Source organism: Camellia sinensis, chromosome 1 (assembly GCF_055761805.1).
Source record: "Camellia sinensis isolate YWXY chromosome 1, ASM5576180v1, whole genome shotgun sequence".
Lineage (NCBI taxonomy): Eukaryota > Viridiplantae > Streptophyta > Magnoliopsida > Ericales > Theaceae > Camellia > Camellia sinensis.
The window spans coordinates 3,157,033-3,277,640 of NC_138961.1; the positions used below are offsets into that span (position 1 = coordinate 3,157,033).

At 39.4% G+C, this 120,608-nt stretch overlaps 2 protein-coding genes across 3 annotated transcripts; one reads left to right on the forward strand and one right to left on the reverse strand.

The window, feature by feature from the left end:
- Positions 1 to 8,628: 8,628 nt before the first annotated feature.
- Positions 8,629 to 14,609, reverse strand: LOC114258304 (8-amino-7-oxononanoate synthase). 2 transcript variants are annotated; one of them, XM_082870489.1, is made up of 5 exons: positions 14,283 to 14,609; positions 13,750 to 13,859; positions 12,591 to 12,728; positions 12,384 to 12,491; positions 8,629 to 8,811 (listed from the first exon to the last, which is right to left on the reverse strand). In XM_082870489.1, the coding sequence occupies exons 2-5, from the start codon at positions 13,780 to 13,782 to the stop codon at positions 8,761 to 8,763; spliced, it is 330 nt and encodes a 109-aa protein (XP_082726615.1). In that variant the 5' UTR covers positions 13,783 to 13,859; positions 14,283 to 14,609; the 3' UTR covers positions 8,629 to 8,760. The 2 variants fall into 2 exon arrangements, with proteins under 2 accessions (XP_082726615.1, XP_082726618.1); XM_082870492.1 differs by lacking the exon at positions 8,629 to 8,811 and adding an exon at positions 8,876 to 9,195.
- A 51,342-nt stretch (positions 14,610 to 65,951) lies between these two features.
- Positions 65,952 to 119,560, forward strand: ILA (putative protein kinase regulator ILITHYIA). Its single transcript, XM_082870507.1, has 60 exons — positions 65,952 to 66,295; positions 70,252 to 70,628; positions 70,726 to 70,857; positions 71,317 to 71,698; positions 71,865 to 72,011; positions 72,130 to 72,314; positions 72,417 to 72,543; positions 72,895 to 72,968; positions 73,497 to 73,573; positions 76,694 to 76,730; positions 76,807 to 76,973; positions 78,119 to 78,302; positions 80,014 to 80,091; positions 80,814 to 80,933; positions 81,028 to 81,087; positions 83,529 to 83,654; positions 83,747 to 83,831; positions 83,922 to 84,091; positions 85,431 to 85,733; positions 85,831 to 85,947; positions 86,087 to 86,188; positions 86,279 to 86,428; positions 87,611 to 87,775; positions 87,852 to 88,028; positions 89,100 to 89,222; positions 89,404 to 89,484; positions 89,577 to 89,693; positions 91,290 to 91,462; positions 95,436 to 95,513; positions 95,604 to 95,751; positions 97,633 to 97,755; positions 97,870 to 97,926; positions 98,023 to 98,133; positions 98,236 to 98,427; positions 98,582 to 98,755; positions 99,466 to 99,576; positions 99,674 to 99,743; positions 99,888 to 99,966; positions 100,808 to 100,910; positions 100,992 to 101,162; positions 101,271 to 101,393; positions 101,483 to 101,596; positions 109,049 to 109,155; positions 109,259 to 109,310; positions 109,403 to 109,509; positions 109,603 to 109,662; positions 109,748 to 109,862; positions 109,991 to 110,101; positions 110,185 to 110,322; positions 110,400 to 110,522; positions 110,650 to 110,721; positions 114,556 to 114,668; positions 115,001 to 115,159; positions 115,396 to 115,492; positions 115,574 to 115,756; positions 116,427 to 116,618; positions 116,699 to 116,878; positions 116,987 to 117,119; positions 117,330 to 117,408; positions 119,177 to 119,560. The coding sequence occupies exons 1-60, from the start codon at positions 66,181 to 66,183 to the stop codon at positions 119,217 to 119,219; spliced, it is 7,869 nt and encodes a 2,622-aa protein (XP_082726633.1). The 5' UTR covers positions 65,952 to 66,180; the 3' UTR covers positions 119,220 to 119,560.
- The last annotated feature ends 1,048 nt before the right edge of the window (positions 119,561 to 120,608 follow it).

Genomic DNA, 120,608 nt, shown 5'->3' on the forward strand with positions numbered 1-120,608 from the left:
TTGGCTGAGGTGAAGGCACAGTTAGGCCAGGCAGTCAGTGAACTGGATGTCATTCATCAAAAGGTGGGGTTGTTGGAGGCCGAAAGGGAGAGAGAGCGAGAGAAGGTGTTGGACGCTCAGTAGGCCTGTACCCTAGCTAACGAAAGGCTAGAAGAGGCGTTGGCCAATAACGAAGAGCTTCGTGACGCGTCTCTAAAGGAGAAAGAAGAGGCTGATAAGCGAATTCCAAAGTTGGAGAAAGCTTTAGAAAAGGAGAAAAATGAGGTGGCGGAGCAGGCCAGGGTTATAGCGTTAGAAAGAGCAGCCTATCCTGACCTCTATACCGCAGTAGTGGAGTAATTCAAATAGTCACCGGAGTTCCAAATAGCAGTAGACGTTGCTGTGGCTTTGTATCTGGCCAGGGAATGAGGGTCTGAGGCTGGTCTTTTAGAGGTGCAGGCGGTCAAGTTGGTGGAGGGACAGACAAAGACGGAAATAATCCACAACTTCTAATAATTTGACTATTACAAACACCGCATGAGCGAGTATTGAGAGGGAGAAGAGGAAATCCGACGGGCGTAGATCGACCATGAACACTGTTAAGATGACCTTATCATCATTCTCCTCAACCTGGAGGGCTTTCGAATTAAAACAGGTGATAAAGCTACGTAGCGATTCCCCGTCGGTTTGGCGAATATTCAGCAGCTGAGTTGCTAGATGTCGTTGATGCTGAGCGCCGATAAAATGACTCAAGAAGGAATCACTTAGCTGTTGAAAAGTGGTGACGGAGTCCGATGGTAATTGACTGAACCACAGTCGCACCGACTCCTTGAGTGTCACAGGGAAAACACGATATATGATTTCACCAGGGCAAGCATGGAAGATCATGAGGGTCCTGTAAGCTTCCAAATGGTTGACTGGATCAGTTGTGTCGTCGAAGGTGTCGATTGACGGCATCTTGAACTTGGAGGGTAGGGGTTTATCCCTGATGGACACGTTTGTTTTGTATGTTTTGCATGACTCCTTGAAGTTGGAGCTTCATGGCTCGTAGTTCTACGTCCCAAATAGAAATGTTGTCTCTTCTAGAGGGAAGTGGGTGTTGAACGCTGCTAGCCTCACCTTCAGGGATGAGAGCGTGGTGTAGTGGATGCGAGCCTTGAGATGGGGAGTGCTGGTCCTAAGGTGGGGGCCGTAAACACCGATCGGCACGCTCGGTTGCCCACCCCACCAGTCGGCTCCCTCCTTGGTCGGGCATGTCTCTGGTCGACGTCCTCGATCGCCAACCTCTCGGTCAGCTTCCTCTCCAGTTGGCCATCCTTGGTCGGCCCTCTTCCTTTGCAACTTTGGGGACTACTTCCACCTCTCTTATTCCCTTCTCTGGTCTAAAGCTAAGCTCGAGAATGGGGGAACTACTAATGGGCACAACCCAGAGGGGGGCTATCTTGGGTTACCCAAACAACCATTCTCCTAAGCCTAGCAAGATAGGCCGAACACTAAACCCAATATAGAACTTACTCATAATATTTTGGCCCAGGCACCGGCCAACCAACCGTCAGAAAAAGAGCTGGCCACATGACAGGCAAAGATTTTGGGAAGTTATTAAGCCCACGCGCCAGGCATTAAATGAGTCTGTCAAAGCATTAAATACTACAAGACCTATTGCTCTAATGCATGGGTAAACCACCATGCCGACGACAAGCAGACAACAGGCTTTCGACTAATATGACAGTTTAAAATGGATAAGGAAATGATGAGCAAAAGATATAAGGATGCCTTCGAGACACGTTAAAGGTTAAGTTTTTCCTGACCCCCCCTCCTAACTTCTCTCTCACTTTAAACTCAATCGACCCTAACCTAACTTGATCGTTAGAGTGTCCGTCGAGGGATTATCCCCCCTCTGGACCTTTTTGAAGGCACCCTTCGTGGACATCAAGGCCAGAAGACTCGTTGGAAGCGTGGACCGGTCCGTCCCATCCTCCATTGAAGTTATTGCACTATCACTTTTTATTTCATTATTATTATTATTAAGGAAACCCTATGGCACCCTCTCAGGGTGCACCCTATATGCACTCTACTACAAATTGATATAATTTTATCATAAAATTTTATAATATCAATTATAAAATGCTTAATTTCATCACAAATTGAACAAAAAATATTGTAATCAAGCCAAAAAAATTTATAACATGAACCACAAATTTAAACATTTTATTACACTAATTTATGACAAAGTTATATATTTTGTGATTGATATTACGAAATTTATAGTAAAATTATGCCAACTTATAATAGATTACATATGGTATGCACCCCTTGGGTGCACACTTTTTCTTTATTATTACTTCCTTTGTCCCAAAGTATTAGTCTTTTTTTGAAAAATTTAACTTTTTTTTTGTAGTACAATTATTATTACACTTCAAAAATATTAATTTTTCAAAACTACCCTTTGCTAGCACAATAGTTGTAATTATATTTTTTGTGTATATTAATGTTAACAAATTTAAAAGAAAAATCAAAATAGAAAATTTATATTAATTTAGTTATTAACTATTAGGTAACACGTGCAATGCAATAAAATTTATTTTTCATATAGAAAATTAATTATGAATTATGTGTAGAAAATTTTAACGATTGAAACCTAAATACAAATAGATTTATTAATGGTTGTTGAAATTCTTTGTCACAGTATATGATTCTATGTAAAATAAGCTCATAAAAATAATTTCTTTCAATTAAAAAAAAATGTATTCTCAATCTGAAATCAAATCTTCATTTGTGTTAATTAAATTTATCAAAAATCATGAATTTCACTTGTATCAAAATATTATTTTCTGAAAAAAAAAATAAAAACAATGAAAAATTTTACGATATACAAATTATGACTTAGTTCATTATGTATTATTTTAGTTATTAATCGAGAATGTCTTTGGTAGGTTCTTATTTTTTAGCTGTCTAAAGTGTTGCATCGGGTCATTAATAATGATTCAAGTGGTGTTTGATTATGATCTATTACACTAATTTATGACAAAGTTATACATTTTGTGATTGATATTACGAAATTTATAGTAAAATTATGCCAACTTATAATAGATTACATATGGTATGCACCCCTTGGGTGCACTTTTCCTTTATTATTACTTCTTCTGCCTCAAAATATTAGTTTTTTTTTTTTAAAAAAAATAACTTTTTTTTTTTGTAGTACAATTATTATCACACTTCAAAAATATTAAATTTTCAAAACTACCCTTTGCTAGCACAATAGTTGTAATTATATTTTTTGTGTATATTAATGTTAATGAATTTTAAAAAAAAAACAAAATAGAAAATTTATATTATTTTAGTTATTAACTATTAGGTAACCCGTGCAATGCAAGAGAGTTTATTTTTCAAATATAAAATTAATTATGAGTCGTGTGTAGAAAATTTTCACAATTGAAACCTAAATACAAATAGATTTATTAATGGCTGTTGAAATTTTTTGTCACAGCATGTGATTCTATGTAAATAAGCTCATAAAAATAATTTCTTTCAATTTAAAAAAAAAAATGTATTCTCAATCTGAAATCAAATTCTCATTTGTGTTAATTAAATTATCAAAAATCACAAATTTCACTTGCATCAAAATATTATTTTTTTAAAAAAAATAAAAACAATGAAAAACTCTAGGATATACAAATTAGGACTTAGTTCATTATGTATTATTTTGGTTATTAATCGAAAGTGTCTTTGCTAGTTTCTTATTTTTTAGCTGTCTAAAGTGTTGCATCGGGTCATTAATTATGCTTCAAGTGGTGTTTGATTATGATCTATTACACTAATTTATGACAAAGTTATATATTTTGTGATTGATATTACGAAATTTATATTAAAATTATGCCAACTTGTAATAGATTACATATGGTATGCACTCCTTGGGTGCACACTTTTCCCTTATTATTACTTCCTCTGTCCCAAAATATTTTTAGTCTTTAACCTTTTTTTTTTTGTAGTACAAATATTGTTACACTTCAAAAATATTAATTTTTCAAAACTACCTTTTGCTAGCACAATAGTTGTAATTATATTTTTTGTGTATATTAATGTTAACAATTTAAAAGAAAATCAGAATAGAAAATTTATATTATTTTAGTTATTAACTATTAGGTAACCCGTGTAATGCAAGAGAATTTATTTTTCAAATAGAAAATTAATTATGAGTTATGTGTAGAAAATTTTAACAATTGAAACCTAAATACAAATATATTTATTAATGGCTGTTGAAATTTTTTGTCACAGTATGTGATTCTATGTAAAATAAGCTCATAAAAATAATTTCTTTCAATTTAAAAAAAAATGTATTCTCAATCTGAAATTAAATCCTCATTTGTGTTAATTAAATTTATCAAAAATCATGAATTTCACTTGCATCAAAATATTATTTTCTGAAAAAAAAAATAGAAACAATGAAAAATTTTACGATATACAAATTATGACTTAGTTCATTATGTATTATTTTGGTTATTAATCCAACGTGTCTTTGCTAGTTTCTTGTTTTTTAGCTGTCTAAAGTGTTGCATCGGGTCATTAATTATGCTTCAAATGATGTTTGATTATGATATATTACACTAATTTATGACAAAGTTATACATTTTGGGATTGATATTGTGTGAGTGATTTTCCGATCATACTGTCCAACTCAGTATTCAGCTGAAGAACACTGGCAGAATAGATGACACCTAGCTAACCTGTAACAGAAAGAGAAGATTCCGGCGGTGGTTCGTCCACCTGGGGGCACTCCGACGATCAAGTCAGTATATCTCTCAAAGATAATCAATAGTGCTTAACTTACTAGACAGAATATAAATTGCGTACCTTAGACCCATGGGGGTGCCTATCTTTTATAGTTACCTCAATCCTAATCCCAATAGAAGCCTGACTTCTATGGATTCCTGTTCAGTACTTACTTTGGACTCCTTAAGAGATAAAGATAAACTCCCTAAGAGGTTTATCCTTATCTTAGTTAAGTTTCCTCTTTATTCTAGGACTCTTGTCCTTTATCCCTTATCCGCTTATCTCGGATTCCGATATTTTTGGAGATAACCTCGGCCTAACCGAGATGACCTCGGCATAATGACCAGGACACGTGGCACCTCGGCTGAAACGTCGACGTCACCTTAGCCACGTGTTGATACTCAGAAAATATATCCCCATAGATATTACGAAATTTATAGTAAAATTATGCCAACTTATAATAGATTACATATGGTACGCACTTCCTTTGTCCCAAAATATTTTTAGTCTGTTTTCAAAAAATTTAATTTTTTTTGTGGTACAATTATTATTACACTTCAAAAATATTAATTTTTCAAAACTACCCTTTGCTAGCACAATAGTTGTAATTATGTTTTTTTGTGTATATTAATGTTAACGATTTTAAAAGAAAATCAAAATATAAAATTTATATTAGTTTAGTTATTTACTATTAGGTAACCCATGAAATGCTAGAGAATTTATTTTTCAAATAGAAAATTAATTATGAGTTATGTGTAGAAAATTTTAACTGTTGAAACCTAAATACAAATAGATTTATTAATGGCTATTGAAATTTTTTGTCACAGTATGTGATTTTATGTAAAATAAGCTTATAAAAATAATTTCTTTTAAATTTCTTTTTAAAAAAAATGTATTCTCAATCTGAAATCAAATCCTTAATTGTGCTAATTAAATTTATCAAAAATCATGAATTTCAATTGCCTCAAAATATTATTTTCTGAAAAAAAAAAAACAATGAAAAATTCTACGATATACAAATTATGACTTAGCTCATTATGTATTATTTTGGTTATTAATCGAAAATGTCTTTGCTAGTTTCTTATTTTTTAGCTGTCTAAAGTGTTGCATCGAGTCATTAATTATGTTTCACGTGGTGTTTGATTATGATCTATTATAATATTTTTATATGATAATATTTAAGTATTTTATTACACAAAAAAAGTGCTTAAGGTGAGTTGACTCAAATGTAGAATTTATATTTATATTAGTAATATCATAAGAGTTATTTACATTGATCCATAAAAAATTATAAATTCAAATCATAAATGGTGTCCTCAAAGGGAATCGGGCATAAAAACTCTATGACCTTAATAATTTCAGTTTTCAAATGGGTTTTGATTAATTATGTGACACATCAAAATAATCGCAAAATTTTAAATCCAGCCAAATTATTTTTGCATATCTTTTCTGGCAGAGCTCGTGAAAGTGCATTATCAGTAATATTATAAATTCAAAATTATTCAAGAAATATCGATAGGTGTCTTAAATATACGCAATCATTTTCGATGAATCATTATTTTTTAATAATACACTACAAGAAATGACACTTTTGGCTACTAAAATATTGGTCGCCATGTCACGACCCGCTCTCCGTACCCAAGGGTTAAGCATCGTGATGGCCAGTAACTAAGGTCACTGCCGGCCAATTCTTAAATAAATCAATAAACGCGAGCGGAAGTAATATTTAAATGAGGGTACCAAAATCATTAGAGCTTCTATTTTTATTACAAAATATATTGACAAAAAATGCCGATATTTACATAAAAAAAATATCATAAAAGTTCTGTGTGTGTTTATTCCGCAGCCTCGCGTCTAAGACTTTCTAAAAGTTATTTTTGAATTGTATGTTTCCTGAAAATTGGTAAACAGCTATAAGCACACGGCAGAGCGAAAAATATTATACCTAGAGTATAAGGGACACGAAATAACCATGGATAGTTAGTTAGGCCAAAACATTTCGGATAACTGAGTCGGAACAAATAATTCTTTAAGTAGCAAAATTGAGATTATGTAAATAAATCATTTAGGTGGCAGAAACTGAAATACAGATTTTATGTAAATAACTAACCATAACCACAGTACAGAACAGAACAGAGGTCACAGAAGTGACAGTCAGAACAGAGGTACGGATTAAAGAGGTAGCTCGTACGGATTCTAGAGGTGGCTCCCACAATAGTGTAGCACTTAGCTCCGTACAACACTTTAGTCCGCACAGAACAGAGGTACGGATTCAAGAGGTGGCTCGTACGGATTTTAGAGGTGGCTCGTACGAATTCTAGAGGTGGCTCCCACAATAGTGTAGCACTTAGCTCCGCACAGCACTTTGGTCTGCACAAAACAGAGGTCAATAGATCCATGGATCCATGACAAACAGAGGACCACAAAGTGGTCAAACAGAGGCCAATGGTTATTTAAGTCCCCCAAAGCATGGGATTCCCGTGGTGGCACTTACAGAACATAATTGTATATAAGGTCAAGTCAAATATTCTTTAAAAGTAAAAAAAACATATCCATAGACTTCCTTTTAAGCAAATAGGGTTCAGAAATAAAACCACGTAACTAAAATATTTATAAAACATAACTTTTATTAATATACTAATAAAACATAACTTTTGTTAATATACTAATAAAACATAACTTATATAAAACAGATTTTGGTAAGTTAAAATATACGTAAAATATATTTTGGTAACTCAAAATATAATATAACTCACCTTAACTTTAATACCTTACTCTTTTTTATACCACCAAAAACCCTTTTGACTTACACTATTTTTCTTTCCCTCTTTTCTCCTTTCTTCTTTCTTTCTTTCCTTTCTTTCTTCTTTCCTGTTCTTTTCACTCAGTTAACTATCTCCTCCTATTTATAGGAGGGACAATCATTAGTAGGCCAACGCGTGGCGAGCAAATCTGCCTCCAGATTCAATTCATTAATTACATAGGTTTATAATTATTCTTAATAAATATTTAAGATAATTACCCTTTGACCTAATATTTTAATATAATTATATGAATAATTTAATTTATAATTAAATTACATTTTATCATATGCCAACAGAAAATTATTTATTTATTTTACTACCACACCCATTATTATTATCATTATCTATATTATCATTATTTATATTTTGACCCCTAAATTTTTAATAATTATATTATTTTACAAAATTACACATAATAATATATAATAAATTATATATTTTTCCAACTGAGATTAAATAATATTAGTATAAATTCTACAGAATAATTAAAAATCTGGGTTGTTACACGCCAAAAGTCCGATATTTGGTCACTGAAACGATTTAGCGACTAAAAAGTTTTGTCGCCAAGTTCATCGCCTATACCTTGTCGGCGATTGTTTTAGCGACTAAACATGTGTTTAGTCGCTGAAAGTGAAAGATTTGGCTACTAAATTATTGGAGTTGGGTTAGTCGGCAAAAGTGTTATTTTTGGTGACCAAAATATTAGTCGCCAAAAGTTATAACAAAACTAATTTGAACTATTTAGAGACTAAAGTTTTAGCCGCCAATTGAATACATACCAACCGTATTTAGTCGCCAATTGAACTATCTGCCGACCATGGAATTTAGTCGCCAAAGGATGCCAACTTTTATTCATTTTGCTACTACATTATTAGTGGCCAAAACATTTGAAAATAGTTTTTGGCTACCAAAATAGTTAGTAGCCAAATACTATATTACAAATATATATATATATATTTAAAATTTCTGAACCACCTCTATCCATTATTAATACAACCTATACAATGTATAAACAATAAAATCCATCAATACTAAATATATATTATCAACCATTCAACAACGTACACGCAAAAAATTCCATTCGACATCCAATTCCATTCCATTCCATTCGACATATGTAATACAAATTCCATACGACCCAAGTACATTCCAACCTCAATAATTTCAAAATATACATAATAGAGGAAATCTGTACCATACCAAAAAACTAAAATTGAAATCTGTACAACCTGTATCCATTATTAGTACAACCTGTACCCTGTATAAACAATATAATCCATCAGCGCTAAATATATTATCAACCATTCAACAACGTGCACACATTTCACTTCCAACCATCCAAAAAATTAATATTGAACGTCCAATTCTATATATAATACAAATTTCATACGAACCAAGTATAATCCAATGTCAATAATTTAATTCCATACATAATACAGGAATAACCAAATTAAGTAACAAAAAGGACATATGTACCACAACAAAAATTTAATCTGTACTGCCCCAAAACTATTTTGTACCAGATATTTACCACACCAAAAAAGTAATTTGTACGAACCACTATATATATGGATAGAGGTATAAAAACAATGCCCTCTCATACTTGTCAAAAAAAATCATATCCACATTTGAGTGTCCAAAACTAATAGCAAAAAAAAAAAAATCATTAGTTTGGTGCCTATAGAGGCACTTCTGGACGACATGCAGCAACTATATTAATTTCAAACATTAAAAGACAAGCAGAGTAATAGCTATTAAATAATGAAAGACACCCAAATATGAACTGGTAGACGAGCATCGATTCTATGAATTAATGTCAAAAGTTATGTTTATGGCAATTAAAAGGGTCATAGTCAACAAAAACACTAAACAATTTACCAAAAATATTGTTCAACATAAACTAATAAGGAAATAGTTAAACAAAGTATAGTTTAAGATGATATAACCAAAATAGTTACCCATAACATGGACATTTCATGTTCTACCACATAAACACATTGTCGCCCCGCAACCGTTTTTTTCGACTATTTTTATGACATTTTCAACTCTAACTCCCAACATAGGTGTCATATTTACGTACCGTCTATCCCTATATGTCACTTTTGGCATTGGGAAGCTTCCTGTTATGTAAAAACAGTGGTTCGGGGGCTGTTTTGCATTTTCGCCCCCCAACGCCTTTTCCGACTAAATTTATGACATTTTCAACTCTAACTCCTAACGTATGTGTCCTATTTACGTACCGTCTGTCTCTACATATCGCATTTCTCACCGGGAATCTTCCCGTGGTTCGGGGGTTATTTTGCATTTTCCTCCCCCGAATGCCTTTTCTTGACTAAATTAGTATTACATTTTCAACTCTAACTCCCAACGTATGTGTCCTATTTACGTACCGTCTGTCCCTACATATCGCATTTGTCACCGAGAAGCTTTTCGTTACGTAAAAAAAATGGTTTGGGGGCTGTTTTGCATTTTCGCCTCCCGAACTCCTTTTTCCAACTAAATTAATGACATTTTCAACTCTAACTCACAATGTATGTGTCCTATTTACGTACCGTATGTCCCTACATGTCACATTTCGCACCGGGAAGCTTCCTGTTACGTAACAATAGTGGTTCGGGGGCTGTTTTGCCTTTTCGCCCTCCGAACCCCTTTTTTCAACTAAATTAATGACATTTTCAACTCTAACTCACAATGTATGTGTCCTATTTACGTACCATCTATCCCTACATGTCACATTTGTCACCGGGAAGCTTCCAGTTACGTTAAAACAGTGGTTCGAGGGTTGTTTTGCATTTTCGCTCCCCGAATCCATTTTTTCGATTACATTAATGACATTTTCAACTCTAACGATTAACGCATGTGTCCTATTTACATACCGTCTGTCCCTACATATCACATTTTTCACCGGGAAGCTTCTCGTTACATTAAAACAGTGGTTCGAGGGCTGTTTTCCATTTTCGCCCCCCGAACCCCTTTTTTCAACTAAATTAATGACATTTTCAACACTAACTCCCAACGTAAGTGTCATATTTACGTACCATCTGTCCCCACATGTCACATTTGTCACCGGGAAGCTTCCCGTTATGTTAAAACAGTGGTTCGAGGGCTGTTTTGCATTTTCGCCCCCCGAACCCCTTTTTTCGACTACTTTTATGGCATTATCAACATAATTTTGCTAATCTTGGATGTGGTCCCTATCCTTGGGAGTTAGTCTGCCTCAAAAATTCAATGGACAAGATTAAACAAATAGAACAAACGAAGCAATTAGATGAAATCCACCACTGCCACTACTTGTAGCCCCTTGGTAGCCCAAGTACACCAAGACAAAGACACTTACTATTTCTTGACACTCGAAGGAACCAAAAAAACATGCCAACCATAAGACAAAGCCAATCACGATTTTGAAAGCATCATGTATTAGTGCATATTTCAATCACCAAACAACTTATAAGTGAAATGACATGGATTCACAAACCACATTTAAAACATGCTTGGAAAAAACAATTTGACAGTGACAGCCAATTCCTAAGCAACAAAAATTGAGGTCCTTTGGTAAGCTAGTGTCCTTTTTATCACAAAACTAAGCAGTCACCTTGTGCAAAACAGAGAATTAATAATAATTTATTGTTTAGAAGTGAAGGACTTCCCATTGGGACAAGCAGCACAAATATCACAACCCAGAACTCATTCTATCCCCTCAATTCCAGCCAAACATTAACAAACCCACCAGAAATGCTTTCATTTTACTTTTTCTAGGAAAAACTCAACAACAATATTAATTAAGTTCTAAAAACATAGCTACAAAAAGCAGTTATATTGTCAAAGATACATGATAAAATAGGTGCAGAAATCTTAAAACCAGAATTAAAGAAAAGTAATAGCTAGTGTCTTATTTTTATTTGTAAGTTAATCTTCCAATGGAAAATGCTGCCTATAGGACATTTATAATTAGAAAGGATCTCTGCATCTTACCACTTTATTAATTATATCATGCATAAGGCTGTAACATAAGACCTCGTTTGGGAACAGGCTAATTTAGTAACTTTTTTGGCTATTTGGCTAAAAAAGTAGGTAAAAAAAACTTATATGTTTGGGATGACTTTTTGACTAATTACGAAAAGATGTGCAAAAAGTAGAGAAAAAGGAGAATCTTTGACTTTTTGGTATGAGTTGTTGGCTTTTTGGCTAAAAATGTAACTTTTTGGCTTTTTTGCTAAAAAGTTAAGTCCCCAAACGGGCCTAAGGATACATCTTGATGAGAATATTATGAACATCTGTGACCTTTCACAACAGTAAAATTGAGACAACCCATTTTGCCACAAACTAAAGCAAACAAATGTTACCAATAATTAAATATAGATTACGCTAATTTTCTAAATCAGACTTAAATTTCCTTTTTCCTGAATTGTAATCCCAGAGTAAAACTTTCTAGTTCCCTAACCCTAGAAGTCAAAGATTTACCGTATCTTCTTAACTAAATAATGGGACCATGCTCCGGAATACAAATTCAGAAAACATCAACAGCCCGAAACATCAAACCATATTGAAGAATATATTGTACATGTGAATTCAGAAGATGCAGTTTATACATAATATGCTGCTATTGATCCAACATACTGATCATGTTTCCATCACACATTTGTTCATGTTTACACATTGCAGTCCCTCTATTCTAATGTTTCATTATTCCATACCAGCAAGTGTTAACACAACGGAGAAGAATAAATTAATCTTTTCAGTAAGTAAATGTAAAAATAAATTGATAAAATGTACAAACGATCCTAACTCCCAATGAACAATTGATTGCAATACACAGAACAAAGTCAATACCTCTTTCTTCTTCAAGTCTGCCAAGCATGACTCAAGCAGTCCATAGTAACTTGTACACCAACAGATTAAAGCAGAACCCCTTGGGCCCATTCCATGTGCTAGGGCTGCCTAAAATAGGAAGGCCAAAACAACTTAGGCAAATGTCTAAAAAATAGTTAATACAAAAAAGTAAATAAAATGTTGTTGACCATTAATGATTAAACCCACCTTTACAGCAGCTTTTGAAACTGTAGGATGTGAACTCAAGCCGAAGTAATTGTTGCTCAGAAAAATAAAGTAGTTTTCTAAACTTTTGAGGGCAGGCCCCTGTTTCAGCTTCTTGGTTGCTACAGTCAGCATCATCTCCTACAACCATACAAAAGATCAAAGGGGTCATACTAATATAACAACTCATTGGACTATCAATAAGAGAGGAAAATGCCCAAAATAAATACACATTTCAATGCACTTCATACAGATTAGAATTTTCCAAGATAAATACCATAAGCTTCAAACAATAGGATGTTTTATCATTCTACTTTTTATTTTAATTTATTTTTTAGTTAGGAGGGTAATAGGGGAACCCTCAGTTTACCATAACCTTCCAAAATAAATACTAATTTATTTTTTATTTTAATTTATTTATCATTCCAAGATAAATACCATAACCTTCAAACAATAGGATATTCTTCATGTGACATTGACTAATAAAATCATCCAAAATGTCAAAAATTAGTTCTCAAATCCTTGATCTCCTCCATAAGACAGGAACCCCCAGTTTCCACTTCTTATTCTTGCAGTCACTCCACAATACTCACCAATGCTAGTCAGTATGATTCTTACTTTATCCATTCTACTTTCTTATAACTTCAATAGAATTTGACATGTTTTCTTTGTTCTCAATTATTTTATTTTTTAAAAACAAAAGGAGAAAAGTAAAAAAAACTTGTTCAAGGATCTTAATAATTGTTCAAACAAATAATGTGTTGGTGCATTTTGCAGTATTTCTGTGAGCGTTCATTATGTTTCAATAGAAACATTGTAATTTCAACTTTCCATCAATGTTTCAATGGAATGAAATGAAACTTAATTCCTTGGTCAATATAACCAGCATATCTTAAACCCCAATTTTTAACATGTTTTTTTTTAATTTTTTTTTTTTGGTTTTGAACATGTTAAATTAATTGATTCCCAATCACAATCATCCTTTACCCTATACTTTCAGTAAATTGAATCTACTTTCAGTAATTGGAAGCAAATAAATTCCATTATCAACATACATGAAAATTTTAAAAAAATAAAAATAAAAATCAGATCATATACACAATTGACTCGTATACAAACACGAATCATGAATAAATGGAGTGTTTGGCGAAGTAGAAATTACTCGATGAGCAAGAGAAAGGGCATGGTATTGCATTCGAGGACTGCGGCCAAAATCGCTGAGAACCGCCGCCGCCGCCCTATTCCTCCGCTCAATCTTTGTCTCTTTTTGCCCTGAAATCATCAAATTGTTGTTACACAAACTTGTCATACACTAAAATTTTGTATTTTCAGGATCACAATTGCGAAGAAATCTCAGCTCGATCACTCTCTCTCTCAACAATAACAGTGTGACTCAACAATAACAGTATACATTTTGTGAAGTATAATGAAATTAATGACCACCTATTAAGTGGTCAATAACCATTTTCATAATGTTAGATCTTTAAAATAAATGAAGGGTCATGTTTGTTAAATAAATAACCATCAAGGGTAATGCTAGATCTTTAACCATTATCACTGGAGTCATCACTGCCCATTGAATTTGTTAAATAAATTGGTAAGGTAGGGTCATGTTTTGCATAATTTGTTAAAAAAAAAAATCTGCTAGTGAAACACATATATATATATATAGAGAGAGAGAGAGAGAGAGCATACGCGAGACGGAGCATCAATGGAGTCTCTTCTCAACAATGAAGCCTCTGGATCTCGCGGCGATAGCGGTGGCAGTGGATCTGCGAAGATCGACGGAGGAGAGAGAGGCGGCGGCGCGAAAAGAGGGCAGTGACGGAGGTGGTAGTGGCGGCAGTGGTAATCGCAGCAGTCACAATGGCGATGACGGAGGAGGAGAAGGTGCTCCGGTTGTCGGCGAACGTGAGGAGGAGCGGCGGCGGGATGGCGACGCAGCGGGACTCCTTCGCTCCCTTCATTTTCTCTTCTTCTCTTCACCTACCCTAATATTTTATGTCCATCCATTGGTTCTTCAAGTGATCGATCTTAGCCATTCATTTTACATCCTTGTTTAACTTATTTTCCTCGACTAAAAAATAGCTTCGTCGTTAATTAAGGAGCCCGCCAAAAACTCAAAATCTTTCTTTGAAAATTTTAATTACAATTGGCGACTAAGTATTTTAGTCGGAAAAAGTCAACTAAAGGCGACTAAAATGCATTTTTGTCGCTGAAAGTAAGTTTTTGGCGACTAAAACTTTAGTCGCCAAAGAGAAAAAATAATTTTTTTATTTTTCATTCGGCGACTAAATATTTTAGTAGCCAAAGAGAAAAAATAATTTAGTTGCTAAAGAGAAAAAATAATATACAAAGACAAAAGTAATTTTTTGTCGCTGAAAGTAAGTTCTTGGCGACTAAAACTTTAGTTGCTAAAGAGAAAAAATAATTTTTTTATTTTTCATTCGGCAACTAAATATTTTAGTAGCCAAAAATCAATATACGGCGACTAAAATTTTTTTGTCGCTAAAAGCAAGTTTTTGGCGACTAAAACTTTCGTCGCCAAAGAGGAAAAATAATTTTTTTATTTTCCATTCGGCGACTAATTATTTTAGTAGCCAAAAGTCAATATACAGCGACTAATTTTATTTTATTTTTTTGTCGCCAATTCTGGCATTTTTAGCGACTAAATGTTTTTTTAGTCGCCAATAATGAATAGACCCCGACTAAAAAAAATTAGTAGCTAAATATTTTACTGTTGGCGACTAAAAAAAATGTTAGTCGCCACTTCCATAACTTTTGGCGACTAAATTTTTTTTAGTCGCCAATTTTGGTAGCCAAATGTGTATTTTGTTGTAGTGATACTTCACACTATTTATCATTTGACTTTTGTCAATTTATCTTTTAAAAACTTAACAAAAAAAGTATTGAGTTCCATTATTTTAATCAATCAATATTGAATTGGATGATACACTTGTATATAAATCATATAGAAATATGATGTCTGACATAAAATCACAATAGAGTTAACTTTAATTAATATAATGATAATTTATACTATGATATATGTTATAAAAGAATAAAATTAATTTTTATTTTAATTATTTATTTTCATAATCTTATCCTTATCGTTCTGTAAAAGTTTTACTTGAATACTTATATGTAATAAATTTAGTTATATTCTTTGTTTATCTTGATAATTTTAGCTCTATTGTGTTATAAAAGTATAATTATTGTGACATCTCAAATGTTTAATTAAACATCATGTAAAAAAAATATAATAATAGTAAAGTAAAATATTTAATGTTATGATTGTATGTGTTAAAGTGTAATTTAATTGGGGACTATATATTTATCAAAAAAAAATAATATATAATTATTTTATGAATTGAGTTAAAGTGTAATTAAACTTAAAGTGAAGAAAAAAAAAAAGGCATATTTTGAAGATAAGTATGAGCTTAATGGATAAGGATTTGGAATAAGGCACGTGTCTGATCTGGGGGAATTGTTGTGACGGCTTGCCCCCCTAAGAGTTGAAGGCAAATAAAAAAATAAAAAAAAATACTGGAAAGGAAGGGAATTAGCAAGTAAAGGAACCCTCTAATGACGGAAAATAAGAGTGAAAAGTTGATATTAAGGTGAGTAATATTATATTTTTAGTTATTATAAAATATTTTATGTATATTTTGAGTTATTATGGTTTATTTTAAATAACTTATGTCTTATAAATTATATTCATGTTTCAATTACGTTAATGATTTTATAAATCTTATTATTTAAATTGAAATTTATGGATATAATTGTTTAAATTTTGAAATTTATTGGGTAATAATTTGATAAATATTTATTTTGTGAGTACCACTACGGGTGACTTAAATAACCATTGGTCTCTGATTGGTCACTTTGTCACCTTTTGTTTGTCATGGATCCATTGATCTTTCTTCTAATTGTCATTTTTGTGACCTTTGTTCTGCTCTGTACCATGGTTATAATTATTTTACTTATATTCTGAAAATCATTTATGCTATTTAAACTTATTTGTTCAGCTCTAATTAAATAATGCACAATGTTTTAGTCTAAATAATTATCCGTAGTGATTTTGTGCCCTATACTCTTTATATAATATTTCTCACTCTGCTATGTGTTTATAGTTGTTATTATCTTTTAGATGATGACGTGTAAGGAAAAGTGGTAATCTCGTAGCACACGATCTAATGTGGTCATTTTGTTTTTTGTAATAATTGTCTGTCACCGCGAACAAAATAATAAAAACTCCATGGGTATATTTCTTTTTATTAAAATAGTAAATAAGTAATGAAGTTAATTATCTATTTCATTATTTTATTACTTTCATTCTGCCTTCCGCCCACGCCACTTAATTTGTTAAAATTATAATTAATTAGCAAGTTACGATTCCAGTTCTAATCAACCAAGATTGGGTCGTGACAAAGGTAGTACCAGAGCAAAGTTAAAAACAAAATATATACATATATATCTAGAGATTAATATTTGTTTGCACCATAGTTAATTGTTATGTGCTGTAAGGATGTCCGAGCAAATTCTCAGTGAGGCATTTTTGAATGAGCTCGAAAGTTTGAGTCTGGAAGGAATCTTAGGAGAACATCACGCCCCTGCCCCGCCAGAAGGATGAGGAGATTCTGAGGACATAGTCAGACAGCTACATCGGGCCTTGACCAGCTGATGGGTCAACCGATATATCTACAGGCTGACCTTCATAATTTGGTGCCTGTAGATAATTTATCTCCATGATAAATATGCCAAATTATTAGGATCAGCTTGTACATATATCGGTCAACCCATCAGCTAGTCAAGGCTTGGGTGTAGCTGTCTAACTATGTAGGAATCTCCCTATCCTTCTAGCGAGGTGGGGGCGTGATGTTCTCCTAAGATTCCTTCCAAACTCAAACTTTCGAGCTCATTTCAGAATGCCTCATTGAGAATTTGCTCGGACATCCCTACAATACATTACAATTAATTACAGTGCAAATAAATATTAATCTCTCTCTCTATATATATATATATATGTATATATTTTGTTTTTAATTTTGCTCTAATATCACATTTGTCACTGCCCTACCCTGGTTGCTTAGGTTGGAATCGTAATTTGCTAATTAATTTTAATTTAACAAATTAAGTGGCGTAGACGAAGGCAGTGTAACACCCTCAAAATAACACATTAAACCCATCAATATAGACATGCATTGGTAATAAAAATAACATTCTTCTATTCATCAGAGTAGTTCTTTACAAAAGTATCACATGTTAATCAACAAAAGCAAATGCCCTACGGGCTTACAGCTTTCCAAGTTAACACTTGGTTACAACAAAAGAGTGCTAACTCATTTACACATTAAGCCCTTGGCTTGAATATACATGTAATACATCAAGAAATAAAACAACAAAAGTTCGCCTGCCTCTAGCCTCCCAAGTTACGTCCTCGGAGGTGGCATGCTACCTGTACCTGAAAATGATATTCCCATATAGGGTGAGCCACAGCCCAGTAGAAATATACTAAACCAAATATGAACAATGACTAAAAGATTAGCAGTTGATAGATGGCCAACACTGATACTTTCCTTTATCACACTATACATTTTCATGACATACAAGTCCATATTACCATTCATTTTTCAATTCCTTTCAAATTCTCAATTTATAACCATGGCTCAGAACCTGGCCAAACAACTCATATGAGACAGTAACTCATATCAAGCACCTCCCATTACATAACAGATAAGCATACAAGCTATATAATCACTTCCACAGATATGCATATGAGCACTATCACACTTCCAATGACAAGCATATGAGCTTTGTCAACACATTACTAGATAAACATATGAGCTCTATCTACGGAGTCCATCCCCTATCTCCTCCCAACAACATCCGGTTTAGAGGTCCATCCCCTATCTTCCCCTAAACCGCGGAGTACATCCCCTATCTCCTCCAACACAACATAATGCATATAAACAATAATTATACACATCATCAACCAATACATAACATTTAATGTATTCATTCAACCGTTATACTCAATGACACATTCTGGTGATTAGTTTTAGTTTGCCTAATCATCATGCATTGTCTACAACAACCAAGACTATCCTCCACCGATAGCCCAAAGCAGTTATTTTTATACAGAAAATAAATGCAACAAATGGATATAAAATCGACATTTCCAACTAGGTGAGTGACATAAAATCCAACTACACCCTTTAATCCCATGTATTCCTAATCTCAACATTTCCAATTCAATTCCTCATTTCTCACAATTAATCTTACAAATTAATTAACCAATGTAATTAGGGCATTTCCCATAATTAACATTTCAACCCTTAGGTTCCATTTTCATTAATGTTTTAACATTAATTCCACTTTTCCATGCCAAACATGCATCTAGGCTTTTATATAGTTAAAACCCCAACTTTGTAAATTTGCACAAAAGTCTCAAACTTTCACAAAATTACCAAACTAACTCCAACATCTCAAAATACTAAAATTTAAAGACAAAACCCATAGTAAGGAGTAGGTTATCCCTACCTCAAAGTTTGAGCTCCAATGGAGATGAAGACCAAAACCAAAATGCTTCAAATTCCGAAATTTTCAGATTAAAATGTAGCCCTCAACGATCAACACAACTTTTGTAAAGACCAAAAGTGAGCAAACAACTCTTACTAGATCAAATCTAAGAGAGAAGGGCCGGTTTTAGAGTGAGAAGCTCTGAAAATGGCTTTTTGGAAAAGTAAGAGAGAGAGAAAAGATCTTGAAAAAGTGATACAAAAGTCGAATCTTGCTTTTAAATAAAAGTCACCCCGCTCGAGCGTCACTCACAGACTCCCACTCGAGCGTCAACAATCCCACTCGAGCGGCGGATACACACTCCCAGAACTTTTACAGAACCAGGTCTCCACTCGAGCGTCAATAATCCCGCTCAAGCGGCGGATACACACTCCTAGAACTTTTACAGAACCAGGTCTCCGCTCGATCGTCAACCCTCCCGCTCGAGCGTCACACACAACAACCCACTCGAGCGTCAAAACTCCCGCTCGAGCGTACAACTCTGCAGAGGAGATACTGGAAGATAGAAAACTACGCTCGAGCGTCGAAAACCCCACTCGAGCGGACAGACAACAACAAAGGGCCCGCTCGAGCGTCAAAATCCCCGCTCGAGCGTGAGGGCCAAAATCTAGGCAACTACTCTTGGTTTCTAAGTTCAACCAATCTGTTTCAAACTCGCCCAACACAACCCAAGACTCGAATGCAAAGGAGTAAAGGATGTAAACAAGACATATACAACAACCAACTCCACGGAACCTAAGTCCGGGTACAACAGTTAAAGAAAAGGGGAAACCGAGATTGCTATAACCTCCCCTCCTTAAAGAATTTCGTCCCCGAAATTAAACACAGTTTCAGAAAAAAGGTTTTCTCCATGTCCAACAACATTACGACATAATATTAAGCATTCCGACCCATTACCGGTCAATTCCATCTCTTTTCAAGAGGCATTTCACAACCCATATTACAAGTGCATTATCAACATGCAATTTTCTCCCATTTCCAACCATTTTCAACATACATGGTTCACAGTTCATATCATAATCAATATACATGATACAGCTCCAATTCTACAATATAGCCAACATATGCAATATCATAATCAACTCTCATATCAAGGTAAGTTCTACAACATACTTCCATTAAACCAAAACATTACCAATGTTTTACAACTCAAGACATATATAAAGCTCTTAAGTCTAGCAATATTACAAAATCTAAATACAAGATTACTCATTAATAAACAAGTCCGGATATTTCTCGCGGACTTCCAACTCACGTTCCCAAGTGGCTTCCTCCACACCGTGATGTTTCCACAAAACCTTTACCAAAGGGATGGTCTTGCCACGCAGGACTTGATCCCGCCTATCCAAGACCCGAACCGGTCTCTCCTCATACGAGGCGTCCTCATCTACCTCTAAGTCGGTCCAATCTAACACATGCGATGGATCCGGCTCATACTTCCGAAGTATACTAACATGAAAGACGTCATGCACCCCGGACAACTGCGGCGGTAAAGCCAAACGGTAAGCGACTTCCCCAATCCTTTCAAGGACCTCAAAGGGACCAATAAACCGAGGGGATAACTTCCCACTCTTTCCAAACCTCATCAAACCTCGCCTAGGTGATATTTTCAAGAAGACATGATCACCTATCTCAAACGCCAAAGGCCTCCTCCTACGGTCGGCATAACTCTTTTGGCGACTCTGGGCTGTAATAAGCCTCCTACGGATAAGCTGAACTTTCTCCGTCGTCTCCCTAACCAACTCCGGACCCAACAAAGGTGCATCACCCACCTCGGCCCAACACACTGGAGACCTACACGGTCGGCCATACAAGGCCTCAAACGGTGCCATACCGATACTAGACTGAAAATTGTTGTTGTAGGCAAACTCCACCAATGGCAAGTGCCTCTCCCACGTCCCACTGAAGTCTAGGACACACCCTCGAAGCATATCCTCAAGGATCTGAATAGTACGCTCGGACTGCCCGTCAGTCTGAGGATAATAAGTCGTACTAAAGGTCAACTTAGTGCCCAAGGCACTCTGCAAACTCTGCCACAACCTAGCAGTAAAACGAGGATCTCTATCTGAGACGATTGTCACTGGGACCCCGTGCAATCTCACTATGTCCCGAATATACAAGTCGGCAAGATGATCTACCGAATCTCTCACACGCATAGGAATGAAATACGCCGACTTAGTCAACCGGTCTACAACCACCCAAATAGCATCACTACCCCGCTGAGTCCTCGGAAGACCTACAACGAAGTCCATAGTGACATGCTCCCACTTCCACTCGGCAATAGGCAAGGGTTGCAACAAACCCGCTGGTCTCTGATGCTCGGCCTTCACTTGCTGGCAAGTAAGGCACTTCGATACGAAAACAGCCACATCTCTCTTCATACCCCGCCACCAAAATTGGCGACCCAAATCCCGATACATCTTAGTGCCTCCCGGATGCACCGCAAGGCGCGAATGATGAAACTCTCGGAGTACTTCCTCTCGGCAAGACTCCGGCACAAACAAACGGTCTCGGTATCTCACACTCTGGTCGGGATACACCGTCAAACCCTTCTCAACTTTCCCACCGGAGATCTTCTTTTGGAAGGACTCTACCTCAAGGTCACCTCTCTGCGCCTCTAACACTCTAGTCACAAGTGTAGGCTGCGCAACAACAGAAAACAAGGCCGCAGCCTCAACCGATTCGCTCAGGTGCAAATCAAACTCGCCAAGTACACCTAACATCCCCCATTCCCAGATGGCTATGCAAGCTACATCACTAATGGATTTCCTACTAAGGGCATCGGCCACAACATTGGCCTTTCCCGGGTGATAGTGCAACTCAAAATCGTAGTCCTCAATGAACTCCATCCATCTCCTCTGCCTCAAATTCAAGTCTCTCTGTGTGAACAGATACTTCAAACTCTTGTGGTCCGAGAACACCTCGAATCTCTCACCATAAAGGTAATGCCTCCAAATTTTCAAGGCAAAGATCACTGCTGCTAACTCTAGGTCGTGTGTAGGGTAATTCTTCTCGTGAATTTTCAACTGACGTGAGCTATAAGCTACCACTTTCCCCTCTTGCATCAACACACAACCCAAACCCTCTCGTGAGGCATCACAATAAACCGCATAACCCAACCCTCTCTCCGGAATAATCAAAACCGGAGCGGTAGTCAATCTAACCTTCAACTCTTGGAACGACTTTTCGCAAGTCTCACTCCACACAAATTTGACTCCCTTCCGAGTCAATCTAGTCAATGGCGAAGCTAGCCTGGAGAAATTTTTCACAAACCGACGGTAATACCCAGCTAATCCCAGAAAACTACGGATCTCAAACACACTCTTAGGCTGTGCCCAATCTTGCACTGCCTCAACCTTGGATGCATCAACAGACACCCCTTCCCCGGATACCACGTGGCCTAAGAATTTGACTTCCCTCAGCCAGAACTCACACTTCCCAAACTTGGCATACAGCCTATGGGCTCTAAATAACTCAAGCACTACTCTCAAGTGTGCCTCGTGCTCCTCCTCTGAAGGCGAATAAATCAGGATGTCGTCCACGAAAACGACTACAAATCGATCCAAGAATTCCCGGAAGATCCGGTTCATCAAGTCCATAAAGACTGCCGGTGCATTGGTAAGCCCGAATGGCATCACCAGAAACTCATAATGGCCATATCACGTACGAAATGCCGTCTTAGGAATATCCTCCTCCCTGACCCTCAACTGGTGGTAACCCGATCTCAAGTCTATCTTAGAGAAACAACGGGAGCCCTTCAACTGGTCAAACAGATCATCTATACGGGGCATTGGGTACTTATTCTTGACCGTAGCCCGATTCAACTTTCGGTAGTCGATACACAATCTCAAGGCACCATCTTTCTTCTTAGCAAAGAGGGTCGGTGCTCCCCACGGCGAAACACTAGGGCGAACGAAACCCTTATCTAGCAATTCCTGGAGCTGAATCTTCAACTCACTCAACTCAGCCGGGGCAAAACGATAAGGTGCCATAGAAATCGGCATTGTGCCAGGCACTAAATCAATAGAGAACTCTATCTCTCGATGAGGTGGCAAACTAACAAGGTCCTCGGGAAAGACATCCGAATACTCACAAACCACCCTCGGCAACACAGGCTGGGTCTCACCACACTCACCACTCTCAAAGCTAGCAAGTAGACCACTAAGCTCACTTCGCCCTCGCGAATCATACCCCGGTGGCAAAACACTACCAACCCGGTCTCCCAAGAAATGGAACCACTCCCCACTCAAGGAACATAACGTGACCCTCTGGCGGTAGCAATCGATAACAGCCCGGTATGACGATAGCCAGTCCATACCCAAAATAACATCAAAGCCCTTCATAGGCATGATAACAAACAGAAAAGGAAGCCTATGGTCGGCGACCTCTATATCACAACCTCTAACACCTTGTTTCAAGATCAACTCACTCCCAAGAGGTGACACTACACAAATAGGAGATGCTAACTGTACCAACTCCAATTCCAAAACAGATGCAAATGCAGCAGATACAAAAGAATGAGATGCACCCGTGTCAATCAACACACTAGCAACCGAGTTGCAAAACAGAAAAGTACCTCTCACTACTGATGGAGCCGGTACTAAATCCTACGCGGCAACACCATACACGCGCCCTGTAGGCCCCTGATCCACCTGCTCACCTCTCGGAGCATACGACTACTACACTGACTGGGATGACGAGGCTCCCGGATTGGCCCTCGAGGCCTACACAGACTGAGCTGGCTGAAATCCCTGCGTCTGCCCAGAACCAGACGCTCACGATGTGGCACCCAACTGTGGGCAATACCTCTTCGGCTAGAGCGGTTTCGCATTCTTCTGTCCACAGAAAGTCTGTGGCTTTTTTCACCAAGTTGAAGAAGGGTCTACATTTATCTGAGCTTCTGCTGATGAATCTGTTTAGGGCTGCGGCCCTTCCAGTAAGCATCTGAACCTGTTTTGCCGACGTCGGGCTCTGTAGCTCTAAGATGGCCTTGATTTGGTCTGGGCTGGCCTCTATGCCCTTTCTCGTTACCAGATATCCTAGAAACTTACCTGATCCAACTCCAAACGCACACTTTGATGCGTTGAGTCGGAGCCGGTATGTTTTGAGTATATCAAAAATTTCTTTTAGGTCGGCAAGATGTCCCTTAGATTCTTTGGTCTTCACGACCATGTCATCGATGTAGACTTCTACCATTTTGCCAATTAGGTGCTTGAACATTTTTGTTACTAACCTTTGGTAAGTTGCTCCTGCGTTTTTCAGCCCAAAAGGCATTACCTTGTAACAGTTCAAGCCTTTAGGGGTGATGAACGCAGTCTTCTCCTCGTCTGGAGGGTACATAGCAATCTGGTGGTATCCCCTGTATGCATCAAAAAAACTCATCCTTTCGTGCCCTGAAGTTGTATCTACTAACTGGTCAATCTTGGGCAGAGGAAAGCTGTCTTTGGGGCAGGCTTTGTTGAGGCTGGTAAAGTCTACACAGACTCTCCATTTACCGTTCTTCTTTTTCACTACTACTGTGTTGGACAACCATGTCGGATAGTGAACTTCGCGGATGGCCCTGGCCTCCAGAAGTTTGTCTACTTCTTCTTCTACTGCTTCGACGTGCGGTCTTCTGGCTCGTTGAATCACAGGTTTGGCCGACCTGTCGACATTCAGTCTGTGGCAAGTGACCTCGGGGTCAATGGCAGGCATTTCATAAGGTGTCCAGGCGAACACTTCAATGTTGGCTCTCAAAAAATCTTCCAGTTCTTTTTCTTCTTCTTCAGCTAATCCTGAACCGAGAAGAAAGAAACGTTCTTCGTTGCCCTCATGGACTAGGATTTTCTTTAGTGTCTCTTCACTCTTTTCGGTTGGCTCCTTGCCGACATCATCTAGGACCTCTATGTCCTCGTTTTCAATCTCTGCCTCTTTTGGCTCTCGAATGTTGCAAGTGGACTTTGTTGCTGTCATGGAGCAACTTTTTGCTTGCAGTTGATCTCCTCTGATTTCTTCAATTCCATGCTCTGTGGGGAACCGTAGTAGTTGATGCAATGTTGAGGGAACTGCCCCCATTGCATGCAACCATGGTCTTCCCAAGATGATGTTATATGGTGAGGGTGTGTCAATTACCATAAATTCTGTTTTGATCTTCTTAGTACCGGCTTGTACTTCCACGCTTGCTGTGCCCAGTGGCCATGTCGGCGTTCCATTGAAGCCGACCATAGGGTTGTTGGATTCTTCCAGGTCGTCAGGATGAAGGCCTAGCTCCTTATAACATCTGATATACATTATGTCACAAGAGCTGCCTTGATCTATTAGGATGCATTTTACTTGGCATTCCCCAACCTGGAGGGATACTACCAAGGCATCATTATGCGGATGCTGGACCATCTCTAGGTCGGCTTCAGTGAAGGTTATCGTTGGTCCTTGGCTTTCTTCAGGCCGAGGTCTTTTTTCCCCGATTTGGTAGACATGCTGTAAATGCCTTACCCTCTGGGTTTCTCCTCTGCCTTCGTTCTCGTTGACCCTTGAGTGGATCACATTAACCACCCTTGGTCCTCCTGCCTGTGGTTGCTGTGCTGGAGGTGGTGGAGCTGCTGGTGCTTGAGGCAATCTTACCTGTTCTTCTCTGGTCCTGGCCTCATCAACAAGGTCCCTCAGATGACCTTGCCTTACCAAGTCTTCTAAGTGTGCTTTTAGGGCTCTGCAACCCTAGGTTGGGTGCCCTTCTTCATTGTGGTAAGCACAACGCCTACCCATGTTTCTTCCCATGAATTCCCCTGGTGCTCTTGCTGGAGGTCTAAAATAGGGTTGGTTTCGTATTTGATCCAGGACTTTATGGATGGGGATTCGGAACACCGTTGTCACTGCCTGTTTGCCCTTCAATTCCGTTTCTTGTTTGGGTGGTCCGTTGTTACCTCGGCTTCGCTTCGGCGAGCCGTTTGTTTTCTCCTGCTTTATCTCTTTGTTTCCCGATGTGTCTTCCTCGGCTCTGGCATATTTCTCAATTCTTGCCATGAGCTCTTCCATGCTTTTTGGCAGTGTTTTTGCCAAAGACTTCCATAGTGGGCAGTCATCTTTCAGGCCGTTCTTGAAAGATACGACCGCCACTTCTTGGTTGCATTCGGGTATTCGATTGAACACCTCGTAGTATCTCTTCGCGTAGGCCCTAAGGCCTTCTTCCTTGGTGATTCTTAAAGCCATCAGGGCGTCGACCCTTAAGGGCTGTAGCTTGTTTGTCACAAACCTGGCTACAAACATCTCGGCCAGGCCTTCCCATGTCTTTACGCTTCCCTTTGGCAGCTTATGGAACCAATCGGATGCAATTTTCCCAAAGGATGATGGAAATACTTTGCAGAGCAATGGCTCATTCCCACTGTATAATGCCATTGAATTCAGGTATAGTCCAACATGAAAGTTGGGGTCTGACTTACCATCATAAATTTGGAACCTCGGCATGCTGAATCTTTTTGGTGCTTCAAATTTATCCAGTTCCACCGAGAATGGCGTTCTCGGCTTAACTTTAGAAGTCACCTCGGTTTCAACATTCTGCTGCCTCCTTTTGAAGTAGTCCCTCAAGTCTTCTTTACTCCTACCTGGAGCTCGGCTATCTTTGGACTTCAATCTTTTCGGCACACTACTTTCGGCCTCGTAGTGGGCCCGTTTCGATCTTTCTCCATGGGTTGTGTCAAAGCAGAGCGCTTGCCCTGGAACATGCCGATGTTCTTTAGGCCCTGGATCCTTCATGCGATGTGCCCTTCGGGACTCTTCTTGCCTTTGTTCCTCTCGTCCGACTTCCCTGGAACGTCGGTGAGAGTGGCTTGCACTCCTGGTGTGCTGAGGGGCTTTGGGGATTGCTTTTCTTCCTCCCTTCTGGCTATTAATTGCTGGCATCGGTGTATCTTGCAGCGGGTACGGTGGCTGCATAACATTGTTTTGCATCATGAAGTTGACCACTGACTGTAGGTCTGCCAGCTTGTTCGCCAAGTCTTTTACTTCCTTATCCCTTCGTAAGCACCTATCCCTCCAGACCTGAAGGTCATCTTCGTTGTAGTACTTGCTTTGGTTTGTCCCTTTTGTAGCGTCGCCCTCCTGGCCGACGTCTTTTTCTCTGTGGCCCTGGTCATGATTCTCTGTACTGTGGTTGTCTCCTTCAACGTCAAGGTCGATTGGTCTACCACTCCCAACAGGAGTTTCGTCCCCAATGTTTTCCCCTTGTCCGTCACTGGCCATCTATTCTTCTAAGATTCCCACAGACGGCGCCAAACTATGTGAGTAATTTTCTTACCACACTGCCCGCCTAGTAATCAGCTGGAGAGCACCGGCAGAATAGATGGCTCCAGTAACCTGTAACAGAAAGAAAGGGCTCCGGCGGTGGCTCCTCCAACCGGGGGCACTTCGACAATCAAGTCAGTATATCTCTCAAAGATAATCAAGTGCTAAACTCTCAAGCTTGAGTATAAAACTACGTACCTTAGACCCATGGGGGTGCCTCTCTTTTATAGTTAACTCAATCCAAGTCCTACTAAAAGCATGACTTCTATAGGCTTCAATTTAGTGATTACTTAGGATTTCTCAAGAGATAAAGATAAACTCCCTAAGAGCTTTATCCTTATCTTGGCTAAGTCCCCTCTTTGTCCTAGGACTCTTGTCCCTTATCCGCTTATCTCGGATTCCGATATCTTCGGAGACAACCTCGGCAACTCCGAGATCACCTCGGCGTAATTTCCATGACACGTGGTACCTCGGCCAAACACGTCGGCGTCGTCATGCCACGTGTTGGTCATCAAGAAATATATTTCCACAAATATAAAACATATGCAATATGATCATGTAGCTATCGATATCTAATTAATATAATTTTTATGTATAAAGTACTCGATAAACTCTATAAAATAAATAATTCATATCATATAAATAAATTCATAATAAACCTCAAATTGAAGCACAACAATAACCTCATCCCTTATATTTTTGCTTATTTGTAAAAATACATTTTTAAGAGTACATAATTTATTTAATAGTTGTTTAGCCTATAGCACTAAGTTGTTGGTTCAATGGTAATGCTATGTGAAACACAAAAAGTTAGGGCTAGTCCAGTCCATATCAAGCCCATGACATGCAGTAGTGTTTTAAAAAGTTGGTAAAAAATTAGTTTTTAATTTTTTTTTGACTTTTTGATTTTTTTGTGTTAAATATATTTTATTTTATTTTTGTGTAAAAAGACCAAAAAGCTAACTTTTTTAGCTTCTTCCCAAATTGCCCCTTAAAAATTAGAAAATCTACAAACTCACATTTGAAATTAGAATATGATGTATATTTAAAATTATTATTGTGAGGCGTATTATAAATAAATTTTAATTTTAATTGTTATTTTTTTGGTAGAATTCTAGGTCTCTATTCTTAGTAGAAGTTAGACCACACGATCATGTGTCCATTTAATGAGATTATATCATTTCTTCACTATTTTCATATTTTTAGCCCTATCCTCTTGCTATTAGTTGAACACACCGCTAACTTAAAATTTCTGAAATATAAGATAATTACTCCTATTTCTAGGTTCCTAGTTTTGTTGTTTTAAAATTAGAGATGGGTTTTAGGATTTAATGTTACTAGTGAAAATGTATTAAGCACTCTATATTGCTTATGCAATACTAGTTTTTCAAATATGTCTATTTATAAATTGTAGTGTGACTGCCTTGATATTTAGGGAAGAGGGACTCACGACCCAAGTCATAGCACACCCCTTTGTGTCCATTGGTACGGTTTGGGGTGTTCAAAGTAAGATACTAACAAATTTCAATTCTAAGAATGAAGTATTTAAAGAAATGAGATGTTCAATCATATTTTTTATTTTTATGTTACAAAAATTTAAAATTAATTTAAACACAAAGATTTCAGTAATATGGACCTTTAGAAAACCACAATGATATGAAAACCAGACTTAGTAATTTATAATAGTATGTGAATCAATCAACAATAAGAATTAAAAAAAAAAAATTTAAAAGTTATCAAATTTTCAAATTTTCAACAATAGAATAGAGACCAACAACTCAACCACAAAAGTTAGGGTCATTTCCCTAAATAACCCAAAATACTAAATCAATTCCCAAACTAAGCTTAGTTTTGAAAGAATTCCCCAAATAGGCTAAATCGTGGTTCACAACCACGATTTCAACATATATGCGCCTGTCCCACGTGAAATTTGGGAAGTCTTAAAATCGTGGTTACAAAACACGCTTTTGATTAATAAATCGCAGTTAGAAAAGGCGCTTTTAATTAATTTTTTTTCTTCTGAACTCGCTGTTCTAAACCACACTTTTAATTTTTCTTCTGAACTCGCTGTTCTAAACCACGCTTTTATGAAAAAAAAATTTCTTCTGAACTCGCTGTTTCAAACCACGCTTTTTGGCCAAAATTTTTTCTTCTGAACTCGTGGTTGTGAACCACGCTTTTTATACAATTTTTTAAAGTGAACTCGTGGTTTGTAACCACGCTTTTAGAACTGATATAAACCCTCTCCAGCCCTGTCATTTGCAATCACGCTTCTTAGACAACACAGTTCGCTCCTGCTTTCTCTCTCGCTCAGCCCCATCTCTCTCGCTCTTACTGCTCTCTCTCTCTCTCGCTCTTACTACTCTCTCTCTCGCTGTACACGAGCTGCCTTTCTGCTCTCTGTCCTCTCTCTCGTTGGTATGCCTTCTGTCTCTCTCTCTTGATCTACTTTGTTGTGTTTTTTGTGGTTGTGAAAGTGGGTATAATGTTGGTAGAATAGGGTTCATGAATGTGGTTCTAAATCGTTCTATGGTTAAATCTAACATTTAACATTAACTTCGAATTGAATCAAATTTTTGTTACATATGCCCTAAAAATACTCTAAATTCATCCTAAATGAATTGTGAAAATGCCATAATCATTCTATGGTTAAAACCCTAATCTGATTTAAAAATACTCTATTAATCTGGTTAATGTTTATGTGAAATTTGAGAAATTAGGATTACATTTATGGCATCTGCTGAATGTGAAATCTGTTGAATGAACCTGAAGTTTAGAAAAAATTAAATATTATGTTTCAAATGAGAAAATGAGGATTATGGTTTTCGATTGAATGTGAAATGAGAAATGAGAGTTTTGGTTTTGAATTAGGGTTTTGAATTGATAAATGTGAAATCATTTTTCAATTAGGGTTGGGGTTTTAAATTGTGAAATAAAAAATGTGGGTTATGGTTTCAAAAATTAGGATTTAAGAAATTTATAATAAGTTAAATTTTTTTGATAATGTTATATATTTTTTTTAGGAACAAATTATGTAAAAACGTAGAGAAAATAAAATCCTAAATGATATGGGTCAAATTGGTTGAATAATTTTAATAATTTAATTTGATTACAATTTTTTTTAAACCATACCCAATTAAACTTAAAAAATGAAAGCCAATTTTGGGCATTTGGACATTTTACAATTTTCGGCAATTGGACATTTTAAAATTAAACCATACCATACCATACCATACCCAATAATTTTACAATTTCGGGCACTTTTGGCCAACTTTGGTGTTTTGTGTTAGATTCATTATTTTGGTATTTCGTGTAATGTTGGTAGAATAGGGTTCATGAATGTGAAAATGTTGTCAAATCAGAAATAATAAATTAGGGTTAGGGTTTATATTTGTGAAATCTGTTGAATGTGAAATCTTAAATCTTAAATAACGGTTAGGGTTTATATTTGTGAAATCTGTTTAGAAATCTGTTAAATGTGAATGTTGAATGGTTTATATTTATCTTTAATATATTTATAATTGTGAAATCTGTTGAATGTGAAATCAGATTTCTATTGAATGTGAAATCAGATTTTTGTTCAATGTAACATATGTTGAATGTGAAATCTGTTGAATGTTGAATCTATTTAGAAAAATTTAGATATTATGTTTGAAATGAGAAAATGAGGGTTATGGTTTTCTATTGAATGTGAAATCAGAAATGAGGGTTTTGGTTTTGAATTAGGGTTTTGAACTGATGAATGTGAAATCGTTTTTCAATTACGATTAGGGTTTTGAATTGATGAATGTGAAATCATTTTTCAATTAGGGTTAGGGTTTTAAATTGTGAAATCAGAAATGAGGGTTATGGTTTAAGAAATTAGGGTTTAAGAAATTTATGATAAGTTAAATTTTTTTAATAATGTTATATGATTTTTTTTAGGAACAAATAATTTTTACATAATGAATAAATAATTATCTATAATAATAATAATTTTCTTGTATATTATTATCGTAATTAACTTTATAATTTCTTGGAAAAAAACATGACAAAACACAAGAAAATCTAATTTTGTCTATATAAAAATTATGTATAATTAAAATTTCAAAATTTTCTATCCCTTTCTTTCAAAATTTCCAAATTATTTTTTTTTGTTCTTTCACTTTCACTTTCACTTTTCACAAATTTTTCGTTTTAATCAAAACATATTTAAGGAATAATAATGCCATTACCTTTTATTTTCATTCCAATAAATTAAGCACAGCTTAACAATATTTACGATATATTAAAAAAAATAAAAATAGAATCATATAATATATATCAGTGTCATACAAAATTGAATTACAAGGAACTATGTTTAAAGTTGTCATGGTTAGTCTAGTACTAATTATCCCGAGTCCATAGATCCAACTGATCATTATATCATTTTTTATTTCTCTATTATGGAAAATATAAGGGGATGTTTGGTATAAAAGAAAAGCAAGTTCAGTCAAAAGAAAATAAAGAGAAAATTGAGGGGAAAGGGGCATAAAATTTTCAGTTGTGAGAGGGTGGCCGTGTCCTTCGTTGCGAATAGTCTGAGTGAAACCCAAAATGCCTTTTTACCTCTTTCCCAAAAAATTACCAAAAATTAGAAGTCAAAAAATTTGATATAAATAAATGACTTTTTAGAAGTGATCCACAAAAAATTACCAAAACATTAGAGGTTAAAAAATTTGATCCACAAAAAATTAGAAGTAAAAAAATTACTTTTTACCTCTTTGCCAAAAGAGGCCTTTCAAGTCGTAATGGAAAATGTTATTATCAAAACATTTAATTAAAAAAAAAATTATTTGTTTAAGAATTATGTTTGAAAAAATTAAAATATTTGATTTATAAAATGACTCATTCTCGATAATTTTTACTCACTTGAATTATCCAATTGACTTATTCTCTATGCGCCTGCATTATGTTTATTCAATTAAGTTTTAACTTTTTACGACTTTTTTTAATTGAAACCTGCAATTTTTTTCCCCCTTTGAATAGTAACCACCAACCATATATTGCGGCCAAAGGAAAAACTTATTAAAAATGAAAGAAAAGCAAGTTTGAAACAATTCATCCTATGCAATTCAATTGTAGCGAATGGGTTTAGGTGGAAAAAAAAAATGAAATTCATATTTGTTAAAAAAACTTGAATAAGTTTGATAAGTTAAAAAAAATAAGTACAAAAGTTGGCACAACCCACTGTTTAGTGCTAATTTTTTAACATTTTTTTTTAATTTTAAATTTAGAATAAATTATATTAGTAGTCTGTAAATTTATGTCATTTTTATTCTTATACTTTTAATTAATTCAATTTTGACCCTTAACATGGTGGCATCTCTACATGTAATTTGGTCTAATAAATAAAGACATTAGGATTTTTAACGAAAAATAATTACTAAGTTAGTTGATTTTAACTCAATAAATTTGTAAAGTTTATAAATTTGCTCTTAAAGAGGGACACATATTGCTCATATATGCATTTTTCATAAGTTTTTAATAATTGTAATAAATTGAATTAAATTCGAACAAAGTCGTAAAGAACTTATTTTTATCCAATTGACTTATTTTTTATTTATGTTATTTCTTACGTTATTTCCCTAAGTTATTCCTACGTAATTTATTCACAAATTTTTGGAAATATTTATTCACAAATTTGTTTTACTTTTTAGGTGTATTGACATATTTATTAATTTATTATTATTTTGTTATGATACCCCCTCAAAATTTTAATGGATTGCATAATTCACAAGGGCACAGTAGGTATGGTACGATAATAAATTGTAACTCGGCGCAGTGATACGTTCAACATTTGTCAGTGATGCTGGCCAATGACTTGAACAGATGTAATAATTTGGATGCTTTGTTTTTTCCTCAGATGCTATGTGACTTTGTGTAACGATGCAGTGATACATCTGACTTTGTGCAGTGATGCATGTGACTTCGTGCAGTGATGCAGTAATGCATGTGACTTTCTGACTTTGCGACCACATGGCACATCAATACGACCACATGGCAATAGTGGTGATAAACAATTATGTGATGGATTGAATGAGTAAAGTGTAATTTACTGAATATAAAAAGAAGCAAAAAATGCAAAGATGGAAAAATGGGATGACTGTGAAGTTCATTAAGTGAAAATAAGATAAAATATAGGCTGTTTATGAATAATATTACTTTAAAACAAAGAAAATTTAAGCATTTAATTTCAATTATAATTTGTTGAAAACACCAATTTGTACTGAAATCGTCAATTCCAAGTGACTACTTACTGTATTAAAAAAGTAAGCATAAAAAAATAGTTTCATGTGGCGATGTGACAACTCACTGCATGTTGTTTTATTTGACAACTTACTGCTCCAATATGAAGGGATTGCATTGTCGTCCTCTAGCCTACAATTATGATTTTATCTGACAACCACGTCCGTGACTATATCACAGGTACACAAAGTCACGGGTACTCAGGATTGCATGAAATGAAAAGCTAAAAAATAATATCACGGGTATCACTTCTTCCATAGTGCCCCAGCATGCATTATCGTCACTAGATCATCTCTAGTTAACCCTCAGTATGATGTCTATAAATAGCGACACCCCTAATATGATGTTTGTTCAAGTCATAACAACAGTAATATATCTACAATTACTATTATTATTTGTTTGTTTATTTTATGAACAATGTCTTCGAGAGGTGCAGGAAGTTCACGCCAGCAAAGAAATCCGAAAGTGTGGCTGCTACCTCCATTTATTTATGACTACAAGAGCGAAAAGTACTCGAGTCCGAAGGATTATTATGCTGGTATCCGAGTAGAATGGGCGTTCAGGGTAACGGAGCAAGAAGGATTGTTTAATGATCTACGTAACTTTGGGGCACCGGTACCTCATCGTCATTCATTGACCATGGCTAGACGAAATGTGAGTGACTATGAAAAAGCAGTTAGCAGAATTAAGAAGGAGAACAATAGAATGTTGATGCGGAGATGTCGACATTTCATGCTTCAGCTAGCCACCGAAAATGGCAGAAGCAAGCAACAGAGATTTGATAGTGATTGAGCGAAATAATGTCTTAAACAATGAAAAATATCTCTCTGACTACTACATGTCAGATGAGGAATGAGAAATCAAACACCTTTACCTTTCATATATGTTTGTATGTTGTCTCATATCTTCGTTACTGGAGTGTAAGACAATGTTGTTGTTCATCTAACGTACGGATGTATTTCAAGTATTAATTTTATGAACCTGAAGTTTATGAAATAACTACATTTGTAACTGCACATTTATTAGTTCATGACTTTCTTTATTGAATTGCAATGAGTTAATGAATGTTCTGGATTAATGTATGTTGAATTATGTGAATACTTAAAATACATAAAACAGAACAGGTAGCTCGGTGAAAAGCTTCCCTTAACTGGGGCTCGTGAAATAGGGATCCTATACGTAAAGAATTTCAATCTCCATCGGGAAAGAAGAAAGAGTCGCCTTCCAATTCCTGGAAGTCCAGTCAAAATGATGACTCTGGTAACGAATGAGGGGTTGACAGATAACTAAACTTGGGGGGCTGGACAAACAAGCTCAAAGCCAAGTGGTTAGTCCAGTTGGGGAACTAAATAAAGTTCATACAAATGAACAACCGCCTTGAACAACACATAAAACAGAGCATGTAGCTCGGTGAAAAGCTTCTCTTAACTGGGGCTCATGAAATAGGGATCCTGTACGTAAAGAATTTCAATCTCCATCGGGAAAGAAGAAAGAGTCGTCTTCCAATTCCTGAAAGTCCAATCAAAATATGACTCTGGTAACGAATGGGGGGTTGACAAATAACTAAACTTGGGGGGCTGGACAAACAAGCTCAAAGCCAGGTGGTTGGTCCAATCGGGGAACTAAATTTAAAACCCAATTGGTTTTACTTGATTTGCTTGTCAAAATCATTATTTACAATTAATTATACACAAACAGATTTACCTCAACACCAATTTGATATATGTGGGATTCTTTATTCAGAAAGTCACATGGCAACAGCGAATTCACTGATTTACCTTACAGTGAGCATGCCCTTATTTTGTCGGTATATGCAGATGGATTATCAAGTCATGTGACTTGGTGCATAGGCTTTGATTTTCTCGATTTTTTGCTCGATTTTTTTATTACAGTGACAACTCATTTGTTATTAATATATGTGGGATTCTCAATTCAGAAAGTCACATGGCAACAGTGAATTCACTGATTTACCTTACAGTGAGCATGCCCTTATTTTGTTGGTATATGCAGATGGATTGTCAAGTCATGTGACTTGGTGCATAGGCTTTGGTTTTCTCAATTTTTTGCTCAATTTTTTTATTACAGTGACAACTCATTTCTTATTAATATATGTGGAATTCTCAATTCAGAAAGTCACATGGCAACAGTGAATTCACTGATTTACCTTACAGTGAGCATGCCCTTATTTTGTTGGTATATGTAGATGGATTGTCAAGTCATGTGACTTGGTGCATAGGCTTTGGCTTTCTTGATTTTTTGCTCAATTTTTTTATTACAGTGACGACTCATTTGTTATTAATATATGTTGGATTCTCAATTCAGAAAGTCACATGGCAACAGTGAATTCACTGATTTACCTTACAGTGAGAATGCCCCTTATTTTGTCGGTATATGCAGATGGATTGTCAAGTCACGTGACTTGGTGCATAGGCTTCGGTTTTCTCGATTTTTTGCTCGATTTTTTTATTACAGTGACAACTCATTTATTATTAATATATGTGGGATTCTCAATTCAGAAAGTCGCATGGCAACAGTGAATTCACTGGTTTACCTTACAGTGAGCATGCCCTTATTTTGTCGGTATATGCAGACGGATTGTCAAGGCACGTGACTTGGTACACAATATTTCCTTTGCTCTGTTTTTTCATTCTAGTGACAACTCATATCTTGTTTCGTATATGTGGGATTGTCATGTAGGGCCATCTTTCTAAAGCTGTTCATAACCAACTATATAAACGACTACAGGTGAAGACACAACCTTACAACTCATTTCACCCTACGAAATTATCATTCATTTGTTTTAAAAAATTAGCATGGCTACATGGTTCATGGGAGGGAGTGGGAATCGCAGAGGTGATAGGAACTTGCAAAGGGGTGACAGTTCACGACGAGGAGGGGGAATGGGACGTGGCGATGCTGAAGATGAAACACCATTTACTTTGTTAGATGCCTCTTGTGCTTATCATGATAGGTTTGGGAAGCGACATTTTGTCATGCCCAAGTACTATCGAGATCCATGTGGTTTGGTGGAGGAACCATCAGAAAATCAAACAGGATATGGTTTAGTAAACGCTAGACTTCTGAAGTGGCCCGCACTATTTATAGAGCGAGTCCAAATGGAAAGATTATGTCGGGAAAATTGATTGAAGGTGCCAAAAGCACGTTCTGTTGAGATCCAAAAGGAAGATCCTGATAATGTTGATCGACTATGTGAAAGATTACAACGTGAGATTTCTCAAATGCGCCGTAGGTTAGCCCGCGATATACAGCTATACATAGTTAAGAAGGATGTCCAGAAGAACAAAACAGAACCAAATGATGCGGCTATCAAGGGAATCATGGAGGATCCTGAGCTTGTCTCTGACGCTGAGCTTTCGGATTATTCAGACTCTGAGCCACCTACCGATTTAAGCGCGAATTAGGTGTTAATGTCTACACTTTGGCAATATTAGGTCATGCATTAATATGTAATGTCTGTGTTAGAGTAAGTGTTTCCGTAATTAGTTTGTCAGATTGTCTGGCTAATATTTGTCTGTTTAACTGTTATGTTTATCTATGTATTGTGTGTTCAGTTCATGGTGTCCGCAATGTATTGTTGTCCGAGACTTATGTCTGTATTACCTATGTATTTTTGTGGGAGACTTATGTGTTTTTTCCTCAAGGTTTTATGAATTGCATTATCACCTTCTAATCCAAAACAAAGACAACAGAAAAAAATAAAATTATTTAAATGAAAACGACTTTAGTAAAGCCAAAACAAATTTCTGAATAACACATTCTAACCCAAAACAAAGACAAGAGAAAAAAAAAATAATAAAAAACTTTACATAAAAACGGCTTTGGTAAAGTGAAAATAAATTTATGAATTACATTATCACCTTCTAACCCAAAACAAAGACAACAGAAAAAAAAATTTTATTTACATGAAAACGGCTTTAGTAAAGCCAAAACAAATTTCTGAATAACATATTCTAACCCAAAACAAAGACAAGAGAAAAAAATAAAAAATAAAAAACTTTACATGAAAACGGTTTTAGTAAAGCGAAAAGAAATTTATGAATTACATTATCGCATTCTAACCCAAAACAAAGACAAAAGAAAAAATATATATATTTAAATGAAAACGGCTTTATTAAAGCCCAAATAAATTACTGAATAACACCTTCTAATTCAAAACAAATACAAAATAAAATAAAATAAAAAATTTACATCAAAACGGCTATACTAAAGCTCAAAAAATTTATGAATTACATTATTACCTTATAACCCAAAACAAACACAAGAAAAAATAAAATAAATTTACTTTAGTTAAGCAAAAAAAAAAATGTTGAATTACACATTCTAACCCAAAATAAAGACAAAACAAAAGAAAAAAAATTAACATGAGAACGGTTTTAGTAAAACAATTTTAACCAAAAAACTTATTTTGAAATACATTATCACCAAAACAATGACAACAGAAACAAAAAAAAAAAAACAAAAAAAAAATTTCTTCTTCAGAGTTCAGTTAAATTGAAACTAAAAAATTTTTTTGCCAAAAAGTGTGGTTCAGAACCGTGCTTTCAGAAGAAAAAAAATTTAGGATAAAAGCGTGGTTCAAAACCACGAGTTCAGAAGAAAAAATTTTGGCCAAAAAGCGTGGTTCAGAACCGCGCTTTTAGAAGAAAAAACATTTAGGCTAAAAGCATGGTTCACAACCACGAGTTCAGAAGAAAAAATTTTGGCCAAAAAGCGTGGTTCGAAACAGCGAGTTTAGAAGAATTTTTTTTTTTCATACAAGCGTGGTTTAGAACAGCGAATTCAGAATAAATTTTTTTTTGGATAAAAGCGTGGTTTAGAACAGCGAGTTCAGAACCAAAAAAAATTAATTAAAAGCGCCTTTTGTAACCGCAATTTCTTAATCAAAAGCGCGTTTTGTAACCACGATTTTAAGACTTCCCAAATTCCATGCGAGACAGGCGCATATATGTTGAAATCATGGTTGTGAATAACGATTTAGCCTATTTTGATAATTCTTTCAAAACTAGGCTTAATTTGGGAATTGATTTAGTATTTTGGCTTATTTAGGGAAATGCCCCCAAAAGTTAACTAAGAAAAGCAGTGTATTGGAGGCTACACTTAGAAAAGAATATACACAATTCAATATATATGAGTATTGTTATTTAAGACAAAAATGTTACCAGATCAAATTTTCAAATTCAGTGATGTGGCAATTGTAGACGTCCCCGAACGCCCCCGGGAGGGATCGAGCTCCCGTTCTGTTCATTTGGGGTCACTGCAGCTCAGGACTCTAAAATTGTCACGGTTCTAAGTCTGAACCAAAGAGTCCAAATCCGGCAAATCGTTTTGAGAAAACAGATTTTTGAAAGAAGTGCCAAACATGGACTGCTTTGCCAGATACAAAGTCGCCACCTAAATATTTTATTTTGAGAAATTTAAAAAACTCTGACTCGTTGCCTAAGGCCACGTGTCCGTCATCACCAAAGTTGCCTCGGCTCGGGAACTTGGGTACGATTGGGGAAGGTCACTTCGTGAGCACCCCCGCTCGCCCGATCAAAGATCGGCCTCTACTAACCATGATATCAAGTTTTGAAAATATTGTGTGTTCTTATTCCGGTTATTAGCCTAGATTACTATGTGATGCGCACAGCATACAAGTATAGACTGGGTCGCCTGAATTGGAACAAAACATTTCATGTTTGTTTTTGAAAGGTGGTTTGCTACTCGCAAGTAGGCTTAAAATGTAGATTTTGCCACCCTCGGGTGGGCTTAGAAAAGATGGTTTTGCCACTATCTAGTGGGCTTAAAACAAACAGTTGATGATTTATTCCAATCTAAACAACCCAACCTTCACCCACAGGCATTCAGGCAGTTATATCACATAAGCAAATAGCCTCATGGTAAGCATGCTATTCATGGCAGTTACTCATACGCATGCAAGGATGCTAAAGCATAAAACTTACCGAGTACTCCAAGCCAAAAAAGAAGCTCATTAGAAATCCAAGCATGATCCTAATTATACAGAAATGCCTAATGCAACATATGCAAAAATGCAACTATAGCAGGCTCGGCTATTCTAAACATGGCATATGAGATGCAACAGCTAACAAGTACTAAACTTGGAATTGAAATACGAATGCAATTAGTATGGTGCGCCGAGCACGGTGCATGCAAGACAGATGAATAAATGCAAACATGCTATCATACTGTATGCTAATTGAAATATGCCCTAATCTAACCATCATAAGCTAGTAAATAAAAGGGAGAAAGACGTGGGGTTGGAAGACATAAATCACACTCACCCACACTTATTACAATTATGCCCTCGCACAGAGGGTCCGAATAAATAGTACAGTCCAAATAATACAGTCCCAAATAAATACAGTCCAAATATATACAAATTCCTAATTAATTTACAAATTAACTAAGAAAGCTGTAAACTGGCATGCAAGCTAGGGACTGCCTTGACTCCGCCCCGGATGATGAATGATGCATGTCTGGGCTGCCTTGCGCGGAAATCCACTGCGATGCCCCGATTAGCCTCTGTTTTGTAATTTTTCTTGGAAAGCGCGCCAAGTTCCAGAAGGTTGCCAATTCTTGATTTGCTGCAACAGAGAGCAGGAAAGGGACATAGCAATGTATTTTCACAAATGTATGCATGTCTCGATCCTCGTGCCACCAATCACGCATCTCGATGCATGATGGCCGAGGGGTCGAATTGCGCAGCTCAATATAGAATGAATGCACATGTAAACACAACAAGACCTAACTCCATCATAGATAATCCGGAGTGTCGGTGACTTGGAATTGAGACACGTTCCGTCACTCGGAGTACGAAACGTACCTCGTTTCCCGTGCTCGGTTTAACCCCTATCCCAAGCACGATGCAATATGCATGATATGCATGAAATGCAACTAAGATACAACCTAGCATACACAATGCTATGAAATGGCATACACGATGCATGAGATAACATGGCATACACAATGTGCTAACATGCAACCTGGCATACACAATGCTATGAAATGAAATGGCATACACAATGCACAATGGACTTACACCAACACAAGTGGACCTCAGCCACACTCACATAGGAGGCCATGAGATGAAAATGAGACAACTCGAAATGCGTGCACACATGCACGCAAACCGAGGACCGACCCTAAGGCACCAAAATGCCACTCTAACAAGATATGGCAAAACACAAAATATGGCATATTAGCATGCAAATTTCAGAGCTAAAATATAACCCAAAACAGTCCCGAATCATGACAATATAGCCCTCGATGCATGAAATGGTCCCGGAATGCAAGATTAAGCACATTAAATGGCTTGTAGCTACATCAAGCATGCATTATTTGCTTATGACATGTGAAGACAGATTCAAGGTAGTCCCAAAATAAGCATGTTCACAGTTTTAAGCAAGACCAAACAGCAAACACAAATAGGGAAAAACTAGCATGCAAAAATAGCCCTAAATGTGAGATAAAGAAGCAACTCACAGCTTCTGACCTCAAACAGATTAGGGCCCTTCAACAAAGTTGAAGAGGAGCCCAAAATATGATCTTTTACAGTTTATGGCAAACCACAAAAACCAGCACAGGTATGGCTAAGTTCTCATGCAAGAAATGGGCCAAAAGATGGACAAAGAAGCAAGTGGTGGTTGCTGGCCTTAAACACAAAGGGGCCCTTCAACAATGTTGAAGAGGGGCCAAAAATAATACATTTTAAAGTTGATGGCCGGACCCAAAACAGTATGCAAATATGTTCAAAATGCTATGCAAAATGAGGCCCAAAAGAGAGGTATAACACAAAGTATATAAAATATGCCTCAAACCATGAAAGACCCTTAATGAAACATGAAGAATGGGTCAAAATAAGACTGTTTTCAGTTCTGAAAAGAGACAAAAAACAGAAGCACAATAGGCTAACAAATCATGCAAAAATGGAGCCAAAATGGAGATATAAAGGCAAGTGGAAGATAGAAGCATCAAACAGAAAAACACTCTTCTGCAACACTGAAGAGGGACCAAAAATATGACTACTTGCAGTTTATGGAAACCCCCAAAACAATATAAAAGTATGCTCAAAATGCCATGCAAGTTAGGGCCCAAAAGAGGTCAAAACACAAAGTATACAAAACATTCATCAAACAGTCAAAGACCCTTAATGAAATATGACAAGGGGGTCAAAATATGGCCACTTTCAGTTCGGACCAAGGTCCAAAAACAGAAGAAAAATAGGCTATAAAAAACATGCAAAATGAGGCAAAAACATGGATTTCAAAGCAAGTAGCATATGGGGTATCTAAAAAGTGATGAGCCCTTCTTCAATGTTGAATAAGGGATCAAAATAAGCTCACTTACAGTTTATGACATGCCCCAAAACAGATTACACATAGGCCAAAAATAACATGCAAGATTAGGACCTAAAGGAGAGATAAAGAAGGAAGTGCAAGATGGGGACCTCTAATGACAAAATTCCCTTAATGAATCATGAAATAGAGCTCAAATAAAGGGTACTTTTAGTTTTGGTCGGAGCTCAAAACAGCAAGCAAAATAGTTAGAAAAATGTTGCAAAATTAAGCTCAAAGAGAGGGAATTGACATTTACCCTTGAAGACCAACCCTTGGTTGCTTCTTGGCTTGAGAAGTGATGCCTCCTAGCTGCTGGAAAGCTCCCCAAGTTGCTGGAAATGGAGTAGTGGTGGTGATGCTAGGTAGTGATGAAGGAATGGTGTAAGGAACTTGGATGCTTCAACTTGAAAGAGAGAGATGGAGGGAGATGTGTGTACAAGGCTTAAGGCAAATTTTTTTCAACCCTCAAGACAGAGCTGGAGGCTCTGTTATATAGACAAAAATGGGGAATAAATGGAGGGAAAAAGTGGGGGGAAAATGGATCAAGTTTCCCCCCAAAAGTTGTCCCCCGGATACAGGTTTTTTTGGGGGAAAACAGATATACAGCTGGAATATACACATTGCAAGGATCATGGCCGGCCAACTTTCAGAGTTGCAGGTGGCCGGCCGGCCACCCCCTATGGCCGGCCGGCCAAGGGTCAAAATGGTCAAAATGATTTTCTGGCCGGCCACCACAAATTGGTGTCCTCCCAGGTTGCCCTCAACACAACCCTGTGGTTCAAAATTGTCAACTGTAAAACAGGAGAGAGAATATGCCATTTTTAGGAAGGGTTCAAAAGGGTCAGGTGGAATTACTGGCCGGCCACCAACTTTTGGTGTCCTCCCATGTGTGTACAACACAAATATGGGGGTTAGAATTGAAGAAAGTGACCCTAGGGTGGTCAACATTGGCTTGGAAGTGAGAAAAACTGGCGTCAGAGGGCGCCGGAGGGATAAAGTTGGCTGACAGAACAATTACTGGCCTCCTATCCTTCTACGGCCTTCCTACCAATGAAACAGAGGTCCCTGCCAAAAACGAAACAAAACCAATGCAGAATGAAGGTTCGGGGGTCAAAACACGTAGTTCGGGGCCCCGAAAACGGGCTGTTAAGCACCGGGAGTGGTGTTCGACCACGATGTCGGTCTCTCGGACCACAGTGTCCCTCAAAAGGGAGAAAATAAGAAGTATGACAAAAATCAAAGCAAATGGAGATGGTTAAGCGGTCCCGAACCGAGGCACACAGCCAACGGTTCTGAAAAATCGGAAACCGAACTCCAAACGGGCAAAATGGCCTACGACCACAAAACGTAGCCTACGGCCACTGAGAGATGATCTACGAGACCTCTCCCTCCCTCCGCGAAGATAAAACAGAGAAAACCGAGTCTGGTTCGCAAACCGAAGTAAAGCACAAAAGAGTCCGGAAGCCCGGAGGCAAGGCTCGCAGCCGAGACTCTGAAACTTCTGAACGAGCACAATATGCAATATCACCAAGCACTCAACTGGTGACGTCTGAGTCTCAAGGTCGGTCAAAAATGGGGTGCCTACAGTTGCCCCTCTTTGACAGAACTCGAAAGTCATAAGTGACGGGAGTGAATGTCAAAGCCCAGAGACGACCCATTTTTGACAAGGCCGAAGACTTAGACAAACAGGCGTGATAAACAGAGATGCGCCTGCAGGCATGCCCGCAAGCAGAGGCAAAATGCAACTGACAATGCAAGAAGCCGAAAGTAACTCAATGATCGTGTAAACGCAGCAAGCTGTAATGAAGCAAGTATTCGCAAATAGATGCAACAGTTTTAAGCAAGAATGCAAAGCAACAACTATATTTCATGCAGTTAGGAATGTAGAGAATTATTCAATTCTCGTCACGCCTCACACAGAGAAGATACGATACCTGCGCGATTCGTCTGGTCGCACCAGCCTCAAATGAACCGTACATACAATATCGTGCCTGCAAAATAAAGAAACTCAACAAGCACAACATATCTAACAGCATACTGTTCAATGTGATATCGAATGCAGACAATTGCGGTGTTGACAGAAAAGTGCATCGCAATGCGGGAAAAAACGCGCGTTTCGGCGAGGGCGACTCGATCGCGGCCTCCGGTCCACCTCCCGGAGAGGCTACAACAGGTTCAAAAGGATACATCTCACTTTTGATGAATAAACGATGAGACATGCATTGGAAGTTGAAGCTGAAGTTCCGACGGAGCGATTTCGCGACAGAAAGTGTACTTCTCTTGTACTTTTTCAGGTCTCGGGGACTCCAATCTTCCTCAAAATTTGCAGGGACCTTGAAGGGCATGTGGGGAACATGGCCGGCCAGTTTTATTGGGAGAGGGAGGTGGCCGGCTAGTTCTTGAAAAGTAAATGGCCGGCCAGCTAGAAAAAGTGGCCGGCCGGCCACTTTGCCTAATCCGAGGGCAATTTTATCCTTTTAGCTTCTTTTCTTTAAATACATCCACCCAAACACTTTGAGCTCACTTTTGTAGCTCCGAAATCTTCCTCTCTACCTTCCCAAACCATTTTCTCCCTCAGATCTGTGCCCTATATGCGTTTTCCAACGTCCCACGGAAGTTGTTTTCGCGAAATCTTTCAGTTTCAAGCACTTTGAACCGATTAAATTTTGGTTTTGGGGCTTCTTTTCTCATTTTCGCCACTTGAGGTGAGTTTGTCTCAATATTTGGAAGATTTTCTCGGGAGTTGACTTTTGTTGACTTTTTCATTTCCCGGGGGTTGACTTTTGTTGACTTTTTCCAATTTTGGCTCATTTTGCTCATTTTTGCCCCTCTTTGCAGATTTCTTGAAATTGCGGGTCAATTTTCCCACGGTGGAGGTTCTCCAGGCACCGAAGGCGAGCCTGACATCATGTCTCTGCCTCCGAGGGTCCGCCCCTTTATCCCCGAGAGGTATGATCCACCAGTACACGTTCTTCCGCGGACTGTTTTTCATCGTTTCACCGAGTTCGACGGGCGAGCACCCGGGGATCTCCTCCTGCGGGAGCCTGAGTATCATCTCTCCCATGAGGCACGAGAGGTATTTACTTCGTTTTTACCTTTTCTGTAACGTATTATGAATTTTTCTTGCATTCTGCTTCCATTCTAAACACACAGTCTTATCACTTGAATTCTTGAGCACTCAGCCCATAAGTTGATTGTGAACACACGGCACACATCGGTTGAGGGTTGAACACACGGCCCAACACACTGATTTAGAGTTGAACACGCAGCCCAAACACTGATTTTTTAAGACACACAGCCCAAATTGAAGGTGAACACGCAGCCCACACTGATTGAGAGTTGAACACGCAGCCCAAACACTGATTTTCTAAACACACAGCTCAAATTGATTTTCTGAACACACAGCCCAGACTGATTTTCTGAACACACAGCTCAAATTGATTTTCTGAACACACAGCTCAAATTGATTTTCTGAACACACAGCCCAGATGATTTTCTGAATACACAGCCCAGATTGATTTTCTGAACACACAGCCCAGATTGATTTTCTTAACACACAGCCCAGATGGATTTTCTGAACACACAGCCCAGACTGATTGATTTTTGAACACGCAGCCCAAATTGATTTTCTGAACACACAGCCCAGACTGTTTGAAATTCGTACACACAGCCCAAATTGATTTTCTGAACACACAGCTCAAATTGATTTTCTAAACACACAACCCAGATTGAAGGTGAACACACAGCCCAAAACATCGATTTTCTGAACACACAGCTCAAATTGAAGGTGAACACGCAGCACACACTGGTTGAGAGTTGAACACGCAGCCCAAACACTGATTTTTTAAGACACACAGCCCAAATTGAAGGTGAACAAGCAGCCCACACTGATTGAGAGTTGAACACGCAGCCCAAACACTGATTTTCTTAAGACACATAGCCCAAATTGAAGGTGAACACGCAGCCCACACTGATTGAGAGTTGAACAAGCAGCCCAAACACTGATTTTCTGAACACACAGCCCAGATTGAAGGTGAACACACAACCCAAAACATCGATTTTCTGAACACACAGCTCAAATTGAAGGTGAACACGCAGCACACACTTACTTTACTTTGCACGCAGCCTATTCATTTTATTTGCACGCAGCTTATTCATTTCATTTGCACGCAGCTTATTCATTTCATTTGCACGCAGCTTATTCATTTTATGCTGAAACATGTGTCCATTCTGAATGCAGGTGACTTCTCGCAACGTGCGAGGGTATGGCTCTACAGCAGCTAGAGACTGGTATGCCGAGCTCCCGGAGGCCGTTCGGGATTTGGTTGACTTAGCGGGGTTCGGGCCCTTCTGTGCTGGGCTGTCATGTTGTCCTACTAGAAGGACACTGATGGCCGCCCTGGTGGAGAGATGCCACCGGGGACATGACTATAACCCCTTTTGACTTCGCTGTATTGACCGGTCTTGATGTGGGAGGATGGGCGATCCCATATGATGATGACATGGGCGAGTGGGAGGCTGCTTGGATATACCTGTTGGGGACTCGCCCGCCTGTTGATAGAGCTTCGGGGAGAGTCTGATACACCTGGTTCTCTTCCCATTTTCGGCGGGTGGAGATGGAGCCCGGGACTCTTGATGAGGCGGCACAGTATGCCTGCGGCTTCCTGATGTTCCTCATCAGGACCACTCTGTTTGCTGATAGAGGGAACACTGTAGGGCTCTATCTGCTGAGTGCTTTGGTGGACCTATCACAGGTCAGGCGATACGATTGGGGTGGCGCTGGCTTGGCTACCCTTTACTGCTATATGAGCGCGACTTCCCGCGGACGGGGGGATTTGTTCGGCGGCTACTGGAGAGCCTGGGAGGTACTTTCTGCCCTCTTGATTTACATTTCTGCTCCTTATTACTCGCACATTGCACACACGGCGCACTTTACACTCTGTATCGTGCATTTTGCCCTTAGCATTTCACATTCTGCTTTGTTTTCTACAGTTATGGGTCTATGCATATTTCCCGACATTGGCCCCAGAGATGATGGTGGCGGGACCTCTCATGACCCCGTACTCACTTGTGTTTGAAGGCCGGCACCGGCCAAGACCCCGGGAGTCTCTCCTTCACCTGCGACAGTATTTTGACACAGTGCGCTCATCGAAGGTACTTCGAAACTCTCAGTTCTTTCTATTTTCATCTTTAATGCGTCCTATACATCTTCGATTTCTGCTTGGTTTATGCACCTGTTATCTGCAGATTACATGGCAGCCGTGGGCGCCCTTAGGTGAGGGTCTCCGTTTCCAGTTTACCGGAGGGCGGGGTGCCTCTCGGTACAGACTCCTGTTCGAAGGGCCGGTTGGTAGGGCCTTTTTCCTGGGAGAGCGTTTCTTGCGCCAGGTTTGGGGGTACACTTCTCAGGACCCTCCCTCAGTACCTCCAGCCGACATACGGATTGCTGATATACTCGTTTCTCGGGATGTCGTTAATGCTATGCTGGGCACTGATGCTTTGCTATATATTGAGGAGGGGGACTACGCCACTTACCGTCACACATACCTGATGCCTCCATTGATGAGAGTTCGCACTCCGATGATGAGGCCTGCTGGTATGCCATCTTCGAGCCAGCCCCGGGCTCGGGCTGCAGACGTCCCTTCCACCAGCAAGGCTGGTACATCTAGAGGTGGGGGTAGATCGGTTCCCCCGATTCCTCAGACTTTTCCTCATCCTGGGTGGCCGGACATGCCGACTGAGCTGATGGGGTGACAATTTGGGACTACCTCTCCGATTCCGATTCCGATTCCGATTCCGATTCCGATAGAGCCTCCGATGCCCGGTCATCGCTATGTCATTGATCCCGACTCACCGCCGGTATGTTCTACTGCTTTTCATCTATCATTCAAATGCTTAGACACTCCTTTATTCGTTGATGATTTGAGCTTGTATCTGCAACCACCCAGAGAGTACATGGAGGAGGTGATCGGATTGGTGGCCTCACTCGAGGGCATGGTCTTGCGGAGGGAGGCACAGTTGTCTATCATGGGCTTCCAGGTACCCTTTAGTTTTCTGGCATTTATCATACTTCTGATGACATGCTGATTTCTACTGCATTGATAGGCTACTTGTGTAGAGCACATCTGACACACACCCCACTTGTACATTGTGTTTTTATGCACCCACTTCATGTAGTTTTTGCTTGCATCTGCATCTGATGTACATATTTGGACTGATGTATTTAATTTGAACTCTTTGTTCTCAGATGCCTTCGGTATATGGTCAGCCGCCGGCCGGGCCACCTGGACCTTCTCGGGGAGATGGGCCATTTGGGCCCTTTCGCGGGGCTGGGCCATCCAGGCCTTCTCGAGGGGAGGGGTCGTCTCACAGATGCAGAGCACATGTTGTGGAGGAGGAGCCTGATGAGGATGAGGAGGAGGAGGTTGCAGACCGTCAGTCGGAGACATCTGCTGATGGAGATGACGGCTCCGGTCTTGGTTCCGGGAGTAGAGGCGAGGCTAAGGGGGACCCCGAGGATGACGACTCTGACTCAGACGATGGCGATGGTGGCGGAGAGTCTATTCCGCAGATGAGGACGAAGAGGGCCTCTTATCACTTCTCTTGAGAGCACAGATGCGGCTGTTTCCTATTTTATTTATCTTTCTGCTAGTAATTGTAGCACATTGTACATTATCGGGCAGTTTTATTTTCTGTAAAACTTGTGCCTTAGTCTGTAAAATGTTTGTAACAAGCAAGGCATGATGGGATGAAACAGCTTTTGAAAAAAGTATTGTATTTTAAACACTTAGCATCATATCGCATCATTCTGCATCATGATAAGATTGAATGGAAATGTGTGTTGTGCATTTTGTCCAGTCAGGTAGTGAACCGACGCAACAACTTAACTTTCTAAGATATATAAAAAAAACCTTAGCAAGTTTACAACTCGATAAACAAAATACAATAATGTTGACAACTCGATAAACAAGACTCAAACAAAAAGTTTAAACAAAGAGTAACAACTCAAAACACGAAACACGACAGCTCGACAAACAACTCGATAAGCAAAACGACAACTCGATAAACAAAACAACAACTCGATAATTAAAACTTAACAAAACGAAGTGTACTCCGGACGATCTGGGCAACGGAACGCATCCGAAACAGAGGCCTTTGACGCATCCATTATATGGAAATGCTTGAAACTTTCCTTCGGAGGGTAAAACAGGGTTGAAGGCATACATTGGAGCATGGCCGGCCACTTTTGGGAGCCGGCCGGCCAATTTTATTGCAGAGGGGAGGGCCACCGGCCAGTTTTGAAACAAAAAGTGGCCGGCCTGCCAGAAAAAGTGGCCGGCCTGCCACTTAACTCTGCAGCTGCCCAATTTTTGACACTTGTCCCCTTGAATAGTGTCTTTTCCTCTTTAAAAGCCTTGACTCCGTGCTTTGATTCAATCCATCTTAGTTTTGCACAAAAATAGAGGCGTTCCTCGTTGAAAATCTCACAGCTTGGATCCCTTCTCTAGATGGCTCGAAAAAGTTGAACTTTCGGGGTTTCGGCTTGAATGTACTATTCACGCTGAGTCGCACTCCGCTACATCTCCCTTTGCTGCGGCGAGGTTTTAGAACCCAGTGACGCACGTCTTTAGCTTCGGCGGTCAAGAGGTATGTCCAACTTTTGAAAAATTTCAAGTTTTGATGGAGTCTGAATGTCACGAAGAGATCTTGCCCCAGTTCCGCTTTGGTCACGCCCAGGCTTTAGGGCGGATGTGTGGACTCACCGCGCATGATGCTCGGTCTCTGATCTGTAATGGGGAACTGGATATCCTTGGTTTGATCCATCGCTTTTCTGACGCCGGTGATCGCAGCAACCATTATTGGCAAGGTTTCCGGCAACACGCCCTTTATTTGTGTCTGCTGTCTCACTTTCTGCTTTCCTCGGGTTTTGGCGGATGTAGCATTCGTCTGATTGAAGTTGCTCAAGGCTTGAAAGAATGAAAGAGCTGCATCGCCATGACCTTGGCCGAGACGCTGATGGGCTTGGATTCTGTCTATCGCCGGGAGACGACTAGATTTGCTGGGAGTCCACTGCTGCTACAGGTAATGTTTCCCACCCAATCTTACATATGTATTTGCTCACTTCACTCGGCCCTTAGGCTCGGTTTTTCTCACAAAAACCCTTTTCTCGCTTTTCTCTCAACGTACATCTCTCTATTCTTTATTCTCTCATTTTTTTCATCCCTCCCCAGGTATGGTTAATGGACAAATTGCAGGTTGTGGACTCTTGCCCGGCCTACTCAGCTCGAGGCTATTTCTTTCGGCAGCGCCTAGTCGATGCCCCTGATGAAAGGTGGTGGTTTGACTGGATGCGCAATTTGTCCGCAGATCGCATTGCTTGGTGTTGTCCTTGGCTCAATCTCCCGGCAATGAGCTATAGCATGTCCCGGCTGATCGGGATCCAGTTGATTGGTCTAACCCACTGTGTGTTCTACTTTTCGTTCCGGTTCCTGCGCCAGTTCGGTCATGATCAGATTTGCCCACCAGAGGGGATTGAGTACCCGGCTGCTTTCCCGATCCGAGGGGCACAGCTTGCCCGATATGCCATAGCATGGAGGACTAGAGAGCTCCTGGCTCCTGCTCCCACTTTCAGTTGCACTTTGTCTGACGAGTGCTTGGACTAGCTCAACGAGGAGGCACAAGTTGGGCCTAGCTTGGCGTCAGAGGCTTCAACCAGCTCTGGGAGGGGGCGCAGGGATACTTGACTCGACTATGCCCCAGATTTATTGCTTTATTAGTACTTTTAAGTTTTCTTTATGAATGTAATAAAAAAGCAACTTCGATTGTATGCAAGAGCAGGAGAACTCTATTTTGAAATCAATGAAATTGAAGGTTGTGGTACTGAAAATTTTCCGCTTTGGTCCAAAAAATGGTCTTAGTTATAAAGAAATTAATTTGAACAAAGTCAACTTTTATTAAAACTTTTCAAAACCATTTTCGATATGGATCGGAACTGGACACGCCTAAGATTTGTCACTGAGATGCACAACCCCAGATCCCTGCAACTGGAAAGTTGCCCCTAGTTTGGAGAGTACCACGGCACTGCATGGCAACGAAAAGTTGCCCCTAGTCTGAATCGTGCTGCACCGTCGTGGCAACGGAAAGTTGCCCCTAGTCTGAATAGCACTGCACCGGAAATCGCGATAAAAGCTGATGGATAAAGATGATAGAGATGGTCAAAATGGACAAAGTTAATCGGGGAAAAGTTTATGGCTGAACTTCAGGGTGAAGTTGCCTACGTATCCCAAAGATGGGAATTAAGCCTTACGTAGTTCAGGCTTAGGTTCACTCGAGTATTTTCACTCTCCTTTTACGCTCTAACTTTTGCCAAGGTCGCCCTTTGCGGGTTTTCAACCTTGCGAGCTCAGTTTTTATATTTTCCAATTTTTTGTGCTCTAACTTTTGCCTAGGTCGCCCTTTCGGGTTTTCGGCCTAGCGAGCCTCTCAAGGGTAATATTTCTTCAACTTGTCCATGTTGATCGGTTGGGAGAACTCTAGGCCATCTAGATCCATCAGAACCACAGCTCCACCTGACCAGATAGCTTTGATGATGTAGGGACCAGTCCAATTGGGTTTGAACTTGCCCCTTGGGTCGTGGATGGGAGCTCGGTTGTCCTTGAGCACCAAATCTCCTTCTTTTAGATTCCTGGACTTAACTTTCTTGTTGAAAGCCCGGGCAATTCTGCGTTGATAGCCTTGAACATGGTACAGTGCTTTCAGTCTTCTCTCGTCAAAAAGCATGAGTTCCTCAAACCTGCTCTGCTGCCAATTTGCTTCAGCTATTTGACACTCAGCCAATACTCGTAATGACGGAACCTCAGTCTCGATAGGTAGAACGGCCTCCATCCCATAAATCAATGAATACGGAGTCACTCCGGTAGAAGTTCTGATTGAAGTCCTGTAGCCCCACAGAGCAAATGGCAACTTATCTGGCCAATCCCGGTAGGTTTCCACCATCTTCTGCAGTATGTGTTTGATATTCTTGTTGGCGGTCTCGACCGCTCCGTTGGTTTGCGGCCGGTATGTAGATGACTTATGAAAAGCCACGTTGTATTTCTCTAACAAGTCTATCACTTCCTTCTTGAAGTGGGAACCATTATCTGAAATTATCTCGTTTGGGACCCCATAGCGACAAATGATGTTGTTTCTGATAAACTTTGCAACGTGTGACGCCTTCAACACCGCATATGATTGGGCCTCGACCCACTTCGTGAAATAATCTATCGCAACCAGGATGAAGTCATGCCCATTCGACCCTTTCGGAGTGACAGCCCCGATCACATCGATTCCCAAAACTGAAAATGGCCATGGCGAAGTCATGTTGTACAGCTTCGATGGCGGGATGTTCATGCGGTTTGCATGAATCTGACACTTGTGGCATCGCCGAACAAAACTAATACAATCCTCCTCCATGGTGGACCAGTAGTAACCTTGTCTAAGGATCTTCCGTGCTAACATTACTCCGTTCATATGCGCGCCGCATTCTCCTCCATGGATGGCCTCCATCAGGCGCTTTGATTCCTCGGCTTCAACACACAGCTTGTGCATTCCTAGATGACCTCTCTTATACAGCTTACCTCCACAGATGATGAACTGGACGACCATTCTTCTGATTGCCCTCTTATCCTTGGCATTTACCCCTGGCGGATATGCTTCCTTTTCCAAGAAATTCCAAATGTCAAAATATCAGGGGTTTTGGTCCTGAACCTCATCTATAGCAGCAATCGAATCGTAGGCTGGTGCAAATTTCTGGTCAATGACGACTGGACGCATCCGGATTCCAAATGGGATGTCTATCATGGAAGATAGAGTTGCTAAAGAATCTGCGAACCTGTTGTTCTATCTTGGAAGATGTGCAAAGTTTAGCTTTTCAAACCGAGAGATTAGCAAGTCTAAGGTCTGATGGTACATCATCATCTTTTCTTCTTTGACTTTCCAGTCTCCGTTTGCTTGAGACACAACAAGGTTCGAACCCCCGATGACGTCCAAACGTCTTGCCCCTAGTTCCAGGGCCGCTTCTAGGCCGGCAATGCACGCCTCATATTCTGCTTCGTTGTTCGAGACTTTGAACCGAAGTTTGAAAGCTAGAGGGATACGAGAATTGTCGAGTGCTATCAGCAACACCCCTATCCCATACCCGTATTGATTTGATGCTCCGTCAAAGTACATCGTCCAATATTCGTCGTCGATGTGCAAAATGGCTTCATCTGAGAATAAGTACTCAACCGCTTCACCTTCTTCGACTGGATGATCGGCCAAGAACTCTGCCACTGCTCTTCCTTTGACTGACTTATGTGTCACATATTTCAGATCGAATTCAGAGAGCAACAGCAGCCAATGAGCTAGCTTACCCGTAAGTGCCGGTTTCTCGAAAAGGTATTTGATGGGATCCAGTCGTGAAACCAACATTACGGAGTGAGCTAACAAGTAGTGCCGCAGCTTCCTGGTAGCCCATACCAAAGCTAAGCAAGCCTTCTCGAGCGGAGTGTAGCAGGTCTCGTAGTCCAACATCTTCTTACTCAGATAGTAGATGGCCCTCTCCACCTTATCCTCCGATTCTTGTGCGAGCATGTAGCCCATTGTAGTCTCAGTCACTGAAAGGTACAATATCAACGGTTTCCCCGGCTCTAGTGGCGACAACACGGGCGGGTTCTGCAAATATTCTTTGATCTGTTCAAAAGCAGCTTGACATCGGCCGTCCCATTGGAATTTCTTGCCTTTTTTCAGTAGACCAAAAAGTGGTTCACAAGTCAAGGTTATTTTTGAGATAAACCGTCTTATGAATTGCACTTTACCCAGAAAGCCTCGCACCTCCTTTTCACTCCTTGGTGGTGGCATTTCTAAGATGGCCTTGATCTTTGAAGGGTCGACCTCGATGCCCCTTTGTGTAATCAGAAACCCCATTATTTTTTCCGCTGTAACACCAAACGTACACTTCTGAGGGTTTAGCCGTAACCGAAATTCTCTGATCCTTTGAAAGAACTTTTGCAAGGCGGTGTAGTGGCCCTCTCTTTCTTTGGACTTGACAATCATATCATCCACGTACACCTCAACCTCTTTGTGGATCATGTCATGCAGTATTGTTGTCGCGGCCCGTTGATAAGTAGCTCCGGCATTCTTCAACCCAAACGGCATTACTCTGTAGCAGTATGTTCCCCACGGGGTGGTAAATGCAGTCTTTTCTCTGTCTTCTGGTGCCATTACTATCTGATTGTACCCTGAGAAGCCATCCATAAATGAGAGCAAAGCATGCCCTGTTGTGAAATCTACCAACTCATCAATATGCGGTAAGGGAAAGTCGTCCTTCGGACTAGCTCTGTTCAAATCCCTGAAATCCACGCATACCCGGATCCTGCCATCCTTCTTTGGCACTGGAACGATGTTGGCCAACCAAGTCAGGTATTCGGATACCAGCAAAAAGCCTGCATCGATCTGCTTGGTGACCTCTTCCTTAATCTTAAGAGCCCAGTCGGGGCGGATCCTTCTGAGTTTCTGCTTGACAGGTCGGGCTTCGGGGTCAAGGGGGATCCGGTGCTGTACAATCTCAGGATCGATCCCAGGCATGTCTTCGTAGGACCACGCGAAAACATCTTTGAAATCTTTTAATAAAGCGACTAAACGCTCGCGTTCCTCCGAAGACAGCGTGGACCCGATCTGGACCAGCCGCGGGTCCTCCTCAGTACCAATGTTCACGGTAATGATTTCGTCTGTTAAGGGTTTGACAAATCTCTCCTGCTCCTGCTCAATTAAACGTTGCAAAACCGGAGGAATTTCGCCCTCGTCGTTTTCATCAAAATTTTGAAAGTTTGAGTTTATGCAATAAATTAAGGGCACAGAAAAGTACTCAGAAACCACAGTTACTTGATTCTCATTAAGCTCATCCAAATCGTCCGAATTCTCGATTACAACAGACTCAAATGAGAAAGAAAAAGACGACCTGGACATAATTATGGTATCCGGGTTATCATCCCCAGGATCACCAGACTCAGACTCAGTCGAGCTGGAACCTGATTTCGACTCACAGGACTCGGTGGAATCAGATTCCGGCTTACTACCTGACCCGGTGTTGCTGGACAAAAATCCCTCATCGTATTGCCAAGTGAGAGAAGGTGCGATAGATGCATCCAAGATAGTCGCTAGAAGGCCCGCAGCTGTTTCATCTCCAATCATGGAAACCGAGGAGTTATCCCCCACGCACTTTTGGTCGATCGAAGGATCTGAAAGTAGACATGCCAGCGCTACCCCCATCTCAAGTTTGGTGCTCTCGGAATTCATTGCCTTGTACTGCTCAACCTCAGCTAATGGGTCTGTCTGCTCTTCGGTAACGTCATCCCGAGTAGTTGCAAGTCGAAGAAGATCTCGAAACCAGGCACGCGCTTCTTCTCCGCGTTCAGCCATGGCTCTGGGAAGCCGCAGAATGGAAAATCTTCCCCCTCCCGGACGAAGCGTCCGTTTAGGGTACCTTGAATGGGTCGATGCATTAATTCAAAAGGCTTTCCAGCCTTCTTTGCTCTGGCTCTTCCGACCATTTCTTTACCCTTCCTCACCCAGTCCTCTTTGGTGGGCAGATAACCCAATCCAAAGGTGTGAGGGTTGTGTGGCACTTCGGCCAATGCTGCGACGCCTTTCCGGCCGCTTCTTCCCAATCCCATTCCGGGGATGTGTTGTAACTTGTTCACGAGGTAGACAGATTGAGCGCTGACATACACCCCCTCATTCACAGCCATAACATTCTGTACCACTCGAGCCTCAACCAAAGTGAACCCTGATAAGAACACATCCTCAGTGCCATGCTCGATCTCCAAGACAAGTGTGGACACTTCCGGCGGCAGATGGATTGATGAATTTCCAAAAACAATCGCTACCCCCTTCACGTGAGGGTACTTCAGCATCTGATGTAGAGTGGAAGAGACTGCCTTGACCTGGTGCAACCACGGTCGCCCCAAAAGTAGGTTAAAGGTTGCGGGAACGTCCAAGACATGGAATTCAATGTTGTGTTGTCCTGGACCAACCTTGGTTTGAATTTTGACAGTCCCTATCACTTCCCTGCTAGTGTTATCGTATGCTTTGATCACTTGAGTAGTCGCCACGAAGTCCGCGGGCTTCAACCCGATTGCATACGCTGTTCTGGTTGGGCAGACATTAATAGCGGACCCGGTATCAACAAGTACTACCGGTATCCACTTATCTCTACATTCCACGGAAATATAGAGGGGTTTGTTATGATTTATGCCCTCAGGCGGTAGTTCCTTGTCTGAAAAGGTTAATGCTGGGGAACCTCCTCCCGGAAAAACCAGCCCAACCAGTTGTTCTGGTGTAGTATCTATGGAGAGTTTGGACTTGTCCATAGCAGATAGGACAGCTTGCCTATGTACTCGCGATGCCATAAGCAGTCCCCAGATGGAGATGTCTGCTTGTATCTTCTTTAGCTGTTTCAGTACAACTTCCTCTTCAATCTGCTTCTCCTTCTGTTTCTCAGCTTCTCTATCTTTCCCGGATGCCTCGGGTTGGTCTAGGTGCGGGGGCTTGAAGTACCGCCCACTTCTCGTCATGTGATCAATCTCATCAAGGTACCAAGTGTCATCCGGTTGATTGTTTCCCCAATCTTCATCCGTGTGGGCAAGACATAAGTCATCGTCTTCCCACCACATTCCGCTGGCGTTCAAAAGGCACCCGTCTGGTTCGGGCATGTTCGTGCTCATAGCACTTTCAGCCTGTATGCCCACAGCATCCTCTGTTCTCGTGCCCGCAGCACTTTCGATCCCTTCGTGGATCTTGGCTTTTTCGGTTCTTTCAGAACCCTGTTGTTCCACCTGCGTCAGTGTAGTTTGTTGTTCAACCTTCACAATGCTTTTGTCCTGAGCGAAATTCTTCGTACCGGCGCTCTCCAGCAATATAACTTGACTTCCGGCCCTTCCGGCCACAGCTGATACCCTTGCCCCTGCCGGGCCCTATTCTGGTTGGGATTCTCCTACTACATCTGGTTGATCATTGAGTCATCCAGTGGCCTCTGCCGATTCCTCATAGTCGAACCAGTTGATTGCCGCGTCTCCTGATTCTTGATCATCGAAAAATTGCAGGTTGGCAAAGTCCTCCTCTACAGCTGTCAGATCATCTGCCCCTTGCCCAAATCCATCCCAGATCACACACAACCCTCCCGTCTCTGGCAATTCTATACCCAGCCCAATCTGGCCTGTTGACAGGATGTACTCGCTCGGATCATAGGCTCCCCCAGCAAAACTCTGTTCAATCCCATACTCAACAATCCCAGACTCAACAATCCCATCCTTTTTTGAAGTCTGCCCTTCCCCATCTTCGATGGTCACCACCGTTGGCTCTTATTGGGTTGTGGAGATGTCCAACATGCACAAGAAGTCAGTGCAGTCGGGGAGGAACACCTCCGGCTTGGGTAGATGGGTAGGAGTAATATAGATGCTAGGATCGTAAGACACGACCCCAGTCTGGATAAGGTTGACTCTTTTGGGAGGTGGAGTTTGGTTGTGTGTAGGGAGGGGGTTGGTTGTGATGTTGGGTTTTTCTAGTGGCAAAATCACATTTTTGTCAATGAGGTCTTGAATCTCGTGACGTAGCCTGAAACATTGGTCGGTATTATGGCCGTGCTGCTGGTGATATGCACAGTACTTGGCTGGGTTGTGAGAAGGAGAGAGTGGATTCGGCAATGGCCTCGGCTCTAGGGGTTTTAGATGCCCCTTTCTGATCAAGACCCCCAGAGCCTTAGACAAAGGCATGTATAGTGGGGTGAAGTTTCTTTGGCCTCTGGGCGGGTACTTAGAGGTTTGAGTATTGCTTCCGGATGCACCGGAGAAGGGTGTGGCTGCCATGGGCCTTGGAAGGGGAAGGGGAATGGTGGTGACCATACTGACCTCCGAAGCTCTTGCAGTTGCAGCGCCACTCAGGCCTGCATTTTTGTTACGGTTGAAAGTCCTCCTTGGTTGCTCCCTATCCTGGACAATCAGACCTTGTTTCATTGCGTCTTCGATTTGTACCCCCATCTCGTGTAAATCTGAGAAGGTGGGAAAGGGGAGTACAATCATTATCTGCATCAACTTTGGTTGAAGATTGCGCACAAACATCCGGATTTGGTCCTTATCAGTGGGCCTCAAAGTCATCATTGACGCCTTTGCCCTCTACCGGGTTACAAAGTCTGAGAAAGTTTCCTTGGGCTTCTGCCTTGTCGTTTCGAGATCACGAGTTGTAATCTCGATCTAGGTGTTGTACGAATACTGTGCGACAAAGGCCTCAGTCATTTCATCCCAGCTCCTCTTCACTTCATCCTCTAACTTCGCGTACCAGATGGCGGCCACACCCGACAGGGTTCGGCCGAACAGCGAGAGCTTCTGTGGTCGGGTTAGACCCATTGGTCGCAGGATGTCTGAGAATAGCCGAAGATGGACCATGGGGTCCCCAGATCCGTCAAAGCGGTCAATTTGCGGCATCTTGAAACTATAGGGCAATGTTACGGCCACATCGGTATATCCATCCTCGATATCCGGAATAGCCTTTACCCCTTGCGATTTCTTGAAGAGCTTCTCAAGCTTGCTCAGTTTCAGAGTTGTATGGTCAATCTTGAACTCAATGGGGGAGTCCGGGTGGTTGGGTGTATGGGTCTTGGACAGTTGAGGCGGAAGCAGGGGCGGAGTTGGCCCCGTTGGAAGGTTCGTGTCCTCTTGCAGGTTCTGGATATTTGGCACAGTGTTCTGGGTGTTTGGCAGAGCATTCTGGACAGTCGGTGCCTGCTCGGGTAAGGGAGCCCCTGGCGGAGGAGGAACTTGGTGTGAAGCAGACGCCGCATTCTGCTGTTGTAGTCTAGTGATTAATTCTGCCTACTGGGCCATGATCTCGGCCTGTTGTTTGGCAAACTCATCCCGGCGAATGACGTCCTGTTGCATGGCTCTCATGGTTTCTTGCATCTGACGCATCATTTCCTCGACTCCTGTCGGTGTTGCCATACTGCCTTGGTTCGTCCGAACTATTGGCAAGTCTATTTCTATAGCAGTAATTGGGGTCCCAATCTGATTGTCCACTGACGGGGTAGTCCTCTGCTCGGATACACTGCACTTCATCGGCCTCTGCCTGATAACCGGGGGTAGAGAATGGAACACTGGCTGTCCGTCAATTAGATCCTTGGATCGATTGAGTCGATGACCTGGTGTCCAAAGTGCTTGGGGAATGTCTGCTGGGTTGGAAGCAATTGTGCTAGAACTGCCCTAGCAAAAGATAAATAAAGCGAAAAGGAAATAAATAAACAGATAAACGGACAGCATAACAGCTTAAAATAAATGCATGACACACAGCCTGACATAACAACACACGGTTGACAAGCTGAAAACATTGTGTGTTCTTATTCCGGTTATTAGCCTAGATTACTATGTGATGCGCACAGCATACAGGTATAGACTGGGTCGCCTGAATTGGAACAAAACATTTCATGTTTGTTTTTGAAAGGTGGTTTGCTACTCGCAAGTAGGCTTAAAATGTAGATTTTGCCACCCTCAGGTGGGCTTAGAAAAGATGGTTTTGCCACTATCTAGTGGGCTTAAAACAAATAGTTGATGATTTATTCCAATCCAAACAACCCAACCTTTACCCACAGGCATTCAGACAGTTATATCACATAAGCAAATAGCCTCATGGTAAGCATCCTATTCATGGCAGTCACTCACACGCATGCAAGGATGCTAAAGCATAAAACTTACCGAGTACTCCAAGCCAAAAAAGAAGCTCATTAGAAATCCATGCATAATCCTAATTATACAGAAATGCCTAATGCAACACATGCAAAAATGCAACTATAGCAGGCTCGGCTATTCTAAATATGGCATATGAGATGCAACAGCTAACAAGTACTCAACTTGGAATTGAAATACGAATGCAGTTAGTATGGTGCGCCGAGCACGGTGCATGCAAGACAGATGAATTAATGCAAACATACTATCATACTGTATGCTAATTGAAATATGCCATAATCTAACTATCATAAGCTGGTAAATAAAAGGGAGAAAGACGTGGGGTTGGAAGACATACATCACACTCACCCACACTTATTACAATTATGCCCTCGCACAGAGGGTCCGAATAAATAGTACAGTCCAAATAATACAGTCCCAAATAAATACAGTCCAAATATATACAAATTCCTAATTAATTTACAAATTAACTAAGAAAGCTGTAAACTGGCATGTAAGCCAGGGACTGCCTTGACTCCTCCCCGGATGATGAATGATGCATGTCTGGGCTGCCTTGCGCGGAAATCCACTGGGATGTCCCGATTAGCCTCTGTTTTGTAATTTTTCTTGGAAAGCACGCCAAGTTCCGAAAGGTTGCCAATTCTTGATTTGCTGCAACAGAGAGCAGGAAAGGGGCATAGCAATGTATTTTCACAAATGTATGCATGCCTCGATCCTCGTGCCACCAATCATGCATCTCGATGCATGATGGCCGAGGGGTCGAATTGCGCAACTCAATATAGAATGAATGCACATGTAAACACAACAAGACCTAACTCCATCATGGATAATCCGGAGTGTCGGTGACTTGGAATTGAGACACGTTTCGTCACTCGGAGTACGAAACGTACCTCGTTTCCCGTGCTCGGTTTAACCCCTATCCCAAGCACGATGCAATATGCATGATATGCATGAAATGCAACTAAGATACAACCTAGCATACACAATGCTATGAAATGGCATACACGATGCACGAGATAACATGGCATACACAATGCGCTAACATGCAACCTGGCATACACAATGCTATAAAATGAAATGGCATACACAATGCACAATGGACTTACACCAACACAAGTGGACCTCAGCCACACTCACATAGGAGGCCATGAGATGAAAATGAGACAACTCGAAATGCGTGCACACATGCACGCAAACCGAGGACCGACCCTAAGGCACCAAAATGCCACTCTAACAAGATATGGCAAAACACAAAATATGGCATATTAGCATGCAAATTTCAGAGCTAAAATATAACCCAAAACAGTCCCGAATCATGACAATATAGCCCCCGATGCATGAAATGGTCCCGAAATGCAAGATTAAGCACATGAAATGGCTTGTAGCTACATCAAGCATGCATTATTTGCTTATGACATGTGAAGACAGATTCAAGGCAGTCCCAAAATAAGCATGTTGACAGTTTTAAGCAAGACCAAAAAGCAAACACAAATAGGGAAAAACTAGCATGCAAAAATGGCCCTAAATGTGAGATAAAGAAGCAACTCACAGCTTCTGACCTCAAACAGATTAGGGCCCTTCAACAAAGTTTAAGAGGGGCCCAAAATATGATCTTTTACAGTTTATGGCAAACTACAAAAACTAGCACAGGTATGGCTAAGCTCTCATGCAAGAAATGTGCCAAAAGATGGACAAAGAAGCAAGTGGTGGTTTCTGGCCTTAAACACAAAGGGGCCCTTCAACAATATTGAAGAGGGGCCAAAAATAATACATTTTACAGTTGATGGCCGGACCCAAAACAGTATGAAAATATGTTCAAAATGCTATGCAAAATGAGGCCCAAAAGAGAGGTATAACACAAAGTATATAAAATATGCCTCAAACCATGAAAGACCCTTAATGAAACATGAAGAATGGGTCAAAATAAGACTGTTTTCAGTTCTGAAAAGAGACAAAAAACAGAAGCACAATAGGCTAACAAATCATGCAAAAATGGAGCTAAAATGGAGATATAAAGGCAAGTGAAAGATAGAAGCCTCAAACAGAAAAAGACTCTTCTACAACACTGAAGAGGGACCAAAAATATGACTACTTGCAGTTTATGGAAACCCCCAAAACAATATAAAAGTATGCTCAAAATGCCATGCAAGTTAGGGCCCAAAAGAGGTCAAAACACAAAATATACAAAACATTCATCAAACAGCCAAAGACCCTTAATGAAATATGACAAGGGGGTCAAAATATAGCCACTTTCAGTTCGGACCAAGGTCCAAAAACAGAAGAAAAATAGGCTAAAAAAAACATGCAAAATGAGGCAAAAACATGGATTTCAAAGCAAGTAGCATATGGAGTATCTAAAAAGTGATGAGCCTTTCTTTAATGTTGAATAAGGGCTCAAAATAAGCTCACTTACAGTTTATGACATGCCCCAAAACAGATTACATATAGGCCAAAAATAACATGCAAGATTAAGGCCTAAATGAGAGATAACGAAGGAAGTGCAAGATGGGGACCTCTAATGACAAAATTCCATTAATGAATCATGAAATAGAGCTCAAATAAAGGGTACTTTCAGTTTTGGTTGGAGCTCAAAACAGCAAGCAAAATAGCTAGAAAAATGTTGCAAAATTAAGCGAAAAAAGAGGGAATTGACATTTACCCTTGAAGACCAACCCTTGGTTGCTTCTTGGCTTGAGAAGTGATGCCTCCTAGCTGCTGGAAAGCTCCCCAAGTTGCTGGAAATGGAGTAGTGGTGGTGATGCTAGGTAGTGATGAAGGAATGGTGCAAGGAACTTGGATGCTTGAGCTTGAAAGAAATAGATGGAGGGAGATATGTATACAAGGCTTAAGGCAATTTTTTTTCAACCCTCAAGACAGAGCTGGAGGCTCTGTTATATAGACAAAAATGGAGAAGAAGTGGAGGGAAAAAATGAGGGGAAAATGGATCAAGTTTCCCCCCAAAAGTTGTCCCCCGGATACAGGTTTTTTGAGGAAAAAACAGATATACAGCTGGAATATACACATTGCAAGGATCATGGCCGGCCAACTTTTAGAGTTGCAGGTGGCCGGCCGGCCACCCCCCATGGCCGGCCGGCCAAGGGTCAAAATGGTCAAAAAGATTTTCTGGCCGGCCACCACAAATTGGTGTCCTCCTAGGTGCCCTCAACACAACCCTGTGGTTCAAAATTGTCAACTGTAAAACAGGAGAGAGAATATGCCATTTTTAGGAAGGGTTCAAAAGGGTCAGGTGGAATTACTGGCCGGCCACCAACTTTTGGTGTCCTCCCATGTGTGTACAACACAAATATGGGGGTTAGGATTTAAGAAAGTGACCCTAGGGTGGTCAACATTGGCTTGGAAGTGAGAAAAACGGGCGTCGGAGGGCGCCGGAGGGATAAAGTTGGCTGACAGAACAATTACTGGCCTCTCACCCTTCTACGACCTTCCTACCAATGAAACAGAGGTCCCTGCCAAAAACGAAACAAAACCAATGCAGAATGAAGGTTCGGGGGTCGAAACACGCAATTCGGGGCCCCGAAAACGGGCTGTTAAGCACCGGGAGTGGTGTTCGACCACGAAGTCGGTCTCTCGGACCACAGTGTCCCTCAAAAGGGAGCAAATAAGAAGTATGCCAAAAATCGAAGCAAATGGAGATGGTTAAGCGGTCCCGAACCGAGGCACACGGCCAACGGTTCCGAAAAATCGAAAACCGGACTCCAAACGGGCAAAATGGCCTACGACCACAAAACGTAGCCTACGGCCACTGAGAGATGATCTATGAGACCTCTCCCTCCCTCCTCGAAGAGAAAACAGAGAAAACCGAGCCTAGTTCGCAAACCGAGGCAAAGCACAAATGAGTCCGGAAGCTCGGAGGCAAGGCTCGTAGCCGAGACTCTGAAACTTCTGAATGAGCACAATATGCAATATCACCAAACACTCAACTGGTGACGTCTGAGTCTCAAGTTCGATCAAAAATGGGGTGTCTACAGCAATAAATTAAGATATTATGTAACATTCACTCTCATATCTTCTATAATCATCAACAAACTATGTGGGTGTTTGGGAATTGGGTTTTTATGTAGGTTTTTTTAGTAGTAAGATATTATTGGATAAAATATTTTTGGTATTTAGAAAAATAATTGAATTTTTTTGTGGTTGGATGTGATGGTTGTGAGAGAAAAAGTAAAATAATTATGGAGTTAGATGTGATATTTTGTTTGGATTTTTTTTTTTTTGATTTTGCAAAACGTTTGTCTTTTAATATAAAAAATCAAAAAAAAACCCAACACACAAACTTCCCAAACTTTCCAAAAAAACCCAACACACAAACTTCACTTACACATCATTCGATTTATAAATTGGATTTTAAAAGTAAGCTTATTTATCCTTCTCTAACATATTTTTGTGTTTGAGTTGTTGATTTTTAGCATTTATTGACATAGAAATCATAGTTTAGAAAAATAAAATACTATGAAAAATAAATTTGAAAATTTCAATAGTATGAAAATTAAATTAAAGTAAGGAAATTAAATTGGAAAATTCCAACAAGTATATAAGGTATTGGAAAACCCTAATAGCATGGGATAAGATTTTAAGAACACTGATATTATGAATGATTTTTTGGCCGTGTGGGTTGTTTTCAGAAATTTGTTTCAGTTTTTATTTTTTTTTTTGGAAAATCTAAAATTTAGTTCCGTAAAAATACTTATAATTTGTATATAATTTTATCTTTTTGGAACGAAAAAGTAATTTTTAAAATTTTAAAATGTATTTTTGATATGTTTTTATTAAATTAATTTATATATTTCAAAAAAAATTCAGACAATAGTTTTAGGGGAAATTTGGCTATAAACCCCCTTTACCTTCCTTTCATTGTTAGAAGGACTAAGAAAAAATTATACTTTCTAAACCCCCTCATAATTATAAAATCTTGCATAAAGGACAAAATTTATTATTTAAATATTTTATCAGACTATTATACCCTCACATATACACAATCTAGATACAAAATTTATCTTCTCTCTCGTCTCTTACTTCTAACCCTAGCTTCCTCCATGGCCGGAGCTGTGTCATTCCTAAGCTCCGACGATCTCTCTCTGCATCTTCTCACCTCTTCTTCTTCAACTCTCCTTCAATTGTTCATCTTCTATCTCGTCTCTCTCTTCTAATCCTAGCTTCCTCCATGGCCGGAGCTGTGGAGAACTTGCAAATCGCGCTGATACATATATATATATATATATATATGTGTGTGTGTGTGTGTGCGCGCGTGTGTAATATATATGTGTTTTGAGATTTGAATTCGAATATATATATATATATATATCTATATATATGTGTGTGTTTGTGTGTTTTGAGATTTGAATTCGAATATATAGATTTTTGAAAACTCAAAGTTTTAAAAATCTGAAAAATCTGAAGAACCGGGGTATGAAAAATTGAGATTTCTCTAAAATTTTCAGATTATAGGCTTGATTCAAGGATTATAGGCATGATTCAATGTTTTTCAAAGTAAACATCGATTCATTCAAGGATTATAGGCCTGATTCAAAGCTCAAAGTTCAAAATTCCATCGATTTTTCAGAGTAAACATCAAATTTTACTCTGGTTCTATTGCTCTGTTTTTTTCATTTGACAGAACCAGAGTAAAATTTTACTTTTATACAGAGTAAAATTTTACTTTTAGCTTCAGAGTCTTACAGTTTACTTATTTTTCAGAGTAAAATTTTACTTTTATACAGAGTAAAATTTACTTTTAGTTTCAGAGTGTAAAATTTTACTTTCATATAAAGTAAAATTTTACTTTCATACAGAGTAAAATTTTACTCTGAAATACATAGTGAAAATGTCTTAATAGGAGAGCTGATAGATATGAGAGTAATATAGTAAAAGAAATAAATTTTAAAATATCAAGGGATTTTGAAAGTACTTATATAATTCTTATCCTTTTGAAAGAGAAATTAGATAGTGAGGGGTTATGACCAAATCCCCTTTTATAAAAATTCAAACTAATTTTATTTTATTTATCATTGGACGAGAATTTGTACCAAAAAAAAAAAAGAAAAAAAAAGAAAGGAAAGGAAAAAATCACAGTAGTAGCTGCTGTGTGCGCTTGTACGACGTGGCCCAAATGACGCTTAGCTGGGTGGTACCATCATGATATTCATTTTTTTTCTATTGAAAAGTCTAAGCAGCCTCGTAAAACCCTAGCAATAAAAGCTCATTCCATCATCTTCTTCTTCCTCAAGCAAAATCACAGCTCTCAGTCTCGGACTGAGACACCCCATCTCACAGTTCTTTAGAAATTTATCGGAGAGGCCCCTGAAATCTATTACTAATTTCCATTTAAGCCCCTCCCATCATCAACCTCTCACTCTCTCAGTTCAGATGGCTGATGCATTTGATTCGTTGGTTTCTGTTTCTTCCTCTGTTTCTGCTTCTTCACCCAAGAAGCGTATTCGGATCTTCCGCGATGAAATTCCATTCATTCTCAACAATTCACGTAAGCCTTTTTTTGTGGGTTTTCATGTATAATTTGATTGGTTTCTGGGTTTTACATTTAAATGATTCTTTGATGATTTTTATTTATTTATCTGTATTTCAAGTTTACGGTAAAATTTGGGCTGTGTTTGGTTTTATAGATTTGTTATTAGTTAGAATTGAACTCTCTTGATTGAATCTTGTTTGTCGTTGTTTGGTTGATTTTTATTTGTTGACCCATACTTGCATTAAACTCAGTTCACTATGGTGAATTCGTTTTCTTGATTTTCTTGATTTTCATGCATTTGGTTTATGGAAGTTTTTAAACATGAAATTCAAATTTGGACGGGACAAAACTGATAAATCTCAAGACAAAATGGAAAACGAGATTTTAAAAGATCACACATTAAATACAAATGGCAATCTAATGCACCTTGAATTCCTTAGGTTTCTTGACTTTCTTCTCAACCAAGTGAGGGTGAGGCTCCCTTTGTCTGCTCGGTTAGCTCTATCATAAAGAACATATGATTCCTTTTATGGTTTGTATTTATTGTTTAATCAAGAAAATTTTTTCCTATACGAACAAAAAGCCCTGAATTTAAATCACAGTATCAACTGGTGTAAGGGTTGCGACATGTAATGAGTATTGTCAGCTAATGTGTAATGGGAACTGGAAACCGAACTCATGAATGTTTTTCAAGCACTAGAAAATGCCAATAAAATCATTGATAAGCTTGTTCTAACCTTATTTACCATAATTTGAATGATTGCAATGGGTTTAAAGGGTCTAGGCACATCGAGGTGCCCGCCTTGCCAAAGCGAGGTGCAAGTTATAGAACATAAACAAAATTTTAATATAGGCAGAGTTTTTAACATAAACAAATTTTTAGTGTACCGGCTAGGAACTGTGCAAACCTTGTCTTTGATTACTGTATTGGAAAAAAAAAGAATCAGTGATCAGTTTAATTCAACACATCAGAGAGGACAAAGCAGAAGAAGAACAAAGAGGAGGCAGTGCGGTGATCTGGTTGGAGTAGAAAATAAGAAGTCAAAAAAAAAAAAAAAAAAAAAACAACAACAACAATGTGAGAGAGAGAGAGTTTCTTAGGGCTTTCTTTTTGTCATAAAAATTGGGGCTAATCTATTGGTGGAGTTGTAATCCCATGTGGTTGCACTACCAAACATAATAAAGCCCACTAAATAATCACCTTGCGCTTCACAAAAAGGGGATCACCTTAGTGCCTTGCATGCGCCTTACACATTGCCCCTCCCCTTGAAGCTCTTGAGGTGCCTGACCTGCACCTTGCCTCCCCTCACGCCTTAGTGCTCACCTCGGCTTGCCTTTTAAGACACTAGGTTGGTGGGTCTATGAAGTTGTGAACTCAATGAAGAAAAACAGAAGAAGCAAAAGAGAGCAATAAATAGTCTGTATCAATGTGTCAGGGCCTAATGATGGGCAATCAATGCGTAAAAGGTGATTTATTGAGTATTGGCTGATACCCCCCTGCTATGGAACCTGATACTTATTGGCTGATACTTGTTTGATATTTTTTCACGGTGATACAAAGCAGAAAATTTGAATATGGAGGCCCAAAATCCATTGCGTAATGACCAATATGCTGCGTAATGGCTGATTTTTTTTATCCATAAGCCCCAATGGGTAGCTTGAACTTGGACACAGATCTCTCATCAGTAAATATCACTATAGCGTACAAAAATGGTTGTGATATCTTTACTGTAGTATAGTTACTGTTACTAATGTGGGTCAACTTTAGGATACTCAGTCCAACACTACCTATGACTGGATTTTGTGTTGAGCTTTGGTTATGTAAAACTTCTAGGGTTAGATTAGAATTCTCATAGGTAATAGGAGTGGCTAAGGCCCTGTTTGGTATTTTTGATATTTTTGTTTTTTGTGTTTGGAAACAAAGACAATGAAAGTTCATAAGCATTCATTGTCTTCTTATATTTTCATTGTTGTGCAAAAACACATTTAAAAAATTCATTAAACAATTAAAAAATTGCATCCTAAAAAAGGGTGTTTTTAGAAAAATTTCTGAAAACATTTGTCAGAAATAGTTTCCCATACCGGTTTTTTGTTTTTTGTTTTCAGTTTTGTTTTCTCTGTTTCAAAAAAAAAAAAAAAAAAAAACCGAACTTATCTTAAGGTTTATGGACAAAAAAAAAAAGGTGTGAGATTTGGGGGTGTTTTCAAAAGGCCAAGTTGCTTTATTTTCAGATTTAATGTTGTTGGAAATTCTGGAAACTATTTATGGTAATACGTGTGCAATCAAAGGCAAATCTATATTTTATTATCTCAAAATTGTAAAAAAAAGTTAGGTTGCGTTTGGTTGTGTTTTGTAAATGTGATTTGAGAGTATGAGTTGTATTTTGAGTTTGTGTGTTGTAGGATTATGATTTGAGTGTAGAAAATTTGTTTGGTAAAGAGTTTTGAAAATAGTTTTGGAAAAGAGGTTTGATTTGAGTGGGGAATTGTTGATGTGATATTTGATATGTGATACAAAAATTTACAACTCCTAACTAAACATACAACTCAAAATTATTTTAAAGCACATTAAAAATTAAAAAAATTTCAGAAAATATTTTTCTCAATTATATAAATCAATTGCAAAAAAAAAAAAAAAAAAAAAATCTGTACAGCAGAGGACATCCCAGTGGATGTCCCCAAGGACGTCCGGGTGGTAGTCCCTAGGGACGACCGAGCGGTCTTCCCCTGGCCAAAAAAAATACAAGAAACGCGCAGAATGGACAGAGCTTTCGGCAGAATTTTGGAAAATTAATTCCAAAACTCTTACCAAACATGGAGCTGAAACTAGCATGTAGAATCACATTTCAAAAGCACAACCAAACACAGCCTTATGTTTTCATATTCTATATATTGGTAAAGTACTTTGAATACAAGGTTGTAAGATCTATTTAAAAAGATTTATCACAAATAAATAGAGTTTTAGACTTAAGTGCTCTTAAAATTATAAAGCTAACGCAAGAGAGATTAATAGATATAAATTCACATTATTGTTTTTTTGATCACTGGCTCCCAAGTTATTTTCTTTAAACATACCATGTGTTTTGCAAGTGGTCAAGCATGGACATGTGTATCCCTAATTGTCGGAAACATGTCCAGTTCTATTTTTTATTTTTTATTTTTAAAATAATAGGATATGTTTGGACCATTGTGTGACACGTGTCGAGTAGTGTCTGACGAGTTTAGATGTCAATGTCTGTGAGTTAAATTTGATATGGAGGGAAACTAATATATGTGCTGATCTCCTAGCTAAGAATGCAGCAGCTCGGTGTGAAACTTTTATGCTTGTTCATGATGCTCCCAAGACTCTTCTAATGTTATTGGCTAGAGATAGGATAGGTGCTGGGTGTTTGAGATGGGTGCATTTGTAATCTTTGCTTTCTTTTGTTTTGGCTTCAGCCATCGTTTGGAGAAAAAAAACCCTTATAAAAAAGAGAATGTGATATAAATTTCCAAGTTCATGATTAACTTCTTAGAACTGCAGATTTCCCGCTCATTACCATTTATGCCACACTTTCATCATTTGCATCATTGTTTATGATTATTTTCTTCACCATCTTTATTTATTTATCCCTTTTCTATTTTAGATATATTGAACAGTGTAAACATGTGCCCTGGTATTTCGCTGCTGTTTTTGTGTTTGTTATGTGTTTGATGCAGCTACTGGTACCTTTTTGGTGTGTCTTCACTACTCAAGTCGCAAAACTAGCAATTCGGTTTCTTTTTCTTTGTTTTTAATTTTTTTTTTAAAGTATTTCCATGGTGCCCTGAATAATGATTTTGGTATTCCATATTTCTTAGAACAAATGCAAATTGCATTGAACCTACTTAATGTACTTAGCTAATCTTTTTGCATGCTTTACTTTGAAATGTGATTCGCACATGCTTCTGTTCCGAGCTTATGGTTGCAGTCTCCATTTTTAACTCTGCAGAGATGTCTTCTGAGCTTGTGTCAGTATTGGTAGATATAATTTTCAAAACTTTGTGTATTTATGATGATCGAGGATCGAGGAAAGCTGTTGATGATGTGATCACAAAAGCTTTGGGCGAGGTTACATTTATGAAGAGTTTTGCGGCAACTGTTGTACAGGTCATGGAAAAGCAAGTAAAATTGCAGTCTCATGTAGGCTGCTACAGGCTTCTCAAGTGGTCATGTCTTCTACTAAGCAAGAGTCAGTTTGCTTCAGTATCAAAGAATGTATTGTGCAGAGTGGCTGCAGTGCAGGCATCACTTCTTCATATTGTTATTCTAGGATCTTTCCGTGAGAGAAGGGCTTGCAAACGAGCATTTTTTCGTTTGTTCTCAGAGGTTTACCCCTTTAGCATTTTTTCAGTTTTGATTAAATCATTTTTATGGGTTTCTAGTTCTAAATTTCTTATGCATTTTATATTTTTAATTTTTTCAGTCATCAGAAATCTACAAAACCTACATTGAAGAACTAAAGGATGCAAGGATCCCATACAAAGATAGCCCGGAACTGTTGGGGCTTTTACTGGAATTTTCAAGTTCGATTCCTTCTTTATTTGATCAATGGAAGGTAAGAAACACTTTTCTTTTAGCTGTTGTATCAGCAACGATATTCTTGTGGGGCTATTGATGACCCTATCTAGTGCTGAAAACTGATAAATTTTGGAGCTTCCTCTGTTGAGTGCAATTTGGTAATGCAAAATTAGTTACTAATTAAAGAATACAATCCATTAAAGAGGGGGTCTAATTTTTAAGATATAGAAACTTGACTTTGCACAAAATGATGAACATGCTAAATGGAATATGATTTAAATTCTGATTTCAAGTGCCAAATTAACCATTACATTTTGAAATTCTACAAATTTGGATGCTGACAGTGTTTAGTAATACTAAAATGGCACTAAAATTATCAATGTTGTCAAACATGATGTTGATGTTATGTTAGGTCCTGTGATTTCAGATTTTATGTTGCACTTACATTTAACATCCCTCTAGCTAGTGTTTTGATTGATGGCTTTTTGTTGCACAGCCAACATTTCTTGATATGTATGTTAAATCAGTTCTGAATGCAAGGGAAAAGCCAGCAATGGGTCTCAGTGAAGCTTTCCTTCCACTGTTTACTTATTTGTCGCATGAAGATTTTAAAACTATTGTGGTCCCATCATCTGTTAAAATGTTGAAACGCAACCCTGAGCTGGTGCTGGAATCAGTTGGGATTCTTTTGAAATCAGTCAATCTTGATCTGAGCAAGTATGCCACCGAAATTCTTCCAGTGGTACTACTACAGGCTCGCCATGTGGATGAAGGAAGAAGGCTTGAGGCCTTAGCTATAGTAGGGTGTTTGAGTCGGAAGTCTAGTAATCCAGATGCCTTAGAAGCAATGCTTAATGCTGTGAAATCGGTCATCGGAGGTTAGTGTTTGCTCATTTTGAAGATTTTTTTTCATACAATTGTCTGTCTGTGGATTAAAGTATCTTTTATCTTGATTTATACATAGTTGATGCCATTAGACTTAAATTTGTAATTACATAAAACTGTGTTTCGCTTATCTTTTAATTCGGGCTTGAATATGGACAGGTTCAGAAGGAAGGCTTGCATTTCCATACCAGAGAGTTGGCATGATAAATGCATTGCAAGAATTGGCCAATGTCCCTGATGGGAAATATCTCAACAGCCTGTCACCAACTCTATGTAGCTTTCTTTTGTCCTGTTACAAGGATGATGGTATTTTTTTACTTCTGTTTGATTTTCCCTGTTTGCTTTGCTCCCTGTCATATCCTAGTCTTCTCACTCATAATTTGCATGTCAGGGTCACTGGTCTTTTTGATGGTTTAATTTACAGGAAATGAAGATGTAAAGCTTGCAAGTTTATCGGCTATAGCTTCTTGGGGAGCAAGATGTCCAGATGCTATTCAGCCAGATGTCATTTCTTTCATTGGTTCTGGGCTCAAGGAGAAGGAAGGTTTGAGAAGGGGTCATCTTCGTTGTCTTAGAGTCATGTGCGAAAATGCTGATGCCGTTGTAAGGGTGAGGAAACTAATTAAGTTTATTTTTTGGATTCCTGTTTTTTTGAATTTTGTTTAGGGTGTTTTCCACTTAACTAGAATGTCTGTACTGTACCACCTTCAGATATCGTCTTTGCTTGTGCCGCTTGTCCAACTAGTAAAAACTGGTTTTACCAAAGCGGCACAGCGTTTGGATGGTATTTATGCATTACTATGCGTTTCAAAAATTGCAGCTGTTGACATCAAAGCAGGTATTCTTCAAATGATTAATTTCAATTTAGTACACAGAACCAACTTTTGCATTTTGTTTGTTACTGCTTATTCATATGCTACCTCCGTCCCAAATTGTTTTTCCGGCATGACAACTAAAAATGATGCATTCTCTTGTCTAAATTTTCTATTTTTTCCCTCACAAATTAATAGTTCTTAAAGAGATCTTTTAATTGGTGAAAAAATTATAAATTTCGATACAAGAATACATTATTTTTATGTTCTCGTTTTCTATGTCTAACAAACTATTGGGGATGGAGGGAGTAATTGTTAAGGTGATTTTATTAATACTCTCTCTACCTCTTGGGCCCCCCCCCACCCCCCCAAAACAGATGATACTCTATCAAAGGAAAAGATTTGGTCTTTGATATGTCAGAGTGAACCTTCAGTTGTACCGATTGCCATGGTAGGTATTTGTTGACTCTCTCTGGTGCTCTGTTAATATATAAGTCTGTTTTATTTAAACTTGGGTACATATTGCTATACAGAGTTGCCTGACTTTCTCATGCTAAATTTATATGTATGTATGCATATGTTACTTTTTTCTACCTGAATGTTCTTTACTTTCTCATGTCACATTTACACACACTCAAACAAAACATATGCATACAATCAGCATCTTTTGGGAAAAGGGAAGGTTTTGTAAGTGATTTAAGCTAGATTTAATTGGCTTAACTTTTCTAGCTCCATCTGCTAAGTTTTTTGCACATTCTTTTTATCATTATTTTCTTGTCATTTTAGTTGCTTCAATGTTTCTAAAACTCTAGAAGAAACAAAAATGAGAAGCTTTAGTTGGGGTGGAAACTGCTTCCTTGGATTCCTGCACGTCTTTCTTTATGTTTCAGTGCTGATTGATCATTCCAAGATAGATGATTTAATTTTGATGCATGCTTTGTCTTTTCAAATTGTTGAATGCATTTCTATTGCTATGCAGGCCTCAAAACTGGCAGTTGAGGACTGTTTGGCATGTGTTGATCTTCTTGAGGTGCTCCTGGTGGATCATCCAGACAGGTTTATGTTTATATATGTTAGAATTTACCACTCACCTACTACCTCCACTATCTTTCTCCACACCTACCACCTCCACTATCACACACTCCACTACCATCCACCTCCACTATCACACACTCCATTACCATCTTCTCCTCTATATATAGGAATTGTAATATACAGAATATGAACAATCTTGTAAGATATCAATCATCAACTCATCAATCAATAATACATATATTTTTACATGGTATCAGAGCAGAACCTAGTATTTTTCGCTTTACCGGCGGGCGACAACCTCACCTTCGCCGTCCGCCGGTCTTCTGAGAAGCACGACCTTGTCACTCACACTCCGGAGGAGCTTATCATCATCATCAACAGCAGTAGCAGTTGCAGTTGCAGAAGAAGAAAAGAAAAGAAAAGCAAAAGCAAGAGGGAAAGGACTGGTCAACAGCCAAACCTCACCCATAAAGACACACACACACACATATATATACATACATACACAAAAGGGTTGTTGATTTTTGTTTCTGAAATCATTGGCATTTGGAGAGGGGCAACAACCTTTTAGAAACATCCCATCTTCAGCCTCATTCATTCTCTCTGAGTTCGATTCTGAGGTACCTACGCCGGTCGCCTCTCTCACCTCCTCCGTGTCCCTCACATCTCCACCGGCGATCTTGTTCGCGAAGAGCTCTCACACATACAGCTTTCTCGGGCAGATTCTTCACCAACACTTCATAACTTCAGACACTGGTTCCGTTTCCGTTGCCGGGACAGCATCCGTTGTAGTCTAGTTGGTCAGAATATTCGGCTCTCACCCGAAAGACCCGGGACAACATCCGTTGCTTCAGCTGTCTCTGTCTTCACCTCTGGAGCCTCTTCAGCAGCAACTTCAGTTGTTTTCTCTGTTGCTGCCTGTGTAACCTCAACAGTGGCCATTGGAAATGCAAATGAAAGCAGAGAGAGAGAGAGAGAGAGAATCTGAAAGCAAGAATGAAATGCATCTCCCACTCTCGGTAACTTTTATGATGATGGTGGGACAGAAACAGACAAAAGTGAAAACATCTTTCTCCTCTTAAAAAAAATAAAAATAAATAAATAAATAAATAAAATGCACTCATCACACGCATGCACATGACAGACACCTTTTATTTTTTTTTTATTATTCTTCAAACAACACCCCATTCACACACTTATCACACACACGTTTCTTTTACTTTACAACCAAATTTCTTTTATTTGTCAGACTCCACATCTTCCACAATGTGCTGTAAACCCATCATTCCTTCCACTAGAGTCTATAGAATATATATCTATATATATATATATATATTTTTCTGATTCCAAAAAAAAAAAAAAAAAAAAAAAAAAAAAAAAACCGAATGAAGAAGCGGAAGAACTGCACACCAAACTTATTTTATTTATGTCGGGTTCACCCCGATCACCATTTTACACACAAAAAAAAAAAAAAAAAAAAAAAAAAAACCAACAGCTTTGTTTTCTTTTCTGCAGCCGGCCACTACTCGACCTCACTTCTTCGCCTATTCCGCCGGTCTCTTCTTCTTGCCTCCGTCCTGGGCGGTCCTTGACGGTGTTGCCTCCGTGTTTCCCACTCCACTGGGCACGATCACTACTCCCTGCTCCTCCACTGCAGCATACGGCGGACCTCCAAATCGGAACATCACGGTGGCCTTCCGCTTCAGCTCCTTGTTTTCTGCCCTTAACACGCTTATCTCTGCTCGCGCATCCTTATACATGCGTTGGAGCAGAGCCAGCTGGGAGTTTAAATGCTGCACCTCATTTGTCCTACTCTGCAGCCGGTTCGACAAATTTGTGACCGCCGTCATGGTTTCCACACATGCCTTCAAAGTATACTGATTGGCCTCCACATCCGACTGCACTGCCATTCTTTGCTCCACAGACCGCATCGGAAAGTTCAACGGAGTAAACTCCGGGGCGCTTGGTTGAGGTTCCAGTGCCACCGCACCAGTTGTCTCTCTTGTTGACTCGTTGAGGTCGGGAAAGAGGGTGAGCAGCCCGCGGGAAGACGATGAAGCCATTTTCTGGGCAACAGAGTGTTACAGAATATCTCTCGCAACAGAGTTTTTCAGACTCTCTCTCTCAGCACAACGAAGTTTTTTTCAGAGGTTTTTTCGCAGCTTTTCTCTGCCTCTGCCTCAGCCTCAGCCTCCGTCTTATAGCCGAGGCAGCCACGCGCATCGCGCGCCTCTTGCCACCAGCCGACAAACGGGCACGCAAGCCAAGGCACCCACGTGCCTCGCCATCATGTCCGGCACACCTTTTGATGAATTGGGCACGCCTTTTGATGGCACGCCTTTTTATGGATTGGGCACGCCTTTTAATGGCACGCCTTTTGAAAAATTGGGCGCACCTTTTGAGGATGCGATTTTTTAAGGGGTCCGACAAGACTCTGTAAAATGTCCCGACATAGATTCCGGTTAGTTTCTACAAGGGTCCGACAAGACTCTGTAAACTGTCCCGACATTGATTCCGGTTAGTTTCTACAAGGGTCCAGCAAGACTCCGTAAACTGTCACAACAACTGTCACAACATTGTCTGCTACAACGGTCCGACATGACCCCATAAACTGTCTTCTACATCGGTCTGACACCACCATACAGTGTCCTCTACCACGTTATGGCACCACCTTTCAGTGTCTTCATCAACGGTCTGACACGACCGTGCAGTGTCTCCTATCTTTTTTTATTTTTATGTATTTTCTTGTTTTGTTCCTCTCTTCAACCTCAAGTTGGTTAGTTTCTATCCTCCTTGAGTTTGCGGGGGGCTGTTAGAATTTACCACTCACCTACTACCTCCACTATCTTTCTCCACACCTACCACCTCCACTATCACACACTCCACTACCATCCACCTCCACTATCACATACTCCACTACCATCTTCTCCTCTATATATAGGAATTGTAATATACAGAATATGAACAATCTTGTAAGATATCAATCATCAACTCATCAATCAATAATACATATATTTTTACAATATAATATATGGAGTCATATGTGCTTAACTACCTCTACTGTTTTCTTTTAATTATTTCTACAGTTGCAATTGTCCTTTCAAACTTATTGTGAATGAATTCTGTCTTTTTCTTCCGCAGAGTGTTGGAGTCTATATCTATCAAATCACTGTTACAGGTGAACCAGAGTTTTGTAGTGTTTTGGTCTCTTATTTCAACAAACATTATAGAAACTGATTGTTGATCTAGTGCAGTTTGTCATCTATTTACTATGCCATCCAAGTTGGGACATTCGAAGAGTGGCTTATGATTCTACCAAAAAGATTATTGCTGCTGCTCCACAATTATCTGAAACAATTTTACTTGAATTTTCAAATTACCTTTCTGTCACGGGGGAAAAAGTTTTTCTTTTGAAGACAAGGTACTATCTTGTTTATAATGAATATTTTTTTTTTGTCTTTTGAGTGGCTGCCAGTACTACAAGAAAACACGTGGGCTTGTGAAAGCAATATTATCTGTTTGGTATATAGATTTGATATTTTGGATACATTACCTTGGGGTTATAGTGAGGGACGGAGCCTGGATTTTACCCCCAGAGGGGAATTCAATTGATTATTCTATGAGTTATTGTTGTTTTAATCCACCCAAAAGTCTCTTTACAAATTTATGTATTTAGTGAGAGATTAAAAGGATTGAACTGACCTAATTTTGGAGTGAGCAATAATGATTACAAAAACTTGTAAGTCTATAGGCACAAAGAAGGTGTTCTAAAAAACTTATTTTATATTGTTTTCGAGTCACATGATGGTCTTTAATCAGCACTTTCTATACAATTCAAGTATTGCCCTACTGTATGTTCTTTATTTTTTTGCTGGGCTATGTATACACTTCATTGGCCCTATTTGTTGCGACACCTGACAAGCTAATAATATTTATCAAAAAAGAAAAGAAACTACAACAAAACAACCAAGAGCTAATAATCTAACATCAGATGCTAGAAGCATTCTCCAACTCTCCAATAACATGCCTTTTCAGTTTAATAATGTCTTTTTTTGCCAATAAGCAGTTAACAAAAGCTACACCAAACACTTTGGCATGCACTCACAAAATAAATAAAAAAAAATTAGCACCCCTAAGGAACATGGCATTCTTCATTTTTGCTGGTTGAGCCATACGAATTTACCAATGATTGAATTTTTTTTTATAGAGTTGTGAAGGGGTTATATTTGAACCTTCCATCAAGTAACTTAAATTTAAGGGGTTGTTGCAAATCTAGGGTTGTAGCCATGGCTCCCCTGGGCCATAGTGTGGCTCTGTTCATGGTTATAGGGATCCATGATGATTTTGAGGGTTGGTTCAGTTGATTTGGTTGCTAGTAAAATAGAGAACCATTCCAAGCACACATGTTACTGCACTTGAGTCCTCTTCTTCCTCTTCTCTCTCTATCTCTCTCTCACATTATTCCCAGAGTTTTCTGGATCTGTTCTTTGTTTCTCTGTACTAAAGTTGTATTTAGTTTTTTGTTTTTATTTTTATGTGGATTGATTTTTAATTGTTGGTCTGTAGTGATGCAGAAAGTACATTGGATGCTCAGATTCCTTTCCTTCTGTCGGTGGAGGTTTTGGTTAAGGCTTTAATTGTGATATCATCTGCAGTTTTGGCTGCTACTCCCAGGGCATGTGTGCAACTTTTATTCTGTTCGCATCATCCATTCTTAGTTGGAACGGCAAAAAGAAATGCAGTGTGGAGGGTAACTCACTTTTTTTTTTTCTTTTTTTAACTACATACACTGAAGTTAGTTGGTGTTATTGAGTTTTAGTATACTTCATTTATTATGTATTGTGCATTCTGTAATGTTCTGTAATGAAGCTTAAGTTATGCTACCTAAAACCAAACCAAACCAAACCAAACCAAACCAAGTCTTAAGTCCCATGAAATGGGTCAGCTACATGAATTTTTCTTCTCCACTCGACTCTATCAACGGTCATTTGGTTAGTCAAATTAAAGAGATTCATATCTCAATTTACTACACTAGCCCACGTCAATTTAGGTCTGTCCCTTCCCCTAACACTTCCATCTGCCGTCACTATATCGCATCTCTTCACTACTGTCTCTGTTGGTCTCCGTTATATATGAAAAAGCCATCTCAATATATTCTTTCTCAACTTATTTCTGTCGGTACTACTCCTACCCATTCACGAATATACATAAGTTATGCTACCTATTGTCTTATATATAATCAGCATGAGTTTCACCTAGGTACTCTTCCTTCTTCGGGTGGGCAATTGTAAGCACTCTCGACATAGGTTCAACACCATAATGCAAGATTAAGTGTTCAATACTTAATAATAAAAAAAAGCGATCAATGCTCTCCTCATCTTCCTGCACATAACAGACCATTGCAGACAAAATATTCGGTCTTGTTTTCTGACACAAATCATCTATAATAATTATTTATTTATTTATTATTTTTTATGAGCCATGGTCCATGCATAAACTTTTAACTTTAAATGACATATCTGCACTCCAAATCATTCCATGAGGATCAAAGAATGGTGAATTTTATGTTATCACTCTTGTATTTAGCAGTACCTCGAGAGGCCATACGTGATACATCTCAACCAAGTGATCAATTTAAGCCTACCTTTATCACATCATATTTTAGAGATGTCTTCCTGTTATTGTTCTATGAACCAAAACAATCAGCATTTTGTGCATAGCTGGACATGATAGAAGAAAACGACCTTAGAAGTTATTTGAAATTTTCCAAGTTGTAGTTGGAATGATAGTATGCTTTAATTCCTGAGAATCCCAATAAACTAGATTCAAAGGACTGAACAGGAAACACCTTCTGTAAATATACGGTCACCCTCCTTGAATCCTTCCCTATTTCACTGAATACAGAGAAGCATTTGTACCAAAACAATCACCAGCCAGTGGTAATATTCTAGTCTGAATTAATTTTTTCTTCAGGATGATGCTTCATTAATGTCTTAATATCTATATTTGGTTTAGTTTTCTGGTAATTGCAGCAGACATCAGGTTTACAATGCATGGATGAGGATGCAATGTTTTTTTGCCCCTCTCGGTTTTCTAACTGAACTGAGTTTCGGTGCATACTCTTTGATATTCTGTATTAGCTTTTAGATCTTACTTTGGATGATAGGTGCTCCAATTTGTCAGTCCGTTTTAATTGCCACTAAACGCATTTGAAGTTCTGTTTATTGAGTTTATACTTGATCTGAAGAACACAATCTGGCTTGTAGTATAATTTTGTGCCATAGTCACTAAATCATTTGATAACACATCATGCTTAGCATTTAGTGTTTATTAGTTACAGACTTATTTTGCCATTAATTGCTTTCTGTAGTCCGCATATGACAACACAGACAAAACAAAGTGTTTCATTGTTTCACTACGACTGACGGAACTATTTTTGGCTATTGTCTCCCCCTTCACAGAGGCTGCAGAAGTGTTTGCAGACGCTTGGTTTTGATGTCATTGGCCTTATTAGTGCCGATGTGGGTAATATCTGCAAGGTAAATTCTAAGTTTTATGTTAGCTTTTAGTGGGCATATCTGCTTTGAGGTTTCTGGTGTTTCATCTATTTGGTGGCCTGACATTTTAATATATCCTGTAGAATCATGCAATGTATTTCTTCTTCTTCTCAGTAGCTGCAAGTTTGCATTTTTGTATTTTACTTCAATGTTGAATTTTGTTTTGACGTAGGTCTCCTGCAAATACACTCATTAAGAATTTGATTTTTATTTAAATTTTTGTGAATTGAATCAAAAATAAAAACGGATTATGCCAGTTTGTGTGCAGACAAGCTTGTGATTGGAATTAAATTTTAGACTTAAATGAATAATTAAAAAATGATTTTGTAAATACAATATGTGGATATAAGTGGTGTTAGGGACCTGATGTTGTGTTACTCGGAATAGTTTTATTTCTTTTTGTACCTTATCAGGTATGTGGATTATGGTTTCTTCTGGGATAATGATTATTGTGGCTGTATAGATAATTTGAGAATGTTATTCTTAATCTTCCGGGACAAGCCATCCCTAAAATAATTATAGTGCACTCTGTGTGTGTGTGTGTGTTGTTGAAGTGGTTATCTCTGGCAATTTAAAGTTCCTCGTTCCTTGTCTACATTACTTTCTTATGGTTACACAACCCATCTATGCAATTTATTTATGAATTTGGCACACATACAATATATTTTATGATTAATATTTCAGATAATTGGAACATTGTGCAGGGTTTGCTAGGACCGATGGGGTTGATGAGTGCTAATCATCTTGAACAAGAAGCAGCAATATATTCCTTGTCTACTTTGATGTCTATTACGCCAAGAGATACATATACCGAATTTGAAAAGGTTACTTGCATATTTTATTTTTAATATGTTTCCTGTGAACTAGGAGAACTAACATCATATTTCTTGACTTCAATTTTCTTGATCCCTATGGCAGCACTTAAACAACCTTCCAGACCGCTATGCACATGATACTCTTTCTAAAATTGACATTCAGGTGAGAAGTTAGTTTAGCTATTCTACTCTGTTGTTAATTCTGGGTTTTGTAGGTTATGAAATGGCAAACCTCTATATATCTTCTGTATATTTTTGGAATCGTCTTTTTGTCACAACAATGACACAATAAAGTTTGCAATCCCGAGAGTAGTTTAGCTTTTCATGATTAATTTTAATTTGACAACTATGATCTACTAAGGTAAGATTTTGCAAGGATTTTTAAGCCTAGTTTTTGGTACTTGCAGCATTGTTTGTTGTATGTTGTGCTACATCGATTTTGGAATGTGTGGCTCACACGCCTGTTTTGAGAGTTAGGAAGTAAAAAAAATAGTGAAAGTCAAAATTCCAATATGAAAAGACAAAATGAACCTTGTCTTCATCTTCTACGCTTCTTTTCGTCTTCAACACTTGGCTCATCTTTTACCTTGAAAACCCACTCACCACCCCCACCCTTACCCATCACCATCCAGCACCTCCCTACCACTACCGCCACCTTTTGCTACACCTTCCTGTGTCCCCCACCTCCCCTACCCCCCCTTATAGTCTTCTCCCTTGCCTCCCAGTTATGCAGTGAAGTCCCACATTGCCTGAGCACAAAAGTAATATGCATTATACATAAACATGAGGGCATGCTCACCGCAACATCTAGCTGTTGGGGTTGAGTTATTCCCAAGACTGTGTAATACGGTATCGAAGATGGAGTTCCAGGGTTGGGTAGGGTTCTTATCCTTGGCTTCCACTGTGAAGAGAAGTCCTACATTGCTCAAGTACTAAAGTAATGTTAAACATATAAGTGTGAGGATACCCTTACCTCTTGAGCTAGCTTTTGGGGTTGAGTTTTAACCAAGACCGTGTAACAAGGTGTCAGAGCCAAAATACTCAGGGATGGGTAGGGTGTGTGTCCTTGGCCTTCATGCCGCAGGTGTTGCCGAGTGAGCACGTTGGGCATGAAGAAGGGTGTGAAGCAGAGTCCCACATCACCCGAGTACTAAAGTAATGTTAAGGATATAAGCGTGAGGACACTCTCGTCTGCTAGCTTTTGGGGTTGAGTTCTATCCAAGACCGTGTAGCTTGCACGTGACATGTGCCGTTGAGTGAGCACGCAAGGGTGTAAAGAAAAGTCCCACATCTTTTGGGTATGAAAGTAATGTACAATATATAAGCATGACGGGGCCCTCACCATAATAGCCAACTTTTTGCGGTTGAGCCATCTAACATCAGCCTCCTTCCCGACTTTCGCAGTTAATCTGTACATCTGTTCTTCTAAGATTTATCTACATTGAAAACCTGTAAAGATTGAGTCATCAATAGTAACTAAGATTTCAGTTTTATTTTGCTCTCCTCTCTACCTGTTTCTGAAATATGGCCAATACAGGTTTGTGGTAAACCGAAAAAGTAGGACCGATGCTTATCTTTGTTTTATGCCTGTTCCAGGTTTATGCATTGGGCACTTCTTCTTTTTTTATTTTTATTTTTATTCCAGAGATGCACTCTGGATATATAAATACATTTACTTTTTTTTTGTGGCTATGTTGATAACATAACGCATATTGAATTTGATTATAAATAATGGCCTTCAATGGTTACGTGAATGTATACATTTTGTTGATTTTTGTGGGGATTAGACCGTACAGAGTATGTACATCCTTGCATTGCCTTGATCATTTGTAATGACAAGAATGACACACAGTGTGTATATGTATGTGATTATATATATGCTATGAAGTATGGGTACTTCGAAAAACATGCTGTACCCGTACCGGGTACTTTCCGGCATATGGTACGTCGTATAGTACTTCTGCATACGTTCCGGGTACATGAAACACGTACCCAAATTTTTTCTTCGTAATTTTTGGCGTACCAGACGTATCTACTATATACCCAAGCCGTAGCGTACCTCAGTTGAAACAATATTTTCTTCTATTATAGAGATAAAACCCCTTTAACTAAACTTCTTTTTTATTTTTAGTTTTATACTTAGCATGTTTTTAAAATTAAATTATGGTTTGTAAAATATATTGACATTTAATTTTGATTTATACTTTTACTTTTGGTATTAAATGTTAATTATAGGTTGAATCTTAACAAATTAAACCATTTAATTAATTTTACATAACTATAAATTAAAAATAAATATTTTTTTACAAGCTGTACTCGTATCCGTACCCTACTTTTTTTGAATTTTACCGTATCGACGTACCCGTATCGTACCAGTACTCGTACCCGTACCCGTGCTTCATAGTATATTTGTTTCGTATATATAAGTTCCTTTAGTTAATATAGGTTAAAATGTCCTCCAATAATTTTCAATGATTTTTTTTTTCTTTTATTTTTCTTTAATCAATTCTTACTTCAGTTGTTTCAAGTTTTATACATTTATAATTGTGTTTTTGTTTCTGGATTAGTTCTCACACTTGCTGTTGTGATTCCCATGTTACTCAGATTTTTCATACACCCGAAGGGATGCTTTCTAGTGAGCAAGGTGTTTATATTGCAGAGTCGGTCGCTGCTACGAACACAAAACAAGCAAAAGGCCGTTTCCGGCTTTATGATAATGATGATGATACGGTAATTTTGCATGCATCTTTTTCATTTGGTTTTGAATCATTTTCTGGTCCTCATCAATTCTTTTAAAACATGTTTTATGTCTTTGTTTCCAGGACCATGTCAACTCTAATCATTCGGTAAGGCGAGAGCATGCTAGTGTTGGGAAAAAAGACATGGGAAAGTCAACAAAGAAGGCTGGTATATTGTCATTGATTTTTTTTTTTTATGCTCATCCTAAAGTTTCTATGGCTTCATATACATTTATATATTAATTTTTGATAAACCCAGATAAGGGAAAGACTGCAAAAGAAGAGGCACGGGAGATGCAGCTTAGAGAGGAGGCATGTATTCGTGAGAAAGTTGTGGAAATACAGAAGAATCTGTGTCTGATGCTGAGAGCCCTTGGGGAGATGGCCATAGCCAATCCTGTTTTCACGCATAGTCAACTTCCTTCTCTGGTCTGTGTTTCATGTTGTTCTGTTCAGTTTTATGATTTTGACAGTCTGTTTCACTCGAGTGATTGATGTGAAATGAAGAGAAAGGAAACTCTTTTCTCATGTTTGGTTTATAAGTTAGGTGAGAAATGATGAGAAATGAACAGAGAGAACTTTCTTATTTTGTAGGTTACATTTCTCACCAAAAGTGGTGAGATTTGGTGAGAAAGAAACTAATTGGTTGTGTATTTTTCGTAACACCAAGATTCCATGATCATTTCTTCTCTTCTCACCTCATGATCCAATTGGAGTATAAGACATAAAGTTTACTTTGGCTAAATCATACTTGAATGGGTTGCTGTAGTTGAGTTGTTTCATGTTTTTGTTGTGCATAGAATATTGTTGAATTTCAAAACTTCTTATAAATTTTCTTTCAATATCTTTTTATTAGATGCATAATGTAAATTTAATGAGGGATTGTAGTTTGTGATTCTATATTGGTATGTGATGTGGAGATGTTGTTTTGTCCCCATCTAAGCAGCACATACACATGGCGATTTAAAAAAAAAGAAAAAGAGAGTGCATAATACAGAGGGTATACAGCAAAAAATATATTTTTTACATATTGTTATATGCTAATTTGTATCCACAAACAATAAAAATTATTGAAAAACTAAGACTAACTCAACATGGAAAAATCATTCAATCTATAATTTAAACACAATTTAATTTCTATGATACCATTTAATCAATCTTAAACCATTATTACATCACAAATGTCAAAACATTTAAATTCAGTAATGAATAGATCATCGTAATAAAGTTTTGTATGAGGACTCTTTGTCCTCTTTCACATTTTTTAATAAAGTTTTGTTGTTCAAAAAAAAAAAAAAAAAAAAAAAAGATCATCGTAATATGTTGTTAATATTACCAAAAGTTTGCACAAAAATTCCCACTGGATCAACATAAATGGAAGCAGATAATAAGAATACTAGCAAGATGAGTGGGGTAATTGATATTTTAATACTTTTTGCCTCTAATTCTTTTTTTGATCTTTTGGCTTTTAATTGGCATAAATTTGGCTATGGTAATATTGTTATGTTTCTTTCTTCCGATCATACTTCTTTTACGAATTCTAATTATACTTTCTTATACGTTTCTCTGTCTGTGATTTTGACCTGCATTTAAACCCTGTAACAAACTAGAAATCATACCCATTTATGTTCAGTTTGATTGTCGATATTCTTCTGAAGATGTGATGAATCGCATGAGTAAATCAGTTATTACTTTATTGAAAATTCTAACATTCTTTGTGGTTCATTTTAATTTTAATTATTATTTTTATTTAAAAATCCAATATCAGGTTAAGTTTGTTGACCCTTTACTACGGTCTCCAATTGTGAGTGATGTGGCCTATGGAACCATGGTGAAGCTATCCAGATGTACTGCTGCTCCTCTTTGTAATTGGGCCCTTGACATTGCTACTGCATTACGGCTAATTGTGACAGACGAAGTTAATGTTTTGTGGGATCTGATTCCATCATTTGGTGAAGGGGAGACCAATGATAGGCCTTCCTTTGGTCTTTTTGAGCGAGTGATAAATGGCTTATCTGTTTCTTGTAAATCTGGACCTCTTCCTGTTGACTCGTTTACAATTGTTTTCCCGGTAACTTCTCGTAATTGTTATATACTTTTTTTTTAAGCATATCATTTTTTTGACAAGCTCTGTCACTAATTTGATGTGATACTTCAAATTTTGTCAGATAATGGAGAGGATACTGTTGTCTTCCAAGAAGACAGGACTTCATGATGATGTTCTTCGAATTCTGTTTTTGCATATGGATCCCGTTTTACCCCTACCTAGGCTTCGCATGCTATCAGTTACGTTTTGATTTTTATTGTGGCATATAATCTTCTGTATATAATTTTTTTGTTTGTTTGTTGTTGTTGTTGCTGCTATTATTATTATTATTTTGTGTTACAATTTGGTTGTTATATCTTCTACCTTGTATTCTGTAGGTTCTTTATCATGTTCTTGGTGTTGTTCCTGCTTATCAAGCATCAATTACATCAGCATTAAATGAGTTGTGTCTGGGTCTACAACCAGATGAAGTGGCACCTGTATGTGCCATGTTTCTTTAGTTGATTCTGCAATTTGCTTTGTTGGTATCTTATGTATCTTATTTCAGTTTCATATTATGCTTTCTACAGGCTCTTTATGGAGTTTATGCCAAAGATGTTCATGTAAGAATGGCTTGCTTAAATGCTATAAAATGCATACCAGCTGTTGCTAGCCGTTCTCTTCCTCAGAATGTTGAGGTTGCCACAAGCATTTGGATTGCTTTACATGATCCGGAAAAGGTGGAGCATCCTCGTTGATGTCTTTTTAATGTTGAACTTAATCTCAGTACTTTGACCTATATCTGGACAGTGGCAATGAACTTATTAACTACATTTGTATCTGGCTTGTCTGATGTCAAGTGTATTGTTATCATTAATGTACTTTGTGTGATGGCTTTGGTCTAATTTCATTGTTTACTTTGTCATGGTCTTCAGTTTCAGTTATTTTTTCTTTGTGGCTCCTGTTTTGGAGATTATGGTTAGTATTTTTTAAATATTACACTTGACATATTACTTGGGTTCTCATTAATCTTGTGCTGTTATACATAGTCGTTTTGTATTTTATTTTTGTTATGCCATTCCTCAAATTTGTGAGTATTACACTGCTATTGGTTTTCATCTTCAATTTAGTTCTATATTTCTTCATGTGTCTTTTATGCCGATGAACCACTATCTAAAATTTGAAAACAGAATTTGAATTTGGATTCGTAATTTATGTTAAAATGATGACCATTTTTATTGTGCATGTGAGTACTGGTTTTCCCTATGAATTGTTCATGTATAACTTGGCAATCTGGCTAATTTGTGGATAGATTCGACATTGGACAAAGAAAGAATGTCCATTAGACTCATCTCATTTACCTTTCTGACAGTATGGCTCCTGTTATCCAGCTCCTCCAAGTTAAACTTTACTCCATAATGTTCCATATTGTGTATTTGCTACTCCTAAAATTAAAGCTGTTTGCGGATGTCCTGGTGCTTAGAACTTTCTGGGTTTCTTGATTATTCTCCACGTATGACATTAAGAATACGAAGACACTGTTGTGGATTATGAAGCATTTCTTTGTGTATGAAAATAGTAACTGTTGATTTCTTACACATCACTAATTTTTTTCTCAACTATTGATTTCTGGCACTTAATTTTCTTCATATCTTTGTTTCGTTGGCTGTTTTGCTACATCAAAACCAAACCAAGCCTTTAGTCCCATCAAATGGGGTTGGTTACATGAATCTTTCTTCTCCACACAGCTCTATTAAAGGCCATTTCGTTAGTCAAATTACGTGAATCCATATCTCTATATTTATTTGTTTGCATCAATTTTTGCTGCATCATTTATTTATTTGTTTATTTTCTTGCTATGTTATTGTTGTTTGCATGCAAAAGCCATTTGTGATGTTTATTTCCTGCTTCTTTCCTTTCAGGCAGTTGCAGAGGTGGCAGAGGATGTGTGGGATCGTTACGGCTATGACTTTGGGACAGACTATTCTGGCCTTTTCAAAGCACTTTCTCATGTGAATTACAATGTTCGTGTGGCTGCTGCAGAGGCATTGGCTGCTGCTTTGGATGAAAACCCAGATACTATACAGGTGGTGATGAACTTCAGCCTGCACACTCGTAACAAGTTCCTGTTGTGTGTTTCTTATGGATTGATTATATTCTCAGGAGTCTCTTTCGACTTTATTTTCTTTGTATATCCGTGACGTTGGCTTTGGTGAGGACAATATGGATGCTGGTTGGCTAGGCAGACAAGGAATTGCATTGGCTTTACATTCGGCAGCAGATGTACTTAGAACCAAAGACCTTCCTGTTGTTATGACATTTCTGATATCGCGAGCGCTGGTATGATTTTTGTTGCTGTTGTGCTTACTTTTTGTGAATGGTTGCATAACATTTTGCTTGGCTTTGTTGTGGTAGACGTTTGGAAATGTTTGAAAATATTGTAGTCGAGTGAATGAAACTACTGTTTTGTCAGTGTTTGGTTATCAAATTTTGTTTTCCCGTGAGACCATGATGTGCATTACAGAAAATTAGATTATGGAATTGTTGATTGCATAGAAGATAGATTATAAGAAATTTTTTCTCCGCTGATAAATATTCTGTTTTACAAATGGTCCCTCCACTTTTCTAATGGCCATTACTCATTATTTTGTTTTCCAGTGCACCTAATGAAACTTAATACTCCTTCCGTCCCAAAATAATAGTCCCTTTTGGAGAATCTAACTTTTTTTGGCAGTACAATTATTGCACTTTAAAAAAAGAAAAATGTTTGGGAGCTCTAAACTATGAGCTCTAGGGGGTGGGCTTCATCCATTGATGTGATGTTCTGGCCTTAGGTTTTTCTTTTTTCCTTTTTTTTTTTTTTGAATTTCCACCTCATTAATGCTCAATTAGAGCTCCAAAATTAAAGGGATGAATTATTGTTGTTAAAAAAAATGATTTTCCAAAATTACCCTTTGACAGTACATTTTTGGGGGAATATCAATTGTTATGATTGTACTTTTTGTGTTGTTAATGAATTTAAAAGAAGGGTAAAATAGGAAATTCATATTATTTTAGTCGTTAATTTTTGAAAAGAGACTAATATTTTGGAACAATGAAAAATGGAATAAAGGACTAATATTTTGGGAGGGAGGGAGTAATGTTTTATTCTATCAAGTAGGGTGATTACTTGAAGTTAAGTGGCTTCAAGTAGAATGCTTTTATTGGAAAAAGTGAAAGAAATAAGAAGACAATGCTGCTTGAATTGAAGAATAGTGATTATCTTGATAACAGAAAAATTGTTAAAATAGACATTTACTAGTTTGATTGTTCCCAATGGGCAAATTAGGAGAGTTCTTATACATAGGATTAGACTATGATGCAGATAGGTATTTTTAATTGTAATCATTTTGTGGACCTTTGGAACTGCAGGCTGATACTAATGCAGATGTTCGGGGAAGGATGCTTAATGCTGGTATTATTATTATTGATAAGCATGGAAGAGACAATGTGTCTTTGTTATTTCCGATTTTTGAGAACTATTTAAACAAAAAGGTTAGTATTCCTTTTAAGTGACAAACTTTCTAATGCATATTAGTAACTGTAGATTGTATATATTTTTTCTTATGTTAAATACTCCTTTTTTTCTAAAATGGCTGGACTAAAAGGTTATCTTCATATAATAGTATTGCCCGAACAGTTCAATATTCTTATTTGGCTTGTGTTCTTTGTTCAGGCATCTGATGAAGGAAAATATGATTTGGTGCGTGAGGGTGTAGTTATTTTTACTGGAGCTTTGGCAAAGCATCTGGAAAAGGTGCGAACATTATTATATCTTATATCTTTTATGTAAATATTGGCACTTTCTAAATTATTGAGTCTAGTATTGACGAGTGTGTTTTGGAACAGGATGATCCCAAGGTTCATGCTGTTGTGGAGAAGTTGTTGGATGTGTTGAACACTCCGTCTGAAGCAGTTCAACGGGCAGTCTCAACCTGCTTATCTCCGCTAATGCAGTCAAAGCAAGTATGTAGAAGGTCTTACTCATGGAAGGATCTGGATTGTGGAACTGTTTTTGTTGTTTTCCTCCTTTCTTCTGTGCTTCAGTCTGTTCAATGACAAGGGATACATTTGAACTTGTCACAGGCTTTTGGAATAAGGGATCAGTATTTGTTTCACAGGAATTGCTGCATGCCATGGCTTGTTGCTTATTTCCATGATTTGTGTTTAGTTTCTGTTACTCAGTTACCAATGTGACAATGTCCATCATAGCGGTTTCTGAAAACATAAACTGGGACCTGGGTTTTGATGCCCAATAAGGTCTCTGGCCTTATCCTGGGTATTTCCAGCAAACATATAAAGAAACTCTTGATGTTAGAGCCATGTTTCTTGTACGAGATGTCTGGACAAATGTTTAAGCATTTGTTGAATGTTCTGTTTAATTTTCAGCCACCTTAGGAGAACTTAGATACTTTAGTTAACCTGTAGCTTTGATTTATTTATTTATTTTTATGTCTTCAATCATAGAACAACATGCATGTTTTGGTTCGTGGGTTTGATCTTTTGAAGATTACTGTGCCTGTTTTATACATGGCTCAAAGTCTTAGCTGTTACTGAGTTTGTTAGGCCGACTTATCTCAGTGTCTGTCTGCTTCAATCTGAAACTGAGTATGTATGTGGAAATGGAATTTAATACCTGGATTGGTATTGTATTTAGCTAAATTGGCTCAAGTTTGTTGCAGTATTCTATTGCAAGACTAACTTTCATCCTATCTGTTAGGTGAACACCCGCTTTGGGTCCTTCCCACCCACAAGCCATGCATGGATTTTTTTCCTCGTCGAACCAAATGTCGTGGCATAACATCTTTCTCAGTTCTGTCTGTGTTTGTGTCTGTGTCTGTGTCTGTGTCTTCTTGTCAACACACTTTCCTTCCCTAACTGGGTACACTTGTCATGTATGTGTCACATACATATACACACATTGTTTAAAATATTTGTGAGATATAATTGTATATAGACTTGTAGAATGTAGTAGATTTTGGTTTATTGAAACTTATATTTTGTTACCACCTAGCTTGTTTTTCATTATTTGTACATTGTGGACCAAATAGTTGTTATCTAAATTCTATTTAATTTTTTAGAAGACTGAACTTTGTAACAATTCTGTAGGTGTTAGATGCTATCATATGTTTGTTTTCTGATTCCATTATGTTATTCTTATTATTCAGAATTTTCCATGATTTTCTTAGATTTATTTTGGCCTTGTATATACTATATCTTTAAGTCCCCTGATAGAACGACCAATACCACAACTTTGTACCATGGTTACGTACCGTTTTTAACCTCTATGAATGCCCATTTCTTTCCTGTTTCTTTCTTTCTGCTTTCTCCTTTAATTGTTACCCTCTATGTTTCAACATATGCTTGGACTGTAGAGATTATTTTTTTGGTATTTGTTTCCTTATTTTTGTTATTTGCACTTGTTTTGTTATTATATGCTGTTACAGTCATGGTTAGATTGTCTAGCTAATGATTGTTGTTGTATATGCTTATAATTTTAACTATATGTTTGCTGAATGGACCCTTTCTTTCCATTTCACTCGTTTTGTTTCCTTGGTTTAGGAAGATGCACCAGCACTTGTTTCTCGGCTCTTGGATAAACTAATGAAGAGTGATAAATATGGGGAGCGCCGTGGAGCTGCATTTGGACTTGCTGGCGTGGTAAAGGGATTTGGAATTTCATGCCTTAAGAAGTACGGTATTGTGGCAGTGCTACAAGAAGGTCTTGTGGACAGGTTTGTTCTGTATCATCAGTTTTTTTTAGCAATCTTATGTTTTGTTGAAATATATGTATTATTGATTGCTTTGTTGATGTTTACAATGAGTCCTATATATAGAAGATTAAAGGAGGTAGGTATGTAGTAGGTGGAGTAGTAGGTGGAGTAGTAGGTGAAGTAAGTGAGTGTGTAGTAGGTGGTAGTGGTAGGTGTGTAGTAGGTGAATTTTAACAGCCCCCCGCAAACTCAAGGGGGATAGGAACTAACCAACTTGAGTTTGGAGAGAGTAACAAAACAAGAAAATACATAAAAAGAAAAAAAAAAAAGATAGGAGACACTGTATGGTCGTGTCAGACCGTTGGTGAAGACTCTGAAAGGTGGTGCCATAACGTGGTAGAGGACACTGGATGGTGGTGTCATAACATTGTAGAAGACAGTTTAGGGGGTCATGTCGGACCGTTGTAGAAGACAGTTTATGGGGTCATGTCGTACCCTTGTAGAAACTAACCGGAATCAATGTCGGGACAGTTTACAGAGTCTTGTCGGACCCATAAAGGAGCTAACCGAAATTAATGTCGGGACAGTTCACAGAGTCTTGTCGGACCCAGAAAGGAGCTAACCGGAATCAATGTCGGGACAGTACACAGAGTCTTGTCGGACCCATAAAGGAGCTAACCGGAATCAATGTCGGGACAGTTTACAGAGTCTTGTCGGACCCATAAAGGAGCTAACCGGAATCAATGTCGGGACAGTTTACAGAGTCTTGTCGGACCCATAAAGGAGCTAACCGGAATCAATGTCGGGACAGTTTATAGGGTCATGTCGGACCGCTGTAAAAGTGGCACCCTCAAAAGGTGTGCCCAATTTTTTTTTCAAAAGGCGTGCCATCAAAAGGCGTGCCCACTTTATCAAAAGATGTGCCATGAAAAGGCGTGCCAGTTTGTCGGGCGGCAAGAGGCGCGCGATGCGCGTGGCTGGCCCTGGCTATTTAAAACAAGGTTGAGGCGAAGGCTGTGCATACGAGTCTGAAACCTCTGAACGCTCGGAGAGCTTGTCTCTGCAAATCTTGAAACACCCGGAAACCAACCCTTCTCTGAAACACTTAGCAACTCAAAAAACATGGCCTCTTCTTCCCGTCCAGTTACCCAGAACCTGCTCACGCTCTTTCCAGAACTGAACGAGCCCACAAGAGAAATAACTGGTGCGGTGGCCAGTGAACCGCAACCAAACACCTCTGGTTTTGCTCCATTGAACTTTCCGATGCGGTCGGTGGAGCAAAAAATGGCGATGCAAACTGATATTGAGGCTAATCAGTATACGCTGAAGTCATGCGTGGAAACCATGACGGCGGTCACAAATTTGTCGAACCGGCTGCAGAGTAGGACAAATGAGGTGCAGCATTTAAACTCCCAGCTGGCTCTGCTCCAACGCATGTATAAGGATGCGCGAGCAGAGATAAGCGTGCTAAGGACAGAAAACAAGGAGCTGAAGCGGAAGGCCACCGTGATGTTCCGATTTGGAGGACTGCCATATGCGGCAGTGGAGGAGCAGGGAGTAAATGTGCTCGGTGGCGTGGGAAATCCGGAGGCAACACCGGCAAGGGCCGTCCAGGACGGAGGCAAGAAGAAGAGACCGGCGGCAGAGTAGGTCGGTGGGTGGCGGCCTGCAGAAAAGAAAACAAATCTGTTGTTGTGATGGTGATCTTGTGTGGTCTTTTTTTTTTTTTTTTTTTTTTTTTTTTTGTATTTGTTTTTGTGGTTGTGGTGGAAAATGTGAACCGGGGTAAATTCCTGAGATGAATAAAATATGATTTGTTGTGCAAATTGGTAAAGGTTTTTTTTTTTTTTTTTTTTTTTTTTGTGAAATATAAAAAAAAATAATAATAAGATAATGGAAAAAGAAAGATAGAAAAAATAAAATAAATAAAATAAAATAAAAGTAGGGATATGAGAAATATATTATAAAAAATACATATAGAGATATATCTTAAAATAAAAGAAAAGTGTAAAATAAAAGAAGATTGGTGTTTGGTCAGATATGGGGGTGAGCAAAGAGAATAAAAAAAGAAAGGTTTATATAATATGAGCAAACAGCTTTTGCAGGTGCATCCATTAGTGGTGTCTCCCAAGCCATCATGATAGCCTTGCTATTGGAGTCCATGAGCTTATCCTCACTAAAAAAATAATTCTATCTGCCAAGTAGTCACCATCAGTTGTCTTTGACATCCAATAACCCGAGTTTTCATATTTTTATTCCTAAAGTTTGCAGCAAGGAGGCAAGCATTTGTGGTTGAGTCATCTCCACCAATGACAACAAACCCATCCAAATCAAGCTTCAATGCTGTTTCTTGAGCTTGCTGAAACTGCTCTGGAGTTTCAATCTTGCCTCTGCCACTGCAGATCATATCAAAGCCGCCCTGATTTCTGTACGGGTAAATGAACTCTGGAGTCAACACCACATATTTGCACTTCATGATTCCAGCTGGTCCACCCCTGAAGCCGTACACCGTGCTTCCTTTGCAACGATCCTGAGGGAAACTCGAGAACAGAAGGTAGAGGAAGAGAGTGATCGAGACGGCTGTTCTGGCAACGCGAGGAAGGAGTGGGTGCCGACGAAGCCGGCGGCGCCTGTGACGAGGATGGAGAAGCCGGTCTGTTTGAGATTTGATTATGTAACAGGTTAGGGTCCGGCGGGCGGTGAAGGCAAGGTTGCCGCCCGCCGGAAGGGGAAGCTCACCAAGAGCTAACCTATTGCTCTGATACCATGTTGAAATATATGTATTATTGATTGCTTTGTTGATGTTTACAATGAGTCCTATATATAGAAGATTAAAGGAGGTAGGTATGTAGTAGGTGGAGTAGTAGGTGGAGTAGTAGGTGAAGTAAGTGAGTGTGTAGTAGGTGGTAGTGGTAGGTGTGTAGTAGGTGAATTTTAACATGTTTGTTACTGCTGTTCTGCACTCATGTATGGTTGAGTTGCATCCTTCTTTTCATAGACATCAGTCTGTATTTTCACTGCCGGCCCTGGGCTAAGGCCACTAAGGCTGGTGCCTAGGACCCCCAAATTTTTGCCCAAAATAAAGTCCCAAATTTATTAGGTTTATATTATATTAAAAGTTCAAATAAAAACCCAATCTTTTTTTATTGTTTGAGGCCCAGTCTAAAAGGCCCCTCAAAAAAATCAGTTGGGCCAAATTAAAAAAAAATATATATATATATATATATCATCATTGTTAGGCCTAATTAAAAATTTATATAATTAGTCCAAACTAATATATATGATATAATGAGTCCAAATAGAGTCTAATGTCAAGATTTTAATAGAATAAATAACTTTATTTTAATTTTTTTGCCCTCTCTCTTTATCATATTTTAATTGAATAATTTTACCCTAATTTATTTTCCTTAATTTTGTTTGCCCTAATTTTTTTGCCCGCCCTCTTTATCATTATTTAATTTAATAATTTTGCCTTAGTTTTTTCTCCCAATTTTTTCCCAATAATTTGTGTTTTGTTATCAAATAATTAATGGATTGTGATTTGTGTGGATTATGATTGTGTTATCAAATATCATATTACAATAATATAATCATTTTGTTATCAAATATTAGCAAATTATGTTGTTTGTATCGATTATAGCTAAATTATAAAACAATTTTATATTTTTTGAGTCTTTGTAATGATTTTTTCGTATCTTAATGTATGAAAATAAATTTTAATGATTATGTGTAAGGAAACTTTTTGTAGCTACTAAATAATAAAAAAATTATTGGTGACTTATTATTTTATCCGTCATTTTTTTTATTATAAATAATATATATATAGGAGAGCCCCCCTTTCAAAGTTCTGCCTAAGGCCCCATAAATCTCAGGGCCGGCCCTGTGTATTTTATGGGGTTTGAGTCACTTGCGCTTTCTTTTGTTGTGGCTGTATTAGGATGGAAACTAGCTTACAAATGATGAACAATTGAGTATAATTGTTTTGGAATTGCAGGAATTCTGCTAAATCCCGTGAAGGAGCACTGCTGGCATTTGAGTGCCTTTGTGAGAAACTTGGAAGGTTGTTTGAACCGTAAGTAGACAGTGACTATTGCCAAAATAGTATTTCCCCTGTATTGGTTAAACTGTAGATCTAATCCCTCCAGACCTCCATTTTCTGCAGGTATGTAATTCAAATGTTACCATTACTTCTGGTTTCTTTCTCCGATCAAGTTGTTGCGGTTCGAGAAGGTGCTGAATGTGCTGCTCGTGCAATGATGTCTCAGCTAAGTGCTCACGGGGTGAAGCTTGTCCTTCCATCACTTCTAAAGGTCCTAATCTTGGATACACTTGATTATCCTTCCATATATACAAATAATTATTCGTTAAGATTTGTATTTCATATGATCTCCATAATTTTCCAATTATGGTTTTCTTTAACGTTATAATTATTTCAATATACTTCAATGATTATCATTCTTTTGGATTTGTTTTACCCTTGTGTTTCACGTTCTTTCTTTGATGGTTTTGTCCTTATGATACTATGGTCTTTCCTGTGGTTTCACTGCTGGAGTGGGTAATAAATCCTTTTGCTAGTCAAGTGAGTGTTGTTTTGTTATCAGCTCAAATCTTAGTGATTCAGCTGGTTGCAGACATTCCAAGCTGTTGGGTCTATCTCTGCTTCATTTTCTATCCTTGTTCTAGTTTTGATAGTTTATTTGTAGCATTGTGCCATGTGTGGTCCCATCACGGTGCAATGTGGGTTTCTCAATGAAATGGAGGGTGGGTGGAGTTGCGATTGTGTTTGATGGTGGTATTCTGTCCAACAATCTAGTGGGCGTAACTAGGTACTGGTGGTCTTTTCAGGTTGAGCGGCCTCAGTCTATCGGTTGAACGTTGCGACTGCCATGCTTATAGACCTTGTCTCTTGCATGGTGTGATGCTTAGTAGCGGCTCCTTTGGGAAATAGTTGCACGGAAGTGATACCTGGTCGATTTGAGCTCAACCAGTTGCGGTTTTGCTGCAGCTGTATAGAGTTAGCTATTGAGTGCTACATCACACACAGCTGGGGGTGGCTGTGTATGGGGGAATGATGCTCTGACCGTGGTGCGTCCTTGCTGACCAGGGGATAATGTTATGCTACGTGGCCCTTATCAGAGACAGTTGTGAGGGTTTTTATTTTGGGTGTGGTTTCTCCTGTGTTGCCTATAAGCTGCAAATGAACTAAATTGAGCCGAGCCGAGCTTTGCTGAGCTCGAGCTCGGCTCGTTTACTTATCGAGCTTGGCTTGGCTCGGCTCGTTGATATTAATGAAACTCGAGCTGTGCTCGGCTTGGCTCAATAATTTTTTTAAAATATTATTTAAATAAAAGTATTATTTATATTATTTAATATATAAATAATGTATTTATACTATTATTTATATATATTTATATATTATTTAATATATAAACATTATATTTATTATATAATTTAAATAAAGATAAATGAGCCGAGCTTGACGAACCAAGCTTATGCAAGCTCGAGCTCGGCTCGTTTAAACGAGCCGAGCCGAGCTCGTTCATGAACAGCTTGGTTCATTTGCAGCCCTAATTGCAGCTAGAGTCTTCCTAGAGTGGGTGGTTTTTTGCTGAAACGGTTTTGGGTTTGGTTGGACATATGTTTGGGACAGTCTGGCAGGTCTTGTTGGCACTCACGTGGTGTGTGAAAGAAGGCGAAGGATTGAGTATTTTTGTGTCTTTTTATTTTCCTGCTCCTTGTTTTCGGTTTATGCTTTCCTTGTTTTCGGTTTATGCTTTGGCTTTATGGACCATTGAACCTGATTAGGTTGTGTGGGTTTGCTCAGTCTCTAGGGTTTTGTTGTGTGTTATGTTTCGACTAGGCAGGTTTCCTTTGTTGAGGAGCTTCTCATGTGCCTTTACAGGGCTGCGTGAGAGCTTTATTGTAGTATCCTCTTTTTTCTTTTTTCTTTTTTGTGATAATAATAGAGGATAGGGGGTTGCCTAATGTACGAGCATGAAATTTGGATTCTTTTCTTGAACCAGTCACGATTGTCTTTCATGCAATTGTTTCTAAGGGTCTAAAATTTTTGTACCTTTTCTGAAAAATTGGATAATTTTGCTGAGGTCTAATTTCTTTTCATCTTTTTAAAGTTAAGGTGGTTGTATAGCATATTGTCTGATTGCCAATTTTGACTGTGGTTACTACCATAGGGCCTTGAAGATAAAGCTTGGCGAACAAAGCAAAGTAGTGTTCAACTTCTTGGTGCTATGGCTTACTGTGCTCCACAGCAACTTTCTCAATGCCTTCCTAAGATTGTGCCAAAATTGACAGAGGTATATCTTAATGAATTATGACCTTATGGCTTCCTAGTTTTGATTTGACTGGTAACTTCATCGTCTTTGAGGAGACATAAAAGTCTCAATGTTAAAATTACTCTATGATTGCAGGTGCTAACGGACACCCATCCTAAAGTTCAGTCAGCGGGGCAAACAGCCCTTCAGCAGGTCGTACTTTGTGTTATTAGTTTAGTGCTCATTCACTTTTGCGTACTTGTGTAGTTTTTTTGTGCTCTTGTAATCACGTCTTTGTTTTATTTCTAGGTTGGGAATGTCATTAAAAATCCAGAAATTGCTGCTCTTGTCCCAACACTTCTAATGGGCCTTACAGACCCCAATGACTACACGAAGCATTCCCTTGATATTCTTCTCCAAGTAAGGATGTGAACTTTACTATTAATTGTTATGATTTATGCATCTGTTCCTTTTTTTCCCCCTTAAAATAAAATAGCTTTAAATGTGTTTCATTGGTTGCAGACAACATTTATCAATTCGATTGATGCTCCTTCACTCGCACTGTTGGTACCAATAGTTCATAGAGGGCTAAGAGAGAGGAGTGCTGAAACTAAAAAGAAAGCTGCCCAGATAGTTGGAAACATGTGCTCTTTAGTGACTGAACCGAAGGATATGATTCCTTACATAGGTTTACTCCTTCCTGAAGTAAAAAAGGTACCATTTTACACTCTAGAATCTTACATGTTGACCCAACGGATATATATCTTATAGGCATTTTGCTTCCTGTACATGGTTTTCTATCTGTAAGACATTTTTGTTTATAGAAGAATGACAAATTTACTATCTTTCCATGTTCCTGATGAAACAGGTTCTTGTGGATCCAATCCCTGAAGTTCGGTCTGTTGCTGCAAGGGCCCTTGGTTCTCTCATAAGAGGAATGGGAGAAGAAAACTTCCCAGATCTTGTTTCATGGTTGTTAGAGACACTTAAGTCTGATGGTAGTAACGTTGAACGCTCTGGAGCTGCTCAAGGACTAAGTGAGGTTAGAGTTTACTATTTGTGTTTGATTTTTCTTTTCGTTGTTTTTCTTTTTATTCTAACTCTTTTTTGATTTTTTTTATATTAATCATCAGCATCTAATTGGTTCATGTCTAAGTTTTTCATATAATTTCGCATCAACCACCAACTTGAGTGACCTTGATTTTGTTCGAATAATAGCAGTCGTATTTTCAAAATCGAATTGTCTTTTAGGAAATAACAGAAATATATAATTCAATATGAACGACGAATATGAGAACAAAAAACTACTATAACCTTTCTATATTATATAATCAATGGAAACAAGGCCGGAATTTTGGGTCTGAATTAAGTAATTGATTACACTGTTATGCAGTCTTGGGATCAAAGCTTGTATTTTCAGCAGAATGATGCGAGTTATCTGTGTTGCTATGACTTGACATAGACACTGTGCACCCAAACACTTGTGCTATTGGCCTGCCAAATACAATCTAGGATTTTAATTTCTGAATCTGAAAACAGCATGAGTGTGTAGAGACCCAGACCCCCTTCTAGGCATTACTGTTAAAACATTTGTTTAGTTGCTGCATAAATGTCTGGACTTTAGTTGCATTTTGTGTTTTGTCATTACAACACTTGTACTTCGATGATGTCTGTTTTTTGTTTGTGTCATTTTTGAGACCTGTGTTTATTTGAATGTAGTTTTTGAGAGGCTGTTGTCTTTTTCTTCTCTAGATTTTGGCTGCACTAGGAAAGGATTATTTTGAGAAGATACTTCCTGATATCATTCGGAACTGTTCTCATCAAAAAGCATCCGTGCGTGATGGTTATTTGACACTTTTCAAGGTGAGGAGAAGAAATTGATTATTTGGTGTATGTTCTGGTAGTATTTGTTTTATAGGAAGTCTTTTATTATTGCCTTCTAATTGAATTTCTTTTGCAGTATTTCCCAAGGTCATTAGGTGTCCAATTCCAGAACTATTTGCAGCAGGTGTTGCCTGCAATCCTAGATGGTAAGTATTGTTTTTCTCATGTTTTGTTTTTCTGTGTCTGTATATGTTTGATATTATGTCTTTTTTACATGTTATATACTCACTGTCTCCACCTATTTCTTGGCCCTATAATTTGAGTCTGTTGTCTCCTTCTACCATATGCAGGCCTTGCTGATGAGAATGAATCTGTTCGTGAAGCTGCACTTAGTGCTGGGCATGTTCTGGTTGAGCATTATGCAACAACGTATGTTCTTTTTGGTTGTGCATTTATTGTTCTGATCCATTACACTATAGATTATTTATCTAAATCTGAATTTGATTGAGGTGATTATATTAATAAGTTGTAGGGAATAAGAAATGAGTTGTTGAAGGGAAATCGTACCATTGGCAGCTTTAGTTTGTAATAACATTGTAGTTTCAGCAAATTCTCAAATGAATTCAGCAGTCATGTTATTTGAGACAAGTTTTAAAAGGTGTTATTGGGCTCCCCTCAAGGCGAGGCTAAGGAAAAATGCATTGAGGCTTTGCTTTTTAAGCTACACTCCAAAAGCTTAAGCATCAGTCTGAGGCATGCTCCTCAACTATGCTCTGTATGCCTTTTGCGATAAGCATATGAAGAGTATCTGAGTATGCATATGGAGAGTTTGTCTTGGTTGTTGTTAAGCTTAGTCTAATTCATGGTTTAAACATAATAAGAACATCTTTTTAGATATATTCTGTGGGAAATATGAAGTAAATGATCAACCAAATAAAAAAAAAAAAAAAAGTGAAGGCTCAATTGAGAAGCTTGATAACTGAAGCTAAGAATGTTGATTTCACTTTCGATGTGAGCAAGCTCATTCTATGCAGTGAAATGTTTGATGCCTTGAGGAGAAAAGTATTTATACCTTTATTTAATTTTAAAATTATACTATTTTAAAATATTTAATTTCTGTAGTAAATGTAAAAATTCGAAATGCTTATGCATGCGCTTTAAAAACTTTATTTGAAAGTTATTGAATTATTCAAAATAGAAGTGGGTCGCTCATGTTTGACAATTTGAGGAACCAGATAGCTATGTTTTCACTTTTTTGTGTTCATGTCAGATCTTTGCCCCTGCTCCTTCCAGCTGTAGAGGATGGTATTTTCAGTGATAGCTGGCGTATCCGACAAAGTTCTGTAGAATTGTTGGGTGATCTCTTGTTCAAGGTATTTGTTGCTCGTCCTTTTCAAAGTTTGCTTTGTGGAATTTCTTGTTGTTTTTTCCTTGACATGGTCTGTTTCTTCTAGGTTGCTGGAACCTCTGGAAAAGCACTTCTTGAGGGTGGTAGTGATGATGAAGGAGCAAGTACTGAGGCACAAGGGCGTGCTATTATTGAGGTTCTCGGAAGAGAAAAGCGTAATGAAGTTCTTGCTGCATTATACATGGTTCGAACTGATGTGAGCTTAACAGTGCGCCAGGTAATGCTGCTGTCAATATAATTGATTGCTTTGTTTGTTAATATTTTGCTGCCTTTTGGTTTTTGGACATGTAGACTGTAAGTGTGTTCCTCTCTCTCTCTCGTGCAGGCTGCATTACATGTGTGGAAGACCATAGTTGCAAATACTCCCAAGACTCTGAAGGAAATAATGCCAGTTTTGATGAATACTTTAATTACTTCTCTTGCATCATCATCCTCTGAAAGGAGACAGGTCTGCTATTCTTCTTGTGGTGTTTTCTAAGCTATGATAGGGTTTTGTACAGTCCCAAATAATAAATTCAGTTGCTCTTGTATTTTCAGGTTGCTGGACGATCACTTGGTGAGCTTGTTAGAAAGCTTGGGGAAAGAGTTCTGCCTTTAATCATTCCAATTTTATCACGAGGGCTAAAAGACCCTAATGCTAGCAGAAGACAAGTGAGGGTTTTGACCTTTAAATTCTACTTTGTGGATCTTATTTTCTTGTTTGCACTGGGCTTGATGAGAATCTCTGAAGACATGGCTGACAAATAGGTTTCTCTTGTTTTGGCAACATTTTTGGTTGACTTATTGCAGAAAAAATATATGTTGGTGTACGGGGGGGCAAATATTCCGGCGTGCCTGTACTCCTTTCTACTAAGCTCCTCGTCTGTCTGATCGACCTGCGAACACAACGGCGGTGAGCTACCCGGCGGTGTGTGGCCGGAAAACCCCTCTGACGGTCAAGTTAGCACACACTCACGGATATAGAGAGAGAGAGAGGAGAGAGTTGAGCGTTCAAGTGTTTCTTACAAAATGATCCATCTCCAGCATGGGGGGCGCAGTCAAGCTTATATACTCTCTGCACTCCAAATCTGCTCCCATTAGTCTCTTGACACGTGGTGCTGCTTTCCCATCCGTCAGCACAAATCCAGCGAACACCACCTAACCAAACCGCCAGACAACATTAGCGGGAACTCGGCAGCCCGGCGGCATCACCCGGCCTCCTTCGACCGAGCTACTTATCGAGTCTAACAATGTCACTCGCTGAGCTCCATCACAACCGAGCTCTGTAGCACCCCAGTGCGGCCGAGCTCCAGACAGGTTAGGCCGGTCCAAGGGAGATTACCTTCCCGCCGAGCTACATGCGCGACCATAAGACCCGGATCGGCAGACAATCATCTCAGCCTCCTTCGACTGAGCTACTTATCGAGCTCAACAGTGCCACTCGCCGAGCTCTATCACAACTGAGCTCAGCAGCACTGTGGTGCGACTGTGCTCCAGACAAGTTAGGCCGGTCTGCGGCAGATCACGATCACCGAGCTAAAAAGAGCGAACAAGAGAAGACAAGCTGGCAGAAGATCTTCTCGGCCAACTCTGGTCTGGACTTCGGCCGAGCAAGCTTCACCTCGGCTCGGCCCAACTCAGCTCGGCCCAAATATGCTTGGACCACATTAAGCCCGGCCAGAATCGCGGCCCAAGCCGAGATTACAAAAATCCCCCTCTCAATTGCCCCTTAATTCCGTCTGCCCTAGCGTGACTAGGATTACATTACAAGGTCGGGCTATACTTTTTGCTCGGTGATCCACTTTGCTCGGTTTAGGAACTCCAAGGCGAGCAAGGTTCGCTCGGCGACTTGCTTCTTGGCGAGAAAGATCAGCTCGGCAAAGAACTCCAAAGAAGGCGAGCAAGGTCCGCTCCGCAACTTCCTTCTTGGCAAGCAAGATCAGCTCGGCAAGGAACTCCAAGGTAGGCGAGCAAGGTCCGCTCCGCGACTTGTCTTTTGGCGAGCAAGATCAGCTCGGCAAGGAACTCCAAGGTCGGCGAGCAAGGTCTGCTCGGCGACTTGTTCTTGGCGATCAAGATCAGCTCGGCAAGGAACTCCAAAGAAGGCGAGCAAGGTCCGCTCCGCAACTTCCTTCTTGGCGAGCAAGATCAGCTCGGTAAGGAACTCCAAGGTAGGCGAGCAAGGTCCGCTCCGCGACTTGTCTCTTGGCGAGCAAGATCAGCTCGGCAAGGAACTCCAAGGTCGGCGAGTAAGGTCAGTTCGGCGACTTTCTTCTTGGCGAGCAAGACCTGCTCGGCAAGGAACTCCAAGGTCGGCGAGCAAGGTCCGCTCGGCGACTTGTTCTTGGCGAGCAAGATCAGCTCGGCAAGGAATTCCAAGGTAGGCGAGGAAGGTCCGCTCCGCGACTTGTCTCTTGGCGAGCAAGATCAGCTCGGCAAGGAACTCCAAGGTAGGTGAGCAAGATCCGCTCCGCGACTTGTCTCTTGGCGAGCAAGATCAGCTCGGTAAGGAACTCCAAAGAAAGCGAGCAAGGTCCGTTCCGCAACTTTCTTCTTGGCGAGCAAGATCTGCTCGGTAAGGAACTCCAAGGTCGGCGAGCAAGGTCCGCTCGGCGACTTGTTCTTGGCGAGCAAGATCAGCTCGGCAAGGAACGCCAAAGAAGGCGAGCAAGGTCCGACCCGCAACTTCCTTCTTGGCGAGCAAGATCAGCTCGGCAAGGAACTCCAAGGTAGGCGAGGAAGGTCCGCTCCGCGACTTGTCTTTTGGCGAGCAAGATCAGCTTGGCAAGGAACTCCAAGGTAGGCGAGCAAGGTCCGCTCCGCGACTTGTCTCTTGGCGAGCAAGATCAGCCCGGCAAGGAACTCTAAAGAAAGTGAGCAAGGTCCGCTCCGCAACTTTCTCCTTGGCGAGCTAGATCAGCTCAGCAAGGAACTCCAAGGTCGGCGAGCAAGGTCTGCTCGGCGACTTGTTTTTGGCGAGCAAGATCAGCTCGGCAAGGAACTCCAAGGTAGGCGAGCAAGGTCCGCTCCGCGACTTGTCTCTTGGCGAGTAAGATCAGCTCGGCAAGGAACTCCAAGGTCGGCGAGCAAGGTCAGCTCGGCGACTTTCATCTTGGCGAGCAAGGTCAGCTTGGCAAGGAGCTCCAAGGTCGGCGAGCAAGGTCCGCTCGGTGACTTGCTTCTTGGCGAGAAAGATCAGCTCGGCAAAGAACTCCAAAGAAGGCGAGCAAGGTCCGCTCCGCAACTTCTTTCTTGGCGAGCAAGATCAGCTCGGCAAGGAACTCCAAGATAGACGAGCAAGGTCCGTTCCGCGACTTGTCTTTTGGCGAGCAAGATCTGCTCGGCAAGGAACTCCAAGGTCGGCGAGCAAGGTCCGCTCGGCGACTTGTTCTTGGCGAGCAAGATTAGCTCAGTAAGGAACTCCAAAGAAGGCAAGCAAGGTCCACTCCGCAACTTCCTTCTTGGTGAGCAAGATTAGCTCGGCAAGGAACTCTAAGGTCAGCGAGCAAGGTCAGCTCGACGACTTTCATCTTGGCGAGCAAGGTCAGCTCGACAAGGAACTCCAAGGTTGGCGAGCAAGGTTCGCTCGGCGACTTGCTTCTTGGCGAGAAAGATCAGCTCGGCAAGGAACTCCAAAGAAGGCGAGCAAGGTCCGCTTCGCAACTTCCTTCTTGGCGAGCAAGATCAGCTCGGCAAGGAACTCCAAGGTAGGTGAGCAAGGTCCGCTCCGCGACTTGTCTCTTGGCGAGCAAGATCAGCTCGATAAGGAACTCCAAGGTCGGTGAGCAAGGTCCGCTCGGCGACTTGTTCTTGGCGAGCAAGATCAGCTCGGCAAGGAACTCCAAAGAAGGCGAGTAAAATCCGCTCTGCAACTTCCTTCTTGGCGAGCAAGATCAGTTCGGTAAGGAACTCCAAGGTAGGTGAGCAAGGTCCGCCCCTTGACTTGGCTTTTGGCAAGCAAGATCAGCTCGATAAGGAATTCCAAGGTCGGCGAGCAAGGTCAGCTCGGCGACTTTCATCTTGGCGAGCAAGGTCAGCTCGACAAGGAACTCCAAGGTCGGCGAGCAAGGTCTGCTCTGCGACTCCCTTCTTGGCGAGCAAGGTCAGCTCGGCAAGGAACTCCAAGGCGAGCTGGGTCTGCTCCGTGACTTGCTTCTTGGCGAGCAAGATCAGCTCGGCAAAGAACTCCAAGGTCGGCGAGCAAGGTCTCCTCGGCGACTTGCTTCTTGGCAAGCAAGATCAGCTTGGCAAGGAACTCCAAAGAAGGCGAGCAAGGTCCGCTCCGCAACTTCCTTCTTGGCGAGCAAGATCAGCTCGGCAAGGAACTCCAAGGTAGGCGAGCAAGGTACGCTCTGCGACTTGTTTCTTGGCGAGCAAGATCAGCTCGGCGACTTTCTTCTTGGCGAGCAAGATCAGCTCGGCAAGGAACTCCAAGGTCGGCGAGCAAGGTCCACTCGGCGACTTGCTTCTTGGCAAGAAAGATCAGCTTGGTAAGGAACTCCAAAGAAGGCGAGCAAGGTCCGCTCCGCAACTTCCTTCTTGGCGAGCAAGATCAGCTCGGCAAGGAACTCTAAGGTAGACAAGCAAGGTCCTCTCCGCGATTTGTCTCTTGGCGAGCAAGATCAGCTTGGCAAGGAACTCCAAGGTCGGCGAGCAAAGTCTGCTCGTTGACTTTCTTTTTGGCGAGCAAGATCAGCTCGACAAGGAACTCCAAAGAAGGCGAGCAAGGTCCGCTCCGCAACTTCCTTCTTGGCGAGCAAGATCAGCTCGGCAAGGAACTCCAAGGTAGGCGAGCAAGGTCCGCTCCGCGACTTGTCTCTTGGCGAGCAAGATCAGCTCGGCAAGGAACTCCAAGGTCGGCGAGCAAGGTCCACTCCGCGACTCCCTTCTTGGCGAGCAAGATCAGCTCGGCAAGGAATTCTAAAGTTGATTAAAACCATCAACAAATCTTTTGCCGAGTAAAATTCATCCGACAAGGAATTCTAGAGTTGATAAAATCATCAACAAACCTCTTGCTGAGCAAAATCCGACCGGCAAAGAATTTCAAAGTTGATCAAAACTATCAACAAACCTCTTGCCGAGCAAAATTCGACCGGAAAGGAATTCCAAAGTTGATCAAAACTATCAACAAACCTCTTGCCGAGCAAAATCTGCCCTGCAAGGAATTTTGAGCTTTCCGTCAAAATGATTGTTAGTTGCCCCTTGGACCGCACTAAATCCGCTTGGCGAGGCAAAAATACAACAATTCTTAAGAAAATGGTCTGCTTGTTTCATTGTGCCAATGGCAAAAAGGGTTACAAAAATAGAATTAAGAACAGAACTTTAGATTGGCAGAGTTTGATGTTCTGAAAATGGATCGGCCATTCACATTCTGCGAGTTTTATGCCCCTTTTCCTCGGCCTTCTTATAGACGTCTTCCAAAAACCGAACTCCCTATATCTCTTCCAGGGTGGTTTGCATGGTCGTCATCTTGTCCGACTGCGTGAACCTTTCGCACTACTCTCTTATTCTCTACTACCGGACTTGCCGTCACGGTAGTTGCGGCTACATCGTCTTCGACTCGGATGTGCTCATTGATGCGCTGCATTAATTGGCCCATGGATGTCGGCTGGTTCATGGTAAGCGAGTCCCGCAGCCTATGTCCGACCGGGAGACTGCGCTTATATTGGGTGATTGCCAGGTTGATCGGGCAATCAAAAATCTCGTTGAAGGTTTCCCAGTATCCGGAGTTGTATGCCTTGAGTGTGTCGCTCAACTCCATTTTGACATTGAGAAGGTGGTCTACCTCCTTTGGTGTTTTGGTGTTGGTCTTGAAACGAGTCACAAATGCTTCCGCCAACTGCTACCACCTTTTGATGCTTCCTTCCGGCAACCTCTCAAATCATTTCAAGCCCAGCTCACCCAAGCTCGACGGGAAGGTAAGGCACATAAGAGCGTCATTTCGCCTATGTCCGGCCATGACCTGTCGGAAGTGACTTACATGCATGTATGGATCGGTCTTTCCGTCGTAGAGCATAAATTTGGGCTGGTGGAAGCCTGCTGGGAGCGGTGCGATCTCTATCTCCAAGGAGAAGGGAGTGGCGCTCAGCCTCGCCAAATCTATGTCTAGAATGAGGGGCTCAGCTGGGCGCGGTGGTGGCATTAGGACTTCTTCACTGGCGTGATCCCCATAAGATAGCCGTTGGAACGCCGGCACCCTTTGGTTCTCTCGCCGGCGAGCCCGCTCCTTCAAGACTACCTGCAAGTCCTCTAAACGAGCGGAGTAGGAATACCTCGACGTCATCGCCGGACGTGAGGGAATGTAGGTATTATTTTGCGCGCTTGACTTCTCTACAGGTGCGTCGGAATCTCCAACCCTGTAACTTCTAGCGATCGAAAGGAAGGGAGTGTGCCTCTGGCTCTGACTGCTTGAACGGCGTGGTTGGGTGCGCTCACTGTGGTCTCCCACTCCAGCAACACGCTTCCCTTTGACATGCCGCTTGAGATCTTCCATCTCTGCCGCAATTCTTCGGATGACGGCATCTTGGTCCCTCAACTTGTGCTCCAGACGTATAGCGTGTGATTCTCTCCGCCGCCGATGTCTGTCTGGGCTCCGAGAATGACTGAAACTTCTTCCGCGCTTATCCCGCGCGTCTCTTGAATGTCCTCCTGGGGAAGTCTCCAGGTCCGCCATGGGAGGAATGGCGGGGAGTTCGTCTCTCCGTCTGGCTGACTCTGGGGTAACTCCGTCGATGGCCGACAACGGTATCTCGTCGTTGTTCGTCATGGGAGGCGATCAGATGAGCTTGGAAGACAAGGTTTTGTCTATCAAGATTCCCACAGACGGCGCCAATTGTACGGGGGGCAAATATTCCGGCGTGCCCGTACTCCTTTCTACCAAGCTTCTCGTCTGTCCGATCGACTTGCGAACACAATGGCGGTGAGCTACCCGGCGGTGTGTGGCCGGAAAACCCCTCCGACGGTCAAGTTAGCATACACTCAGGGATATAGAGAGGGAGAGGAGAGAGTTGAGCGTTCAAGTGTTTCTTACAAAATGATCCATCCCCAGCATGGAGGGCGCAGCCAAGCTTATATACTCTCTGCACTCCAAATCTGCTCCCATTAGTCTCTTGACACGTGGTGCTGCTTTCCCATCCGTCAGCACAAATCCAGCGAACACCACCTAACCAAACCGCCAGACAACATTAGCGGGAACTCGGCAGCCCGGCGGCATCACCCGGCCTTTCGACCGAGCTACTTATCGAGCCTAACAATGTTACTTGCTGAGCTCCATCACAACCGAGCTCCGTAGCACTCCAGTACGGCTGAGCTCCAGACAGGTTAGGCCGGTCCAAGGGAGATTACCTTCCTGCCGAGCTACATGCGCGACCATAAGACCCGGATCGGCAGACAATCATCTCAGCCTCCTTCGACTGAGCTACTTATCGAGCTCAACAGTGCCACTCGCCGAGCTCCATGACAACCGAGCTCAGCAGCACTGTGGTGCGACTGTGCTCCAGACAAGTTAGGCCGGTCTGCGGCAGATCACGATCACCGAGCTAAAAAGAGCGAACAAGAGAAGACAAGCTGGCAGAAGATCTTCTCGGCCAACTCTGGTCTGGACTTCGGCCGAGCAAGCTTCACCTCGGCTCGGCCCAACCCAGCTCGGCCCAAATACGCTTGGACCACATTCAGCCGGGCCAGAACCGCGGCCCAAGCCGAGATTACGAAAATCCCTCTCTCAATTGGCAACATTTTCCTTTTTTTTCTTTTTTCACTTGTTTTTGTTTACATTCTTGGTGTCGTTTTAAATTAGTATGGATATCATGACTGTTTATCTTAATTAATAGCGTAGCATAGGCAATGCAAACTGTAGTACTGATCTAAGAAGCACATTCACACTTCTAAGAGGGTGGCATGTCCTTGTTGACACTGACATGTTAGATCTTTCTAGACCCGGAAATGCTTCAGACAATTGGTATACACAAGTGTCCATCACTTAGGCACATATAAAAGACATTATAAGTGTGAACAAAATAACATAGGATACAATGATAAAGAAAACAATTTAGATTTATATCTATTAATCTCTCCTTTTTTAATTTTTGTTTTAGTCCGCAAATCTAATTTTCTCTCCACCAACAGGGAGTATGTATTGGTCTGAGTGAAGTGATGGCCAGTGCTGGTAAGAGTCAGTTGTTGAGTTTCATGGATGAGCTCATTCCTACCATCCGTACAGCCCTTTGTGATAGGTTTGTTGATCAATTGCTCTGATTTGCTGGTTCACCTAATCTATTCCTTTTCTGTCTAATCTTTGGTGTATGCTATATTATGTTTCTTGTATTTCTTTAATAGCATGCCTGAGGTTCGTGAGTCGGCAGGCTTAGCATTCAGCACACTTTACAAGGTGCTCTTTCCTAATGTTTTTTAGTCATTTGATTTTATTTTTAACATGGTACTCTGGAGCAGAACAATGTATAATAAATTGCCATAATGTAGAGTGCCGGATTGCAAGCAATTGATGAGATTGTCCCAACACTCTTGCATGCTTTGGAGGATGATGAAACTTCTGATACTGCCCTTGATGGCCTCAAACAAATCTTAAAGTAAGATATTCCACTTCTTAGATTAAATGCTGGACTTCTTGTTGTTTTTCAGCTGTTTTGTGGTCCTTAAATTTCTTTGCATGTTAACTTCAGTGTCAGGACTGCTGCTGTTTTGCCTCATATCTTGCCCAAGCTGGTCCATCCTCCTCTTTCGTACGCATATAAACCTCCATTTTTGGTAAAGTGATACAGTTTTTAATCCTATTTTTTTTGCTAACACCTTTGGATATGTATCCAGGGCCTTCAATGCACATGCTTTGGGAGCTCTAGCTGAGGTTGCAGGTCCTGGTTTGGACTTCCACCTCAGTACTGTCGTTCCAGCTTTACTCACTGCAATGGATGATGATAACATGGTATGAAACTCTATAATTATAACTTGTTTTGGTAGTACTTGTTTTTGATATCATTTTATATTTCTTGCTTTATTTTAATCCTTTTACTATGGTAATCAATAATTCTCCGGTGCTCTTTGAAAATTTAGGAAGTCCAAAATTTGGCAAAGAAGGCTGCGGAGACTGTTGTCTTAGTCATTGATGAGGAAGGCATAGAACCATTGATATCAGAACTTCTTAAAGGGGTTGGTGAGCATCAGGTATGTTTTTGCTGAATTTTTTGGTTAATATTGTTTTCATCCTCTCTGTCCATCTCTCTTTTGTGACTGTTTTTTGGTTGCAGGCTTCAATTAGACGAAGTTCTTCATATCTGCTTGGATACTTCTTCAAAAACAGCAAGTTATATTTGGCTGATGAAGCTCCGAATGTGATAACCACCCTGATTGTTTTGCTCAGTGATTCAGATTCAGCTACAGTTGCGGTAATTCCATATAAATAACCTGTGGTTTTCTTTTGCTCCTCTGTGGTGCATGTTGTTTCTTACCATTTGTTCAACAGGTTGCTTGGGAAGCTTTGTCTAGAGTTGTCGGCTCAGTTCCTAAGGAAGTCCTTCCTTCATATATAAAGTTAGTTCGTGATGCAGTTTCTACATCCAGAGATAAAGAGCGTAGGAAAAGGAAGGTTAGTATGGTTTTATTGCAGTATAAATAATCACTCGTAGATGACACTGTGAACCATAATCACTATAATTTCCTTGGGCCTAATTTTTTTTGGGGCATCCTCAAATTAATCTTTTTCTTACATGCAGGGAGGGCCAGTTCTTATACCTGGATTATGTCTCCCTAAAGCTCTTCAACCATTGCTTCCTATCTTTCTCCAGGTATGCCTGTTCATCTCATTCGTCCAAGCTCTTATATAATATTCTTGTAGTGGTTGTGGCTTTATTTTCCAATCATAATAAGATGCTTTTGGATAATATGTATTTTTTTCACTTTAATGGGGACCACACCAGTGTCATGCATGTTTTGGGTAATAGCCTAGTTTTGGGATGTGTAAAAAATAATGTATAGAGAAAGAGAGAGAATAAATTGTATGTATTATTATTGATTGATATATTGATGTCTATTACAATGATTCATGATTCCTATATATAGAAGAGGGTGAGTGTGTAGTAGGTAAGGAGTAGGTGAAGTGGAGATGGTAGTGGTGTAGTGGGTTAGGTTTAGTGGAGTAGGTGAGGTGGTAGTGGTGTAGTGGGTTAGGTTTAGTGGAGTAGGTTTAAGTGGGTGAAGTAGGTGGAGAGTAGGTGGATTTTAACAGCCCCCCGCAAACTCAAGGGGGATAGGAACTAACCAACTTGAGTTTGGAGAGAGTAACAAAACAAGAAAATACATAAAAATAAAAGAGGATAAGAGACACTGTATGGTCGTGCCAGACCATTGGTGAAGACACTGGATGGTGGTGTCATAACGTTGTAGAGGACACTGTATGGGGGTGTCATAACCATGTAGAGGACACTGTATGGTGGTGTCATAACGGTGTAGAGGACACTGGATGGCGGTGTCAGACCGATGTAGAAGACAGTTTATGGGGTCATGTCGGACCGTTGTAGCAGACAATGTGGTGACAGTTGTTGTGACAGTTTACGGAGTCTTGCTGGACCCTTGTAGAAACTAACCGGAATCAATGTCGGGACAGTTTACAGAGTCTTGTCGGACCCATGTAGAAACTAACCGGAATCAATGTCGGGACAGTTTACAGAGTCTTGTCGGACCCTTGGAAAAGCTAACCGGAATCAAATGTCGGGACAGTTTACAGAGTCTTGTCGGACCCCTAAAAAGTGGCACCCTCAAAAGGTGTGCCCAATCTTTCAAAAGGCGTGCCATCAAAAGGCGTGCCCAATCCATAAAAAGGCGTGCCATCAAAAGGCGTGCCCAATCCATAAAAAGACGTGCCATCAAAAGGCGAGCCCAAGTCATAAAAAGATGTGCCGGACATGATGGCGAGGCACGTGAGTGCCTTGACTGGCGCGCCCGTTTGTCGTCTGGCGTCAAGTGGCGCGCGATACGCGTGGCTGCCTCGCTATTTAACCAAGGTTGATGCTGAGGCTGAGGCAGACAAAAAAACTTCTGAAAATCCTCTGAAAACAACTCGTCCTTTGCTGAGAAAGAAACTCTGTAATACTCTGTAACCAACCCGTCTCTGAAACACTCAGCAACATGGCCTCTTCTTCCCGTCCAGCTACCCAGAACATGGCCTCCTCTTCCCGTGGTCTGCTCACGCTCTTTCCAGAACTGAACGAGTCCACAAGAGAAATAACTGGTGCGGTGGCCAGTGAACCTCAACCAAACACCTCTGGTTTTGCTCCGTTGAACTTTCCGATGCGGTCGGTGGAGCAAAAAATGGCGGTGCAGTCGGATGTGGAGGCCAATCAGTATACCTTGAAGTCATGTGTGGAAACCATGACTGCGGTTACAAATTTGTCGAACCGGCTGCAGAGTAGGACAAATGAGGTGCAGCAGTTAAACGCCCAACTGGCTCTGCTCCAACGCATGTATAAGGATGCGCGAGCAGAGATAAGTGTGCTAAAGGCGGAAAACAAGGAGCTGAAGCGGAAGGCCAGTTTTATGTTCCGATTTGGAGGGCCGCCATATGCTGCAGTGGAGGAGCAGAGAGTAGTGATCATGCCCAGTGGAGTGGGAAACACGGAGGCAACACCGGCAAGGGCCGCCCAAGACGGTGGCAAGAAGAAAAGACCGGCGGAATAGGCGAGAAGAAAAATCCCACTGTTCCGATTTGTGTTGGTTGTGTTTTGTTTTGTTTTGTGTTTTTTTTATTTTTATTTTTTTTATTTTTATTTTTTTTATGGTGTAAAATGCTGATCGGGGTTGATCCCCGGCATGAAGAAATGACAAGTTTGTAAAATGTTGTTTTTTTTTTTTTTTTTTTTTTTTGGGAGTGTTTTGTTGAAAAAATAAAAATAAAATGAAAGAAAACAAGGGAGAAAGAAAATAGATAAAAAATATTTATAGATGGATTATATGAAAAACATCAGTGCGATTGTTTCAAAATAAAGTGGGGTATTTAAAAAAGAGGAAAAGTGACTTGGAAAAAATAAATAAAAATAAGTGATTTTTGAAATCAAATGGAGGAGAGAGAGGGACAAACCCATGTGATAAAGTGGAGAGAGAGTCGGTGAGTGGGGTGCAAAAGGTGAAGGAGAAATGATGGATTGAAAATGGTTTGGGTCAAAAGTGGACACTGTTAGTGGGGAACATGAGTGCATTGATTATTTGATATAATAATAATAATAATAAAAATAAAAAGTTAGAACAGTTGGAGAGAATGAGTGGAGTATGGTAAGGGTTTCATCCAAAGCCAAAATTCCTGCAGCGAATCACTTCGCAAATCTTAGCATGAGCTTTTTCTCTTTCCAGGCTTATTCATGAATTTCCTGGTGATTTCAAGAGCCTCTGGTGGCATTGTGGCAGAGAACACCCCAACCTGGATTTTGGGTGGCAGCAACTGAGAACACTCCAACCTGGATTTTGGGTGGCAGCAACTGGAAAATATCATAGATCTGATTTTTAAAAACCTCGTGACAGCATTTCATCAGCTTCATCCAAGACAAACATTTTGATGTAAACAGGGCGAAGTGATTGTCTCCGCAACATGTCAAACACACGACCAGGAGTACCAACAACAACATGAACCCCACTGGAGAGAATGCGCTGATCTTCGCGCACACTAGTCCCTCCAACACAAGCATGAACCTTCACACTTTGCTGGGCAAGTTCAAGAGTGGGTGGAAGAACCAAAGCTTGGCACTCAACCAAGCTATAATCTAGCTGCTGCAGAATTCCAGAGCAGAATGTTGCAGTGTTTCCAGTTCCAGACTGTCTCGTCATATGAGGTGAAGAATTCTTCTCCATCAGCCTCACACATGACTACAGTTGCACAAATCTTTGTTGATTTTATCAGCGGAATAGGTTGAGGTCCGGCGGGCAGCTAAGGTGAGGTTGCCGCCCGCCGGGGAAGCGAAAATACTAGGTTTTAAACCAGCTCTGATACCATGTAAGAAATAATGTATAGAGAAAGAGAGAGAATAAATTGTATGTATTATTATTGATTGATATATTGATGTCTATTACAATGATTCATGATTCCTATATATAGAAGAGGGTGAGTGTGTAGTAGGTAAGGAGTAGGTGAAGTGGAGATGGTAGTGGTGTAGTGGGTTAGGTTTAGTGGAGTAGGTGAGGTGGTAGTGGTGTAGTGGGTTAGGTTTAGTGGAGTAGGTGAGGTGGTAGTGGTGTAGTGGGTTAGGTTTAGTGGAGTAGGTTTAAGTGGGTGAAGTAGGTGGAGAGTAGGTGGATTTTAACAGGATGGTAGATGAGATATGGGATTATCAGCTGGGTTATACTTGCTCTTATTTTAAAGTATAATCTGTGGCTATTTGGTGAAATTGAAAATTTGCCATTGATTATTTAGTGGTGTGTTAATTGTGTTAGAGACAGTTGATGAACTATTTAGTTTGAAAGAATAGAAGTACGCAAAAAAAACAAAAAAGAAAAAAAAGGGAAAATTATTAATAATTGTGATGTCACATCGTATCTATCTTGGTAAATGTAGACATAATTATGTATACACCTTGCCTTGTCATGCCTATATCTTATTCTCTATTGTGGATTTTGACTTGCTTTCACATCTCTAGGGTCTTATAAGTGGATCAGCAGAACTGAGGGAGCAGGCTGCTCAGGGTCTTGGGGAATTGATTGAAGTGACAAGTGAACAAGCCCTCAAGGAGTTTGTTATCTCTATTACAGGGTATTTATGGAGACTTATTAGTATATGCGAGTTGTAGCTCAATATTTTCAGTCAGATAATAGAACCACCTGCTTGTGAACCTAGTTTAAATCATCCAACTGAAGAATTTTAATCCCAAAGAGCAACAGAAGATATTGGTGAACAATAAGCTTGAGATGGTTTCAGGATTCTACGTATATTCAAATCATGAATCGAAAAATTTGGCACATGCTATTAAAAATGACGCCGAATCAGAAGATTTGAAAATAAATATAAAAAATTGTTGAACCTTGGAATTCTTTTCGATAGCTTATCCATGCTGACTTTGGTGTTGATGTTTTCTTTTATTACAGGCCTCTGATCCGGATAATAGGTGATCGGTTCCCTTGGCAGGTGAAGAGTGCGATTTTGTCAACTTTGACCATCATGATACGGAAGGGTGGGATGGCCCTGAAACCTTTTCTTCCACAGCTTCAAACAACATTTATCAAGTGTCTGCAGGATAATACAAGGTTGGTTTGAATTTTTCTTTCCAGCCTATTTGGACAATCGGAAGGGACTTTAATGTGTTGTAAACAATTATCTTATTAAACATAAAATTGTTAAATTCGTTATTTTTAGACTACTCATGATAACTTTTGTTTGTTTAGTTGGTTTATTTGACCAACTTTTATCAATTGTTTGTAAGTGGCACAGCTTGCATGCTCTTTTACCTCCTATTCTTATGAGATATGGAACTATAATACAGGACTGTTCGCTCGAGTGCTGCCCTCGCACTTGGGAAGCTTAGTGCACTCAGTACTAGGGTTGATCCTTTAGTCGGTGATCTTATCACCAGTTTGCAGGTGATACTTGTTATCTTGTATCATTCGTTGCTATTTTGTTTTTGAGTCGGATATTTTAACAATTCAGATATCAACTATCAGGTATCAGATGGTGGTGTCCGCGAGGCCATTTTGACTGCTTTAAAGGGTGTCCTCAAGCATGCTGGTAAAAGTGTGAGCAGTAGTGTTAGAATTCGTGTCTACACTCTTTTGAAGGATTTAATATATAATGATGATGACCAAATTCGAGCTTCTGCTTCAAGTATATTGGGCATCATTTCACAGGTTTGTGTAAATTGCAAAGAACTCTTATACATGTTCACTGTGACAATGTTCTGACTTTCGTTCAAGTACAAGGTTCACATATTTACATTGAGTAATGCTACAAACACTAATTAGTATATTAACTAACACAATAACTAAGGCCTCGTTTGGGAACTTTCCATTCTAGCAAAAAAACCAAAAAGTTACTAAATTAGCCAAAAAGCCAACAACTCATACCAAAAAGTCAAAGATTCTATTTTCTCTCTATTTTTTGCACATCTTTTCGTAAAAAGCCAAAAAGTCATCCCAAACATACTAGTTTTTTTTAGCTCATATTTTAGCCAAATAGCCAAAAAGTTACTAAATTAGCCTGTTCCCAAACGAGGCCTAAGACACAAAGCATGCATGTGGGTTCCACCACTTTGTCCTACCTAATATTGTATTTAATTGGTGCGTTAGTTGGTACATTAATTAGTGTTCCTATCATTATTGATTTACATTGGGTTGTGTTGTTCCTATGTTTGGCCATGAATTAAATATTACCAATAAGACCACTTCCTGAGATCAATTGCATTTTCATGATCCCAGTGCCTTTCTCAAATTTATATTGGAGAATACGGGTTTTAACTATTTTTTTGATTTGGTTTTTTTTATTTATTTCTAACGTAACTCTAAATTCATGATATTGCAGTACATGGAAGATGGTCAAATCTCTGAGCTACTTGAGGAACTCTTAAGTTCAGCCTCGTCTAGCTGGTTTGCTAGGCACGGCTCAGTACTTACAATCTCTTCCATGCTCAGGCATAATCCTTCAATTATTTGTGCATCTCCTATGTTCTCAGCTGTTCAAAACTCCCTTAAAGATTTCTTGAAAGATGAGAAGGTATTACATTCTTTTCAAAATGAAATTTTGTGTGTGGTTTTCTTAGTATTATTTGGGTTCTGACAATCTTTCTTATATAGTTCCCTGTTCGTGAAACATCAACGAAAGCGTTAGGAAGGCTTCTACTTCATCAAATTAAGAGTGAACCCTTGAACACAACTGCACATTTGGAAACTCTTACGTCCTTGGTATTAGCCATGCAGGATGACTCTAGTGAAGTCAGAAGAAGAGCATTATCTGCACTAAAAGCAGTTGCAAAAGTACATTCTTGACCGTTTGCATTTTATGTATATAATAATGTACCCCGTATTTCCTGAATCTTATTAAAGAATGAAGAGGTCTTTTTAACATTGGAGTTATATGGGCAGGCTAATCCTACAGTTGTTACGAGCAATTTTGCAACATTCGGGCCAGCACTTGCTGAGTGTTTGAAGGATGGAAGTACTCCTGTGAGACTTGCTGCCGAAAGATGTGCATTGCACTGCTTTCAATTGACCAGGGGTATTTACTTTTGCTGTCATTTTTTTATTTTTATTTTTATGTCAACTCTTATCTATTTGTTGTCTACATTAATATGAACTTTTTAACTATTGATTTGACCATTTCAATTTTCACTTTATACCTCATTGTACTCAACACCTGTAATTCAAACTCCTAAATTGGAACATAGAGTAGATTTCAACTCTTTGTTTTCCCCAATCTGTTTTCCAGGTACAGAAAACATTCAAGCTGCACAAAAATTCATCACAGGCTTGGATGCCAGACGAATATCAAAGCTTCCTGAACACAGGTATATCCATCAATCATTTCCTCTCTTTTCATTTTCTTGCTTCACATTTACGTTAAGGTTTATAAACTTTAAATGCTTTTCAACTGCCAAAAACATCAGTTGTATCAGTTTTTACCTTTCATGTTTTCTTTTTTCTCGCCCATCAGATGTTTTCTTCAGCTTGATCAATATATAATTTATATGCAGCACAGGCATCTCGTTGTGTTTTTAGTTCATGTTTCTAATAAAATTTATTTATATTGTTTTGATATGAAATGAAAAAAAGGCCATTGGAATTTGGAGCTACTCTTCAGAAAAAAAAAAATAAATAAATAAAATGAAAAGAAGTAATAACTGGAGCTGAAACCATATGAAAATCTAAGGCTCTGTTTGTTTAGGTTTTCAAACTAGTTTTCTACACCAGAGTTTGAATATGATGTTTGTTTAGTGTTTTAGAATCACGTTTCGAAAGCTCTGCGGAGAGCTCTGTCTCAGCCGCTTTCTCAGCCGTGCTTTTCAGAATTTTTTTTTGAAAATTTTGCTTAACGGGACGTCCGGCCGGTTGACCGGAATAGTTATTTTTTATTTTTTTATTTTTTGCAATTGATATATTAATTTTTATATAATCGAAAAAAATATTTTCTGAAATTTTTACAATTTTTTATGTGCTTTAAAATAATTTTGAGTTGTATGTGTAGTTATGAGTTGTAAATTTTTGTATCAAATATCAAATGTCACATCAACAATTCCCCACTCAAATCAAAACTCTTTTCAAAACTCTTTACCAAACAAATTTTCTACACTCAGATCACAATTCCAAACCCCACAAACTCAAAATACAATTCATACTCTCAAATCATAATTACAAAACACAACCAAACGTAGGCTAATTCTTCTGCTTACTGGTTGCGTCTGATAGTCCATTTTGGTTAAAGAACTGCAAAACAATCTTTGAAGACTTCAGAGAGTTAAAATATGAAAATCCTTCTAAAACTGCATAATAATAATGCATTAGGAAAATAATTATCTGACAGGGTTTAAATTAAATATGTGATAAGTACAAGAAACCTCTGAGAGTTTGGGAGGTAAAAATCGAATCAAATGATACGATGCAGCAGCAGGAGAAGGGTATAGCAAAGTGTTTATGATTTGTATGTCAGATTCTCTCCGATAAATTCCTGCTGCTGTGATTAGATGAGTTTCTTCTCTAGGCAAAGATTTTAAAGTAGGAAAGTGACAAGGAAAATTAGTCACTTTTTTCTCCTTTATACCTAAGAACATTCTAGACCTAATAGGAGAAGTCCAGAACCTTACAAATTTTACTAAATGAGAGTTTAATTTTCAGTATTTTGCATCACCCAAACCCTACCCGTTTGTGCTATGATTGATCCTTTTTACCTTTTGGCGCTTGAATTAAAAATCTCACAATCCTTGAATAGTTTGTCTGGAGCATTCCAGTCCTGGGTCTCTGCAAATCCAGTGTACCACTGCATCTAAACTAAACACAAGCTAACCCCAACCCTTTTCAATCCCAAGGCTATATAGCCATTGTTCTGCTTTCTAAGATCATCACTTGGTATTTGCAAATTGACGTTTATACAAAAAACACATCCACAATAATGTGTATTTTTGAAATTATGAAGAGGACCACAAAAAGCCACATCATTTTGTATAGAAATTTTGTTTGTAGATCAGAACTCTTGTTTGTTTGTATGCTCACATAGAGATTCTTTGTGGATTCATTGTTTGGTTACTTAATCCATTTATGGAATATTATATGTAAATGCAGTGATGATAGTGAAGACAGTGAAGACGACTTGTCGAGTGGCTGATAAATTGGTGGTTTCATGATTGGTGCCTTTTTTGCTTTCTACCACCACGATGGAATTTTTCTTCAGTTGACAACGCTCAAGAATTCGCTGCCAAAGTTTTTTGTGGTAGTTTGGCTACTTAATAGGAAATGGTGTTGTACAGGGATGGAAGAGGATTATTCCCAATTTTTCTTAACGGGTCTTCCATTTAATGTCAATGTAATTGTTATATCGGAACAAGAAATATATTTGATATGTGAAAGACAGAAAACTGTCTAATTTTTGTATGATTTTTGTCGGATGCTGTTGGATTACAGGAAACTTGCAAATAAAGATCAAAATCACCTCAGAGTTTGTTTCAAGGGGTAAACATTTTCAAATTTTTATTTTTTATTTAGCAAAAGCGAGAACCTATAAGCAAATTCTCATTTCTAATTTTTGTATGATTCCTTGAGCCGAACCATCAACAATTAGTTTGATAAAAGATTGGGGCAGAGCGTTGACAGTTTGTGAATGAAAAAGAGAGCGTCTGGTCTTCAGTATAGGTTTGAATTGTGAGGATGTAAGCAGTTCAATTTAGGCCAAGTTTGGCATCCTCAAAAAAATTTAAAAAGTCAAAAAGTCACTATCCTATTTAAATCGCATCATCTTATTTAAGTCACATCACTTCTCTAACACATCACTTCAAACCCGATTCAAATCCAACTTATATTTCATAAAAAGTCAAAAAGTGTACTTATTTAGTCTTTCCAAACTTGGCCTTAGTGCGAATTGGGAAAAAATTTAACATCAAATTGGACCTCATGTTTGAGGTATTAAAATCAACGACATGTTGCAGTTCAAATTTTTGACTGAATGTAAAGAAATGATTCACATGAAATTGTAAGAATTTTGTAGGGACGTATAGAATTTTACATTGAGAATAAATAGATAGAGATAAATGGTGAATGAATGTTGATCTATGAACACACATGGTATCCATGCTTTTGCTTTAGTGATTAGAAAAGTTGGCAAAAATTTTATTTATGAATAACATTACTCAATGAAAAATCAACAAAATTTGAAATTAATTTTAATTGGTCTTGAGCGAAGCTCTACTGTGAGCCTTAGTGGATACTCATTTTAGAAATTTCTAAAATTCAGTATAACACCATACATGATGTGGGGGGAGTCAACTCAATAATTGTGTGTAGGGGTGGGCGCGGGTCGGTTGCGGCCACGGAACCTCCAATCCGCCATCTGTCCGCCAGATTGGCGGATTGGAGAAAATCAATCCGCATCCATCCGCCAATCCGGCGGATGTGGATTGAGCGGATTGGCGGTTTAGCGGATGGATGCGAATCGGTTTGACGGTTTAAAATTTTATAAATTTTCAACATAATTCAACTTGTGCGCTTCCTCAAATAAAAA

Excerpts from the sequence above, each read along its gene's own strand:
- LOC114258304 (XM_082870489.1), bottom strand. The coding sequence starts at position 13,782 with ATGCAATACCATGCCCTTTCTCTTGCTCATCGA. Across the intron at positions 12,729-13,749 it reads CCCTTTCTCTTGCTCATCGA|GAGATGATGCTGACTGTAGC; the intron begins GTAATTTCTACT and ends GTATGGTTGTAG. Across the intron at positions 8,812-12,383 it reads CAGACTTGAAGAAGAAAGAG|GGTACAGGTTGTACTAATAA; the intron begins GTATTGACTTTG and ends TTGTTTATACAG.
- ILA (XM_082870507.1), top strand. The coding sequence starts at position 66,181 with ATGGCTGATGCATTTGATTCGTTGGTTTCTGTTTCTTCCTCTGTTTCT. Across the intron at positions 73,574-76,693 it reads CTGGTGGATCATCCAGACAG|AGTGTTGGAGTCTATATCTA; the intron begins GTTTATGTTTAT and ends TTTCTTCCGCAG. Across the intron at positions 85,734-85,830 it reads CGTTTACAATTGTTTTCCCG|ATAATGGAGAGGATACTGTT; the intron begins GTAACTTCTCGT and ends AAATTTTGTCAG.